The 131,541-nt window shown below is 36.7% G+C and overlaps 5 protein-coding genes and 1 long non-coding RNA gene across 11 annotated transcripts; 3 read left to right on the forward strand and 3 right to left on the reverse strand.

The window, feature by feature from the left end:
- Positions 1-206: 206 nt before the first annotated feature.
- Positions 207-15,310, reverse strand: LOC139116249 (enoyl-CoA hydratase domain-containing protein 3, mitochondrial-like). Its single transcript, XM_070678839.1, has 9 exons — positions 15,191-15,310; positions 10,864-11,039; positions 9,870-10,005; positions 7,514-7,619; positions 7,179-7,263; positions 6,561-6,670; positions 5,734-5,792; positions 4,699-4,805; positions 207-3,791 (listed from the first exon to the last, which is right to left on the reverse strand). The coding sequence occupies exons 1-9, from the start codon at positions 15,248-15,250 to the stop codon at positions 3,665-3,667; spliced, it is 966 nt and encodes a 321-aa protein (XP_070534940.1). The 5' UTR covers positions 15,251-15,310; the 3' UTR covers positions 207-3,664.
- Positions 15,311-15,507: 197 nt separating this feature from the next.
- Positions 15,508-33,728, forward strand: LOC139116268 (uncharacterized). Its single transcript, XM_070678861.1, has 7 exons — positions 15,508-15,818; positions 19,806-19,861; positions 24,069-24,181; positions 24,860-25,014; positions 25,791-25,968; positions 26,348-26,646; positions 27,845-33,728. Exons 1-7 carry the CDS (start codon positions 15,743-15,745, stop codon positions 28,147-28,149), a joined length of 1,182 nt encoding a protein of 393 aa, XP_070534962.1. The 5' UTR covers positions 15,508-15,742; the 3' UTR covers positions 28,150-33,728.
- A 1,103-nt stretch (positions 33,729-34,831) lies between these two features.
- LOC139116266 (solute carrier family 35 member F4-like) lies at positions 34,832-58,040 on the reverse strand. 3 transcript variants are annotated; one of them, XM_070678859.1, is made up of 8 exons: positions 57,711-58,040; positions 49,846-49,980; positions 45,051-45,378; positions 40,840-41,059; positions 40,046-40,171; positions 37,968-38,157; positions 36,588-36,677; positions 34,832-35,993 (listed from the first exon to the last, which is right to left on the reverse strand). In XM_070678859.1, the coding sequence occupies exons 3-8, from the start codon at positions 45,356-45,358 to the stop codon at positions 35,752-35,754; spliced, it is 1,176 nt and encodes a 391-aa protein (XP_070534960.1). In that variant the 5' UTR covers positions 45,359-45,378; positions 49,846-49,980; positions 57,711-58,040; the 3' UTR covers positions 34,832-35,751. The 3 variants fall into 3 exon arrangements, with proteins under 3 accessions (XP_070534960.1, XP_070534961.1, XP_070534959.1); XM_070678860.1 differs by lacking the exons at positions 49,846-49,980; positions 57,711-58,040 and adding an exon at positions 46,984-47,286 and having other exon boundaries at positions 45,051-45,225; XM_070678858.1 differs by lacking the exons at positions 49,846-49,980; positions 57,711-58,040 and adding an exon at positions 46,984-47,286.
- On the forward strand, positions 51,543-70,517 carry LOC139116271 (brain-specific homeobox protein homolog). Of its 4 annotated transcripts, XM_070678868.1 has the most exons (5): positions 51,543-51,667; positions 63,623-63,812; positions 64,035-64,253; positions 64,885-65,072; positions 69,480-70,517. In XM_070678868.1, exons 3-5 carry the CDS (start codon positions 64,100-64,102, stop codon positions 69,732-69,734), a joined length of 597 nt encoding a protein of 198 aa, XP_070534969.1. In that variant the 5' UTR covers positions 51,543-51,667; positions 63,623-63,812; positions 64,035-64,099; the 3' UTR covers positions 69,735-70,517. The 4 variants fall into 4 exon arrangements, with proteins under 4 accessions (XP_070534969.1, XP_070534966.1, XP_070534968.1 ...); XM_070678865.1 differs by having other exon boundaries at positions 63,623-64,253; XM_070678867.1 differs by lacking the exon at positions 63,623-63,812 and having other exon boundaries at positions 51,581-51,667.
- Positions 70,518-95,904: 25,387 nt separating this feature from the next.
- On the reverse strand, positions 95,905-99,269 carry LOC139116250 (uncharacterized). Its single transcript, XR_011548268.1, has 2 exons — positions 98,093-99,269; positions 95,905-97,578 (listed from the first exon to the last, which is right to left on the reverse strand). It is a non-coding gene; the product is annotated as an uncharacterized lncRNA (long non-coding RNA).
- An 11,537-nt stretch (positions 99,270-110,806) lies between these two features.
- Positions 110,807-130,276, forward strand: LOC139116265 (glycine receptor subunit alphaZ1-like). Its single transcript, XM_070678857.1, has 9 exons — positions 110,807-111,029; positions 114,215-114,357; positions 114,644-114,711; positions 115,052-115,269; positions 115,419-115,501; positions 116,146-116,280; positions 125,093-125,322; positions 125,875-126,027; positions 127,921-130,276. The coding sequence occupies exons 1-9, from the start codon at positions 110,989-110,991 to the stop codon at positions 128,215-128,217; spliced, it is 1,368 nt and encodes a 455-aa protein (XP_070534958.1). The 5' UTR covers positions 110,807-110,988; the 3' UTR covers positions 128,218-130,276.
- The last annotated feature ends 1,265 nt before the right edge of the window (positions 130,277-131,541 follow it).

The raw sequence follows: 131,541 nt of genomic DNA on the forward strand, positions 1-131,541 counted from the left end.
CAACAATAACAATGCAGTTTAAACAAATACATATAACAGGCTGAGTTGACAAGCTGAATACTGAGTATATCAACATGCTTTTGGGAGATGAACAAGAAATTATGGTTGACATTAAAATCAAAAATAGTGAAAAAAATCATCCAAAGTTGGCATTACTGGGCCTTTAAATGACTGATCAATGAATAATGGAAATGTGAACAATTACATGAAATGTAAAAAATATTTTTTATTCAATTCATAATTTAAAAGAATGCATCCGCTGAAACATTGTTAAGAGAGACTGTGACATTCACATGTGAGGGATTGGAGTTGCAAAGCTGAAATCTATGCACAGATATTCATGTTTTTTCAAGTAGATGAGACAAGGACGAAGAGTTGATTCTAGACTATTTAACACAGGGGAGTAAAATTATCGTCTGCATCAGAAAGTCAATATAATGATGAGATATAGTAAGCCTTACAAAACGGTGAAACCTACCCTTTGGACATCACTGAAAGGCAAAAAATTTGATTTCTACTGGAAGAAGAGAGTTTCTATGACAATTGATGATTTAGCGCCAGTTTGCCAAAAACCGCATTATTCTGGGGACCTAAATCAATACATAATAAAAAGTCTGGATGACAGATGTCTTGATGATTTCATGATAGAGACTTAACTTTTCAAATCATGTTGCAAATATCTCTACTGCTTATTATGGGTACATGGGGAGCACTGATATTGTCACAACCTGTGTTTAGTTGAACTCCAAATGACTGTAACAAGAACAAGTCAGAAATTTAAGATTGTATTAGTACAATCAAAACAGTACAATTAAAACATAAAGGTCATTAAATAAATTTATAAAGATTATGAAAAGCTTCTGAAAACATCGATACTATTTTTCAATTAATGCAAAAGATTAACATTAATTTACATAAAAATAGTTCTATGTAGTTCCCATAAAAATGACAAGCGGTTTCACAGATACAAATTGATAACCATCAAAATGCAAGACTTGAAAGAGATTGGTTTTATCAACATGTACCACTAGCATGGCATGGTTTTAATCAACATGTACCACTAGCATGGCATGGTTTTAATCAACATGTACCACTAGCATGGCATGGTTTTATCAACATGTACCACTAGCATGGCATGGTTTTATCAACATGTACCACTAGCATGGCATGGTTCTATCAAACTGTATCAGTAGCATGGCATGGTTTTATCAACATGTACCACTAGCATGGCATGGTTTTATCAACATGTACCACTAGCATGGCATGGTTTTATCAACATGTACCACTAGCATGGCATGGTTTTTATCAACATGTACCACTAGCATGGCATGGTTTTATCAACATGTACCACTAGCATGGTATGGTTTTATCAACATGTACCACTAGCATGGCATGGTTTTTATCAACATGTACCACTAGCATGGCATGGTTTTAATCAACATGTACCACTAGCATGGCATGGTTTTACTCAACATGTACCACTAGCATGGCATGGTTTTAATCAACATGTACCACTAGCATGGCATTGTTTTATCAACATGTACCACTAGCATGGCATGGTTTTAATCAACATGTACCACTAGCATGGCATGGTTTTATCAACATGTACCACTAGCATGGCATGGTTTTAATCAACATGTACCACTAGCATGGCATGGTTTTATCAACATGTACCACTAGCATGGCATGGTTTTATCAACATGTACCACTAGCATGGCATGGTTTTAATCAACATGTACCACTAGCATGGCATGGTTTTATCAACATGTACCACTAGCATGGCATGGTTTTAATCAACATGTACCACTAGCATGGCATGGTTTTATCAACATGTACCAGTAGCATGGCATGGTTTTAATCAACATGTACCACTAGCATGGCATGGTTTTATCAACATGTACCACTAGCATGGCATGGTTTTATCAACATGTACCACTAGCATGGCATGGTTTTATCAACATGTACCACTAGCATGGCATGGTTTTATCAACATGTACCACTAGCATGGCATGGTTTTAATCAACATGTACCTAGCATGGCATGGTTTTATCAACATGTACCACTAGCATGGCATGGTTTTATCAAATGTACCACTAGCATGGCATGGTTTTAATCAACATGTACCACTAGCATGGCATGGTTTTATCAACATGTACCACTAGCATGGCATGGTTTCATCAATATGTACCACTAGCATGGCATGGTTTTATCAAGATGTACCACTAGCATGGCATGGTTCTATCAAACTGTATCAGTAGCATGGCATGGTTTTATCAACATGTACCACTAGCATGGCATGGTTTCATCAATATGTACCACTAGCATGGCATGGTTTTATCAAGATGTACCACTAGCATGGCATGGTTCTATCAAACTGTATCAGTAGCATGGCATGGTTTTATCAACATGTACCACTAGCATGGCATGGTTTTATCAACATGTACCACTAGCATGGCATGGTTTTATCAACATGTACCACTAGCATGGCATGGTTCTATCAAACTGTATCAGTAGCATGGCATGGTGTTTCCTTCAAAAATCACTGAAATAAAATCAAAGCTACACTGTTTTTATGCTCTGATATTAAACTCTGCATACGTATGATTTGCATCTTGCTTTCTAAATATATTTCCATAACAAGTGATTATCAGAAAATAGAACAAATTTCAATCTCCCTTATCCCTTTTTACTTTTCACACAATATCCAAACTTACAAAGTAACCATCATAAGTGTCATCACTTTTATAATTATTCATGAGCAAGCCATCCAAAACATGATTCAATCATTTTCTAACCTTACTTGGAAAATAGAACCCTTTCAAGGAAAAGAATGGTGTACAAAATACTGAAAATTTTCATTAGCAAAGAATATGATGAATGAATGATATAACTTTCAAATGAGGCTTGTATTAGATATTACGTATATGGGATGCAATCATAGCTACATGTATCTGCTATTAACTGATATTGATATGATTGTCATACAGGGTTACTATAAATCTTTATCATAGCACTTCAAAACAGCAAAAATATCAAATCCATTTATCACATTTGTTAACATTAACTTTTCCTTTATCCTTTTTAAAATTCTAGATAATATGTGTACATCATAAATGTTCTTTTACCAGACATCAAACTACAATAAAGTAGACTTTTCTATGCTATCTTCCTACAAATGCCCATGTGTCCCAAGAATGAAAGATTTCTAAAAAAGCCTCTTCACTTCAAACGATGGGTCTTTAGTAAATGTGTCCTTGAAACCATAGGTCTCTTTGTTAGAATCAATTGCCATTTAATTGCTATTTTGTTGTGAAGAATGGCAAACAAGTGATAGTCGCATTGAATAGCGTAAACATAAACCATTTATTGTAAGCAATACATTTTCCATCATAGATAGTAGAAGCTTCCATCCTGTACTTTGATACCAAACAGATAGCATTGCCTTCCAAGCATGGAGAAACATTATAAGAAATATCCTAAAAAGTGTTTTACAATTTCTCTTGAAAAAATTAAGACATTTTTCGTCACGTCGCATACCTCTATCACATTCCAGTATTATCATAATGTCTACACAACTGGCGCGGCTGACACATAATCAAAAACATGTCATTCATATCATCTCCATTTGACTACAAAAGATAAACTGGATTCAGAGTCATCAGTATTATTTAGATTCAACAGAATTGTCAAAATTGTGTTTCCACGATGGATTTCTTTTTTGTAGAAATGCACTGATTCCTTCTTGTCCGTCTTGCAGAGACAGATTAAAGACCATCACTTCACCGGTTTCCCTGAAACAATGACAAGTACTTTCATTACTTCAAGAGCATAAAACTCTTAAAATCATCTAACAAAACAAAGATAATGACAATCAAACATCATACATAGTGTTCTGAGTATCAAAATATTGTCTACTGCAGTGTCAGCAATACCTAATTGATATACAGATATGGTACACACATTACAGATGGAATATTGTTATTTTGGAAAATATGGAAAAATTGGATTTTTCCTTCCAAATAAACAAGTAAAAATAATGTCCGTTTTATGATGTTTAGAATTATTGGATTTCATGATAAAAACAAAGTGTTGACTTGATAACATATTTGTTGAAATCATCATAGAGTCATAGAGTTTTTATAAGGTTTGTCTATTGCACATGTACAACACCATCTAATTGGAGGTGGTAAAGAAATGACTGTAACAAGGGTTTGCCAGTCTTTACAATGCAATAAATGTGGTTGCACCATGTAATAAGTGTGGTTGCACCATGCAATAAGTGTGGTTGCACCATGCAATAAGTGTGGTTGCACCATGCAATAAGTGTGGTTGCACCATGCAATAAGTGTGGTTGCACCATGCAATAGCGTGGTTGGACCAAAGTGTGGTTCCATCAGCAGTTGCATGGTCATGTGACTCAGTACTTTTTAGAAAGTTAACAGTATAGTATCTTCTGTCAATAATGGTTGCCAATGAACATGAATTCCAGGGTGATATGGTGATATTTCAAGGACAATAATGTTGCCAATCACAACAGACTATCAGTGTGTGGTACATCACTAAAATAAGGTTCAATCAATCCTGATGAGGTCTATGTGCTAAGCATGAGATATTTTGCAGATTAACGCTGAAGTAAATGTTGATTTAAATATCTCAAAATTTACCGTATAATGGTGTCGGACATACAGTGGATCTTACCTGTAAGCTGATGGAATATCTTTGCTAATTTGACGATAGTATGCTGCTTTACCCAGTGCTACAACTGATTTGCTAGCTTGACATATCTTCTCTGCTACAGCCATTGTCTGTATGTAATGACAAATGATCCAAACTATTGTCTTATGTACGGGGTCCATACACTGAGAGTCACATACTACAGCCATTGTCTGTATGTAATGACAAATGACCAAAACTATTGTCTTATGTACAGAGTCCATACACTGACAGTCACATACTACAGCCATTGTCTGTATGTAATGACAAATGACCAAAACTATTGTCTTATGTACAGAGTCCATACACTGACAGTCACATACTACAGCCATTGTCTGTATGTAATGACAAATGATCCAAACTATTGTCTTATGTACGGGGTCCATACACTGAGAGTCACATAAATTCAAGGACTTTCAAGGGCTTTTTCAGCAATTTTCAAGACTATTTGCACCAAAATACCATTTTCCAGAAAATATTATTTCGTGTATCACTTTTACATATAATTTTACATATTGCTTTTACAAAATTATGACTGATCATCTTGAGGATGGATTATCAATTTTCAAGAACTTTCCGGGAGTCAATTTCATTTTTAAGAACTTTCCAGGACTTTCAGGGGCTTTAAAATTCAAGGGCTTTTCAAGTGTGTACAGACACTGTATGTACTGGCAAAATATCATAATACATTATTCTCTAACTTTCAACTAGATTTGGGAGTTTTCAGTCATGATAAAGCTACTTAAAAATAGAGTCAATCACATTGTGCTCCCATTTAATTGTATCAAATGCTGATGTATGACATAATCTATATCACACATATTCATTCTCCTAATCACTAGTAGTTTTGACAAATCTTGGTGTTCTGCTTTAAGTAAAGCTTTGAATGTCTAACTATTTAATATCACTGATTTCCATATAAAATGATGAATTAAAAATACAGTTTAGTGGTTTGCTGTACTTTGCCTGTTTGTTTGTTTGTTTGTTTTGCAAGGTAATGCAACAAAGGACATTTCTCACCTCATCTTCCAATTTTTCTTCTGGGACCACTTTACTCAGTAAACCATGCTGTAATGCAGCTGAAATGGTACATCACCTTTTAAATTTCCATTTCACAATAAAGATGAGATACAGTGTATATGCAATATGTAAGTCGTATGGTACTATGTTGATATCAACTTAAACAGTATGTGGAAGAAGCTTAGCAAAAAAAACCTATCTCCCGTATTTTTGCAACTGTTTGACAGAATACTAGTCAAACAGTTTTTATGAAGAGTATGACCAATAAAAGAATTGATATGCTGTAATTTCATCATTGAAGAAGATTGCTCATTTAAAAAGATCCAGCAAGAAAAATTAGCCACAAGCCAGCCATAAGTTTAGAAATATTGCAGAGAGTTAGAAATTACCATAAGTTTGAGTTGTCAACATATATCAGACTTTCATGTCCATTATTTTGTCAAAACAAATGGAACCTATCATACTGAAGATTGCACCTTTTAAGCACAGAGATCACTCATTCTGAGAAAACTTAAAACTTAAAGTGGGTGTACAATACAGTGAAACTAGGTACGATTCAGTTATTGGCTACAGAGTAAATTTCTCATGGAAGTCTGCATTGTAGCATTGCTGTGCAATCAACCAATCACAATCTCTGTACTTTCAGGTGAATTAGGGCTGCATTATTGGTTTGTTATGGGTAGGTTTGGTACAGGTGAATTAGGGCTGCATTATTGGTTTGTTATGGGTAAGTTTGTACATATCAGTATTAGGATATTGTATATTCATAAGTTTAGAAACCAGATTTTTTACCAGCATTTCATGTCTGATTTTGATAATTAGCATACCTTGAGCTGATATTGGTTCCCCTGTAAATAACATTTCCATGGCAACTTTCTGTGGAACTGATCTACCGACAGCAACAGCTGGTGTTGAACAAAATAAACCAACTTTGACGCTGAAAAAAACGAATCTACTTCAATTCATGTAGTTGGTCAGTCAATGAAAATTATAGACATTTGTAGAGGAGTAGAGTTTTATTTCAAGATAAGATTTCGGTGACTTATTCAGATTTAATGACAGACTGAATTGAAATGGAGAGAGAATTGGTTGTGGTCTTCTTTTCACTTTTAAAGAATCTGTTCCACTTATTAACCTCTTACTCCTAAAAGTACAGTTGTAAGTAAGTGATAACAACATTAAATGCATCCACATGCTCTTGTTGCCTTCAATCTTCTTATAACTCTCATTCTTTATAGTCTATTTTACAGCACATTTCTGACAAAACATATTGCCAGGACTGTCAGATTAATGGTGAAATAAAAGGCAGTTTCTCTGCATTTTCAACAATTTACAAACTCCCATCAATACCTTGAAAGGAATGATTTTGTTGTTGCCTATCAACAGTGAACATCAGCAAATTAACATCCCTTCACAAGTTTCAGAAGATGAAGAACATGCCTTACCCAGGAGTAGCAAATTGTGATGTCTCTGTTGCTATGGCAATATCACAACTAGCAACCAACTGACAACCAGCAGCTGTAGCTATACCTACAATGTGTATGGCATAAGAAAATTTCAAAGTCACCTCAATACACATTATTGTAATCTCCATAATAAAGACATCAATGTGCAATAAAAAAACAGATGAAAATCTGAACTTCATGTTACATGTAATTGTTATGTTTATTAGAATGCTATTAGAATGATTTTGTACTGACACATAAGAAAGGCAATGGACTGTTCCAAGTGTTGTAGGAGTCAACCCATTATATTTTAGATCAAATAAATTGTATCTTACCTTGAACTTGTGCAATGACTGGTACAGGTAACTCTCTGATGAGTGTCATAACACTTGAACATGTACTGAACACCTTAGCATGGTAATCCCTGCCCTCTGTGGTTGTCTGAAAAACACAATAAATGTTATGAATGTATAATAAAGTTAGCTTGATGCTAAGACTTTATTACAGAAATAACGGGCGACGTGTTGACCATTAACGTTTATTAACGTTTGCCGAGCCCATTAATTTTGGCTTTCCTCTCGCCCTTGCCCAAAAATGTTAATAGTCAGGGCGGAGTCTGTTATTTCCATTATATTATCAACTAACCCAAGAAAATTTTCAAAATTTGCGAAAATTTCCCAAGCAAATGACAATTGGCCCCAGAACTGAGCAATACGCAATGCACTGGCACACGCTTTTAAAATTTTGGCAAATCTGAAGATGTTTTCAGAAAAAAGTATCTCAACTTGGCTAACAAGTGCTCCATTTTATTTTGTGATTGATTATGATTTACGTTTGAGCTGTAAAGTTACAATACTTTGAGTTGTTATTCTTATTATTCAAATTCACGGGCATGAAAACAAACCATTACTTTGTATTTGTGGTCAGTCACATGGTTCAGCTCGACCAATCACAATGTAATGGTCAGAGCATGGTAATATAATTCATGATAAAAGTCTTTAGAATGACACAGTCACCAGGTTCGGGATATGTGAAAAGATGCATTTTAGTTGGGTTGGCTGATCAACATAAAAGCTATAAGCTGATGTGCTTGTGTGAAAGCAATGGGACCTGGCATATCAAAGGGTACGCGCTGATATGAGATTAAATCTGATTGTGTGTTTGACTGTTTGTAAAGATTACATTTTCTGTGTTTCCCTGGTATTTGATTTTAAGGTATGACGGCAATCTCTCCTATGTTGTCATTCCTTGTATATACTGATTTGCTACGATTAGGCCAGAGTTTGTTAGTTTCAAGCATTTTTCTGATCTAAATTTGCCAGGGTTTTAGCTCACTTTGATTTGTATACCGGTATTTAGAATAAGATTTGTGTTGATCAGTTTTATTTGCATTACAAGTATTCTTATCTTTACAGACAAGGTTTGATTGACATACACTTCTTTAATGATGCGGATGTTTCCGTTTCTTTGTAATCCTGACCCTGTGATTTTTGTACAGAAATTCCATTTTTTCCGTAAAATCCATATCATTGTTGCATGTGCATGCCTATTTTAGGAGTTCATCGTTGACAATAGTCTTGAAATGTTGTTTGAATGACAGCACACTTTCTGATTAATATTCTAACATGCAGGTTATCTATGTGTTTATTTTAGAGCCAAATTTTGCATTTCAGTACAGTTGCCTTGCCTTCACTACATCACTGCTTTCATCAACATTTTCATGACTCAAAAACAGAAAAGAGAACCAAGACAGCATGAATTAACAGATGTTAACTCACACAATTTTTATGGAAAGTACTGTTAACAGTCACTTCTTGGTTTGATAGTTTGAAGATAACTGCTAGAAGGCAAAGTATTATGACTTGATTTTGCAAATAAACATCACTTAAAGCAAAATTTTGTGAGAACAACTTGTGTTTCTCAAAAATTTCTCTGAAAACCTATGTGTGCAGGTGCAAACCTGACAATTTATTTACTTTAGCATATCAATGAAAGAAAGTTGTCAAACCAAGTATTATGGGATTACGATATGGAACAAAAAACAGTGTCTGGTAACAAAAGCAATATTTTACATTCTTTAATGTAAAACATTAAGAATGGAACTGATTACATTTGTACATGTACAAACGTTTAATCAAACTATTCAATGTTTTAGAATTGCATGTTGCTCAGATTTCCTCTACAATTTATTTATTGTTCTCTTTGCCAGTACACCAATACTGAAAACACCTTGAGAACTTCATCCAATGATGATTTACTATCAATCACTTCCAAAGTGAAAGTGCTGACAGATTAATGCGCCGATAATTTGTGCCAACATTCTGATGGAAACACATTGGAATGAACAGCTTATTACATGTAAAGGTAAAATGTTCCTTGAAGATATTTGGACTCTAATAAAATATTTTACAATACTGTCCTGGTCTACTGCTTGTGTGATATCATTGTGAATCTCATGGAGTAAATAAAGTTTTCACTATCTTATTTTTGTGAAAATGGAAAATCAATTTTTCCCGAATTAAATCAACACTGGGACAAGAGGACATTTTCAATTTCGATGTCGTTAAATGTGAGGTAACTTTTTCTCCGATTCCAACATTGCATGGTGATCCCTGATTTTGATTTTTGATTTTGAAAGAAAAGAATGATGATTTGATTCAGTTTGAACTGTGTTGGAATAGTTTCACTCACCAGTTCTTTCAAATTGTGACCAGAAGAAAACACAGGACCACTTGATGAAATAATGATGACTCGCAGATCACTGCTGTCGATATCATGTTGCAAGTCTGACTTTAAAGACTCTAACATTGCCAATGACAGAGCATTTCTGCAATAAACAAACTATAAGATGTCATGTCAGCAACTATTGATGTTTACTATTTTGCTGTGGAAACTGGGATCACAATAATGTTCCTATGATTGTTTACTTGAATTGAAGATAAGTTGCTTTGTGAGTTTTGGCAATGAGAGCTGGCATACGTAGTCGGTAGGTTTGCCAGTGTTTTGACAAAGTCAGCCGAGTAGCCAGGTTCAATGTGCTCGCACAATTGGCAGGGTGGCTAAGCTAAGTGGGGTAGGAAATTCAGCAGGGTTGTCGAGCTCAGGGTGTTACAATGTCAGCTAGTTAGCCTAGCTGAGTGAATTAGCATCATCAGCTGGGTAGCCAAGCTCAGTAGCTGGGTTGCCAAGCTAAGTGTGCTGGCACCAGCACATGGAACAATTAGCAGGGTAGCCTTGTTCAGAGTGCAAGTTCAGGGCCTAGGAGCCAGCATAGTCAGCTGGGTATGCAATGACTGTGGATCTCACCTGATAAGACTGTTGATGGTACAACAATGCAACACAGAGATTGGATGTTGCAAAGTGGATGAGGGCTTGTTACAACCCTTAGCTTGACTTTTAGTTTAATTATGTCAAATCACCATTCGTCTCATGTAGCAGTTTCATTTCTCATGCATGCAAATATGGGTTTTCCGCTACAAATGGATGCTTAGAAAACAGACATAACACAATTATATTGGCATGATTTGGTGGCTTTGCATCAGCTGCATAATGGCTTCACTGTACGTATCATAGCTATGAAACAAACCAATGACTGTATGCAGTGTATGGTAATAGTCCACTGATCTGACTCAAGTACTTGAGTCAGATCAGCGATGATTGGTTTAAAGCAACACACTCAACCCACCTCCTTTTAGGATCATTTAAATGTATTTTCCGGATTCCATTGTTTTCTGTTCTTATTGTGAATGGTTCCTGGTTTAGTTCACTTGTATTGCTTGCATACCATCTTTTACAAACTCCTGTAGAAGTTTCCGAATTGGATCCTGGGATACATCTTGGACTGACCAATGATCTGACAGGCTGCAAGTAATCCATAAAACAGCAGTAAATATTTGAATATCATCATTGTAACTTGAGGTTGCAAATACACATTTGAACCTCGCCATGCATAACCCACTGGCTATATGAACAAGGTGAACAAAAATTAAATCAGTCTTTCTGTGGAGGTTTTGCCTTATGTATAAAATGTACCTCACAGATTTGTATCTGAAAAGTATTAACATCCAAGTATTTGTCTAGAAAATGTAACAAGGAAAGCCACTAAGGCCAGGATATTTCTTTTCATTCATTTGCATGACATTGATGATATCAAATATCAAATGCATAGTTTTAATGCAAATGCTGACTCTTGTCTTTGAGAAAACCAACACGCAATTTACATTCCAATCACTCCACTAAGTTGACGGTCCCACATGTAGCAATGTTCACTTATAGTGATTCAGCCTTCTTTATTACACACCCAACATTATGGAACTATCTTCCTTTTAATAAAAGAAGCACAACATCAACCGATTCTTTTAAAAGAAACCCTTAACTTTTCTTTTTACAGATCAATTGCTGTTTTTTACCTTGTATTTTAAATGTGCTTGTGTATGTAAAGCCCAATGAGACTTTTTAGTGCAACACGCTGATAAGAACTAGTTTTCCTTTTACAATTATATTAAATGAGTAAATTTTTTTGACTGCTCTGCCAGTGTAAAAATGAAATGGTTTTCACACAGAAACATAAATATATAGGTTGCATACAATAATCCTTTTAAAATCCTTGTTGGTATTATGTGCCGTGTTAGTGTCTCTGAGATTTATATTAAAAACCAGCGATGACTTATGCATTTAATTACATGCTAGTTTCACACTTAGGATCTGTATAAGAAATCATTGAAAGTGCCAATATACTGTGATCTGAAATCATTGAAAGTGCCAATATACTGTCATCTGAAATCATTGAAAGTGCCAAATACTGTGATCTGAAATCATTGAAAGTGCCAATATACTGTGATCTGAAATCATTGAAAGTGCCAATATACTGTGATCTGAAATCATTGAAAGTGCCAATATACTGTGATCTGAAATCATTGAAAGTGCCAATATACTGTGATCTGAAATCATTGAAAGTGCCAATGTACTGTGATCTGAACAGTGCATTCTCTTGATATATATTGAAAGTGTGCTTTGTGGCAGATTGTTTAAGCAGATTGTGTTTATGGTTCTGTGTGCATTTGTTTTTATTCTTGGTAATTTTTCAATAACTTTTTCTTTTTGTCTGTATATGTTTGTTTCATGATGTTTTATTTAAGATTGTCAAAAGAGAATTGTTGTTGTACAAACTTGATTGGATCCACAGACAGTACATAAAATGGGGCTTTGCTTATTATTATGCACAAAATTGTAACGAATTTAGGTCTTCTGTATAAAATTTTAGGTCTTGTAGGGCCTAGTCCAAGCAAACTGTCAAAATCAGCTTTCGCTAACTTCATTAGCTCACTCAAACTGAGATAAACAAATTACACTAATAATCATGGCAGGAGGATGGTACACTGTGTAGCAAATGATGTGATTATGAGTGTGAAGAGTCTGGGAGGGAGGGTATACTTAAACACCGTTTGAGGGTGCTGGGGTGGGGGAATCTGACAAAGAGGAATCATTTGTAATTCCCAAGTTCTAAAGGTGTTTCTGAATGCTGCCTAAAATCTAACAAACTCTTTTAGAGTTTGGAATACCGGTATTTTTCCAGCAGACTTCACTGTGGAAGCAGTGTACCTCCATGTGCTAGAAGGGAAACTGTGCCTCTGTTGGGCCATAGACAGTAGAGGAGGGTCAACTATACTTCACCAGTGACGTTTTGCAATGACCTTTGTTTTGGGCGTTGATTAGCCAATCAGTAGTAGAATAATACTTCGTATGGTACAATCATCCTGCACGCCATGCTAGCTGCACTTGGCCTCAAAACACGGCCAATTTTTTCAAGACGATGCGAGTAACACGTTCATCGGCGTGATTTTCGAAGAGATGGTTAAATTTGTGATCTAACTAGGTATATGGGAGTGTAGTTCTGAATGTTTTGTGTGAGCGCACAGCCAGTAAAAAAATCGGGTGGTGTTTTTTGAGCGATTCTGTTGCACACCTTGAGGGTATTTAGGTTGCAGTGGCAAGCATATCGACTACGGGATCAATAGATTGAGCCGAAAATTGATCTATTTAGCAGACTACCCAGCTAACGAGTGCCTGTGAGTAGACGTGGTGCCACAATTGCGTATAATCAACAGTTGAATTACACTCCCGCTGACATACACGTATGAGCTCCATCCCCATACACAGATTGTGCGCGGCTTGGATAATTATTATCTAGCTATGGAGTCTCAGTAGTAGCCACACTTAGCGGGTGGGGGTGCAAGGTCAACGACTAGGAGACCCTTTAGCTTTATGAAAATTATCTACGCCACACTGCTGCCACATCACCCTTCAATCTCTGCATGGAGATTGGTATGAGGAAAATTAGGCCAAATTTCACCAATTTAACGCTAAGCCAATAGGTTTATTTTATATCATGCCCGGCCAACCAAAAATATCATTGATTTGGCGTTCACCTGATGTTTTCTCAAGAGCGGTTTTGGACACTGGATTATCGACAAGAAAGACGTCCCCAGCTTTGATTGTGAGATCATACCATTCAGTGCAAGGGGTGTAAGGCTGTCAAGCTGCACGCCCACGGCTAGGATATCGTACCACCTCTTGCACTGAATATTATGATCTCACAATTGAGCTGGCGACGTCCATCAAGTCCGGCGTCTTCTGAGTTCCAAAACAGCCGGAAAAATCATCAGGTGAACGCCAAATCAATGATATTTTGGGTTGGCTGGGCATGATATAAAATAAACCTATTGGCTTAGTGATAAAATTGGTGAAATTTGGCCTAATTTTTCCTCGGGCAGTCCTCAGGCAGCTACGGGCAGTCATTAGTAGGACCATGGAGGTAGAACTAGAAGGAGACTACCTCCATTGGTAGGACCCATCTGCATCCCTGTTTCACAGGTGTTTGGATTGTTTATATAGACCAATGTAGTACACGCCCCTTTTACGTTACTGTACACTGAACACTCACAGGCGTGCTGTGAGCTGGGTAGTTTTAGTAGTGTACAGTTTATGCTGTGGGTTTATGCCAAGTTCTCATACGTAGAGTATGTATGAGAACGTCAGAACATAGCAAAAACTCTCAGCGTAAACTCTACACTGTAAAACTAGTTCTAAGCTCACAACACGCCTGTGTGAACACTCCAACACTACGCAATCGTGATATCGCAGCGGTACTTGTGGCGTGTATCGAACGCGCTCGGGTCATTGGGGTCATCGCCACAGTCCCGCTGCGAGCCAACGCATAGGCTTCGTTGGCAGTTTACTACGAGACCGACCGGTATCGTAGATTTAGCTTGCAAAATAATGAACTATATTAGCCTTTGAATAAATAAACTTGTATCATCTTTATCATTGACTATCTGAGACTCATTCTGTATGCCTGCTAACTTTCTTGAAGATAAGAACACGTATTTTCGACCATTTTCCCGTGAGCCGTCGACGGTTTCTACGATGTTTGCTCGATCGCGCGTACAACGCACTCAAGCAGGAACCATCGACGACTCACCGAAAAACGGTCGAAAATACATGTTGTCACGGTCGGCTCGTTAGCAGGAGTAGAAGATGAGTCTCAGATAGTCAGTGATACAGTAGGTATCATTTTATTGATTGCATACTTTATCTATTTTATTATTTTGCGAGCTAAATCTACGATACCGGTCGGTCTCGTAGTAAACTGCCAACGAAGCCTATACGTTGGCTCGCAGCGGGACTGTGGCGATTTGGCTGGTCCCCGCCTCATCCTCAGTGACAAGCACATGTGCTGCGTCTAGTCAAGTCATGTGAGGCGCAGTGATCAGCGAATGTGGCGATGACCCCAATGACCCGATCGCGTTCGATATACGCCACGTCCACAAGTACCGCTGCGATATCACAGCTATACGCAATCCAGCCCCCTGCGTGCTGCATGCGCTCGAACCCTGGAAAAATACACTTAGATGGACAGGGAAATATTTGCCTCGTCGCGGCTTAATCAAAATCGAGTGATGTAAATCCGCCTTGAACATACCGGTACATGTCCACACCTCGCAATCCCTTACCATTGAAATGTTCCTAAGATGACGGCTTGCTGAGCAAGTTATTCCAATGAACGTCGCCATATTTGATTGCACAAGGACTGTGGGTATTCACAATCGAAAACATTTACTGTAATAAATCACACACCTTTACTAATAATGATCTTGCGTTCCTGCGAAATTTTGTCGGTCACATGATATTTATTTAAAATTATTAGTTTAATAAATACACACATGGAATAAAATGTATCAAGTCATGTTGAGGTCGCATGATTTACATAACAGACATCTAGACTTGACCCTGTGTTATGTAAATTTGCGACTCATTGTGTCGAGTGCGACTGCTTTGGTTGGCAGGGAGGATGCGCGAAAACAGCAACGGTGTTTTGATCGATCGGCGACGCTCTGTGTACACTGCACACACCACAAACCTGGTGTACACACCAACGCATCGCGATACATATGGTACAAACTTAGTATGTCTATTCCGTGATAAACACTCCGGGATCCCAAAGCCATTGTTTTAAATCTCAAATAGTACTTCGGGAGTTTATGAAATCTTAGCGTCCGTGAAGCATGAAGAGCTTGCAGTTGGCATTGACAGTTTTACTGTCACTTGGCATTCCATGTGCAGTTTCATTGACATTGGAAGGCGAGTATTGGTTAATATATATGCAATTGAAGTCATTTATAGCTTATAGTTAATCATTCATTAGTTCTGTGTTATGGTCACTTGTATCCCTTTACTGTGCTAAATATCCCTTGGCATGCTACTATAACAAATACTATAAGCTTTATAATAAGTTCATATGTACATATGTACAGTTGAATTTTAAAAAGTATATATTGAATGACCCATATTGGTAAACCATAGGTTTAATAGTTCAACAGTCTGAGCTGTCATACTATGTCAAATGTCTAAGAAACTTAAACAGCTTATATATTTAATCAAAGCTGCTACTATCCAGATAATACAACACATCACAATTTATTTTATGAATATAAACAATTGATGAAACTTTTAATTATTGTCTTAATTGAGTACTTTTATATATAGACATACATGGATTTAATTGCTGTTTTCAAGTCGCTAGACCAAATTGTTTTTGTAATAGACTATTGTTAAATTTTATCATCATGAAAGTTTATGTTAGACTGAAACTGTCCAACCATGAAAATGAAACATCAATAAACGGAAATCAGGGTATTATACATTTTCTATTGATTGCAATTATGACTAATATCTTAAATGACATCTATTCACTGAATTATTTAACCTATTGAATGATGGAAATCTCCTGCGGCATAATGACTTACCATTTACCTTGAGTGTTGGAATATTCAGGCAATATCTTACAATATTTTTTGGCATAAATAACATGGGTAATTGTAGTCAAAGGGTTAACTAATTGAGGAAAATAATGGATATCGAATAGTTTAATTAATATGCTATCTTTTTGTTACATAACCATCTGTTTGCTGAAGGACCATGAAATCAGAAAAATTGTTCCATTGTGCACCATGGGTACATCAGAGTGATTTTGGTGAATGTACATGGTTGTACATTTGTGTGGATAATTGAATTGAAAGGTCAATAATCTGAACATTAAATTTATAATTTATTAAACGTTTGATTGTTACTATCAATTTATGAATTTCATCTCCTGTTTGCCATACCGAATTTCCAAGTCTTTGGTTATCAGCACAATTATAGTCCCATCATCATCGTGTCAGCACATATCTGATGTTTGGTTCATATGTATCATTTTATAGGGGAAATCGACATATTAAACTCAACTTCAGTTTTGTTGAGTCTCAATATGATAGTTCAAGCAGTCTTTATACCTTGTTGTACATGACACAATATCAATATAGGTTATATGTAGTGCTTACCATTGCTGTGTACATACGCATGAATGCATCAATTGCTGACTTACTGTAAATGCCACTGTTCACTCACTGTCCACTAGTACAAAACAATGTTTATCTCTCTTACCCAAGAGACTGCAGTAACAACATCTGATACAAAAGGAATTCAACAGTCACAGCATACCTGATTTGTCTCCTATACCTATCTAACTTTTATCTAGACAACTACTTCAAACACAGTGTCAACAAATGTAAAGATGTATTTAGAATATGAAAAAATGCCCTGAAGAAATTATACATATCATACAATTAAAAAAATGTTATCCATAAAAGGTATCATTATTCATATATTTTTTCACTGAAATGAAAGAAACATCAAGGTATAATTACCTCTTTATCATTTTGACTGAGGCAATTTAACAACACAAAACATGCTAGAATGGTGATTGTGTAGAATTTCAATAGAATGAAAGCAGATCATAACCTTGTACTGCATGCTGTGTTCGTTGTCTCTTTGCTCCAATACATTCTTTTCAGTGGGCTTTATCCCCCCTTCTGGTCATTCCTGTGTTGCCAGGTAACTGTTCACTGTTATAAACTGCCTGGTGAAACGTGAAGTCATACAGAAAGTTGATTTGAAGGGACAAATAAACTTGCTGTGTTTTGGCGTATTTTGCTTTATGAGAAGTATACTTTCTTACAATCAATGTTGATCATGATATTTCAGTGTCCTGATGAAAATATACTGTACTGTAAATGGAGCGGAGGCATGCAAGCGGTTAGATCTGTCATGATTACCTCACATATAGCACTGGTAGATACCACAAATTATACATTAATTGTCTTGTAAAGCTGTTGTCTATGAGCAGGGTTAAACTTCTTGTCAGCAACTCCTCAGATCATTTTTCCGATTTGTGACAAATATAAATTACAAACCGTAGGATAAATAAAAGGTAAAAATTATATCCAAGGTCGATCACTTTTTTCCACATTTAAAAGTTAATGTTGGTGATTTTTATAATATTTATTCTCTTCACAAGTCAGAAATATCAGCATAGTGTATCCAGTATTTAAATACTACCATATCTTATCTAGTTTTTAGATACTGAATTGATAGTGTATTTGTAATAGCAATTATATTGTAATAATTTGTCTGTTTTGTACTCATTTGCCAAACATTTGATACATTGTAAATGGTTGTACAGTGATCTTGCAATTCCTTAGTTACATCACAGATAATTTAAATGCATATCCATGACCAAATAGAAATTCTTTGTGTGTTACAATATTGTAAACTGATGTTGTGATGCACATACATCAAGCCATAATCCTTCAACTGGGAAATAGAAGTAAAAATACATTATTTTGTAGTCACAGGTTCTAGTATGGTATTCTAAGTGCAAAACACTATACAGTATTTCTATAAGTACAAGTCAGCAGTTTATTGACATATCAATCCTAATTTGCGTTTACTATTTACATGTGTTTGCAAATTCAAATAGAAATCTTAAAGTGGCACTCCCATTTGGTAACATTTTTAAAACACATTTTTTTAGTGCCAACGGTCGATATTTGACGTGGCGACTGCGCGCAGATCGCGAGATATCGATAAAAACATGTCTTCAAAAAAGTAAAAGTTTGAATTCCGGTGGCCCACCTAAATTCAGCTTCCGAACATCGAACGTTCGGCACTGGGGCCATTGTTCGCACTGGGGCCATTTTCAACTAAGCTATGGAGTACGAGTCTACACTGACGCTGCTGTACGCCACAGTACCACTTGCCTCGGTGATCGGTCATGCCCCGTGGGAGAAAGCTGAGTCTTACTGACTTGGTGATAAAACGAAAAACAGTTTTTGCTGATTCCACCAGAATTCGCATAGGTGACTAGCCCAGTTACGTGCGGTTGATACATAGCGGCCACCGCGTGGTATGCATAGACGCATACCACGCGCGCGGCGAACCACACGTACTGTGTGGCAGACGACAAAATGTAGTCATCGGAGGTGGCTAATATTTAACACGTAAAAACTTATGTTTATGTGGTATTGGTTAAAAATATAATACAACTGATTTAGAATAATGACAACGACAAAGCTAAGAAGAAGTTTTCAAACACTGACCTGTGGTAAAGGCATAATGCTGTATATAAAGTCTTCGCAGTGGGAGGTAAAATTGCGTCGTTCGAACTTATTATGGACTCCCTAGAATATCATCAATCAGCACAACAACAAACCTTCGGTGGGTTTCGCGTCATAATCAGAAACGATCGTAAAACTTCGGGATGTGAAAAATACGCTCGGGAAATGACATGTTTTTATCGATATCTCGCGATCCGCGCGCAGTCGCCACGTCAAATATCGACCGTTGGCATTAAAAAATGTGTTTTAAAAATGTTACCAAATGGGAATGACATCTTGATGGAATCATCTGTTGCCATCATCATGTGGTTTGCTTTGTTCATCGTTAGCAGTTAAAAATGCACAACAAAATTAATCACGAGTTATTCTTTGATTTTTAGCCCTCACTTGAATTTCAAATATTTTCAAATTTATCATTATTTTTTCCCCACAAAATGTTATTTAAAACTTGTTACATCAATTACTGTTTTATATCTGTAATAGATTCTATAAAATAGTTGAAAGTGTGGTGAATACAATTTCCAAGTCAACATTTTTGTCAGAGATGTGAAATAAAAGTAAAAAGTTAAGTTTAATCACCATAATGATGGTACTGTCCATCTACTAAAATTCTTTTATATTTTCTTAACAGAAGAAATACCTGGTAACACACTGAAAATTACATTCAAAGATGTCACTGTCAGTCAGGTAAGTGAATATCTCTCAATATACCGCCATTTTGTCAATTTAGAGTAGGAGCACTACCATTTGTTCATACTCAGGCTGTATTGATAGAGACAATCAAAATAGCTAACTAACTGGTGATACTCTCATTAGCATTATCGACTATATCTCAAGCTTACTCAAGCTTAAAATCCTTCAAGTCAGTTTTTTACTTGTAAGATGAAATGACATAGCTGCAACTGCAAGAATTTCTTTTGAGTTGAGTATGTGTCCTTTTGATACTCTTGATAGAATGTTTTAAGCTGCTATAGCTATTCTGTTGCACCTCTCTCTCTCTCTCTCTCTCTCTCTCTCTCTCTCTCTCTCTCTCTCTCTCTCTCTCTCTCTCTCTCTCTCTCTCTCTCTCTCATGGGTCAAACAAGTGTGTATGTGTCTCATCTCTCTCTCTCTTTATATATTCAAAGTAAAGTGCCAGCAACATTTATTTTACTTTTTGTTGTTAAGATAATTAATATTTACTGCCAAAATAAATGGTTAATTTAAAGGGAAATTGCTTCAAGAGAGTGTAAATAGTTTACATCTGTAGCAAAGGTTACAGTCTGAAGAGTACCATGGCAACATTTAATAAACACAACATTCAGTTGAAATGTTTACACAATGAGAATGACCCATTAGTTCATCAGTCTCACAGTTTGTAAGTTTGTCATGCAGTTTGTCACATGGTTTGTCACAGTTTGTCTCTATGTTTGTCCTCTAGTATATATGAGACATGTAGATAACTCCAGTTTAATGACAGACAGTAATAGTTTTAATCCTGCCACTCTATTGGCCAAGAGCCAAGGTCAAAAGGTCATCCACCAGACAAAGCAAATAAAAGGTGATAGTAGAGGAACCATTAAAATTTACATGGTATAGCATTGCCAAGTAACACAATACAGCAAGGAGCCAATTTTTTGTAGAGAGTGTAACGATAACAGAAACGTAGAGAGACCCATTATGTAGAAATGGTTGTACTATGTAGGGTACTATCTCAACACAGCTTTGTATACAGGTTTGTGTCGTTGCCGACTAGACCTCCAACCACAGCTGGCTTATTATGGGTCAGAAACCATCAGAATATGTGTAGTGTAAAGTAATTAGTGCCTAATGCTTTTCAACCATTGAAATGAAATCCCAAATGAATGCATGTAGTGGCTGTGAAAATCCTCAATTAATTAAGAATGCATTGTCCATTGAACCATGAAATCTGCAAAACAATGGGTATCTACCATGCGTATTAGTGTACAAATATATTGTCAGGTTGCCTAAATTTATATTACTTTTTTCAAAATATTTTTTTATAAGTGTATTATGAATAAGCATTGCCAGTGTTAATGGAAGACAATGCTACTGGCATGTCAGGTTGTAATTTTGAGAAAAAAAATTCATGTATAAATATGTATTGTATGAAACAGTAAGAAAATGCAAGTATCAACAGACTTTTCGCAAAGAACAGTGTTTTTCTCGAGGGTCTATGGTTGATGCAACAAGATCTGACATATAGTTCATTACCATTGTCATTTTACTAGGGTTCAACTTTGTCTTTTAATGCAATCATATTAAAAGACAAGGTGTATCTTAATCATTATTAATTACTGTATTTAAGACCAGGCTAGTAAAGCCATCTGTATGAAAAAATAAATAAAGACAAAAAAGGCACAGTAATAATAATAATCAACAATATAAAGGTAAAAAAAATTTAGCAGATAGAAACAGCCATTGAATAAAATGGAATCTACATTAAATTTCACAAATGATGTGCTAAGTCAAAAAATGAAGATTATCCAACATGGCAGAATCTTTTTTCTACTGTAAAACATGATACAACACACACACATGGCATTGTATTACAAACACTCTTCTTGTAAAGATGGTGGATTCCTATGTCAACAATTTGAGTTTTCTATTCCATTAATATACCAGTGTGAGATTATAATGGCTAGACTGGATGTATTCAAGGATTAATACAAGTTCAAGTATCCTATAACATGAACATCCAGAGGGGATAAAACTAAAAATTCTGCCTAAAACCTTATTATTTAGCTCCCCACCTCCACCCTATTCTATGTTCACCCTATTCTACCAGTACCTCCACTCTATTCTACTCCATTTTGATATCAAATGCTTCATTGCAGTTATGAATTTTTTAGAACATCCAGACTATTGTAATTAATGGAAATTTACACGCTTGATTGAAGAAATCATTTGTCAATGAAAATGACAACCTCATATATCGTGCAGCTACAAATACATGTACATGTATCCCTTAAATCCATTGAAACCTGGGTGATGTGTTTTCACAGGGTCATGCCAACTCACAAATTTCTATGGAGCTGGTAAATTAAAATCCACAGCAGCCTTTCAACTATTCACATGATTTCTTGACGCTTTTTGCCGACAAGTTTAAAATTTGACACATGTGAGGAGCAAACATGTTCCACAAAGAGAGAAGCAAGCGTGATGTCAAATTCAATTACTTGAATTGAAGGAACATGTTTCAGTGAGAGACTAAGTAATACAAACTGCATATGTCAATACGAATGCATCTTTGTCAGTTTGATTTCACTTCTTGTTGTCATGCCAACCACTCATCCAAATGTTTGCTTTCCTCATGTTAGTTCATTCTTATTAAAGTCTCCGTCTTTATGACTATCAGACCATCACTTTGAACTTCATCTTGCAATGTTCAATGATGTTGGTTGCACCACTAACACTACCGTGGTATATTATGTTATTTTGGATCTCCACTTGCATTTCTGAAGTTTAAGGTTCTCTTCAAGTTTTATTACGGTATAAAAAAGAAAGATTCAACAAAGATTAACACTACATTCAGGAAGAAATAAAAATCTAGTAGTCAACTACCACTTTATTTTTCATAATTTTATGAATTAAGAAAGTTGAATACAAAAATAACCTGTTTTTTTTAAATAAAATGAAAAAAATTATGATGCATGTCACTGTGACATTTGCAAAATCTGTTTATATTATATGTTAAATAAATACAATCAACAGGAAAATGTGTCTAAATAAATTTGTCATTTGCACTTAGATGTCGCTGTACAAAATAGTAAATGGCACAGTGCCAATTGCAGTCAGACTACAGTTCTTGATGAAACTTTTTGTCAAAAATCTTATTTCAGTGATTTTGCTTGCAATTCACATTGTGGCATGTGTCTTCAAACCCCTCACATTAAACCCAAATTAACCCTAAATGATGTAAAACTAGAGTTTATAAAATGGAAGAAAGTGTACAACAATACGTTTCTGTATGAACAAGGGCCTGTGAATGACATATTTGAGAAGCAGATCCTATAATAGTGAGTGTTTAAAATATTTCACTTCCCAAACAAAGTAATCTTTAAGTTCACTGTTAGATTAGAATCTGCAGTACTGACCAGCACAGCTGACAAACAAGGGCAAGATCACAATTTGTTGCCCGCCCAAGGGATGGTGTAAATGATCGTAATATTGATGATACCCAAGCCGAAGGCGAGGGTATTATCAATATTACCACATGGTTTGTGGAGGGACGGTGATTACTGTCATGAGCACCAGCCAAAGGGCAGGCAACAAATCGTGATCTTGCCCTTGCTATCATGTGTTATTAATTTTGTTACACGTAAAAAAAGGCTTGTCTTCAAAACTTTGCGTTGAATGTAGTCAAGTGTTGAGACTTGCTACAGTGAAATGTTCCATTTCTTGCTCGATTGCAATGCTACATGAAGTTGAAGGTCAACTTAAATAACACCTAAAAAGAAAGACAATGTTGTTTTAGCTTTTCTTTTATAGTTTACTAAATGTCATCTAATTCAAGTCGAGCTAACTTTGTACTTTGAATACCTTTTCAAAGTAATTGCTATGTAGAAACTACCCAGGGAATGTATGAGATGATGTGGTACATGCAGAAAGGACATAGCAGGTTTATCATTGCATGTGATAGGGATGTATCACCTTAAGCCATGTTTTATGACTATTTGTTCTAAATCACGCGAGTGATCCTCAGCCAATTACAGTAGTTGGATAATATGTGAGGTGTAAAATTTTTAATTTTTAGTCAATACTGCAGCCATTCAAATTGAAATATTTTGTAACTTTCAAATGATGAGTATTTTATTGTGTAGAATTCAATGTGTTGTTGACCAGTAGATTTCATAGTTTAAAATATTGATCATTGTTTCATTTGTCTTTACAGTGGTCAGCTGATGGGTCCAGTGCAATATTCAGGGATGAGGTCGCTAATCTTACAGACACATATTGTACTCTACGTGCCACTGAGTGCTCCATAACACAGTACAACAAATCCAAGTAAGAAGACGTCAGACCCTAGAACAATGCCTTCTTTAGTTACAAGCCACTGTCTGATTTCATATGAGTATACACCCCAGTAGTTTTTGAACAAATCTTTATTTAAACCAGAGTAGTTTTTGAAAACATCGTTACTCCCTTAGACGGGAAGATCTGTCGCTTGGGGGTTGCTCTCTATGCTCCCCCCTCTATAGGAGAGCGACGAATCTTTCAGTCTATTACTCACTAGGCCAGAGTAGTTTTTGAATACATCTGTACTCCCTAGGATAGGCCAGATTACAACAATACATGTGTACTCCCTAGGCTAGGTCAGATTACAACAATACCAGTAACGAATTTTAATCATATGGATAGCATTATCCACCACAGGGCTCTAAAGTAGAAACTTTCCAAAGACACTATTGGTTTTCTCTCCATTTCATGCAGTCTGTGAATAATATTTAGGTCAAATATTGACTGTTGGTATTAAAATACACAGTACAAAAGGAATATAACTTTAATTTTTTTAATGTTTAATGTTGATTGTAATAATTGTTGCCTCTTGTGTTCTTGTCACATCAGCTGTACTAGAGGAACACCTTCATTAATGAAAGCTCAAAAATTTTATTATTTTATTGTCCTAAAGTAATGATTTCAATATTTAATATTTGCAAACATTTTTTTCTCTGTACTTTGCAGCCCAATAACTATCAATAATGTCTTCATCACTGCCGGTTACCCAGTTGAAATCCAAGGAGACGACCTTGATGTCAAATTTTATGTGACATTGGAAGGTCAACCAGACATCACAGAATATGGTCCTGATCATGTCATTGCCTTTGAAACTTTGAAAGGTGTGTTGTATGTACATGTATAAGTCAATTTTGTGTTGCCTTGTTTGGTTTTGGTATCTTTTCACAGAAAATATCCTGCAGCTTTCATGAAAATTGTCTCTTTGGAAAAAATATGTTAACTTTGCAGGGCAAGCAGATTTAACTTTTGATGACATGTTTACTATTTTTGTTTTGAAAAACTAACAAGCATGGCTACAATATGCAATGTTACAAGAAATGAATTCTGATTAAAATCCATGTGCATTCAGAATCAATGATCAATTCACGTGAAATCACAGCAAACAAATTCGCCCACTTTTCAAGACTATCTACCATTTTAGCTGTGTCACAATATATGTTTTCATTGTGCCTTTATTATTAAGCAATAAACCACATCCAGTACCCAGTGATGGTATACCATGACATTTTGACCAGTTGACAACATATTGAGTGCATATATGGAGTGAACTGGTCATACCCCCATTACTGAGAGGGTTTATAGCCACATGTATTATATCATAATAGCATATTGAAATTTAGGCATGAAACATCAAAAAGGGAATTTTTCTCTAGGTCATGCAAGTTCATGCAAGTTCCACTCACCAATACATCACAAATAAGCATGGTTTTTTCACATCTCAACCAATCAGATCACTGTGTATTAGCACCATTAATATATCAACCAATCAGATCACTGTGCACAATTAATATATCAACCAATCAGATCACTGTGTATTAGCATTAATATACTGGTATTTTCTAATTTACAATAGTTACATGTTCAAATATTTCCACAGAAATTCTAACAGCTGGCCAGTCAGACATGGAGAAGGCAACTGGATACACCATGATGTATGTTGATACTGTACTGGTATTGCCTCCACTGGACCACACCATGAATATTATCATGATTCCAATCATCTGTCTTCTGCTTTTAATTGTTATCATTGTAGCTATCTCTCTACAGTGTAATGAGTGAGTAGAAATTTAGTTTTTGTCCTAAGTCACACAGGTCACTAATCCTGAAAACAGTTGTGAATAAAAATAGACCATTTGTTTATCTGTTTATTTATTATTAGAAGATTGTATTCTTTGCCAATTGTAGTTTTGTAATAATAGAAATCCAACAACTAATTGAGCAAAGTGTACTCAGATAAAAGCAAGAACATTGGTTTCAGGGCTTGGTTTGTCCAAATAGTGGTCCTAGAATCCATCAGAATCAAGATAATTTGATCAACAACCTAAATCCATGTACTTATTTTTCAACATAAAACCTAATAAAGTGAAGTAAATCATAAAATGAGAAAACTTGAGTATTTATCTCACCCAATTTAATAATAAAATATGTTTCTAGGCAACGAAGAGAGGAAGATGAACATCTTATTAAAAGAACACTAAGTAGGAGTAAAGTGAGTCCATCGCCAAATGATGCTGAATCAGGTAAAGTGATCAACAATGACCAACATGATGTGAAAACAACAAAAGCCAATGGTGAATATTCAGAAAATCATGAGAAAGAGAAGAGGAAAGCAAGGACAGAGAAAAAATTCAGACATGATGAATCTGAGGAAAGTGGTGAAGACAACTATGGATATGCTACCACACCGAGAGGTGAAGCTGAAAAAGAGTACAACATTCCACAAAGCAGAGGAGGTGAGGTTGCTTTCAATACTAAATTGTGAAGATTTTGATGAAAATTTCAATTTAAAATAAGTTGAAATATTGAAAAGTGCTGTTGAGTGGGATGAAATGTCTTAAAAAAAGAGGGATTTTCTGACTTGTATCATTCTGTGTAGACAGAAATGTTTCTTCCTTCTCCATAAGGCGTTTCTCAACAGTTCAAAATTGGTGATGTGTCCAGTAACAGTGCTGCATGATCCAATAACTTTGGGCGTCACTGGATATTATGTGACCTTTGACCCATTGGCCATTTTTTTTATATAAACACAGAAAATAAATCTCATGAGTCACATAATGGATAAAGACCAGTCCAAAACCCCTTGATTTATGTGAAATAATTCTGTTGAACTTCAACTTCTTCAGTGCAGGAGCCAAATTTTGTTCTGAATGCTTAGGTAATACTTTGGACGCATACATGTACCTTGTTGGCACCCAACTGGACAAGCAATGTATTTACTGAAAATGCTGTATTTTTTACTTTACTTATAGAATTTGACTCAATAACATTATTTACAAAATAGTAGAATTTATGTCTTTCGTACATCACACACTTCACCATTGTTCTCATTTTAACTTCTTACACAATGATACCTCGGGTCTATGACATACTTTGAAATAAATCCCGGCATTTTGTGAATAGCTTTGTATCATGTCCATGAAATACGACAGAACAAGCCAATTTTCTGGCACTTCTAGCATGCTGGGATGTCAGAACATTGATGGCTTTCACCTTTTAGAAGAAATTTGATAAAATAAACAGTATTACTGTCAATGAAATATTTATTTGAATACAAAGTAATGTTATTGATGCAAACTTGTTCATTGCCATTGTAACGCCTTCATCCACATTTTTCTGGGTATTTTAGTCCAACTTAACCAATCAAGTACAAGCTTGCAATCAAATTACCCAATTAGAAGCAACCTTTCAAGCAAAGGCTGACCAATCAAGTACAAGCTTGCAATCAAGTTAACCAATTAGAGGCAACCTTTCAAGCAAAGGTTGACCAATTAGGTCGATGTTCCAGAATCATTGCTCATTGTGCCGTGAAAAAACAAGGCAGGTTTTTTGGTCAAGGAAATCACAATGTTATAAATATTCTCAAACAATGCAATTATCTCTCAATAAGTAACAATATTTTCTGATGTGAATCATTTAAACTTTGTCTTGCAGCACCAAACTATGATGATAACTTTGATAAACATGAATCTAAAGAATATGGCAAAGCTGATGAAAGAAATAGGCAGTACAGTGAATCAAGGGATTATAGAGATGATCCACGCTATGATAGCAATGAGGATTATGACCGTAGAAAACACCGAAGTAAGAAGAAGAAGAGACATAAACACCGTGGAAGACGACATCGTGAAGAGAGTTCAGAGACTGATCCTGATGTAAATGCCGATGTTAGCTTTAAACAGCCACCAACTCGACTTCCACCATTGTCAGAACCAAATCATGCAACAACAGAGTTGTAGATGCTGCTGATATCTGCATGGTATGGCAGATATCTGCATGGCATGGCAGATATCTGCATGGCATGGCAGATATCTGCATGGCATGGCAGATATCTGCATGGTATGGCAGATATCTGCATGGAATGGCAAGTATCTGCATGGCATGATAGATCTAGACAACCAATCACATTGGTTTATTGTACTCATGTGTTTGTAACAACAATGGCAGGGAATATGATCATCATTTCAAAGTAATCTTTGTTTTTTCAAAACAAATGATTTGATGATTGTTTTATTTCTTATTCATCAATCTAAAACTTTCCTATTCTGAATGCAAACTACGACAAACTTGTTCACAGTGGAAACCTTATAGTATCCTCAAGGCCATAATTTCTACAAACAGCAGTCAGTCTGAAATATCAAATTTTCTTTTCATTCATACTTAAGGCAGTGTTGCCGCCAGGACGCGCCCTTGCGACAATGTCTCCAAAACGGAACCCATTGTCCCGCACTCTTGCGTACTGCGGGTCACCTCGGGCGCACTCGTGAGTCGACTGTAATTGGTTTAGTATACAAGTAATATCTGTTACTGACGATGATCTTTGTTTTGCCTAATTATTTTGAGGTTTACACTTACATACTTTCGGAGCTAGCTATATGATTAAAAGTAATTAAAACACTGTACTTGATATCATAATTTGCTTGACTGTAGTCCGTCTGAGCTCTGATTTGTGACAGATATGGTATACTGCTTCAATTGCCTTAAATTCAAGCATAGCGACGCGGTCCCGGTAGCTTGAATTTTGTTCAGTGAAACTAATGTGTTACGAAATAATGCAAAATTTGATTGACAACTGCTTGTTGTCCCCAAAATGTACAAAATGTCCCCAAAAATAAATGGTAGTGGGACACAGTGTCCCCTGATCTAAAATTCCTGGCCGCAACACTGCTTTAGGACTTCAAATAACCGTATTGAAATATTACTTTTCAGTAAAACATTTTGCACAGGAAGGTTTTGTGATACAATAGAGTAGTTTGTAATGACAAATCAGTATTTATTGACCCTAACAATCAAACACTACTCACTTTGGTGTATCACATAGACACAAGTCACTTCAGACTGACATCACACCCAATCACACCTGATGATCAATGAGGGATTCATGATCAGTCCTGTTAGTTTAAGTACTCAGTAAATTTTGCTGCAGATTTTCTCAGTAATAGTGTATATAAATATAGGCTAAACTAGCACACATGGGTGTTGAATCCAACCTGTCAATACTCATATATTAATGCTTTTTCTCAGGATAACTCTCAGAGAATGGATGTATCTTGCAAAGTAGAAGTCAAGTACAATGCTAATGCCGTTCAAGCAACACAGTCTTGCCACTACTTTCTACACTGTACATGTGTATTTCAATTCTATTCTGTTTGTTCAAAAATTAGCATGGACCATAAAGTTTAAAAAATCTATTCCATTCATGTAACACATGACATCATTGAAACAACTGTTCATAAATTTCTGTGTGCACATGTAGTACAGAATATCTCTGCATCTACAAGGATTTGAACATAAAATATATACGAGTTGATGGCAAGTTTTAACTGGTTTTGCCTGACAATGTTCACAAAACACAGAAAACTGTTATTCATTGCAAATCTGTGATGTTTATAAGTATACTGATGCAGTCTTGAAGAAAGATAACATGTACTAGCAGTGAGTAAAGTTTTTCATAAATCACCCAAGTGTTCATTATATTCAGATGTATTTTGACAAAAATGGTCTGTATTAGTGTATAATCTAAAATTCAGGAATAATGATGTCATAATATTCTAGAACATCTCTTGTCTTATGCATTGCCCCATTAAAACTTTGTGCATCTTTTCAGTACTACTGTTACGACATTTTCAAAGATCTTTAAATTTTTTCTTCATATTTTTTCAATATTTTTAAATAGTACCGTAATCTTTTTCAGATACATTATTGTAACAGTAGAACTCACAGAGCATTCATACTACCAAACTTTTAATGAGTGGAAAGTATAGCTTCATTGTTCATCAGTTGTCTTCAAGTGAAAAAAGGCTGAAGCAAAGAAAGACATTTAACTTTCATTCTACCAGCAACATACCTAATTTATTGACTGCTTCTCAACAGGGAACTACACCCTTCTTTTATATCCTAATTACATGTTTTAGGTTCCAAGACAAGAAATCGACCTTTCAAAATTAACGATTCTCTATTGGTTAATAAGCTCAGAACCCCCGTAAATTATATATTTTCCAAAAGCCTAGATATAGGGGAACATTTTTGTTACCATAGTGTCACCATTGTTTACATAACTATCACGTGATAGGTAATTTGCATAACCTTTCAAAAAATCGGTTTTCCCTATGTTTTGTTTCAATGCTTTGAGATATGTGGCTGAAATTTGTGTCAGTGCAAGCTGTCCCAAGGATCTTTAAAATTATGTCTCAGAATTATTTTAAACCTTCTTAAACGATTTTTATGCCAGAAAAACTTCAAGAGCAGTGAATTTAACCCTTGTTAATTTCTTTAAAATTGTGTTAAAAAAACCAAGCAAGATATAGAAAATCTCAGACACATTTTCGAAGAGCGTTGTGACAGCTTGTATTCCAGCAAGTTTGAGTGAGACAAAACATAGGGAAAACAGATTTTTGAAAGTTTATGCAAATTACCTGTCATGTGATAGCTATATAAACAATGGTGACACTGTGGTTACCAAATTGTTCCCCTATATTTAGACTTTCAGAAAATGTATAATTTAGGGGGTTCTGAGCTTATTAACCACCAGAGAATTGTGTCTTAGAACCTTAAAGAACAACGTAATTCTGAACAAGTAGAAGCAGTTTATTTTGTAAGTTTTACATGCATAAACTGAGGTTTCCCTAAAAACATGCACCTTGACTTGAGCTGTGTGTATAAGTGACCACTTATGTAGAATTAAACCCTCTGTAAAGTATTTAGACAAAACTTTTACAAAATAGTTTATTTTTTTGAAGATTTAATGTCCTCCTTAAAGTATATAGACAGAATTTTTACAAGATATTTTTTTTAAAGATTGTTATAAACTATCTTCTAAATCTGGCATCATCCAAAATGTAATTTTCTAAACAAGCAATTTGACTGTCAGTTGTTAACTTTGAAACGTTCAAAATGGCATGATCATTTTCTTCTCTTGCAAATTAGTCAAGTACAATTCCTTCAGATGACACTTTGCCCATCTCATTATTTTGACTTGAATGTCCATTACAATAATAGATACATATTCTTATCCTAGTGTATATACAGATACAAATTGTAAATATTTAGTGTAACTAATTGATTGGAAAATAAATTGTAAAGGTGTTACTCGGTCATTGAAAGTCAATCCCTTACATGTTACCAATTTTCTATAAGAAACTATAGTGACAATTTTTGAATAAAAGATATCTTTTTTTGCTATTTAAAAAAATGTTTATGTTAGTATTTACAACAGCTGCATCTTAGTGCCATATATTTCAGTCATCAGTAACACATTATCCATTGAGAAAGTCACATTTGAAATGGAAAACCTGAAGTTATTTTGATTCTGATGAGGATAGATAAAAACAGAGACTAAGCAAATGGAGATTTCCAGAATAATTGATATTTCAATAGTTTAAAGCAGGAAATGTAACTTAATAGAAGGATATTTGAAGTTTACAAAGTAATATACGAATAGGAAGTAAAAACAAAAATAACTTTTGTTCTTTTGAGAGAGACTTTAAGAGGGAAGTTTTTAAATATTCCTTGATGAAATGTAAGCAAACATTTCAGTCTTTCAATTTTGAGTCATCTCCTGTCTTGCTTTAATTTTTATTTGCAGATATTTTGCAGTTTGAAGGAAGTAGTTCTAAACTCATTCAGTTCCCAATCATCAGCTGTATATTTGCAAGAGTTAATGAAATTTCAGAAATATTGTTCCTTGTCAGCTGGAATGTTCATTGATACTTTGTACTTGTTAATTTTGTCAAGTGTCTTATGGGAAATGAACTTTAGTTTTCAATTGTTGTTCAGTGATAACTGTCTTAATTGTGAATGTTTTGTACAAAATTGAAATTTTAAGGTGACCTTGCTAAATTTGTAGAGTTTTTCATTCCCAGCATGGTGCCAATTTAATAAAATCACAGGTTGTCGTGAATGAGTACGTTCTTCTGAGAAATGTGTTGAAGATATAAAAACCAGAAGAATTGCTCATATTTAGTGTAATCTAAAGTATTGATGGAATTTTTGATGGAAATGTAATGAGGTCCCCACTCTGATGGGACTATTCTATGGAATTGAAAAATCACCTTCAAAGTCACTTCAGTCCTTTGCCACTTGTGAAAGCAAAAAATAACTTGATCAACACAGAATATTGAAAATGTACTTCATCATAAAGTTGTTGTATATATTGAAAAATTGTTTTCTAATGTTACTATATATACTGCTATGGTGGTTATTATATTATTCAACATACTTAGAACTCAAAAGTTTGAAGACCCATATGGCTGTCTGGTTTTGTTAATACAGAATAGTCAATCCATGATACATAGACACTTGATTTTAATATGTGACGGGATCTCGTTTGTACCATGTATTAATTAGCAGGTAAATTCTACACCTCCACCCACCCCACCTCCACCCCCCACATGATCAATCAGGTCAGTCCTTATCATTAAACAGTCACACTATGGTATTTTGAACTGTTGGAACTGTAAATCATTGGGAGCTATCAATAGTCAGCTCAGTGAAGAAAATCTTGGTGTTAGCGCCCTCTATAGACCAACATGCTGAGAGGTTGACTGGGATGATAACCAACATTCCATCACAAATATTGTGCAAATGAGATATTCCATCAATACTTCTGACTGATTCTTTACAGATTAAAGATATAGCTTTATTTGTATGTACAATTACAAGAATGTATTCATGTCAAGAGTTTACCAGTTTTAATATATTGTCGTTAAGATTTTTAAAAATGCTACATTTGATATTTTGGGTTTATGTACAAACTGTGCTGCAGGTGCTGTACTTTACTTTTTAAATTCATTGTGTTTATATGTAATCATTGTATAAAGTTAAAAATTGAGTTCGCAACAATTATTTAAAGTACAAATTTAATCAAGAGCTCAATACACATACACTGACACATAAATGCACATGTATATATACACACACATACATACATATATACCGGTATATATATATATATATATATATATATATATATATATATATATATATATATATATATATATATACACTCATATAAACAGAGACACACATAGAATATGTAAGTATATATATATATATATATATATATATATATATATATATATATATATATATATATATATATACACACACGTACAAAAGGTTGTGTCAATACATTGAAGTACAACAGGAAACTACAGTATCTGTAAAAAATTATCAAATTCATCTAATGCTTGATTTTGTAGATTAAGAAAGTAATTCCTCACTACAGAATCCAGATTAACCAGCTTTAGATTCACAATGAATTTGTAACTTTAGTAGTTTTTTTTCAATATTAAAATACACCTTTCTTGTTTCAAAATGATACTTGGAGTCAGTTTTCCTTAATGTTTGTATGTTTAAACTGTGTAATGTGTTTTTTTGTTCAAATTATTACATACAGTCCTTTGTTGTGATTATATGCCAAATAATTGATCTATTAGATGAATATAAAATAAATTACAAAATGCAAAAGGGTGGTCTCAATTATCGTTCTTCAGGATTTACATCGAGTTTTTTTCTAACAACACTTTTCTTTGAATTAATTTATTTTTCATGGTGATTTTGATAGGGAAATTACTAAATAGAGTACGCATAAAATAATGACAGGAATTGGTCAATTTTATGAAAACATTTCAAAATTGCCACAAGACTGCAAAATATCACCTTCATTGATATTGGCGGAATGAAACCGCCGACAAAATTGCTGATGTGCATTGTACAAAAACATTGAATGCACCTCTTGTCAGGTTACATGTCACTCTAGCTCTGGGAACTAACCTTCCTGTGTTACATGGAATACCTCCAAAATTTTAACCCTTTGGGCGCTGTCATTTTTTCCCGCTACAATTTTAGTGCAAGATTTTACCAATTTTATGAATTTTTCTGTTTTTTTTTGGTAATTTTGGACCAAATTGACATCACATTTCTACAGTTTTTTCTCAAAATTTTGGCAAAAATCTAGGAAAAATTGGCTGGGGTTTATTTTATAAAGGAGACAAAAATAGACTTTGGCACTCAAAGGGTTAACATATGTATCATTGTTATCTACACATGGCACTGATACATATTATACAGTGGTTAGTTTCTAAAATTTCTCACTGACATGAATCTTTGTGAATTGAAGATCCAAAGTCATCAAACTCATTGATTGACAGAATTGCAAGCTGTCAATTATCATCCTAGCTCATTCAGGCTTCTCTGTTCAAATCCATCTTTCTCTGAAGAAATGGTACAACAATATTAATTCCAAATGTGCCCATTTTTTAAATTTGGCAAAGACAATGTCCAATGAGAGAATTCAACCAATTCAGAATACATTAAAATCTGACCAATAATCATTCACACATAGCCCAGCTGATGGTAAAGCCAGGTGGTAGCACTGCAAAAAATACAGCCAATATATATAAACTCTATTTCCACACTCAGTTTATAAGGGAAACAATATTTAGTCTTTGAAATATTTATTAGACCTTTTTACAGATTTGTTATTTGTATATAATAGTAATTTAATATCAATAAAAAGAAAAACTATTAAAAATGTAATTTATTGATCCAGAGATCATCATGATGACATACCAGTATTCCATAGTTGTGGTGGTTCATTAAATGTAATCATGAATCAAGAAAATTTACTTTCTTCTCAAGTCAATGCTCTAACAAACAAATGATTTTAAAATTACGCTGATAGACAGATTGTCAAAATACTATAAGGCAGTAAAATACATTTGTAAACATTTGTTTGTTCCAACTTTCATGATAGAGAACATTCTTGTTTCCTGGGATTCCATAAACAGTGTAGGAGACCCTTTGTGTCAAATGGCTTTAAAGGGACAGCAGCTGTAACTTTTGATTATTTTTTTTGCTAACTTTGTTTTCTTTGTCAACCATAGTTTCTTATTCTTCATTAAGTGTGTTGAGATGCACAGTAATTAGCATGTCAACTCAGTCTGTACCTGTGTTGAGATGCACGGTAATTAGCATGTCAACTCAGTCTGTACCTGTGTTGAGATGCACGGTAATTAGCATGTCAACTCAGTCCGAACCTGTATAGACTGCATTGTCATTGTTAATATTCAGACGTTCCAGGCTAAAATTCAAATGTAAACAACAACATTTTACATATAAATACGAAGTGTTGACGAGCTAAATAGTGGGTGGTTTAACATGCTTTAGTGAAGTAGAACAAGACATTGCAATTGATATACAAAACAAAAATATTGAAAAAAATCGTTAAGAGCGTTTAAAAGAGGAAGGAGAGAGATACACACTCTGTCAATAATAAACATGAAATCCTGTAAAAACTACCGGTAGTCATTAGTACTGGGTTATATACTATAGTCCCTCCTTTAAGAATGTTGTGCCAATGTACTGTCTTCTACATCAACACTTTCTTTGCTGCCATCTCCTTGGTTACCATCTCCTTGGTTGACATCCGGATAGCACTTTTTACATCTCATGAATTTTGGCCACATGACCTTGTCTTGCCATGATGGTGGTATCAACATCAATAGAAAACCAGCAATGATGAGTACGGTACCGATGATCTTGATGTAGTCATAGAAACTATCTCTCCAAATGTAGTCAACAACTGTGTTCAACAAAGACAATAACATTCAAAGTCCAACGATTTCAAATATGCGGCTATACATTTTTTTATGATTCAGTTTACTAAATTGAAATTCATGTTCCATTTATAACTTTCATAACTGTATACTTTCAAGAATATACTTTGTTTTAACTCATGAAAGGTACATACGTGTAAACTTATTAAGTGGATCAGGTAGATTTGGTTGAACAGTGAAACAAAGCACACATAGCTTAAGTTGCAGAGAAAACTAGAAATTACAAAAGTACAATATGTACCAGTACATGCAGAACAGTTCAAATCTTTTAAGTTTTATTCTGTATATTCAGTTTAATTTGTACTTCAAATGTGACCTTTGACATGAATATGAAACTGAAACACACACATATACAAACATCATTGCAAAGCTTTACATATTTGCAATTTTACAGTGCTAATCGGCTTATTCTTGTATTAAATTCGTTTATGAAACTGAAGCGTGCACACACACACACACACACACACACAACATCATCGCAAAGCCTTACATATTTGCAATATTACAGTACTAATAATTTGTTCATTGGTAGAAATTTCAGAGATTTGTCTCACACTCACCTGCGTTGAGAGGGATTCCTAAAACTGTACCAATGGCAATAAACAATGGATAAGTGAATGCAATACCAAAGTTGACCAGAAAGTTAAACACTGGAACAAATGGAAATTAAAGATTAAATCAAAATAAAAACTAAATCGAAACCCAATCTCACCCGCCACAGAGTCAGTGTTCTCTTTGACTCAAGAAATCTAATCTGATTCAAAGAACTTTCCAGGAATTTCAACATTGACACAAGACAATAGATTTCACATCCCATGACAGCTCACAAAAACTTATAATTGTTTTATTTTTTTTATTTTTTTGAGTTTCAACATTGACACGAGACAATAGATTCCACATCCCATGACAGCTCACAAAAAACTTATAATTTTTTATTTTTTTTATTTTTTTGAGTTTCAACATTGACACAAGACAATAGATTCCACATCCCATGACAGCTCACAAAAACTTATAATTTTTTATTTTTTTTATTTTTTTGAGTTTCCCTCTTATTTTTTTGAAATGATGAATCTTTGATGGTCTGAGCAATTGATTGTGATATTTCATTCCTTCTTGCATATGAATATTATTAAACTGAGGTGTTTTCATGATTCTTTTTTTAAATTATTGTCAAAATGTCATAGTGCTAAGTGAAATATATGAGGAAACAGAATCTATCAGTATTTGATCTATATTTAGATATTCAGCGTGCAATGAATTTGGTGAAATCTTCCAAAATGATACAAGAAGCAGATTCAACTCTTACGTATGGTCATTGTATGTGTGGTGAAAAGTTGTACATATATGCACAATAAAAAACAAAATAACCGGTATTTGAGCAGGCATTGAAAATAATTGCTTCATATAATTTGCTTCTCTTGGAAACATATTTTCACAATTTTTCATGATGAATCAATCATACACCTGTGTTAACTTGTGGACGTTTGTGCTTCCTATACACTTACCAACACTAAAAGCAGATGATCCGCATAGATAATCCCCTATACACTTACCAACACTAAAAGCAGATGGTCCGCATAGATAATCCCCTATACACTTACCAACACTAAGAGCAGATGATCCGCATAGATAATCCCCTATACACTTACCAACACTAAGAGCAGATGATCCGCATAGATAATCCCCTATACACTTACCAACACTAAAAGCAGATGATCCGCATAGATAATCCCTATACACTTACCAATACTAGGAGCAGATGATCCGCATAGATAATTCCCCTATACACTTACCAACACTAAGAGCAGATGATCCGCATAGATAATTCCCCTATACACTTACCAACACTAAGAGCAGATGATCCACATAGATAATCCCCCTATACACTTACCAACACTAAGAGCAGATGATCTGCATAGATAATCCCCCTATACACTTACCAACACTAAGAGCAGATGATCCGCATAGATAATCCCAGGGCATATCATTCCAATCCCAATACTCTACTCCAGTGTAATAAAGTGTTAACATCACAGGCCAGAAACAGAATATGTTCATCATTGCCAGCAATGACAAGAATAGAGAGACTTGACCAAGGTTTGCATTGCGGACATATCTCTTAAACAATACCTAGAAAATCATGGACAAAACAGAATATGGGATTACTATCTCAAGCACTATAAAATCAAAACACCGTTTGACCATTTTGTTTGAAACCTTTTGGAAGGCAATTTTGTCTTTGCATATTTAACCAATTAAGTAAGACTTGATGTTTAGATCACTACTCTTACTGGGGAAAAGAATGAGTGATTTCTTCATCATGAGGATTTGGAGAATCATTATTGTAAATTAAAAAATGCCATTTTGGTCAAATTTATCCTACTTACTCATAATTGTTACATGAAATACCAAATGTGAGTGTTTGCATAAAATTTCCTGTGGTTGTATGAGAAAACAATCATCCCTCATTCATTTTTTATCAGAAAATAGGAAAAAAGGACTTTTTGATCAATTTTTTTATCCCAGGATAAAAGTCTCATTGAGATCTTCTCACTTTATGGCTGAACACATCATATCATATTCTATTCACTTGCAATTATGTTCATCAGATGACAAGTGATTGCCATTTTGTTAACACTTTTGCAGGGTGTCGACCAGCCCACAGATTAACCCTCTGGGTGCTGAAATTTCTCCCACCAAAATTTTAGTGCAAAATTTTACTAATTTTCATGAATTTTTCTGTAATTTTTTGATAACTTTGGACCAAATGGACATCACATTTCATTTGCTACAATTTTTTTTCAAAATTTTAGCAAAAATCTGAGAAAAATTGACTGGGGTTTGTTTTATAAAGGGGACAAAAATAGACTTAATTAGGGAAAGACTGCATTAACTTGCATGGTACCTGAAACCCGGGTCCATGCCTGACCAACTCGGGTGACAAACAGAAGACTTTTAATCCCACAAGGTGTGAATGTTCCATTGTTATGTTTATCTTATCCAGCTGGTGCCATAATAAGAAAGGCAGGTCTGTGAAATTGATCCTCTGATAACTAAGTAGGGAAGTAGGGTATTCCTAAGTTAATGGAGCTTTCCCGTAATGTAAATTTTCTGCACAATTTTCAATAGGTTCAAAAATGATGTTAATTTTTTGATCGGGATGCACATTAAAGAGGCTCAGGGCTGCCTATTAATAATAAAATGATCATTTTCTTTGAAATAACACTTACTGTAGGTAGAAGTGAGTATAGAGGCAATACAGTGACAGAATTTCATAAATTCACCTGATTTCTATTCATGTACAATTACTTTGAAAATATATTACCCTTCAAGTCTTTACAGTTCATATTGCGTTATGACAGATGACAGTCATTAATGAAGTAATGGGCATGGATGAACAGTCAATGACTAACAACAGTCATTCATTAGAAACAATCCACCGTCATTTACTATGAGAAATAATATTACTGATGTTGTTATGAAATCAATTGATGAATTATAATAACACATCTCTGGGAAACAGTAACCTTCAACCTTTGGTAAATTGTAAGTTAAACTTAAAAAATTTCCTTCAATAAAGGTTTTCTTGTGTGTTAATACAACTGACGCATATTAAACTTCACCATTCCAAATATCTAATAATTAGCTCCTGCAACTTCATAATGTATTGTTGCCTTCACACTCAATATTTCAAAATCTTCCATGGCACTAAAATCCAAATCTCATTATCATTTAAAGAAATATAAATGAGGTCATCCTGGCTCATTAAAGCTACATTTGAGGGTACAGAATAAGTAGTTTGAGAAACAATGTTTTAAACAAAAATGAGAACATTTGGCAAATTTATAACATCATTTGCACAAACCTAAATGAGGTCATACTGAATCCCTCAAATCATTTAATCTTCAACTGCAGAAAGATAATGCTTCCCAATGGTATTTGATTAAAAAAATAATTATAGAAACTATTTGCAATTCATCAAATTCCACACTATACATTCAACAATTTTAATACATACTTTATAAAGAGCAGAGCCAATGGCTGCTCCAATTGATAATATGACCCCCACTGCTGTAGAACCAGAGAAACCATCTGAGTAAGCCATGACAATGACACCAACAATGGAACACAGGGTAGCAAGGAGCTGAAACATTATATCAGATAAACAAGTATTCAGATTATCATAAACGCTAACATATTTGAATAGTGCTGATCGCGAATGATGTCATTTTTTCTCTCATTAAGATGTATAAATAACTTTTGTCTGCATTTGCTGCAAGAACGATGAAAATAACTGCCAGTTTTACAACTGATACTTAAAGTCACACTGATTCGTATGAGTTTGTGGCTCGGACTACAAGCTGCAACAACAGCCACACATGAAACAAAATTTGGACAAATTTTAGACAGTTGTCCAAAGTCGTATACCTGCAGCTATATTTAGTAACAAATCTAAAATTGCGATCAACACTATTGTGCAAAACTGTTAACTATTGCTAATTGTTTTGAAAAATACATTCACTATGGTAGTAAACCATGATAAAGTTGTCACTGGTTGTCAACTTTAATATTTGGACCCTGGCCACCCCTACTTCAGAGGAGACAACCTTTGATTTGTGTCACAGACAGTAAAATCTCGCTTCTACTGTAAATCACTGAATTAAACATTATAATTACACCGGACATTCCCAACATTTTGTGTGTATACTAAATGTCTATTCTTTGTCAATCATGGTTTAAATCAATGTGTAAATGAATATGGCAACTCATTATTTCATTTTGCATGTACAGCACAAGGAAATTGAAGCTCACCTTGAGAGGAGTGAATGTTTCTGACAACCATATCCATGACAATATGTAAATGAATGCCGTGTTTGATGAGAACAAAGCGGTGACATCAGCAGCAGCAATAACACCCAAAGCATAGACGTACATATAGTTTGTTGCCATCCAACAAAAACAAAACGGAAATACTAATCTGAAGCCAGACCACCATGTCAGGCCTTTCTTGCCAAATATTTCTTCATTTTCCCTGCAAATATATTGATTATTCTTAGAGTCAGAAAGAATTTTGAAATTTAATGGACAGAAAATTGGTTATTTAAAAGTTCTCTGCAATTCTAAGAGAGAGAAAATGAACTCTTTACTTTTCATTATGATGGCTGTTGCCAATTTTTTGATCAGTTGACACTGTGTTTTCTCACATCTGACAGACCAAGCTAGAGGTCATGACCCCTGATTATTCACTGATCATTGAGTCAACAACACACATGACAGCTTGTCTGTATCAATGATATTATGTCAAAAACAATTCTTCTGTACACTCATTTTCAGAATTAAACCATTATTTCCATTGCCTTAAAAATGCAAAATAGTAAGAAAAGCCTAGCATTTGGCAAGATTCATAAAACATAGGGCCAAAGTCCCTGAAGCTACTATAGACATGGATACATGACTGTATGAAATTATCTCACTAAGGTCATCCTAGGGACTTGTAAACCAAATATTAAAGCTGTCTGACCAGCGGTTTTGAAAAAACAAGTAACTCAACATTTGACAGAGCTCTGCTGTGTTATGTAGAGAATAACCTTTTGTGACACATGTATTGATGAAGAAGGTGGATATCTTTGATAGCTCATTTCAGGATGGCCTCACCAAAAATGGAAAAAAAATTTCCGTAAAAATACAGATTTGCATATTTCATCACAATTTGAACAAATCTAAGTTGAGTTATCCCTAGAGACCTGTATACCAAATAACAAAGCTGTCTGACCAGTGGTTATGAATAAGTAGATTTTTTACCAAAAACGCCTTTTTGGCACTAATTTGCATATTTTCAACTATATCAAAAAATTAATAAAAATAGTTTCTCAAAATCATATATTTTATCCACACAAGAAATATCAAATCAGTAAGTACTGCAGTTGTCAAGATATTTGAGTGGACGGACGCCTAACAAACGGACATACATACCTACATACATACATATATACATACATACATACAGACTGACGGTGCCTGCCGGACGGATACCCATCGCAATAGCTTTTATAGACTATATTAGTCTATAGTAGCTAATAAACGAGAGTTAATTACATTCTTGCTTAAATCAAGATTTACGTCATAAAAAACAGCATATATGTATCTGTCAGGTTATAAAGAATCTTAAGCTGGTTATCTTTATCAGTATTTCCATCCTATTAACAAAGCACATTTTAACTTTCAAATTAACATTGTAAGTGAGTTCTGTTGAATAAGTTGAGACTGTACGTACTCAGAGAAAGCACACTGAAGAGACAAATGTTTGAAACTTAAGAAGTTCAAGGTCATCAAAAGCATTATAAGGAATCATGTAACACTTTCATTGCATTGTTTACACAGATTGCATAATTGCTATAAATAGCACATGAGGAATCTTACAGCCCAGCTTTACCATACAGACCCTATCACTTTGACCACTCTTTTAATTGACCACTCTATTTTTTCCTCAACGAGAAATTTTATTTTATCCTTACCAAGTCAACCATAAATGGAAATTAGAACTTTCTCTATTTATTTGACCACCCTATCATGACAAACTATTATGAGCAATTTCTTTTAGATAACATACAGGGCACAATAAATGACGGTTCAGAATATGTCAAAGTTGGGATTCAGGAAAGTTGCCTTTACATGTTTTAATCCTCCAAGATGGCAGGCATTTCACTATGAACTGTCAAAAAAAGTTGAACTTTCTGATAATTCTACACTAAAATTATTTTGGCTTTGATGATTTCCCAATTAATTCAATTATTTAAAATCATATTAATTATTTTTTCTGGGTGAATTGATAGGGTTTATACAGTACAAGAATTACATACAATGTAAGTCAAATTTTGACCAAAAATGACAAAAAAATTCCTTAAACATACACCTTTGCATATTTCATCACAATTTGAACAAATCTAAGTTGGGTTATCCCTAGGGACCTGTATACCAAATAACAAAGCTGTCTGACCAGCGGTTATGAAGAAGAAGATTTTTTACCAAAAACGCCTTTTTTGGCATTAATTTGCCTATTTTCAACAATATCAAAAAATTAAAAAAACTGGTTTCTCAAAATCCTATTTTTCATCTACACAACAAATATCAAATCAGTAAGTACTGCAGTTCTCAAGATATTTGAGTGGACGGACGCCTCACAAACGGACATACATACATACATACATACATACATACATACATACATACATACATACATACATACATACATACAGACTGACGACGGACGCCGGACGGATACCCATCCCAATAGCTTCTATAGACTATAGTCTATAGTAGCTAAAAATCAGCAAATATTCCAGATTTATTTTTGACAATCACAGTATTTGTAAACATGGATTTATAGAGATGATAAAATTACAAAATTCAATGATGATAAACATTGCAAGACAGTTAAGTTTTAAAAACACACAAACTGTTCTTGTAAAGAGAATCAGCCCTTCTTGTGTGATTTGTTAATATCCACTTATGAGTATAGGAGTTGGACTAGATTGGTTGTTTACAAACAACTAGAGCCAATTCAATTTCCATAAAGTAATGTAATCTTTGTTTCTTTGAAAATATTATCACTGTCATTAAGTTATTGTTTACTTTGTATTCATATGTCATGCATTGTCATGTCCATTTTGACAATTGCAAACTCACTACAGAATAGGACTGTGGGAAATTAGTAATTCTGTTTTTGATATTATCCCAATATTGGACTTGCAAATTTCATTACAATTTGACCAAAGCTGACTAAGATAATCCAGAGGAACCTGTATGCTAAATTTAAATTAATTAGACAAGCTGATCTAAAATAATGAATTTTTTAACGAAAAACAGCGAAATTGCCTCAAAATACAAAATTGTCACATTTTGAATAAATGTGACTTAGAAAATGGGAGCCTGTTCGCTACATTTCAAAGCAATTTGACAAGCAGACTCTGAACTGAGAAGATGATTTGCTTACAAAAAAAGGTAAAAGATTCATAAAAAACAAATTGCATATTTCATCTTCTTAATTTACTGTGAAGCTATCCGACCAAGACTAAACTTGGGAACCTATATAACAAATTTTACATCAATAGAAATTCTGATAAGAATTGTTTTTACCAAAGATGACAAAAATTAGCCCCAAAGTACAATATTGCATAATTTGTCAAAATTTGAAAAAAATTGACAAAAATCATCCCCAGAAAGTTGTATACCAAATTTCTAAGAAGTTGGATAAGTGGATTGTGGGAAGAGCTAAATCAGCCTATCTGATACGCACTCCTGACAGTGAAGCATATGCGATATAACTTGTATGTATGGTTAAAAACAGCTGAATTTGTGAATTCACAACCAGATGACCATGTTAAATGTTACAAGTGGATCTAGCGGTCATGTTTGCAAGAGTGACATTCACATCCACCAATCAACACACTGAAGACACATACACCTCACTTGTTCTTCTTGTTCAACAAAACTCTAATGACATTTAAAAGTGAAATAATAAACTTTAAATTGCAAAACTTTTCTAAACTGCTTATCATGTAACATATGTCTGTATTCTGCTTTTGCGAGGGTTTTAACTTTTGACTGACAAGCATTAAGATTATGGAAATTCAATGTCTGGATGTCTAACAATTAAACATCTTTTTACATACTTAGAAGTTGAAACACAAATTGATCGTTAAAAGACATTGCCCTGAGTCAAACGGTGTGTATGTAAATGCTACCAAGCAATACAAACAACAAAGTTCAAGACATGATGAGTAGGAAATCATTAGTTATTTAAAATGATTTTGACGTGTACCTGTACGCATGTAACATTACACTACATACAATAAATGAACTTGCCTTTTTTGATCCAAATAATCCTTCATATCTAACAGAACAAAGGTAAAAATTCCCAAAACTTGTCAAAGAAATCCCTAACGACGGGTCATATTTTTGGAATTTTCATAGGGTGATGTTTTCAACTCGGGCAGAGCAAAGCTAAAGCTGTAACTACATACCTGAATAGATTTCTCCATGTATTCTTGGTTAAAATGAGCGTTGGTATGAGATATCCTGGGTAGCAAACCAACATCCAACTGGTACCAAACCATACATTGAAAAATGGACCATTGAAGTTTGGTGAATAGGTACTTTGTGAGAATTGTGTAGAACCAACCCATGAGACAGCAATTCCTATCACAATGAAAAGACCTAATAACCATTTACGTGTGGTTTCAGATATACATGTACAACGCCTGTCTCTTTCGTCTTCTACAGTGGGATGAAAGTCATCATTTTTCATGTTGGAAGTTGATGTGGTTCCCATATCTGATATTTCTGTCTCATCTGGAAAAAAAATGATACCTCAGATGATTAATAAGTGATAACTCATCAATTTATTTTGCATTGCAGGGTCATTGTCCTCAATTCATTACCAAATGCTTCATTTTTCCAATGACTTTCACAACTGATAATAAATGTTTAATTACATTCAAAATAACATCATGATAGAAGTGAAGCAGTTATGCATTAAATGATGTTAGGTATTTACTGGAGGTTAGATACTGTACTTTGAATTGGAAGTTTACACAGTGAGACTGTGATAACTATTGGATGAACGAATTTTCCAGACATTAAATTTAGATTGAAAATTGCAATGCGAATATTTAAGCTGACTTTTCAGTCCTGGACCACTTCCCTTGCAAAGACTGATCAGTGCTTTGAGGCAACATATATGCTACAAAAACAGCTATAATTCTTGTTCTCTAAATTGTCACTAATTCTGGTGGAAAAATAAAGCACAAAAACTTTCCTTTAAGCAATCGTTTATAAACCAATTACACGAGTGTGATAACAATTCGACTAATTTCATCGTCCATTTTTAAGCGGTTTTAGTGTAATGCAAAATCTATAAATCGTGAAGCATTTTCATCAATTAAAATTATTGTTTGTACAACTTGAAAACTTGTCTTGTCTTGTCTTGTCTTGTACAACTTGAAAACAAAACCTATCACCATTATATCTACTTATCTAAGAGTCTCGGAGTGTATCGGAAAAGTTCAGCTCTACTTCCATTTAATGTTCCGCAAAGTCGGTATAACTGCTATTCCATGGAAACGCAATATATAAACCTGATAAGCAATCACTGTTCATATTCTATTCAGATTGTTTTCGACGTTTGAGTGACTTTTACACCAAATATAGATGTTTTCTGACCACCCGTTTAAGAGAAGATGTAAGTTGACCGCGAACGACAATCAACTTCTTCATCGCTGACAGTGGAGCTACAAGGCGGTGGCATCCTTTCCAAACTATGGCTGTACGCATGTTCGAACTGATTCAGTGTTTTCGCCGGAGTAAAAAACTTTCTATGACAAGAAAATTGCTGTATAATAGCTATTGTAAAAAAATGCATTGGTAAAGGTGAAAATAACATTACTTCGGAACCATTTCCTTGACACCAGGCCCCCCTCCACACATACATGGTCCTCCCCTTAAGGCCACTGAAATGCTATCCATTCTGACCATTAACTGAATCAAACTTGTTATGGCAATCTACTCAGCAATCAGCATACTTTCTGTATTTCTTACAGACAACTTTACAAGTAGTTGGCAGCTCTAGGCTGATGTAAGTTATACTGGTTCACGTGATTTTTATCTCAAGATAATCTTGAGATATACTTTTGTAAACAAAAGCGATATATTGCAGTATGCACATTCCACGCACAGGGGTAGTGAGTGCCATGCCACTAGTGGTCAAAGGTCTCTTTTCAATAAGCTAACGCAGACTCAAGTCGTCACCATGACTTGAGATGACTCCAGCAAACGTGATGGAGAGACTGCATGAAATTACACGAAACAGACACTGAATACGTCTAATTGTCCAGTTGAATAAATTACGACTACAACTACACATTCGAGGAAAACAGTGGGTAGAGACTGTGAACATACCATCAGTTTGCACGTATTTGTCTACCTTCTTGATCGAGGACATGTCATAGCTGACCAAGTCATCTCGACTGCCGCTACCGTTTGATTTCTTCGTCCACATGATGTTGCAGCGAAACGAAGTTCCTCATGCACGGATGTGAGTAGACAGCGTGTGGATTTCTCAAGTTTTCCGTCTGCACTTATGAGAATGATGGGTGAGCGATGAGTTCACGAAATTCCACACATTCTAAGAGTGTGAAAGTGTATGAACGACTCGGCAGCCAACTTATCAACTTCAAGTCGGTGGGCCGGTATCTTATGGCATGTATGTAAACAGTGCGCAAAAATGCCAATGCGCATCAGCACATAATGTTATGACACAGACCACAGGACTGAGCACAAACGAAATTCATCATGCAGTTTTCTAAGCCGTACAACTGGTGAATCAGGTATGATGGGATCGACTGGTTCCAAGAAACGAAACAAGTTTCAGTCAGAATCTCAAAACAAAAAATTAGAATATCCGAAAAAGGATGCTAAGTTCCGTAGCAGGAATTATATTTACACTTTATGTAGCTGCGGTGCTACTAGTATTGTAGCACAAAGTTTTTAAGGTTGTGGATTGGAAGCAAAATCTGATTTTGCTGTCTTACGCAAAACTAACAGGTAAAACCTAGAGCTAAGTTTTGCAGCTACACTTTATGTTGAATCAGCGGACTATTGCAGGGAAAGCCTGATGATTACGTCATATTCGAGAGTATAGGATTTGCCTACAATTTACGCTTATCGAGGAAGGTTCCCATTACCCGAAAAAGATAGCTTTACTGGTGGAGATACCCACAGGTGCCTGGGGTTGCCGGTGTACGTGCATAGAGAGCCCCCCTCTCTCTATGCATGTACACCGGCAACCCCAGGCACCTGTGGAGATACCTGCACTATTAAAAATCAAGAGTTCTGAACTGACGAGCGTAAAAAGTTGGGAAAAACAGCAGCAGCCTGGCCAATGTACTGTTGAGGGCGTACGACTTAATCGATATATCGAAGCTTTTGTGCATGGTATGATAGGCATGTTGTGTAGGGTCCGTGTCCCTTGTATCACTATATGTTTCGTATTTTTCTTTGTGCGATTCGTTTTTGTTAACTTTCCATCAATAATGTGACACTGGTTTCTTGATAACCCAAGGTTGGCCTGGCCTCACCATGGATCAGGTTCATGTTGACATCAAATGAATTGTGAAGGCATACTGATCTCAGCAAAGTTCCTATCTTTCTACATGCTCTTCACGTTTTCTGTATATTTGATGCGTTGAAAAGGAGAACTCGCTTTTTTAAAAGTATGCAAACTTAAAAACAGTTAATGTAAATTTCTTCCAATATTGTCAAAGTGAATTTGTGGAAAACTTCTTAAATTTCCAGTCGACGACATAATTTTACAGTTTCGTTTTTCAATTCACTGGCTCCCGTTAGAATTCATCACATTTCCTGGAATTGTGCATGCTCCAATATCGTCCGTTTAACTCTGAGAACCAAAGAAACACTGTTCCAGAAGAAATGAAGGGCTTCAGATAAACTTTGTAAAACGATGCTGAAAGTACTGTGTTCTGTGTGATGCTCATTATTACGTTCTCACGTCGTAAAGTTTTCACCTCAGCAAAGCAGCATAAAGTCATCATGTCATCATGTTTACAGAATGTCTCAAATTTAGTTACTTTCCGCCAATTATAATTTAAAATGACAGAAAAGCAGAGCCAGTAACTGCAACTTTGCATTACAAAAAGCTGTGATCGATATTCGTAAATTTATGAAGGATTAATCTTTTGTTTTGGTGAAAGTATAGACAAATCTGTTCATTCCACGAAAATGGAAACAAGTTTCTTGACAAAACACGATTGGAAGTAATTTGGGATAATTGGATTTTCATATTTTGCAATTTTTCCAAAAGTGTTAGGTGCCATATAGCTGAATGTTGCAATATCGCAAATTACTCATAAAAATAAGTGTCCAATATAAAAAGAAAAGCAGATGAGAAAACATTTGTAGATTAAATCGACATTACTTCACCATCCAATTATTCCAAATTAGTTCCAATCGTGTTACAAACGAAAGAAATACAATATTCCAAATATGAACATTCCAAACGTGTTTTCCATGGTTACAGATTTTAAATCCATCCATTTTTCCTTGACCATTTTGAAAACTCTGATAATGTGTTCGCCTACCAATCGTTAATCCCATATAAGTATTGAAATATAGTGAAACAAGACACGGATCAAAGAACCCATAGACTTGCTTTGGATTAATAAAAGACACAGATTTACTCACTGTTACTCTACCCGGATTATACCCTATATAAAACAACCAGGACACCATACAAGTCACAACTCAGTTGAAAATTCTGATTTCCTGCTACGGAGAATGAATAACTTGACTTCTTACATGTAAAATAGATATGGCATTTAGGTTATACGAGCGGAATTCAACTTTCCCGAAGTCAATAAAGATGTATTAACCAGTTTGTTTACATGTGTTCTAACAAGCGTAGCATCGGATTGTCATGGTGTGTAAGTCCATCATAGAGACACCACGCTGAACGTGCCTTCACTACAGTACACTCAATATATTTCTTACAAACTCACAGTTATTGTAGGCTTTCAATTGCACCAAAGTTTTTCACATCTGGTCTTTAAATACTTGGACAATAGCAACAAGATATTGGTATTTTATGTCCAATTGTTTGTTTCAGAATTTCCTGTTTAAAAGTGTTAATGCTTTCCATAAATATAAGACGACTATGTCGCTATCGAGGTAGAAATTACAGAGTATATCGTTCTAGAACTCACAAGAAGAAAGTTATGAACTGCATACTATTATACCGAAATTTACCTGTGAACTACTAGCATTTTCTGAGACATACGATTCCATGACAACACCCGGCGGCAAGCAACACTGTCATGTTCATTTTCTTGCCAAGTACGATCATCAGAGTGTTGAAGTCTTTTGTTATGTATTCACCAATCCCTGCAGAATATGAAAAAATAATGAAAATTTAGAAATGTAACTTAAGATCCGACATTCTCAAAAAAACTTTCAGATCTTTGCAAATTGCCTTCTAATCTCTGCATAGTTTATAATGACCAAGGTTCTAACGAGATAATTCTTAGAATGCGTCTACAATTATGCGAACGCTTTCTTATTGAACCTCACGTCGACGGTGACATCTTGAAGACCTTGAAATATAAGGCGTACGGTAGTTACCATCGTCATGTTGAAGGTCTTTGAGAGGCTGAGTAATGCCATCATCAGTATTGCCGTGAGTAAATTCGAGAAACTCGACTCTAATAGAACCTCTTTTAGATAATTTGTAGGAAAAAATGAGCCTGTGCGTCACGTGAGAAACACTATTTCAGTTTTGTCAAGGAGACTATGAGTCACATGAGAAATAATGTCTATTTCAGTTTTGTCAAGAATGATACAACGTTTACATTCTGCAACCACTGCAACTTTATCACCTGTCTTTTGAAAAATTATTCAACCTCAAATAACTCTTCTTTAAAGCGATATAGAAAGAAACACTCGATTTTCCAGTACTTCAAAACATCATATCAGGTGAGATACACTAAATAATAGCACCGAACACAGTTTACTCTCATCTGATAACCAAAGAGTTACTGCTTTTTGATGGATTGGTGAAAACGTTAATGCGCATATACTAGGAAAAGCTAAACACTGTGTTTATTTATTGTTTCAGCGATAGGTCACATATGTCTATACTAAAGCCCATTGTTACAGTGAAAAAGTCAGGGCGAAGGTAGCGATGAGACTTAAAGAGGAAAAATCTCCAAAAACGCTCATTAAGAGATACCACACAGCGTCCAAAATTCCTTGGACTATTCTTATTTTCAAATTACACAGCCCCTCTTAATAGTCCCGTGCTTAAACAATTGTCCTAATTAACAGGTATTATAAAATCACAATGAATCTTCTGTTGACGGTGAAAGATTCTGTAGTCAACAATAGTTGTACGAAAATGAAAAACGGTCAGCTTCAGATAGCCGAACAAGTCAACTTGAACGACATCGGTAATTGTGAACAAACTATACACGTCAATCTTCACCAGTATCTGTAGATACAGCAGTGTTAACATTTTCGGCATAACAATGGATATATTGCTTTGTATTCATCATATTTAAAACGATTCATGTACACTATCGATTATCCTTGGATGCTTCTCATAGTGCAACTAGTGGAGTTTCATAGAGTTGTTCAGAAACATATGCCAGCCCTCTATGATGTGACAGTTATTACGCGTTGAAATGTTAACATTCTGTAGAGGATGGTGTGAAACACTTGTTACAAAGTCCATAAATATATCTCAAAGTTGGCGAATTTCACCTCAAACCTGATCTTGTGGAACAGCTGACTTTTCAGTTCTAGACACTTTTTAAAATTCAGTGTCAGACAGTTTATACTTTGTCATTTACACCTTACCTATTGATTGTCTACCGTTGAATGAATCAACACACAGTTGTCTATTATTTGTGGATAATTAAAAGTGTCAATTGCCTTCTTTAAATGTCTAATTTTCATGTTAAACAGTTCATCTATCTATCCAAATACTTCGAAATAACTTAACGACTCAGAGCAAAGTCTGACTTTACCGGTGTATCTGCGGTTACACATCGAGACCTCGACATGGCGATAATAGGTGAGTGGTTAAGATTTTTTATGGTATTTCAGAGGAGTGAAATTTTACGAGTAATGTAAAAGGCTCTCTATTATAATTTTGAACTAATGCAGTAACGATGAAAAGAATATCAAGGAACAAAGTTACATGTAGGGGACTATACCTTATATGTCAGGGCCTAATCTGTAGCATGGCGGTTCCTACCTCAATGTCTGTAGTATTCGAATACGAAGATCACACTGTTTTCGGGTTAATCGTTTCTTGCGGTATCGGAAAACACTCGCCGAACACAAAATGTCAGAGTGAACATCGTATCATTATCAAAATTAAACAAAACAAACAACTCAGTCTTTAAAAGATTGAACAACCCCAAAATGCACAATAGTTCAGAGTGCTAAAAGTTACGAGGAGGGGCCTACCAGCATCCAACGATTGGAACTAGAATTTAAATCAAATTCATCTAAATACTGTCTTGTTGCTATAGTACAAACTTGACTCGCATTCATTTCATAGGAAAACGGAAAAGAAGACGCAAAACGTTCCGAGAGTCAATGGACAATTTATCTTAGGGAGAGAGAGAGAGAGAGAGAGAGAGAGAGAGAGAGAGAGAGAGGGGGAGAGAGAGAGAGAGAGAGAGAGAGAGAGAGAGAGGGGGGGGGGGGGGGAGGGAGAGAGTAAATGAATAAGCAAATTTGATGGAGATGTGATGATGTCGTGTTAGAATATGTCACAGCCATTTCACATAGATCACTCTTTAGGCCTAGGCATTACAATTGGTCACGGTGGAAATGCGAGTATGTTGAAAGTTTGGCTAAAAGAGCAATGTCCTGCAGCGGAACCGTTTTCAATTCAGGATAAGGAAAGGGTTCTGATAATTTGTTACGACTAACAGTGCAGTATATATGGCATTGAGATGAACTCAATGGTTTATTTGGTCCAAATATACAGTCTATCCATCTTAAAATTCATAACCACCGGGCCGTTAACGCAATAAAACACAAGTTCAATGACTTTTTAGGTTAACAAAACCACAGTCACCTGTGTTCTATTCCACTCTGCGCCTATGCGCCCCATAGACGTGTGTACATATTCTATGGGGTGGAAGGCGCAGAGAGGAATAGAACACAGGTAACCGTGACAAAACCGGTGACATAAGCCCAAACTTTAACTTGAATACCAATGTCGATCCGTTTGGTCCACAGGCCAACGTAACACATGATTTACAGGCTGAATGCTTCAAGTCAGATGTATCAAGTTAGACTTCCAATAACAGCTGTTGCATTATAACTGAAAACTAGCTAATTGACTAATGACTAGTGTGAGTTGCTATCGATCGCTATGAGATGAATGCAGTTCTTTTCAACCCAATCATTTAATCGATAGGTTTATTTGGAAACCAATGCTAACACCCTATAAAATATTAACAACACGGAATTTAGACAATAATACAAAGTCAAATAGCGACTACAATCGTTTTATCGCTGTATTGGTGAAGTTAACGCATGTACATTTTACATTCAACGCTTGTTGAATATACATGTACCTATGTCTACAGTATTATTACTTATACTGTAATAAATTTACGGTTTTTTGAGGTCAAAGTTCACTGGTAATCTGGTAATGTACAAATAAAGCATCTGATAAAGCGCAAAGTGAATCAGTTATGATATTTATTACAGCTCACTGAATTTGTTGAAACATGCTGTTAGGTGTATCTGATTTAAATCTAGTTAATGAAATCAACCATTCTGTTATCCAAGTTGTTTATACCATGACTCGTCAAGTCTTTGGTGACCATGACGACAGCAACACTCAATTCACTCACATGAAAACAATTTGGAAGGAGCAACGAAGAGTTGAGAAAAACACAATTCAGGAGTCACGCACGTCTTTCTCTTTGAAGTAAGAAAAGACAGCGCCTTTCGTTTATTAATCAGAAGTGCTATCTCGGCTCTGATCTTCAACGCTACACTGAATCTGCCGTGAGTAAATAGCTGCAAGGTACTGTTTACTGCTGTGTAGGAGACTGTCTGACCGAAACGAAACGAGAAAAATTCAAAAAGTTATCGGCACGTTTTTGATAAACGTCAAGGTATCAATGAATCGTTGATTTCTAAGTTGCACTAGCAGTCTAAAGTCATGGTCCAATATACACTTCAAGAGCACTAAAAAGTAAAAATTATCAAGGAAAGATGAAAATGCATGTAAATGTTTTAGATGAGCAAGTTCACTGTATTATCTAAAAGATGCAAATCGCGGCTCTTCCCAATTGAAAGGGTCAGAAATCGAAACTTGAAATAAACATCTATAAATGGTACAGAGTGTGCGCAGCTGGCATACATCACATTGGATAAGGAGAGAACCATACAATAGCTCGTCTACGGATAAACGTTACAAATTCTCTTGAACTTGAATGAGGTAATGAACTTGTCTGACACCTCTCTTCCCATGTCCGGATTCTATGCTAATGAGTCAACTGTAAACAATGGTGATTACGACTGACCAAAAATGTGAATTCACAGCTATTCATGTTACTGCCTGTATTTGACTTAAGCACACAAAACTTGGTTCAAGTTTTTAGCCTGCCATCGATGACATTTTTACTAATGTCTTGACCTTGTTTACGTTAATGTGAACATTATTGCCTTAATTGACGTTTTGCGTGTCTTCACCTCAGCCATGAAAAGATGATTGACGAATTTCAGTTCTGAAATTTAAAACGTTTTTTTTTTCGGAAATTGTTCCTAGCGATATATTTCTTTTTAAAATATTGTCTTTGGAATTAATTAAGCAGCAGGTATCGTAATCTGTACTAGCAACACACTCAATTTATCAATTGAATGTCGAAATTATGACGTCACTATGCCTTCTGAGATACACTTTAGTATAGTTCAATTCATTGAAATTGATATTTTTCCGTCAAATTATTTGTATGTGAGCTAACACGGATTAAATATGCTGAATAGGATAAAGATTGCATGTTGTTTTAAAAGAGAAAACAAGACATAGTATGTTGAAGGAACATGCAACAGGTGTCTGGCTAGACGATGCATACATGTACATCACAAACACATACAGAGTTCAGTTCACAACTTCAAAATGAAAAGTATTCACTGACAATACAACCATAGAGATGAATCTTCACAGTGTTGATAGTAATGTTGAGAGAAAGTAACGGCGAAATCAAACTCGAAGAAGAGTAAGCAAATAATAACAAACAAGCAATAAGGAGAGAAAAAAGAAAATATAAGGTGGTGAATTAAAAAGAAGAAAATCATGTAAACAGAGAAGACAGCGGCATTTGAGAAACATTGAGACTTCCTCAAATACTTTCATCCAAACTTTCCTGTGCTAGGGTTGAGTTAGGAAGACTAGGGAACTGAACATCAGAAAACGATAAGATTGTAAAACGATTTGGTGGTGAAGGGACGGGATGATCAAATTTGCATTCTGAATCAGTGAAAATCGACAACGATGACAATGTATACTTGCACTTTTTGCTGGATTCCTGAATCATTGACAAAGAATTGTTTTCTATAATTGAAAACAAATGATGCATTGAAAAGCGTTGACAATAATAATTTCCCCTCGTTTAACATTGCGGATCACCAAAACTTCCCTCTCAATTCTGTCATCTTTCAACGTCATTATTCAAAGTTATCTAACATGTCACAAACTATCAGAAGTCATCTGTTGGTTATATTCTGCTTTGTAAAGACCCATTACTATTACAATTGTATCTGTTTGTCTAAATTTCTTCCAATAGCTGATTAGTTTGTTCACATTGAAAAAGAATCCTATCACATCCCAGAAACCATCCTTACTGTACATCATTGAACCTTAATGAAACATATCTGTCGAAATCTTGATACAATCTATCAAGGAACCAAGTATGGCCGCCCATTGTACAAACATCACCGAGCTGAAACGCCCAAAAGGTCAGGAGTCAGACAAACCGAGTTTTGAATGCATGTGTTTTGACCCTTTGAGTCATTCAAAATGTTTACTCTACTTTAGACAAGAAAAGGTTTCCAATGTAACTAAAGCCGGTCACATTTGGAACGTTCTTTGAATTTTTGAATTTAGCAAATTATTCAACATTAAATCATGGAGAACTTCTAACGAACCCTATATGACAAGATAATGTTTTGTGTTCAGTTGAAAATATCAACACTCCCTCCATCTTAACCTGAACTTAATTTATGTTCCCTGGAGAGTTAGTCCAAATGTGAAAGTTGCAAATAAGTATAGCAGAAAGTTGAAATAAATATAGGTAGTTCGACCTGTTCCTCTCTCTAAATGGTCTCCATGTCACTGAGACGTTTCGACAAGACACCAGTCACCTTCATCACTCACTGGACTGAGCTAAAAAGACTCTTGTACATGCCAAGGAATAAATGGGAAATTCATTTGTATTGAAGTCAAAAATTTACTTTGCCTTGAATTTTTCCTTCCTCTTCTACTCAAAAGTTACTGTTCCCATTCATAGTATCTTCAACACTCTATTAGTTTACCAAGCAGTGTGTGACTTTAATACTCAAACAATGCTATCTCTCATTTTACTCACTTCTTTTCCTTAAAATGATTGTCTTTGTTTATTTTGAAGAGGACATTCTGAAATCAGCCATCTGACCTCTCACATGTAATTGCAGCTGTTTAGGAATTTTTCTGTGTCTCTCTATATATTTACAATGTTGTTGAATCCTTAAAGAACTTGAAAGTAGAGATAACAGCCTAGCCATGGACTGCCCTAAATGCTTTACATTATCAGGACAAATTTGACTGGTTTGATTTGAACAAACACACCTAATCATTCCTTCTAATGCCAAGAGATAGCCACGCCTGTGTCATGTGGATCAACTGTTTCATTTACAGAATGCTATCACAAGTACTGAAATTTAAAGAGCGAATGTTTGAAGATATAAACTGTTAACGACATAAATGAATAGTCCAAAGACTTACACATTTATGTTAATGATTGTTTTGTGGTAGAGTTGAAAATAGGAGCTGTAATTCACAATGTGAAAACGTTTAACTGTGTGATCTTCTTTTTAGCTGTTGATATTCTGAGTGTAGAAGCATAGTATCTTACCGAGATACCATAAGTAGTTGATCAGTAAGCTTTATTACCCTTATCTGTGATTCTACTTATCGACAATTCTTTCTAAATGTTACAAAACATTCTGAAATGTTGCATTTTTTGCCTGAAAAGTGAACTGACAAGAATCTTGGCATCTGATGTCTCTGAGCCATCAAATTCAGATAAAGGATGATAAATTGACATCATTTAAACTTGCAGTAATCACTTATATCACTGGCAAGCAGTTTGTTTCTCACCAAGACATGGAACAGTGTCAATGCATTGATATCAGAAGAGGGAGAAATGCTCTCCTCGAGGGCCGCAGGTGACATAATCGTCTATCTTACAGCAAATGATATTGAAAGAAAATCAGACCAATTAGATGCCGTCTGAAGACATAGTACGATATTTACTAATGTTTGTCGGGACACAGGAAAGAAACAACAAACAGCTGGTTTTAGACAAGACCATCAATGTTATTTATGTAACACCGTACAGCAGTCAGTACCTTTTACACCAACGTATGATTATTGTTCAGTCAGGAAAACACGTAACATATTGAATAATCTTTATGAAAAATTACCACTATGACATTTTGACATGATCCATTCAGATGATATCCCTCTCAATTACAATGTCAGCTCATTTGACATTTATAGTCTTTTAATAAAGTACCTCCGTTCACACCTCTTTTCTACAAGGTTGGTACATTTTTCAGTACCGATTATCGATGAGTCTGTAAACTAATCACCATTGATCTGCCACCCTGATTTTATGTGACGACCGACAGAATCACGAGTGTATAATAATACCATATTCAAAGGTTGGATTCCGGGACAAATCATCTGCCTCGATTTTCAGAAAGAAAAAAGACCTGGCGGTTATTTGCAAGGTCAAGATTTGACATGTTTCAACAAACATTTCTGTGTTGATAAGCGACTCGGGCATAATTGGAAATTTCTGACAAAGGTATGTACAACTTACCCATTTGAAGAGATATCTGTCCTGCGGTTATCTTGAATTTTCCACAAAGACTAGAGGAAATCAGTTTGTCTGGTATGCACTGGTATGCATTCCTCTCAAGTTCGAAATCTACCATGTATGTACATCGAGGAAATTTTAACTCTTCCCTTGCTCGACAAGTGTCAGCGGTTTCACCTGTCCTCAACGTTGAAAAACATCCACAACCATAATCGTACAGTCAAAGGTACACATTTTGAAAGTAAAGGGTCTAACATTTCGATGTCCCAGGTCCACTTTCGTTGTTTTCGCAAAACTGTAGTGTTTCTGAAAATGGCGGTAACACAACTGAGGTTCTATGAACCTCCATCGATCCTTTTTATAATTCAACACTAAAAGTGTCCAGCAAAGCGTAAAAAAGTATCTTTATACTATTGACAAAAATATATTTTCCTTTACGATTTGACAGTTACGTTTTTTTGATAATTTTTGAAAGAAAATAGTTCCTTTACATGACGTATTCAAGATGGCGACATACGAGCGGAAGAAATTTACAAGTGAATAGAAGAACAACATAGTTGAATGACGAGTATCTGTAAAGGAATGCCATTGATCTTATAAATGGAAAGTGTATAAAAATTACTTCAGACTTTCAAAAGCACATAGATTAGACTTAATAGCAAAATAAGTTGTTGGTACGTCTTTTCATATTGCATGTGCACTTTTCACCATATCAGCTTTTTCATAACAGATCTGCAGGTAAAGAGACTTCAAACCGTGGTCGAATATTTCTATTCTAAAAGTTTACACTTAAAAAGTACTACGATCTAAACAATATTGCTATTTGGTGAGGAAAAGATTTCCTTCAATTATTTCAATATCACCTATAGCTTGTTTTCCAAAAAGTCACACCAATTCACTCTTGATATGCACTACTCATAATTTCCCATTTACATGTCTTCGCTTTATCTACTAAGATATTATACTTCCACTCAAGTGCAGTATTTTGCCTTTTTATATTTTTCTTCGGCTATTTTGTTCATTGTCGACTAATTCAGAGAAGATTTCACAAATGCCCTAGATTTTATTAGATTTTACACGTGTATGTCCGGTTACAGTTATTCAATTTTAGGAACCATTACGTCATTAGCAACCATGGTAGAGTTCAACGAAGGCTACACAAGATAAATGAACATCTTTACATTCAGCTTATGCACGTAATGCATATAGGTTAATTTGATTTGGATACAATACTTCATTAAGTGATGTTTTAATTATGTAGCTGCTATGATTGCCGAAAATCGTTTTATTATGAAAGCTTATCTCTTTGCGTTACGTTTAAATTAACATTATACATATGAATGTCATTATCTTACAAACAGGGATTAAAATGTAAGAATCTAAAAGAAAACACTTCATTTCCTGCCAGTGACTAACCAAACCTACAAACTCCTTGTATTCTCATCTCGTTTTGTATTTTTCAAACCAATCCAAGGTTGCATAAATTTCTGAGATGTTGATGTTCATTTCCATCACATCTTCTGAACTATCTATATTAACCAAATCGAAAACAAAATAGCAAGGACTTCGTGTGATAATATCGAAATTACCCAATTCATTCCGCCTTATCTAATACATCTACACTCTACTCTACTCTACATTACACAACATACGTGACCTCAGTTCAACGTGAAACAATTGATTTGCTGTTTTATATCCGAATAATTGACTATTTTAATAAAAATAAATATCTGGCGTTCGTTATGGAGTAGACCCACCGTGATTGTAACTTATTTTATATGCTGAATAGTCACCTTGCCATATCTCAAGACAGTTCTGTGTTTGTCAATTAGGACTAGCAGTCAGTGGTAACCTTACAGTGAATCTCATTATTTATTGTACATTTTAGTTCGCCATGCAATATTCTTCTCGGAACATTCACCAGGACATTCACACTGTCTGCGAGTGATTGATTGATTGGTTGATTGATTGATTGATTGATACTCAATCATTTTGACCACCTTTGACGCTTTTTGAATAATCTATGAATATCGGGAGACATATCAGGACATGTATCGGAAGGTTTTAATGAGTAAGCTTAAATGGATCTGCAAGATCCATTTTTAGACAGCTGCAGATGTCATTTGCTCGATTTGATAGTTGTCATGTAGCAAGAATTTTACACATCAAATAAATGCCATAATACCTGTCGTCGCGATAACTTTTAAACTTTGCCGAAATCAAATCCTTCTACTTTGCTTTGTATTGACTTTTTGACGTGGAATTTAATTTCTCTGCTTTTATGCATTGATTTTTGTCGCTGTAGTATGCATAGGCGACAGAACACAAGGTGAATCATGAGAGAAAACTCCTCCCAGATGGCAATGACCAAACGATGGGATTGAGATCATTGTAATTTTGTCACTCTTATCAGAATTGAACAATGATTAATTGATTCTGCTACTTTAAAATCTAAAAGTAGCTATAAAGTGCTTCGCTGAGCCACCCTTTACCTTTGAATAGAAGTGAGTATTCTCCAGCTTAAAGCTGACAGATATCTGTAATTTTGTAAACTCCAATTGCTAGCCAACGCCGCGGCTTTTCGCTGTGTTGATTTTAAACTTTACCGGTAAATTATTTTAATTAATAAGATGTGAAAACTTTCTCTTAAGTAACTGTAGAAAATCACGCAGAAATGAATGCAAATATTTTGAAATGATTTCTTATCACTCTTGTAGGTTTATAGGTTTATTCAATTTGTGCATGCGGTAGAATGTACGGTAAAATGGCGCATGTCCCCATAAAGTTTATATATTATATATATATATATATATATATATATATATATATATATATATATATATATATATATATATATATATATATATATATTCCGTCATGGCTACAGCCTTAGTTTTCGTACATCGGAAAAGTCGTCAACTTATATCGCCTGGAGAAAGAGATCGAGTGATCGGATGAGGGCCCTAACATGTCGCTGTGAAACAGACTAGAATTCCACACTGGTGTACAAGGTACTCATTGACTGGTAATAATGGCGTATGCTTTGTTAGACTTTCTATGAAGGTCTAGTAGAAACACTCCAGTTGAAAGCAATGCTTAGTGTCACTTAGACTCAGCCAGATTTGACTTGGATCCATAATTGATTGAAATTAGACAAAGTAATAGCTGCAAATTGCTTGGCTTGGTAAAAGAGTGCTGTTGGCGCTCTATGCTTATGTCGCTCTCTGTATGGTTCGCCTGTATCCTACACTCCATTGAGTATCTGTACAAAGTGGTTAAAATTGCAGTAATTGAACGAAGTAAAGCCCTGGAGATAGCGCCTCTATATCTGAGTTCTAATTCCTACTCGTACTCACTTATCAACAGGAAACCATTTTTAGCTTCAGTTCAGACATTGATAGTCACTGAAGCATTCATCGCCAATGTTGGCTAATTCCCAAATCAACATCATAGGATGCACATACACCGCCGAAAGAAGTCTTTAAAAATTTTCAATAATTATTCAATGAGATTATTTGTCATGACGTACGATAATTTTAGTTGATTCATGTTTCTGTGATAAAAAACTGACGTTTTAACGTTTATAGTGTTTGGGTACTGTACGTCAGTTGACTCCTGCTGGTGAACATTGTGAATAAAATTGTCATAAATAGTGATTAAGAAGAAAAAGAGAAACGAAATATTTGATGACAATGTACAATTTCAGTTATGAATCTTTATGTTGATGCGCAGCTGTGATTATCTGTGATTGTTACCGAGCGAGGTTTGATTTCTCCAAAAAAATCTGTGTCTCTTTCGAAGCACAACGGCCGTATTTTGTCAATTATTTTTACACCTCGCGTTAGAAGTCGTCTGACATTCAGAGACACGAGTTTACACTACAACAACACTTTAATGTTCAACAAGGCAGACAATAGGCTGGCAGTGCCTGTGTCCTATCTTGAGGCCCATTATGACTTACTGCCACCTAGCGTATTTTCATAGCTAATATGTCACTAAATGCGTGTCTTCCGCCATTTTAATGAATACTAAATGGTTTAACTTGCTAGTAGCACTTTCACCTAAAAGACGGATATCATATGGAATACTAACTCCCAATACTCAATTAGCAGCCTTTTACCGCCAATAAGAAGTGCCTTACAAGTCAACAATGGGTTTTGCTAAAAAAGGAAATGTTGAGGGACACTTAACCGTGGTAGATGATGTTCAACAACCAGCGTCATCTTTCAAAGAGCTTCAAAATGTAGGCTTTAAATCTTTCTACATTTAGCCTCTCTTAACAGAAATATAGTTTCCATTATTTTAATTGAAAATCCTTTAGAGACGGAATTGAGAGGCTCCATCATAATTAATTTACTTTTCATACTTGACATGGCATCATCGATACCAGCGTCTGTACTATTTTGCTTTGGAATACAAAATACAACATTTGTTTCTAAGTCAGTAGATTTCTTTCTATAAAAGTCAACAAGTGGGATTATACGTACTTACATTTTTGGGGAATATTTTGTTTTGGAGTCGTGTACAGTCATTGGTCCCTTGTAACAACGTAAAAACAAAAGAGAAAATTTGACATAAAACTTCAGGGTTCCTCATTCACTGCATCATTTTTGCCAGATTGTTCGATGATAACACCTAGCTTTTGTTTCTATCTCGGTGAAACCATACTACAGAAATTTACCGACAAGAAGTAAATTAAAATGTTAGTGTTATGTCATCGTTGCATCCACAAGCAACCGTTATACAGTTGATACATGTTTTACATCACTTGCGCTTTTGAAATTGTCTAGGCAACAAAAACATTGAATTGGCTAAGATCTCTATTGTATTGTTGTTTCTGAGCCGACATTATTAGTGTTTTGCGCACCATCGATGGCAAAGCCGATGGGTTTGTGTAGAAAATGGAGGCTGAACGTCGTGACAACGGGATGTTATTAGATCCAATTGTAAAAGACTATCCAACGATTTTCTCTAAAAACAGCTTGTTGTCGGCAACTGTAGAGGTAAACATAGTAATCCGCCCCTGTCGTTACTGATCACGTGACTTTCTGAAAAGGGGTATCATTGTTATAATAACAGCCTCTGGTCAATTTCAAATGATCACAATTTGGAGTTATTATGGACTTTAATGGAGGGCTGTCACACGTTCATTATCCTATTTATGATTGTAATCATTTACAATTTGTAGTGTGTTTTGGAAGATTATACAACAGTCATTTCGGCGAATACTTTAATTGGCTTAAACATTGGCCATGGTAAAACGTACCAGATACGACCATTCAACCTCAACTTCAAGATCAACCACATTTGATTCTGACTTCATACAGCACCACTTCCAGTACCATTGCTCTCCTACACGATAACTTGGCCATTTAACCCTTTCCGCCAAGAAGCGTTGCAAACCCCTACAAATAAAAATAGCGTGGTTTGATCATGATATGGAAATACAGCGAATGAATTAGGGTAAAAAACAACATTTGGAGACACTCGTTGCTAGAATAACATTGACAATCACGAGGACAACTTCACTGTTTCCCGGTCTTGTATAGTCACTCAAAAAATTAAGTAGAAAGTTTGAAATCTAAACGTTTTCCTCTTCGTCGGCGACAATGTCGCTCATAATGACGTCCAGTGTGAAAAATCTTCGTCATAAAAACCCGAGGAAAAGATTTTTTAATGTAAATGCATATCCCAGAAAAGAATAGAAAAGATTAAAATTCAGATTGATTGATGAATGTGATATTATCATCCTGCATATTAGAGATACCTAAAAAGACTTCTGTGAATTTCCTTTAGTGTAAGGCTAAGGTGTGGATGTGGTCGCCGTGGACGTTATCGGTTAACGTTAATGTATATGCATAATTTTTATCATTAAGCATTGAGATTATAATACATCATAATTTTACCTTCTACAGCTAACCAACGACGACCAACCAATTACATTACCCGAATGGCAACGCGTACTAATATAATGGATTGGCAAGAGTTATGCGGCTGTTCAATCACTCGGATACTGCCGCGTTTGGCAGGGAATGCATTATTTTAAGAGTGGTAGGCAAGCAAAGGCAAGAATACCATTGGCTGTATCGATATCTTAAACTACATGTAAGAAGCGTACATCCTTCTAATGTAGTAGAATTGCCAAGTGACGAACTCTCTCTCTCTGGACTTTAGTTGCCTGTTCAAGTTCTCTGACTACTGAAAGTAGACGTTCAAATTTTACAACTTTGGACAGAATTGTACAAAAATTGCATTTTTACACGGTAGTGCAACACAAGATGATGAATTTTGAGGCACCTGCCAATCGTCCAACTTCCTTCCTCATAGATGACATTCTGGTCAGTAAAACGGCGACCACTCCGAAACATCTAGCTGACTTAGCGGCAGTGTCCATGTCCCATGCCCGGTCATCGATCTACGAATATGGCTTGTCTTGCAGCATACCATCGACGTCGGCCACGGCATACAGCGGTTTCCTTGCCACACATGCACTCCACCCGTACGCCAAAGCGACAATAGATCACCCATACATTTTACCGGCTCACCGTAAGTATTGTCTCATCATTGTAAAACTTGACTTTCGATGATTAACGACAAGGCTGTATTCAATGACAGTAAGTGACGACCTTTATATAAAGGATATGCCAACACTGAATGCTATAGTGTTTACCACACAATATAGAACATGACAAGACAGAACAAATCCTGACCTGTTTAAATGAATACTGTGTTTACAATTTCACTGTATATCAAAATAAGGCAGAGATCAACATAGGATTGTGAATTGCATCTAACCTAGCTCCGCTACTGGCTAGTTCCACTACTGTAAACGGTCGCCATCTTATTTACTTGAGGGTTTGATTTCTTCTTTGTTGCAGTTTTATTTCATAACGTCTTATCTCTGGTTTCTATTGATATTAAAGACAACTATCACCCTTGGTGAAAGTGAATTGAGCCAATAGAGTTCAAAGTTACCCTCCCGTGGAATTCTTTCGTTCAAGTCATTAGAGAACTGCCATTGCGCCTTGAGTAAATTAAACTAGCATGATGTCCTCTCTTGCTGTCAATCTCGAGCCATCCCGCACTCCCAGACATAACTATCGACGGTGGTCAGTTTATCTCCAATATTCCTCTCCAAAGACTTTAACAGTTACCGTATCTGACTTTCTGTTCTTAGCTGGATACGGTTACTCACCACTTTTCCACGCCGATGCTGCGGGTAAACATTGTCGACGACGGAAAGCCAGAACGGTATTTTCAGACCAACAATTGAACGGTTTGGAGAGAAGATTTGAAAACCAGCGTTATTTATCAACACCGGAGAGAGTGGAATTGGCCGCATCGCTTAGTCTCTCGGAAACTCAGGCAAGAGAAATAATGTTATTAAATCTTTCTGACTTTCATCAAATTTTACTGACAGAAAAAAGCCATGCACAAGCCGAAATACATGTATGCGGAGGCTTGGCGCTTATCCTAAATGTTAATCTGTATCTTCAGTCATCTGACAATATTGATAATCAGGTGGCTTTCCTAAAAAAGAATCTGTTTTCACAGTTTTGATAATAGGGTTATTTGAAAAGTTATTTCCAAATTTTGTGAGACAGGATAATAACAGTACTGTGATTGAATATTCGAACATTGAGAACTCTGACTTGCTTGTTCGTTCAGTAAAATATCAACAAGATAGCATCTGAATAGAGTCAGATCGTTTCATAAAGTAATATAATAAGGTGTTTCCAGGGGAATTTAAGGACAGCAAAGGCTCCTCTTGAAATCTTGGCATTGGCCATTTGGACGTAGGTTGTAGATGACTTGGGAGACAATGAAGGGATCGTACCAAATTAAACTTGACCTGTTGAATATAACTCTATACCATATCTACTGTACTTTTGACCATTTTCCGATTTTACGATATCAATTTTTTTTTACTTAGAGTTGTGAAATGTACCGAAGCCAAGGTAATTTTCGCGTAGATCGTATTTTAAACGCATTAACATTGCAGAAAGACATCACATCAGGAAGTAACAAAACTGACTTTTGTCAAAGCCAGCCTGTAGTTTTCTAATTTTATAGATGTCAAATGCAGCTGAACTTCAAAAGGTGGCTGTCGTTTATTTTTCCCGTGATATGTCGTTATCTACCTTTGGGGAAAATAAAAGCACGACTTTACTGGTGTCAAAAGTTTGATTTGTTTTGAATTAGGTGTCGATCATTAGAGTGGCCTGTAATTAACTGAATGCATAGCTTTATTGTCAGAATTTCAACGCGGTCCTTAAGGAAAACACAGTACAACACTCCTGAACAATATGTAGCATTCAAAACTGACGACAGGGCGGTGAAGTTTATCGCCTAGTTAGTCATTGCTCGATACAGAATGAGATTTCACTTCGGTAATACTCTGCGTACTTTGTCTTCAACATTGATGATTGTAGATTACATGGAAATGTACATAGTATTTCTAGTAATCATCGACTTTTCTGTCATATCAGCTATGAATCGTCTTGGTGAGTTACGGTTACTTATAAATGGTATTTGAAGTACATGTACAGCAAATGAAGGAAATTTGCTGTAATGCTAAATGTTCCGTCATGAATGCAAAGTTTTTAAAAATTGGTGCATTTAAAGCTGTTTAAACACGATTGGAACTAATTTGGGATAATTGGATCTTCATATTTTTCAAATTTCTCAAAAATGTCAGGTGCCCTATGGCTGAATGCCACAATATTACAAATTACTCATAAAAAACAAGTGTGTAACGTAAAAAGAAAAGCAGATGAGCTTACATTTGCAGATTTAAAGACATTACTTCACCATCCAATTATCCCAAATTATTTCCAATCGTGTTTTAAGTATTTCGATATAGCTTTAATTACTTTCTTTTACAACATATTTCCGTGAGCAACGTGGTAACAAAAACCTGTTGTTAGTCAAACAGTGATTTTAAAAAAAACTTACGTTCTCGTTACTCTACAAATAAAATAGTGTTGCGTTTATTTGTGCTTTACCTTAATTTGAAAATGATGTCAATTCCAAAACTACTCTTTAAGTCACTCAAAACTTTGGAAAGACTGGTTTCACTTCCTCAGCACTTATCAACTAATGAGATCGACTCAAACTGTAGCGCTTCCCATCGTATAAGATCAAAAAGTGATGTCATACACAGCATTAAACAAGATTGTCATCAACCGAAGTTTAAATGTTAGATATGTTTTCATTTCAATGCTGTCAGTATATGAGTGCACTAGGAGCGCATAAGCGTTACGATAAAAGTAATCAGTTTATGCTTTAGAATCATTGCTGGAACATTGACATCGACTGCGAAAGCAGTGTGACAAACAAATTCAGAGTTAAATTTTCCCATTTCCCAACAAACTGCTTTTCTAAATTTACATCAAATCAACGGTAAATGATCGATCTTCATTCAAGGTTCAATATGCTAATCTCAATACTGAAAGTTGTAATTTTGTTTCTAGATTTTCTCTCAAGTCGCTTAATTCTCTGGAATGTGAACGACGGTGTAGAAGGCGACCTTCCTTTTCTGAAGTTAAACAGTGTCTACAATAATTCGTAAATAATTGTATCTAGTTCGAAATTAAGACGTGTATCCACGACCAAGGAGATAACCTAGCAAATAGATGTATCATAACTGAAAACCTTCCACCATTTTTATGTTCATAGTATGCTTCTGATTGTAGATCCTAAGAATATAAGAAAGCAACACATTTCTTAGAATATTAAAAGACAGACACGATAAGTTTTAAGACAAGTACCGAGAATCAACACTTTTGTTCCGGTTTTGTGTAAAAGTCCAGTGAAAGCACAGCATTGAGACTTTGGATTTTGTCCCTTGGTTATCCACCGCACAGCATTTCTCTTGTGAAAATGAATTTGAGGTCATTCAAGTCACGGATATGATGAGATTTCACTCTCAGGCAATAGAGTAGCCGGTTTCAACCAGGCCCTGCAGAATTTGAGACTTCTAGACGCGTAGATGTCTGTTTCCAGAGGCGTTGAAGTGTATCGATGAATTCTACGGCCGTGTAGAAAGTTTTAGACATCGCAGTAGCGTTTAAATATCATATAAGGCTGCGTTCACAAAAAACGTTTAGGGGGGTTGGAGGAATTCAGGGGGGATTCGAAAATTTTTGGGGTAGTAGAGGGGGGACTTGAAATTTTTTGGTTCCCTTTTATGTTTTACATTTTCCAATTCAATTTTTTTAGGTAATTCAATGAAAAATGAATACCATTTTTATGTCATCCAATTGTTGTAATGTTAGTAAAAATTTAACAAAATCTAGAAACCATTTTGTTACATTTCATGACTTTTATCTCGAAAAAATCTAAACATGTGTGATTTGTTGTAAAAAACCAAACAAGCCTATAATTAATAGGGCATAAGCTGCAAATGTTGATGATTTTTGCAATATTTCTATGTAATGTATCAGCTACAGTTTCTTGCTGTCTCCCTACAGCATGCTTAAACACACAATATTCAGTTTGTCGACGAAGCCTGTTTATATTAATATGTATTAGGTGATGATTTAATTAGAGTCCAGACTGACAGTCAGTTGTCAGTGATACAAATGCATGCTACACATACACAGGCTGTGATAGCATGCTGAATACTGGACAATTCAACATGCTGTAGGGAGTAGAATAAGAACTCAGTTATATAAACTGAACAAAAATATTGTCAAAAGTATCTAAATTAATACATATGGAAGCAACATATGGAAGACCAGGAGACTTGAAAAGTTATCCTGAATTTTTTAATTCTGGCATATGAGAATAATCAAATATTAAAGAAAAAAATATGGGGTCACCATGGTTGATTTTCTAAATTTTCACATTCTTGTCATAAAATAATACAAAAGTAAAACTTTGAACAGTAAAGACTAAATGAAAAAATATGTGAATAAATGGAATTATTTATTTTTAACCAAATTTGCCATTATTACACCCAAAATTTCAAAGATTAAAACATTAATATTTTAGCCTTCCAATATTGTCAATTTTGAGTAGCATCTAATTCATATGTGTCTTGTACTTTTGAAACAAATTTTTGGTAGGTCACTGTACTCAGCTTTTTTACAATATGGCAGTTAGCCAGAATTCACAATTTGCCTACTCTCTCATGATCGTCATTTTGTGTGCTTTTCGGCAGGAGCGATTGACCTGGCCAGAGTTGGATTAACTCAAGTTGGCTTAGACTGATAAATCCAAAAAGTTCACTGATGCCTTTTAAATGACTTGTCTTAGGAATATGACTTTACAAATTGCTAATAACAGTGTAGTGTTGAACATCTGCGAGCGGAATGGCGCAATACTTGATTTTTCTGCATGCACATCCTTTACAAATATGCGGACTTGAGATAGTTGGGAGGGACTTGTAAAATTTTGATCATTATAGAGGGGGAGCATTTGAAAATTTTTTAGGGTATTGAGGGGGGATCTGAAAAAAAAATTAAAATTTCAATCGCGATTCCTCCAGTCCCCCCATCGTTATTTGTGAACGCAGCCTAAATACTTTGCTTATCCTCAAAAACTTCTTTAATGTCATCATCACCGATTAATACACACAACAATTCCTTAAACTGGCAAACACGAAGATAGGTTCTTTACACAGGATGTGAATGAAAAGATAATAAAAGGATCAAAGTAGAAATTAATTGCAGTGTCAAACATTGTTTTAAAATCGCGATCCAGTTAATGACATGCGAAGCATCCTGGTAAGTAAGCTTTATTTACATTTTATGGCGGTGATTTTTTCAGGTGAAGACGTGGTTTCAAAATCGACGTATGAAGCACAAGAAACAAATGAAAAAAGTCGACGACAGTCAAACCAAGAGTGATGTAGAAAACCTGGAAAGTTTAGAAGAAAATCAGGACAAATTTGACAATTTGCGCGAGTTAGACATGGAGTTGAAGGAGGATGGGCAGACAGCAGAAAATGGACACGAAAAAACTCCAGATGTATTAGCATTGACTTCGGATACAAAGAAAGACAATGTTGAAATTGCAAGATGAAAATAGAATTTGGGACATCCTATCCTATCCGTTTACATTTGAATGGACTTGTTAAAGGAACATATACCGGTATTTTGATTTTCTAAGTGACTCTTTCTTGCAACGGAACGTTGATTTGAAAGTTCAATGTGAGTAATTATTCATTGTGGTCAATGAATAATCTTGACTCGGGTCAAAATTTTGTTTTGCATTTGTCTGTAAGTGAGACGCTTAAGGATTTACGATGAGTTAAAAATGCTACACCTATATCAGCTATGAGTAGGGAAAAACAGAAAAAGTTCTGGATTTCAATCTCGTGTTCGTAATATATATATATATATATATATATATATATATATATATATATATATATATATATATATATATATATATATATATATCATGCAGACTTTGTATCATTATTTATGAGAGATGAAAGTAAACAACACACAGACGTACATTTCTGGAAATCGAAAATTTTGAATTTTGCTGCAAATGTTGTAAAACCTGACAGTTATTTCGTCGGGTACAAACTCGTTGCAACTTTACTCTCTTTGGAATTTAAAAAAAAATCTACATCAATGCCATTTCGTTCATCAATTATTTCGTATAAAGTCAGTTATTGACAATACTCATAAGTGATTGAAAAGGACTGACGAAACATAAGTGTGGTACTCAGCGACTGTAAAGGTACAGAGCACGTCTTTTCAGAAAGTATTGATGTTACAACCTCAACACGGATTTGTTACTATTTAATTTTCTATTTTGCACTTTTTAATGTATCATAAATTATATCTGACAACATCTGATGAAGCAGTGGGTATCATTTCTTTTTGCTTCGTGACAATGTTAATGGCGATTAGCGGTAAACAATTATCTATTTATAACGACGCTCTGGTTTCTCTGGATGGAACTTTCCAGGAAGCAATGGTTAATTTTCATAGTGACGTCAACCACCATGGTTGTCATATCGTTTCTCTTACATCCAAATTGTTTTACATTGCCCTACATGAGGCTACTTAGCATCTTTTCAAAGTCGAAGTTCAAAATATTGCAACTAGTTTCTAGCTTTGTTGCAGCAAACTTTATCAAACGGTATACGACACGTTGAGTTTGCTAATCGGGTTGAAGACAACGCCATATATGAGAACCAGAGGTTGAGATCTGACTGTCTGTAACACAACCCACTTCATTGCATCACAGGGCCAAAATATACTCCTACCTTATAGTATGCGCGCGAAAATGAGTTTGAAACTTTTGTTTGAATAACATATCTACAGGTTCCGCAAAACAACGCATAATATTCAATGTTTTGTCACCATAAAGACATGGAGTCACTGGGAGAGTGGAGTCACTGCACAGCTGTAACACATACTGTAGTATGCACTGGTGGGTGAACCATTGTTAGTAAAAACAGTTCTACACAGAGACTGAATTCAATTCAAGAACACTAAATCAATGGTCCGCCTTATGATTTCAAAGTCATTGTAAATCTGACCTTTTGCGAGAGAAAAACACATTGCCAAGGCTGAAACAATGGCTTGTTAGATAGACCATGAATACTCTGCGTTCATGGTTTCCCATTTAAAAGAGTAACAATTTACAGGGAGTCCAGTTATTTAAGAGATCTTGCAAGACAATAGTTCAGCATTGTGCTTGATATCTGAAGCGACAGAACACGATTGTTTATCTTCTGACTAGTCAGAATATTTCTTAGAATCCAGAAAAATTGGTTTATGATCAAGTTTTAATTTAAAACCCATGGATTTGTCTATGACGATCTTTGATGACATGGGCAATTGAAGAAGTGACCATGACGAACGACTGTCGCTAGCTGTAACGATAAACTGGACACTTGTATCAATTAGACAAGCATCGGTGGCATCACAGTTGTTGAAAAACGTCGAAACAAGTTGAAGTATTTGAATTGTTGACAATGGGAGAATCGATGAGACTCATCAATAGAAATACATTGGCTTTGACACTATCAAGTACTCTATTCGTGATTTCAATGACAAACTGGTTTCTTTTGAAATTGAAGGAGGGGATTGAATATGACGTGAACATGATCAACTCAATGATGAGTTAACTACAATCATTATGTCTTCATCTGCTTACCATTGAACAAACACTGTGCCTCAGATTTAGCAGACACCTCCATGACGAATTCTTATCCATCTCAATCCCCGAGGCTATCGGTTAATCGTCTCATTCACACTTGCCCCATTACACGTTACATGAATAGCCACTTAGCAAAGCCGTACACAACTCATTCAAAATGTAATCGTCATTTTATCGGACAATCCAGTAATTGATATACGTTGTAGAAATTATTCGAACAAATATACTATTGTAGGAAGACCGCTGCTAAGGCCGGACATATGAATATTAGACTTTGAAAACTTCTTGAATAATATTTTGGCGCTGTCCTTCTTGTGGAAGTACCATGAATTGTCTGCACAAGGGGGATGGCTATCACAGTTCAACTCGCGTACTTTATAAACAAAGAAAAGTGAGCAATTAAAGTCAGATTTCCTGTCGCAGTCAGAGGAGGTCACTCACTGAAGTATAAGATAGATGATCAACATGAAGATTTTACAAGCCGAGAGACTCCAAATAAACCTGTATTTGCAAGTTTCTCAATAACATTTTATATACTAGTTGTATCGTCCCTAAACTTCAAAGCATTGGTAGGTTTTGTTACAGTTTGCTTTAAGAAAAGTTAACTTGTGAAAGGCTACGCTTGATAATTTCGGTTTATAAATATATGTTTTCATTTCTCTAATGTTGTTGACACTGCTAAAGAGTGTTATTTTCCCTTTCAGTGGTGTTGTATTTGCATTTGTTTGACTCACCACCAACTGTGGATTCAACTAAGAAACGACATTCACGGGTTGTGGAACCTGAACGCTGTGACGTTAGTTCAAAAAAACTGACGTAAGAAAGACATTTGAAAGTGATAACCCGCATGACAATGTAATTTGTGAAGTCTCTAAACGTGAAATATCAACGTATCGTATGTTATCAAAAACGATCAAAATAATAAAAATACGACGTATCGATTACACGGAAACAAGAAGCGAAGCGGGCAATCACTGACGTTTGATCAAAAATCCCAAATATCAAACGGATCTAACTTTATATGGGTTTAGTATAAAGTGTTTGAAAGTATATCGTTGGCTTATATCGAGGAAAGAAATGGTTTCCGCTTTATCTATTTGTGTAGACTCCTTACTGTGGTGTGTTGCTATGGAAGGCGATCTGATCAGTCACTATGGTTGATATTTAAACTCGGCGATCATTCCTTGCTAAATTCTGAATGTCTCTACAAGTGGTTTACGATCATTCCATTATAGTGTAAGATGTTAATTATAATAGCGCAAAACAATAGTTGATCTACCAGATGAACACAGCTGTTGGAGAGATTCTGATATCCGTTAGTGGTGCATTAATTGAAAACAGTAATGATCTGTGCAAGGCGAAAGCCCCTTTCAACGAATACCTTCATCGCTCGGTTTGTTGTTCATTTGTAGATTAGTTTTCAAAGTATCACGTTTCAACAATCGGAATTACACTATCAACTTTCGTCGATGGTCAAACGTAAAGCATAGTAACAGGCGCCCACTCAAAACTCGACGCTTACCACAATAAACGACAAAACCTGGTGAATTTTTACCTTTTCTTTGAAAAAAAACCAAGATCAAGGTTGAAGAAAAATGTGTTGAAAACTAATAGCAATCTTTATCTTTCCTTTCGATTTCTTGGCTTGGGAATATTTCCAAAATGAATTTGTCGGTTTGTCATTTTGCATGTATTGGACGCTTGGCATTATCTTCCTTAAATGTCCATGACGTCACAGTATAGACGAAAATAGCAGTCGATTATCAGCCATTGCACGTTTGAATCATACGTGAGATTGATAGGTCACTTTGGACACTTGGCAATAGTAGAGAGGTCAGTTGAAACAGTGAAGTTGAAAGGTCACTTCGGACACTTGGGACACTTCTTTGCAACAGTAGAGAGGTACAGTTGAAACATTTACTTGTAAATGCAGATACAATACAGTAACTGCAGCTAATCTAAGCTAAGATGTTACTGTCTATTCCAACAATGTTACACTGTTTATTCCATGCCTAGACGAATAACTAACACATCTCAAGAAGTATGAATGAAGGTGAGTTCAAAGGTGAGGCATCAAAGATAGATTTAATCACACATGCAGGAAATCTGTCTAAACTATTATCAGAGAGATATGTTGAACTGTCACTTGTTTACGTTTCTCTAAGATTTATTGTCCAGACAGAGAGGCAAGGCTTGCGCAATGTCAGATTTTTTACCTTTTTATCCATGAGAAATTGTAAACGATGTTATGGGGTTCTGAACACTCCATAGGCGAACACAATTGTTATCGTAGACGACACAGTATCCTACGATGCCTTTTAGAAAAATGTAGAGATTTATAGATTTTATAGGTCATATTGAATTGTTTAGAGGTCATATTGAATTGTTTAGAGGTCATATTGCATTGTTTCTCCAAAAGTTCAAGTACACAGATAATTTTATCACTGCAATAAATATTAGTCGATTTTTGTGTGATTTCATCAACTTGTAAAGCGGAAACTGTAATCGACAAAAATTGTGCAAAGCGATGATTGTTACGAGATATTTGAAAGCAGTGTATAATATCGTTAAAATAGACAGCTAAAGCAGTTGGTCGTTCACGTGACTGCTGTATTTTCCATCTGAGATACGTATACCACTGCCAAATATTAGTATATTTCTTAATAATATATTGGCTGCAGTTGTTACAGCGACCAAGCAACACTCTGCCCGCAATAATGATCAGTAAGATTATAGAGTAACGTAATTCCCATTTGTACAGATTTTCTATTCAAAGTAAAATGCGTCGAGGGGACAGATATTCCGACTCTAAAATTTCACAACACGTTTCTGATCCATCCCTTGTGTGCACTAATTTGGAAACTCATATAGTAAATAAAAAATTTTACTTGCTTATTTTTGTGAAATTCTAAAATTCATATTTTCTGCATAGAGTAAACACAGGGATGGTGGCCATTTTGAATTCCAAACATTGGTAAATTTTAAGGTAATTTGTTTCCATAGTAACAGAATTGCTTGGTGACTCCCGATTTGTATTCGTAATTTCCAAAGGAAATGGTTTAAAAATTTCCTTGGGGTAAAATACTAATTCTTTCAATTGTAAGGCGCAGACTACCTAAAGACGTACACTTACATTATACGTAACAGTGCTAATATGTTCTTTCTGTCTACTTAAAGTATAGTTTTTGTTTTGGAGACCACAATAGTATGACATCCACAACATTCACTGCAATGCATGGAATGTTTCCGTGTGTTATTCATAGGATGCTACTCATACAATAATTATTACCAAATTTATGGGCGATCTAATCAGCATAATGTAATAAATTCGGGTCTTAATTGCCCTGGATATTGATTTTCTAGGTGAACCACATGTACAGGCCATATCGTTATCCAAATTCAGAAACGCGATGAAGTGAAAACCGAAATATAGCATAACTTAATGTCAAAACAATTTATGATTTTGTCATAAACTCATTCAAATATCACAAACCTCGAAGCTTAAGTCTTCTGAAACTAATGCACGGAATTCTAAAAAGAGTATGTCAACAATTTTGTTCGCCACAAACGAAAATAGATTTGGATAAGAGTAATAATTTTCATACAGTATGATATTTTAAGGCAATAAGAAATAACAGTGTAGTACAAAGATGCCCTTGAAATGTCTGTATCACGTCACAATCATATTATATCATTTACCTTGGATTAAAGCTCGCTTCGAGAAGTTTTATTCCTTTTCCCGCATTTTCAATTTCGGTACAATGCAACAGTCCATTAAACGTATTGTTACTAAAACTACCCTACCGTTCATTAAAGCAAATCATCTTTGTTTAATAGGTCTCATCGTCGAAGAAAGAGAGTTGTGCACGTTTGTGTACTAAGACTTATCTGATTTATTTGTTTTTAATTGTTTTTGTTTATCTATAAAGCTCTGATAAAGTAGGATTACAGTCAGGTGTGTGTCCTCTTTGTCAGGTTTTCTTTTTATATTATCCATCATCCCGCGGGCCAAAGTCAAATTAAAGAATGAGGTACCCAACACTCATTACCCATTTTGATATTTGTCGGGATCTTTAAAAACCCACCAGCGATGGCTGGGTAAAATTTCTCAAGCAGTAAACGAACGAGAAAGCGAGCAATTGGAAGAATTTAATAAAATATTTTACAGAAATCTAATTACTGCGATCAAAATGTCTTTATACCGCAGCTTGTGCATCAGTGCAGTGTTTCATTCTGATTCCGACACAATAAAAGTGTTTAACGGAGTACATAGAATGAAAGATTGATTTTTCACACTCACAAACTGAATGAGTGCGAGGTTTTCTCCCTGTTCATTTTGCAAATCAAACATGGTTCTTACTGATAGAATTTTGTGGAAAGCATCTACATGATTAGCCTTATTCGGACATCACTTTGGACTGTTTTATCAAATACCTATGTAATCACAATATTACGTCAACCGCCACGAGACACTGTTATATATTTTCTGAGCATTATCGATACTACAGCATGTCATCAAATGAAGAGTAAAGTGTTCTTTCTAAATTAAATATATGTTCACGGTTCTGATTATCTAAACATTTACATCCACGGTTCTTTAATTTTTAAGTGTTATACAATTATAATTCATGTGCCGTTTGCAAGTTACATGTACTGTGATGTAGCCAGTGTTTGAAATGCAGCTCAGACTCCATGATCAGAACATCGGATTATGAGAACACTGTATCTTACTCTAGAATGATGAGATATAGGTAGAGAATAAATAACTTGCAAAAAATCATCGTCAATAATTATACAGAGTGTATTGACAAGTTGAATACTGGGTCTTTCAACGTACTACTGGGTGTAGGCCCAGAAGTAAATTGATAACTTAAATTAGCATGCTGCAATGCATCATGGTCAACAGTATATTAGATGTTGAAGGTCAGTATATGATTTGCGATAAAATTACATAACTTTCATAAATCCTGCAATCATTAAAGCTATTCTTCTAGAATTCTGCACCTTATCGTGTTCTGGCAACGATATGGCGTATTATATGTCCAATCACAATGCGTCATTATACATCAAAATGAAATGAAATAAGAGTGACGTTTTCAGACTACATTTACCACGTGACCTACTGTAGAGGTTGAAGTGTTAATTCTAATACAGCTAATGCGCCGACATTAAGCGATCTTACCCACAATTCTCCTTGATCTGTATACACTCAGATCACTCATTGAACTAAAGCAAATTTCTTCTGTACACAGAACAGCTTGGTTCATATTTCAAAATTCTGATATTGTTTTGATGATCATGTCTTTCTGACTTCCCACTTTGAATAATGAGAAGATCGACTCTCCATGGAGAAGATAGCAACTTTGCAATTTTGTCAACAGTTATTTTTGACAGCATTACACAAATATTTCAAGGACACTAAGGGATTAAGTTGCATATGTGCTGGCGAAAGAAAGGGCACTGATTTTTTTAGTGTTCATGACAAAGGAAATTTTGCATTGTCTGAAAGGTGGTATGATGAAACCATCTCAGTTACCGGTCATTTTACTTGAAAAGCGTACAGTTTTTTGCATCTACAAACAATGGCTTCTTATTCAATTTACTTTTGAATTTTAAGCTTAATCAATAATTTTGGAGAAAACTTTTAAAGATTAATCTTGAAATTAAATTCTTAGTTTCAAATTGTTCAGAAATTGATGAATAGACTCGGCCTGTAGCAAACTATGTCTGAGAGCACAAATCAAGGAGAATTGTGGGTAACCTCAATTACTGATAACTCTCAAAGCTTTGGTGGAACATCGATTTTTTTATCTATTTAAACTAAATTATGTTAAAAGCCGATATTGAAAGTCGTGGCCTTGCATTTGTTCCCACTTTTGTCCTGTACGATCTGCTATTCCGACCCGTTCACAAAGTTTGACATACATTGAGAAAATGAATGGGACAACAGCGAATTAGCTTTGTATTGGTCGATGGTACAGTAATTAGCGTTCTTTATGTGATCGGTGTGATCGTTTCACAACGATTGTATTCATGTTCTGACATCGTCGAACTTTGCATCGAAACAAGCATTCCGCAATCTGTAAGTTGAGAGGCAACTAAAAGCCTAAACGCCTACAAAAACGGAAAATGGGTGGCCCCAATTGACACACACTGGCTCTTGGCGTGCTTTTACTGGCGTAAAGCTTTCCTGGTTTCTCCTTTCTGCGGTTTTGGTTTACATCTAATGTAGCTGACATGTACGCTTCACTGACTCGTACTCATTTAAAGGAAACTGGGTGGCTTCTGCCATTAGCATAACGCTCTGCTTTTTAGTCAGGCGTTGGTTAGCTGATAATGCCTCGCAGCAACTACCGACATTAACTCAAAACATTTTCTAGATTTGAAATCAAATATCAGACTTGTCTATATCGCTGAACAGTTAATGGACCGATAAAATGAAATGTTACACAAGGCAGAACTCAAGGAACTTATTACTGAAAAAATACACCAAATATGGATGTCTTTGTTATATTAGGGAAATCACTCCTAAGAGTCTCCTTCCTTGTTAAATTTTTCAACTTTACTTTGAACACCATAGCAATATCAGTAATACAGAATGATGTGTCGTGTGAACACCAGTTTTCATCAACGTTACAATGCCACCTTCAAGAACAAAATCTGACACTGATTACACAATAAAGACTTGTTCATTAATTTCAACAGATATACATAATTTATAAATTTTCTACAAAAATTTCTATGATAACTCTTTAATAACTCTAAACCAGCATTACAACAAAGTACAGAGGAATAGACTGAACAAAATAAATCTGATTTCCAGACTATTTGAAAGTCATACAATTCATTGAGGCACACATTTCTCCCTCCCTGTGATTGCTTTGTATATGATTTTCAATTTCCAATGTAAAATCAAAGTATGTCAAATTTTGTGTCAGAGTAGTTGATGTTAAGAATCAATACGTCAATAAAACCTTGGAGAATACCACTTGCTTTTCTCCAACGTAAGCCATATTTGAATATCAAACAATCAATTCAAGCGAATATACGGTTGTTTACAATGATATTGGTAGCTGTGGCCCGTTAGGAATTATCGTCGATATCAGCATAAGATGAACAGCCAGACAAAATACTAGGGTGAAGTCTGACAAATGATCAATTTAATACTTCTACCATCGAAACGATTCGTAAGTTGTGAGGGTTACAGAGTGATTAAACTTTATTTATGTCAGCTGAAATACACAACGCTTCCTGACCTGATTCTTGGGATATCTTGCTGGTTCACTGTATGTGTCGTGGTCGACAGAGATGGATCGATGGGTATACATATTGCGGACTGTCCGATCCGATTTTAGGATCTACGTCCATTCTAGAAAGCGGCAAGGCGAGCAAATAATTCGATACTCAATCACGGTGGCGTTACGCATAACACCGCGAATTTGCTCCAAGTCGCTTTTTTGCTAATATTCGTTCAATTTTTACTGATTTGTTAACCTAAGATTAAAATATTGGTGAAGTTCACCTTTTAGCATAACAATCAGTCGTAAGTTGGGTGAGAAAGAATTGTTAATGTATGCAAATTAATGCAAATTAGCCGATTTCTTGGCCTCTTTTTTTCCAGTTTCCAACATTTCAAAACGCTTCAACTTCACTATTGCTCTGTTAAATATTGTGAAATTTTCACAGTACGTTCTTTAGATACTGTGTAACAAAGTCATAATTTTGTTTGGCAACGAAATTCTCACATATTGAATAAGAGTTATTTCAACTTTGTGTACCATGATTTGAATCACTTTTTTGAATGTCAGTCTTTCAACCCTGCCATTTCAGAATGGGAAAATGGTCGGTTTTTTCTACATATACTCTAGTTTCAAATGAGATATTAAATTTCAGAAATACTAAAATTGAGGTTTTCTACCCCAAATATGTATCCCTTCATTCTTCAAGTACCATATTGCTACCATACTAAACTTAGAGTCTCTGTTTTTTGAAAGTATATAGTATGAGGAGGTTTTCATATCATCTTTGATAGGAGCTATTACTTTGAAAAAAGGGTGATGGTTCAGTGCTGTTGCAATGATATAACAAATTTCCAAGGAAAACATCTGAAAAGTTTAACCATCAAATATAAATATCAAAATGTCAGACCTGTCGAACTATTCATTGAACAGACGTGATCCTACACCTGTGAATCTGCTGTCACGGAGCTTTAGTACAAGTCTCTGCCAGCAAAGACATAACAGGACTGTGTGAATATTGTAACTCAAGCCTGTATCCTATGCTGCAAAGGTATTGCAGTATTCAGTTCTGTACACGCAGATGTGTGACTGTGTCTGATTTCCATGCTTGTTTCAGTACACGCTTTACGTAGCTTGCACATAATGTGTGAAGACAGACAAGTGACGGGGTTTGAAATTCGCGTATGTCTTTTATATGCACACTAACATTTCATTGACTGTTCAAAACTTTGAAATCCTACGAACATATATACAGACCCAGTAAGAGACCGTAAAATTCACCACCGCCACACAGCTCTGTCTGTAAAAGCTTATTTCACGCAAGTGACACATCTACGGAGACTGTGAGAAATTAGACTGTCATTCACCGACAAATCCTGAAATAGACGAGTGAATACAGCTCTTGAAATCTCATGAAAGTACATGACAGGGACTGTTAGTATTACACATGCATGGTAACGTGGTCTGATCTGGAAGTGTTTGCGGTATGTCCCGTAATCTATCTGTTGATTTCTTGCTGTGTGGGTTGTGAAACAGGCGACAGGGACTTGTACTTGAGCACGGAACTTTATAACCCTTCACATTGAAGGGATAACTTAATTTTTATCTGGAAGATGTTTATTATTTTGTCAAACGTATTATTGTGTTTTTTACACACGAGTCAGACAAATGGAATGCTGAAAGAGAATTGCAGAATTCCTGACAATTTCCTTTAAAATCAGTTTTCCAGGCACTGTCTGACAGTGTTGTTTTGGACTATGAATACTCACCAAATTTAAGACAAAGACAAAGAATTATCACATCATGATCCCACCAGCTAAGGAATTCATAAATAAATTCTTATACATTACACAGACTCTTAATACTATTTATACAACACACTACGCTTCCATACATTTAATATCGATATTATTGACTACATTATGCAATCATATTAATTTTTTATCATGCAGTGTGTCATTGTCCCTTTCATTCTAGGCAAAACTCGGTAAAAAGCATTAATGATTCGCGCCTCGAAATTGAAAGACAAAACTTTTTTTCCCAAACTTTCCTCAAGGAAACTTTAAATCATTCCCTTTTGAAAATCAAGATTTAAAGCTGGGGTCACCGTGCAAAATTTGGTAGCTAGAGAAGAAAAGTACCCAATATTTACTGACACCTGAATTTCAAAATGGCAGCCATTCCAAGGTTAATTCTCTGAGGAAATACAAGATTTTGGCTTTTTTTACAAAAACAAGAAGATGAAACTTTTATTCAGTATAGCAGCTTCTAAATGAGCCCCGACAAGCGGGAAACCCAAAATGTATTGTAAAAGTTTCAGAGTCCCATAATCTGTTCAAGAGGGGTATTCTACCAAAACGAACCTAAAACTTGCCAACATATTTTTGAAATATATCGTGAACTGCAAAAACAGTAATACACAAAGTGGAGACAAATTTTTCCAGAGTGTAGATTCTTCATCTATTTGACCGGTAAAAGTTCATAAAAATGAACAAATTGCCATCAGCTAACCTTTGTTAACAGTACAGCCAGTGCCTTTCTGAAGTAATACACGTGGCAGCGAATTCTTTATGATTGGTGTGGACCCTGCTCAAATCATTACATATCAGATAAAATGGCGTCTATTTTTAATACTAGGATCAAATAATGGGCGTCATTGTTGATAATATTCTCTATTATGAAACAACAGTGAGGAAGGGCGTGACCTGAAGATTTGCGTCATAGTACCTATGCCAGTGTTTAATTTCATCTAGTTTCAAGTGTTTGCCAAGCTCTAAAAAGAATTAATAAAGGAGTAGTACGTATACAATTATCTGTGTGCAGCCCTGTATGTGACATAATTTGTCATCAATAATATACCTGATGCTAACGATGAAGGAATATCTTCCTATATATTTACATGTAAATAGTTGATACCGCACAAGTGTCTATCTAATAGGATTTTTCCATTGTGGAGAATTTTTTGTACCTTTAAATATTATGCGGTCATCAACAAACGTAGCCGTATGGTTTTCCTGTGATTGTGTTAGCGATCCTAGAAGAATCTGGAACGTTTGTGTGACGAAAACAAGTAACATAAAGTAGGTAGTCGATTCAAATATATTTTGCAATAACGCCATACATATTATTTTAAAGTAATTTCAGAAAATCCGTTTCTGGCTCAAAAATTGCTATTGAAGTAGAAGTCATGTCTCAGCTTTTTTCCAATGTAATGTCAAGTGTTGGCATGGCTAAGTGAAGGACACTTTACGATAGTGTGAATTACCAAGAGGCTCAGAAATATGAACACTTGTTTGGCATTACAAATAGTGTTCGGTTTGTGTGATATGGCTTGTTTTCTTTTACATGATCTATACCGTTCACCGTATCGCAGAAGTTAATGAAGAATATTGATATGAAACCTGTTCATCCACAATTTCCTGTAAAGAGTTCCACAATCAAATTGATAACAATGGGGTAGGGCCAAACCGTCATGTTGAAAAGGTTAAATCGTGTAAAAGGTACACGTGATAATGAAACACATCAACCTTTGATCCAATGGTGCATGGCTGATTTGAAGCAGCTTACATCCATATAGACATAGAGAGGATTTATAAAATGTTTGCTCTACTGGAATTACAAAAAATGCTGAGACCTGTATAAAGCTGATTTTGTAACCTGCGTATAGTTTTTATTGCTATAGAACTCAAACCAAGTAAGGTGAATTCCAAGATACAAATCAAATTTTGTTATACTGTTCTTTTCAAGCGTACAAGGAAGGACGACTGAGAAGAAATGCATCTATTTATATTGGATTCTTACTGTGTCACAACAAAGTTATTGTCTTCTCACTACCTGCATGGCGGGACGGCAGTTTATACGGGCACTAAAGTTCGGGTGCAGCTTTCAGTACCTTTCCTTTTGGTTGTTTGAGTCAAAGGCATGTGTCATTGGTCCGTGAGAGGTGCCAGAATGACTATTTTATCTTTGATCTCAATAGGCCTTAAACTCCTGTAGTGATTTACTGAATTAGAGTAGCTGAGATTTTACTGTACGGATATGGCAACTGAGCACAGAATTTATTGCATAGTCACAACGAAATATCCATATCACCATCACGTGGTGTTATTTATAATTTATTTGGCAATATTGATCAACTATTTTTTGTTATTCCAATATTGCCCGCCGTTTTCTGGGTCGAAAATGTGTGACCTGTCCCTAAATTATGGCAAAATATCATGACCTACCCACGACAATTGGCAAAAAATGGACTAACCCAATTCCCTGGCCATCCCTCTAGTGTTCCATGTCTTTTCCCAGAGTAATTTGTCATCATCGCAACCTCTCTCTCCACATTGTACAAAACGATGATTCCCGGATAAAAATGGCAAAGGTTTCTGTAAGCTGATATAAAGTATATTCATCTATTCACGAGTGCTTACAAAACACTGTCGTTTCCTAAAATTTCTACGGTTCATCTACGTTTTCTTCTTCAGCAAGACATTGCCAAGATCGGACCGCACACATATCTTATTAGCTGTGCATATCTGTCTCGTAGAGAGGTGGCCACACTGTCCGTCGTGATATATTTTAGGACGACGCAAAACATTTTGCCGGGCTCTCCTATCAAGTCATTGTCATTCTGAATAAACTCAAAAGGCCATGGTTTGTGCGTTTTGCTAGTGAGACTAGTGTAGATTTTCTTTGAAAAAAAGCAAACGGTATTTTACATTTATGTAAAAATCGCAGGAAGTGCTGAACGTTCAAAGCCCGGACTTGGTGGGAAATGATCGAATGTCAAATATTTCAGGCTAGGTTGGTCAAATGTTCAAACGGCGAAATGTAAGTGATCAGTCATGCTCTCTGTTTGCACGGTAGTTAACACAAGACACAGCAACACACTATTTAGTACGAATTCTTGCTCAATAAGTGTAGGTGTTATATTGTCACACATATGCAATTAATGTGTACGTGTCCTCTTCTCCTCCATCAGAATAGCAAATTACAAAAAACAGAGCCAGGACTATTGTTATTGCCATGTCAATTTCTATGTGAGATGATTTAAGCACAGATGAGTAGGGTCTATTGTATCCCGATTAAGGGGCTATTTCAACAACGAATAATTCAATCGCGTGTCATTTAGTTGTAATAGTGACCTGTCACTTAGCATTGTTGGAAAGCTTGTACGAGTTGTCCCCAGACTCATTGACGGCCTTGCCATCTGCTACACTACTCTCATGTTCTATCATGGACTTTAAATCACTTTGATCCCACGTAACCACGGCAACCGTATCGCTGAAATCAAACCCTCTTGTGCATTCACACTTTACTTATTTTTTAAAGTGACGACGCGCTTCACTGTAACTAAACGTAGCTGTTTTTTGAAATTTTCGTAATCACGAAATACCTTCTTGGGATCAACGTTCACCTAAATAAACATTGATCATGCTATCAACTTAATCCTGATGAAACTATCCTTTACCATAGAGTTCATTTCGAAGAGCAGTCTTTTAGAGCAGTGGTTACCTTATTAACATACTGCCAGATACCAGAAATTATATTATTTTCATTATCTGTTGTCTTTGGGCAGGGTTGAACGGTATGATTTGTGGGTCACAAGTTCAGCATGTTTTAAGGTTCTAGACTAATGCATCTGACCCGTCAAATAATCTGTTAAATAGTATAAAGCGGACAAAGATAGCATCTATAAACTGTCACTTGACTTGTAAATTTTCCCAATTCAACATTTCAAGCCTCTCATTTGATCCTTCATCTTACTGCCAGTATATATTTCTTTTTATACGTAATTCGGGGATTTGAAAAAAAGGCTAACTTTAGAACGTAAATGTTATTTTACGACGCCTTGTCGTCACATTGCTGTCATGACACAATCTTGTCGTGGGGACCATGACTTTGCTCATAAAAATGCAAATGGTTGATAAACCATGGAAACCACATCTTACAACAGGCGACATAACGACGAATTTTCCCTTTATGTAACATCTCAGGTATTTGTGATGTAATCTGAGTTGGAGAATGGAGATTGTTAATTTGTGACAAGGTTGAAAACTGAGAAACGTATTGGTTTTTCAGTTCATGATCGAAGTCAATAAAATGTGGGCCTACACTTTCATAATTACTAATGAGAGTTTATTTGAACGAATCAAACAAATATTAATAACATGTATTACAACATAGGAACTACTTATAAAACCTTCGTTGAAAGAATTTTCATTTAATTTTGTGTATGGCAAAATGTCAAATAGCTTTAGCTTTGAAATCAACGGAGACGGCGATAAAGACATACGGTAGACATCAGATAACCTCCTTCAGAAGACAATTATTTACAATAAATATTAACATACAATATTTGTCACTTGTCTGAATAAGACGAGGTTTTTTAGTAATGTTTCATTTTGGTGATGTCACATCCGGTACATTTCAAATGTTTCATTTTGGTGATGTCACATCCGGTACACTTCAAATGTTTCATTTTGGTGATGTTACATCCGGTACATTTCAAATGTTTCATTTTTGTGATGTCACATCCGGTACACTTCAAATGTTACAAAGAGACAGCAAGAATATTAGCAAGTAGAGATGTTTTAAACTCATGACACACTAAGTTCACCACAATGGCTAGATTGTCTACCATGTCACAGTCATCAAAATTCCATAAGGTTAACATTTTTCTCCACATTCCATCCGTCCATTTCCAAATCCACGATTTTATTGTAAATAATTAATTTATTATTTTAGTTTGAGTAACAGGACTTTAGTCTTCAAAATCAATCACAAGCAACCATCTTGCTCATCAAATCATTTAACGTAGTGGCCAGTTTTTTAAGAAACGCAATAGGGTAAACTTTTGCTCAAACTTTCCTGGGGCCAACTTTAAGTAACCGTGCAAATTTTGTTACTAGAGAAACAGATTATCTTAAATTTATTGATCTTTGATATTAAAAAGTTGTTTCTATCCTACTGTTAAGGTAATATGCGCCTCGAAAGTGAAAGGCTTAAACGTTTGCTCAAACTTTCGTCAATGAAGCTTTCAACCATTCTCTTTCAAATCAACAATAAATACCGAGGGTCACCGTGCAAAGTCTTGAACTAGAAAAACAAATTACCCAATATTTTGCGATATTTGAAATTCATAATGGCCGTCATCCCTGTGTTAACTCTATGGGGTAAATTAATATTGGGTTTTCGAAAAACAAAGACGGTGAAAGTTTTTCTTTCTCCAAGGACTTTAAAATGAGCCTCCACAAGTGGTAGATCAGAAAAGATTGTAGAAATTTGAAAATCCGAATATCTGTCCCCGAGGCGCGTTCTACCATAACTTCGTAGGAAAAACTAAATTTTTCGATTTCACAAAACCAAGACGGCGAACACTTTTCCACACAAGCAGTATATCAGTAATATATACTTAAACTTTGCGTGCACCAATATCTGTCACCTAGGCACATTCTATCTTTAAAAAGTATCCACGCCCAACGCCTTGGTAGTTGAAACTTGTTGCATTTTTGCGCTTTATGAGAAATCACTTCATCTTTTTTTAAGTTCCTACAGACTACTGCATTTACCCAACACCAGCTGTCTAAATGTCGACATGTCTCCACTTGGTGGCAAATCAGTGCAGTAAACATCGGGGAAATTCCAATTTTCATGTTATTTGCTAAGATAATGTAGATGTATATCATTGTCATAGAACAATCAACGCCATCGTAGTTTTTTGGTGAAATATATGCAGCAGAGTCAGTCTGTTATACTTACTGCTATTGATTTCATTACAACGACTTTGCATGTAATGTTGATATTTAAAAATACCTGTACACTGGCTGCAATACATTTTTAACCCCCAAATTATTCGGTATTAACACACCTTAATCCTTCTTTCTTTGTAAACGTGCCACAGTGAGAAGATACTTATCTAGACTTTTCAGTAAAATATAGTGACAGAAATTCAGTTTCAAACAAAAATCTTCCAAGAAATGCATAAAGTTGCAGCTACTTGATCAAAACTGTTCAAAAGTTACACTTCAAATATACAGGCTGTGTTTCTCAACCACGTCGTTCAAAATTTCAATTGACAGAGCGTTCAGATGGATCTGCCTAAACCACTTGTCTTTGTTAAAATGGATTTCTGATGCAATTACAGCTGTTATTGATTCACAGTTTGCCGCTTCTTTGGAGTTATTTCACGGTGACTGACCATGGTGTACATGGAGAACACCCTGGCGCTCATTTTTAGATTAGACATGATGAAACGCAGATATTTGTAAATGTGTTTTTAGTGACACAGCTATATGTCTACTATGACCAGCCAACAAACACAATGAAACGACTTTTCAATGTCAATGGCTGCTACCAATGTTAATGCTACAAATAATATTATGGGATAGCCCATACCTGAACTTTCTCTCCGTTGTTTAGCCTTGTGTTCAAATCTTGTCACAAAGTCGTCTACGTCGTTGCAACGGACAGCTCGATTTGACCAACACTTTAAAAAATACCAACGAAACTGCGCTATTACAATAACATTTATAGCTTGCAATATTTGACATTTATGTGTTTATGACTATCATTCTATGGAGAAGAATTACAAAGGTTTCTGGGTTACAGATGGTATACTGTAACTTGAGTTAACATTGCAAAAATAGCAAACGATAAACAATTACGTCAAAAGTTGATTGCCTTGCAAAATCAAATGTCACAATATGCCCTGCTCTCAGCTGTTTAATGCGTCATGGTTAAAACAGTGAACACAAAGAAGCGATACGATGGCACTGTGTCTTGTGACGCACTACACGGTAAATGCTAACAGCGTCAACCAATAATCTCCCATCTATTTTAATGGAATATTTACCCGTGGAATCGAGAGAGCGGTCGGAACAATTTTCTCGACAATTGTTTGTTTGTAACCAATTTTCCATTAGAATTTAATGCACCAAAAAATCGGGTTGTGCCATTTCTATATTTTGGAAATGGTAGTTGCCGACAGATCTGCTCAACTATTAGACGTATTAGGGTAATTTAGATTCTTAAAAGCATCTAAGTTGGTGTCATTTATACCGTCTCTTTGCTTCCTTTCTATTTCGATTATAAGTACTATAGCCTGGCTTCTTGCGTCTCATTTCCTACCTTGCAGAAGTGCTCTTAACCTGAGGCTCTTGTAATTTCCCAGCATGCATTTCCTTGCCCATTTCGGACTATTTTACCCGCAGCACTTCTTCTTTGATAATGTCTGCGAGATTCGTAGAAATTGTAAAGACATTTTGCCTCAAATTATCCATCATTAAACATGGACACTTTGTTAACTACGGGAAATCACGTCAAATTTGTCAAACATAGGCAAAATAAGTAGACGGAATTATGACTGGATACTACCAATCATTTCCCTAATAGACTATCCCCATACATGCTTCCAATTTTCTTTATTTGTCGGTAATTTGTAAAATACGACTATACCTTTTTTGTAAACACGTATCATGCAAAGCATGACACCGAGCTACACGATCGGTTTCTCTCGCCACTCTATTACGGGGCAGCTTGCGGGTATACACTCACGTTCCGCTAACCCCACACGTAAATTACGCCAATTTCAACATTGAATTGTACAGTGGTACTGGTCGAACAAATAAGCAACGTATCCAGACTTCGGTTAAAACAGGCAAAAACGAATTGTGATCGTCAAATACAGACCCAAATACAGACCAAGATTTAAAGTGATATGTATTGAGAATATATGATTGTACTTAAGACTTAAGACGGTCTAAGGCTGAGTTAATCTATTAAAATTAGGTTTTCAGAAACCAAATGAAGACAAAATACTTAAACCAGACGTATTCGTGATCGTCAAATACAGACCAAAATACATATAACACAGAAGTAGGAACGGCAAGATTTGTTTTGAAATGAAAGAAGGCCCCTTAGTGCTCCCAGTATCCACTGCAATCTTAGAAACTATTCATTGTCAGTTCTGATGTTAACGGAGGGAGACCAAAACTGGACAATTCATTTGGTAACTTGTTTGCTACTTTGATATTGTCAAGGTGTTTTTATTATCTTCCCAGCGTGAAGGAACTTTGCGAAATGGCAGAAAGAACATCGTTTTACAACAAATTTTCGGAAGTCTGAATTCACTTATGATGTAGTTCTTTTAAGGCGCACTTTGCCCAGGCAGAGATCTATACGATGACGCATGCGTGTACAATTTACAAGTTGAACGGCTAATGAAGTAGTTTTATAGTAGCTAGCTGTTTTACTGAGCATCCACGCAGTTGGATATTTTAAAATCATTCCGAGATTTTCTCCAATGCCATCAACTTGTGAAGTGAATGTACACGCCAATGTATTTTGTCATTCGGTGGAAATGCTTTCTTTTTGCTCCTGAAAAGGGTTTGGTATTGGAGTTGAATATTAGATCATTATGGCTATTACAGGCTTTGGGTGGCCACTCTATTTGATCTAGCCGGCACGGACAATCTAATTGCAACAACAATGGCTAAATCTGGCATTTACACAGCCTAAACACGCACAATAATCGATTTTAAGAGTTAAATATCAACTGTAAACTCTGTAATGTTCGGATCTTGATACAATTTGGTAAGAAAAATGAAAAAGAAAATCAAATCAGGTCCCCGTCGAAATTAAATCAGCCAGAAGATTTCTAGTAAGAAGGAAAAATAGATATGTTGTCAACCGGTAAATTAGTCTTTTATACATGGTAATGCAATCAGCCAAATTTACCAGTTAGGGAGTTCAGTATCATATTTGATTAGCGACATTACATCTTCTGTCGGCTTTGAGAAAATGATTTTACAGTCAAATATTTGGAATCTATAATGATTTTCCACTTGAAGCAGCAATTCAATTATCTCTTGAACTAGCGACATATCAAAATTAGAAATTGAATCACAACACAAATCAGAAATGTGGACAAGTTATAGGAAACGTTTAGAAGGCTGCAGTATCATCATTGACCGCATCCATCATAGTGAGATTACCAAACCTAACCCTGAATCACGTTACACTGAAAGCATGAACAAACAAACGAACACAAATAGTTCTCATTTTAAATGCTCTCTCACCTTTGAGAGTGGATATCATGGATCGTTTCAAGTTGAAGGGTGAATTTCGACAACCACTAGTACTGCATGCGAACAGTTCATGAAGACCAACACAGAATCCCCAGGTATTAGCTCTGGATGCGTATATTTAAAGGATAGAATTGCATTGGGTAATAGTGTTGAAATCGATGGATTCCAATCCATCCGATCTGTGGATAAAAAAAACGGTATCCGTGTGTACGCAGTCATTAACAACCATTTCGTTTCATTTTTCATTTTCACTTTATATGGAAAGTACATTATGTAAATTAAACATACCGATTTCTCCTAGAAGACTTTCTCTCGCTCACTTAAATTGATAGGATCGTACGCTCTTTTGCTGAAGTCTCAGTTATCGTCGTTACAAGTGTTTTATCGGAGTCAATGTGAAATTGTGATCATCATGAGTATTGCCAAATTTTGAGATGGCAATATCACTTTCCAGCATTAGAACTTGGCATTCCTGATCGATCAATTCCCAAAATTCGTACTAGTTCTGGGAATATCTGACACGCATAATCACAGGTATATTGTTGGATCTCACATATTATTAGCATAATCTAATTTTCCTTTTATCACCAGATGAATTTATTCGTTCTTTAAAATTTGACTCGCAAAAACCAAGATAACTGTTTTTGTTTTCAAGTGTAAATATTGTTCTAACTGAACGTGTTTCATGTCCATCGACCGTAGATTGTCCTCTGTAGTTTTGTAGCTATAGCAGTGATCATTGCTAAACCGCTACATCAATGTCTGCAGTTACATTGTAAGTATGGTATTATTTATGTTGACTTTGACATCAAAGGTTGAATCCGATGAATTCTGAGTCCTATAATAATTAAAATTTAAAACTTGACACAACTATTCATTACGTAAAAGAATATAATCCTATTTATTAAAAGTCTGATCTTTTTCGTTTTCTCTTAAATGCTGTCTTGTATCGCACGCAGACATCGAGAATAGTTATCGTTATTGCCGCTGTGGTAATTATTATTGATAATAAATAAATAAATTCATATTTTTTTTAATTTAAGAGGGTAGTCAGCGGAAATACGTGACAAAACAGACATGTCTACCTTTAGAATAACTTTTCAGGTCTTTTTCAGAGTTTGTATAAACGTTGCAGATTGACTTTGAAGTATTGTCTCATTCAGTGCCACAACATTAAACTATACTGTAACAGTAAACGGACGTATGGCTTACAAACCAACCACAATACCACTCTCAGGTGTTGTTTAAGGACCACCCCGTTATCCATTAATTAATGAGAACGTTGCTAGTTTTGATTTGTCGATCAAAGGAGGTCCTCATTAAACCAACGACATTATGCTTTAGGGCGTTACCCAAGGTTTCAACGCTCTTTGCTAATAATGAAACACTCCGTAGACATCCAATGGCAAATGACAATTACAGCAAGTTTATCCCGTAGCTTTGTTCCCTCTCTAAGTGCTTGAAAACCTACAGAGTCTCAATTTTACACCAAGTCATAAGCGAAAAAAAACGGTCATGGTAATTTTTGCCGTTCTTCGGATCCGGAAAAACATATACTTCAAATTTTAAGAAATTAATGAATATAGCTTTGTTCATTTATTAGTATTATTAGTAGCATTATGATAATTATATAGTTCTTTCTTTAATTATTTTATTTATTTATTTTTATTTATTTAACTTATTTATTTATCTATTTATTTATTTAAATCACAATTCTGGGTACAGATTACGGAACCCCTACTCGGACCCACAGATATTTCACATTGGTACAGATGTTACGGTTTTACCTGTTCGCTCGCAATACTTTTAGTGGCCGAATATTTTCACAGGTTGTTTTTTTTATAGATACTTTTCACTGAAATAATCAAAATTGCATACTAGTCGAGATTTGTAACTTCTTAAACTGATGCAATAATGCACAGTGTTTAAACACTCAATTGAGATTTATTTCATTTTGCTAAACTGGCTTCAGATCTCTATTCTGTGATTTGTCTTATTTTCCATGCATAACGATGATGCGGCGTCAAATCACGAAAAATCACAACGTAACGAAATCACGTCAATAAAAGAGAAAAGCATAATGGATTAAAATTGAAATAAACCGAAGATAGAAGACAACAATCCTTATCACATGTATGTTTATATCCGAACAGCGCTGTGTGGGTGATAGAGCGACAGAACGGTTGAAGTACTGAAGTAGTATGCGACTCGAAAGTAAAGATTAAACTTTTGATCAAATTTTCCTCAAGTAATCTTTCAACTATACACTTTCAAAATCAAGAATAAAAATCTCGGGTCACCATGTATGTGTGCAAATTTTGGAACTACAGAAACAAATTATCCAAGCTTTACCGATATTTGAAATTCAAAATGCCGTCATTCCTGTGTTAACTCTATGTGGAAAAATGAAATTTTCGATTGCAGAAAACTAAGACGGTGAAAGTTTTTCTTACCCAAAGGGCTTCAAAATGAACCGCCAAAAGTAGGTGGATCAGAGAAAAAAAGTTTGAGAGTCCGAATATTTGTTCTGGAGGCGCATTCTAAGTTAATAGGTTCATTAATCATTACAAAGACCATACTGTTGTTGAGCTTCATTTGCTGTACTAACTTACCGAGGGCTTCAAATATTCATAATATTAAAAACGCCTATATCCTTGAGTTACTCCAGAAATAAAGTTGCACGGAATATTCATTTGATAATCCAAAGTATGATTTCAAATTTGATTGTAAATCTAAATACAGCGGGGCCGTACAAGAGCAACATGCAACAAAAATCCCCACTCTCTCCGCAAACAAACTGACGATTACTCAGACTGGTTAGGTTAAATTAGTCTTAGCTTGTTTTAATGTTTTCTTTGCTCGTAATTGGTCAAATTGACAAAACGTGTAATTTAAGGTCTTTCTTCGAACACCTGTCAGTGCGCCCTCATCAACTCAGACGTACATCTTCAATCGGCATCACGTTTTTATTTCAGTGTTAAACATTCTGGAAACAATGATCCAACAAATTTGCAATGATACGCTGCCATTTTGCTTGTTTGCCTTGCGTATTTTTTTTCTGCCCTTGAGACAAAGCAAGAATCATAATATCCCTACACTTAAATCAGCTGCGACACTTGGTCAATAAAAATGTTCCATACAGTCGGAGTTGGACAGTCAAGTACATGATAAATGAAATATCAATTTGATACTAGTACTCATTGCAACTGGCCTATATTGATGTATAGGCAATGCATGTCAAGCTAAGAAAATGTTCACATTCTTGAGATTTAACTATCAATGAAATACTAGAATGACAGTGTAGTGAATCCATAAAGTCTGATTACGCTTTTCTCCATGCAAAACCAGTAAAATACTTTGCTGTCAGTGACCGCATCAAGCAAGTGACTTGGTATGCGGGAATGTCTTACAAGGAACGGTTAAATAGAATTTTTCATTGTGTACATTTGTTCTCAGAGACTCCTTTATATAGATTTGTTCAACGCTTTAAGATTTTCTTCATTTTTCGTAATGACACGTCTGAAATCATATATTGTTCGATAGCTGTCAAATTTGATTTCATAGGTCATAAATGATTATTTTCTGAATCAGATTTAAACCAGTGATGATGAAATCTGCTTTACGTAATTTTTAGGCGCATCTTGTCATATTTGTGCAAAACATTTACATTTTAAAAATTGCATGTCAGATAGCTAGGTTTGTAGGTTTCTAGGGCTGATCTTATTTCGATTTATTCAAAGTTGATGATGAAATTGCGATGTAAAAATTCTTTGGGCCACTTTTTCAGGTCTGATCAAAATCTTTATTGCTAAAAAACATGTCCGATGGTTTTTAAATTTGGTTTATTGAACTTTTAATTAGATCTATTCATGTAACGATAGAATTTGCATGTACCAATTTTAGGAACAAATTTTCTCATTTTCATCAAATTGTTTTATCTGAAACCAGCCTTATGCCTTGCATTCAAATTTGGTTTGAACTCTTGTGATGTCTCCATTGAGATTGTTCTTGAAAATTACCTGAGACAGAATAGGAGTAGATAACTTTGTACTTGGAATGATGTATTTTATTCATTGATGATATCAATTGTGTGAATGTTATACAGTGATATGCATATAATATTACTTCATTTACAAAGGTATAGTTGTTTGTCAGCTTTATCTGAAAAGAAACTGAAAAACTTGATGACATTTCAAAGAAAAACTATGAACTAACGCCTAATGAGAAAGGCGAGAGTTTGATCATGGCTTCGGCTTTAATGTGGAATCGTTATTGATTTACATAGGAAAATGGGTAATATTTCATCAATAAATCAATTAATCAATCAAACCAATTTTTTGTGACGAATTCCGACACGCGGTACTATCAATGTTGCTTAAAGGGTCAAGACATTTATGAGCTTTATCTAAAAGCAAATTCAACAACTTGATAAAAATTTGAAATGGTAAACAAAGGGCTAACACCATGAAGTACTCAATGTCAGCAAGAACTACTCCGAAAACCAGGGACTGAAGACTGCCCCTTTAACGAGAAAGCAAACATGTTAATATGCTTCTTCGAACAGGCAAGTCTTGATTGTCCAAGCTGGCTGACTGACGTATTTCTACGTAGGGGAACACTGTGCTAGTTTTTGAGGGGGTGCAGTACGATCGCGTAAGTTTTCCATTTACTCGCTAATTTATCGTCATAATTGTGTCTAGCTGCTGAGAAGATAAAAAATGTTTGGCCTTGTAAGCCTTGTACTGTACCGATATATAGGCCTTGTACTGTACCGATATATAGGCCTTGTACTGTACCGATATATAGGCCTTGTACTGTACCGATATATAGGCCTTGTACTATACTGATGTATAAGCATTGTACTGTACCGATATATAGGCCTTGTACAGTACTGATGTATAAGCATTGTACTGTACCGATATATATGCCTTGTATTGTACGATATATACTGCAGACCTTTTACTGTACCGATGTATAGGCCTTGTACTGTACCGATATAAAGGCCTTGTACTCTACCGATATAGAGGCCTTGTACTATACCGATATATAGGCCTTGTACTGTACTGATGTGTAAGAATTGTACTGTACGATATATACTGTAGACCTTGTACTGGAACCGATATATAGGCCTTGTACTGTACGAGATATAGGCATTGTACTGTACCGATGTATAATTATTGTACTGTAACTGATGAAAATACCTTATGCAAGTGAAGATTGATCATATTTATAAATGATAAACTTGGGAACCGACAAAACCTCTTTTTTCTTTAGTTTCTTAGCCTGTTTTAATGTTTTGTTAGTAATTCTTTTCGCTTCTTGTTAAAAAGTTTTATAATTTTAAAAATAGTTAACCGGTCTGAGTTCTGCATTGAAGAACACACAGATAATTCGAACAAACTCAAAAAGCTTTAGGATAAACTCCAATAATACGGCGGAAAGCTTTGAGTAAAACCTATGCACAAATCATAAATTCAGTAGGAGATACTGGGTGATGTGGGATTACTCACGATTTCTCCGTAACAGTTTGTTCATCTGTTTAACAGTTTTTTTTCTTTCGAGGTGCGCACGTTGAGGTAACTGCAGACACAAGTATTGGCAACTGCTCCCTGTCAACAGGTGTGCAAGTTGTTGCTGAATGAAACTACCGCACGCAAACTTTGATGCAATATCTGGCAAACTCACTGAAACTAAGCGTCTTAACTACGTTCGCACGCTCACACTGCGTACACACAAACACACAAATACCCAATATTAATGGTAGGTTGCCAGACGCCGTCACCGAGTGCCAGTCGGTCTCATTTATTCCACAAAAACAAAAAAACTGTCGAGCATTATAGACAGAAAAGTACTTTCTGGGGGAAAAAATACATAACAGCACAACGCCCCTTTTCCAGTGCATAAGACCGCCCAGGAAAAACCAGACAAAAAAACAAACGTATATTTGAAAAAATCCTGGAAACCTGTACCCGACGCAATGTCAAATGCGCTTAGGGGAGGATTCGGGTGTCATCCTTACTTGTCGACATTAAATGCAAACTCAAAATATTTTTAAAATTTCATAACTCTGCATCATCAATAACACCTAATTTTGAAAGTGGCTGCACAAGCAGTGAGTGCTGGCCTAGAATGGTCAGCCTAAACACCTGGCTTACGTTAAATACCCCTAAACACGTGACCAACAGGCGCCTCTGATTGGCTGTCACTACGACGTTCAGACAAGCATTTCCCGCTATACAACGAACCGCGGGAAATTTTATGTCTTAACTACGTTCGCACGCTCACACTGCGTACACACAAACACACAAATACCCATATTAATGGTAGGTTGCCAGACGCCGACACATAGAAAAACTAAAGAACGGGAAGGGAAACGCCCCCCCCCCCCCAATAAAATTGCTGCAAGCCTAACTTTTTGGTCACCAGAAGCCGATGAGCAAGAGAATCAACAACGTAACCATCTTTGGCCGTGTCGGACTTCCAACGACCATGACGCTTCCAGCATCTATCACCAACGTCAGCATTGGCCGCCGCTGTGGCGCCCCCTGCCCTCAATGAATGCAAACCCAGGCGCCGGTCAAGACCGCAAACTTCCTGCAAACGACCAACAATGGTTTCCCGAGCCCGTGTATAGCTCAGTTTTTTTGTTTTGCCGAATTAACCCCCTACCAGACTTGCAATGAACAATGGGCTTAAAAAGAAAAACAGTACTTAAAAAATCAATCGCAGCAGCAGACGCATACCTTTGTAACATAGCGTGAGGGCAAGCAACAGAAGAAATCTTAGCAATAACTACACTATCACCCTGACGGTACTGGTCAGTTTTGCTATGCAAAATACACACACTTAAATGATCAAAATCGACTGTAACGTCGCAACAACGTAAATTGCTTGCTTCATCAAAACGCAAAAAACCAGAAAAACATAACAAAATCATACACAAATCACGTAAAACTAAAACGTCTGTACTGTTCTTATATTTCTCGCAAAGGGCACGGACTTCCGACGCTGTGACTGGGTCCCTCCGGGATCTCGTCGGTTGACGGATACGCTTTGCAGTTTCCATTAAATTCATAATGAATGGATGTTTTGTAGGATCAGTATGACCTGCCACCGTATGAGCCCATTTGATACTGTACACGTGGCTGGAAATAACTGCAGCTGAAGCCCGAGTTTCCAACAGGTGTGTGACGAACAAAGCCACGTGGATGGGATTGGCCGGAAGAGCTTCCTCTCCACGAGAACAAATAAAATTCGTCCATTTCTGAAAATAGGCAAAATACTTTTTCACTGTTCTGTCGCTTCTCGACTGCAATAAATAATGGGGTAGTTTCCCTGCAAGTCTTCGCAAGTCTTCATTTTGAAGGCCGTCACTGTTGACCTTGTGGCTATCTGCAACCGTAGTGACGCCTTCCTTTAAGTTTGACCCTGCAATATAAATGAAAACATCCGAAAGTGAGGAATATTAATCGGATGTTTATCTAATATCAAAGGCCAACGCCCGTCATGACCCATCAAACCAAATATGCATTGCAAGCAAATTAAAAGCTAAAACTCTGCCATCGAAAATGCCATTATCGCCCCTGCCTTTGCTAATTATGCCAACTTTAGGCAACACTCGAACTTCCTTCACGAAAACTGCGAACTTACCGTTGTTAGGGCATAACAAGGGCCAAAATGGAGCAGACGTCCAGCGAGGACATACGATCGTCCCCTCAGCCCTGTCAGATTCTAATTTTGTAAGTGTTCTGAGAATTAAGTCCGGTGGCGGGACCAACCAATTATTGTCCGAACCCCAGTTCTGCGAAAAAGCATCCACTGCTTCCGTACCCGGACACCAATACAAAGAATTAAATCTTGCACACTTGGCATTGTAACCAGTGGCAAATCTATCCACCGAGTCAGGACCCCACTCATTATCCAGGGCCTTGAACACACTTACCTGTACACCCCAGTCATCAGGGTCTGTGCGCCTACTCAGACAATCGGCGTACCTATTGTGTTCCCTCGGTACCCACTCTGGCAGCATGTCTAACTGCAATGTTCGACAAAAATCATATATTTTCAGTGCCAGCTCCTGCAACTCTGACACTCAACTGCCCGCTCGCAGTATACGAACCACATTCTGGTTATCAGTGCACCATTGCACGCTTTGCCCTTTTAGGCAATTCTCGTTATTCCGCATAACGCGATACACAGCCTCAAGCTCTCGCCATGTAGAACTTTTCAGGCTTTCCACAGTCGACCACCGACCCATGGTTTCACTTTGCCCAACGTTCACAATATACCCACCGTAACCAACAGTTGATGCGTCGCTAAATGCGCGCATAGCATGGTCGCTACTGCCAATCAGCGCCGTCCCGTTTATTTCACGTACATTCTTCAACCAGAATATCATCTCGTCTAAAACTAAACTATTGACGACAACAATAGAGTCCCAACCAGCTTTTTGCTCAAGGCAAGTATACATATAACGTGAACTGAGACGTACAAGCGGTCCTATTCCCCCTTGCATAGAAATGATATGACCAATGATAGCAGCAAGGTCCCTTGCCCGAAAACACGTCTTACCTGAAGCAATAGCTTGGATAACACCTTTCAGTTTCCCTTCTAGAATGCTAATTCGGTCGTCGGACACGAAAATCATTCCCTGGATCATGTTACCTAACCATCCCACTATGACCTGGGGTTGCCATTGACACTTTTCTGGAGCTAGCAGGAAACCAAACTTCCCGATATCATCCCTTACCTGCGCACTTGCCTGGCAAGCGCCATCCATGTCTGCATCGCCCCCAATGCCATCATCAATATACATAATTACCTTGATACCCTGACTCCTCCACCAATTCACCATGGTACGGGTAACTTTGGTGAAGATATACGGCGCTGTGGAAATCCCAAACGGCAAAACTTTGAAAACAAAGTAACGTAGCACACCGTCAATTGACCAGGCAAAGCCGAGATACTGCCAATGTCCGCCAAAAATTTCAATATGATGATAAGCGGACTTTATATCGAAAGAAAAAAGGTGTGTACCCTTTCCGAACATCTGTCGAGCAATATCTACGCCCTCTAACCGAAACTTGAACTTGTACAAAAACAAGTTTACGTGCCTGCAGTCAAGCACCAATCGTTTCTTACCTACCTTATTCACTGCTACCGTCAAAGGATTCACAACACGAGGCACGCTGTCAACCTCTGCAACACAACTCTTAGCTAATAACTTACCTAATTCTGCTTCGACGATATTAGCGTGTCTCTTGGCAGACCTATTGTTTGTCGTGATGGGGTTTTATGATCAAGGTTCTTGTCTGACTTATACACAGAACTGCGAACGACACCAGTTCATGCTGAGAACACACAGCTTTATTACGGAACACGCCGTGAGATAAAAAGGCGCCAACCGGAACACAACTGTAGCAATTACATGTAAGGCACCAAAGCGCATGCACCGAATGTAATAGAACACCAAAGGATAAACATTGTTTTGGCGGGAGATTATAGTCCACAGTCATTGGACGAAAGTTACCAAAGAGTCTGATTGGTAGAAGGATAACACATAGGCTCTGCTTAGTCCTATTAATAATGTTCAAATGATGTGTCATTTGTTCTCCGACATTCTCCCGGCGACGAAAGATAATCTTGAACACTTTCAATATGAATTATCAATAAATGATTCGTTGAACAAAAACTTAGAAATTTCAAAGAGTCTCAACAGTTACAACAATTTATGAAAGTTCGGATATTCTCATCCTGGCTGCAATGGCCGCATCTCTGGACGGTCTCCCCGACTCGGGCGGGTCATTGGTTTTCTCAGCTGAAATTTCTTGCCGATGGATGTCTTCCCGCTCGTTCACATCTTTGTCTTCAGATGATGATAATTCTTGAGAGGCTACCTCAAGGGCGTATAACTTGTGTATAGGGCGGTTGGTGTGTCCCCTGGCGGTGGAGATTTCAGCTGATCGCACCAACTTGTCACGTCCATAAACAAGTCTCTTCACAGTCCCGAGCTGCCATTTCATCCTACGATCGATATCACTATGGATCAGTACCACATCTCCCACTTTAATTACATTGTGCTTGTTTCCGGAACCGGAGTGACGTTCTCTCAAAGCTGTCAAATACTCGGTTGACCACCGCTTCCAGAACTGTTGTTGGAGATTTGACAAATGTGCGTAACGTCTGTTAACATCATTGTGGTTTCCAAAAGTCGGGTCTTCGATTTCTTCATCGGAGACTGTGATGTATGGTAGTGAGGTCAAGCTTCTACCATGTAACAGGTGATTTGGGGTCAGGCTAACGTCATCATCCGCACTTGATGAAACGAAGGTGAGTGGGCGATCATTTAATACAGTCTCAATTTCGGTGACGACGGTAGCAAGCTCATCATACGTGATGAATGATCGACCGAGAACCTTTTTAATCGCATTCTTCGTGAGACTTATGAGCCGCTCCCAAAAGCCGCCAAACCACGGCGCACGTTTGGGTATGAAAGTCCATTTCACTCGCTGAGATGAGAGATAATCTCGAACATCAGGCGTGTCGAGCAAGGAGCGTATCTCCTCGGCTCCAGAGATGTACGTCGAGGCGTTGTCGGATAACATTCGGCTAGGCAGGGATCGTCTTGCAGCAAAACGGCGAAACGCAAGTAGAAATGTTTTAGTCGTCAAATCCGGTACCAATTCCAAGTGTATGGCCCGTGTAACCGCACAGGTAAACAGGCACACGTATGCCTTGTTTTGTTTACCATCAATAGCCTTGGTGAGGAGAGCCCCCGTGAAGTCGACCCCCGTCACACTGAATGGAGGGGTGATGTTCACGCGATATGCAGGCAGCGGAGCTTGGACTGGGTTAGTGTACGGCTTTCCTTCAACTTTAAGACAGGTAACACAGTTGTGAAGAATCTTGCTAACGATACGTCGTATTTTCGGTATCCAGTACTGTTGACGAATTTGTGTTACAGTCGACTGGACTCCTCCATGGAATACGCGTTCGTGTGCTTTCAGAACGACCAGTTTAGTGAATTCATGGTGGGAAGGCAGCAACGCTGGAAATTTCGTGACATAGTCCAATGCTGCATTGTGTACACGGCTGCCACATCGAAGTGTGCCCTCGTTATCGAGAAATAGGTTAAGTTGTTGAACCAACGGTCCGAACCTCTTCACATTCATCCTCATGGAATGAATAGTGTCTGTATATATCTCAGATTGTACGTCTTTAATCCAGATTTGTTCAGCATGTCGTATCTCGTCCGGTGAGACTGCTCCTGACGGCGTGTCTCTCTTTCGCTGCAGTCGAGATTTGAAACGAAATACATACGAAGTAACGCGGAATAGTTTGTCTAACGAGCTGAAACGAGTAATGTCCACCGCGTATTGTATGCCAACGTCAATTGCGGGGTCGATTTCCGTGTTTGATGAGCAGATGCTCTCAGTGGATCGGCGAGAAAGATCCTCAACGTGTTGCATTTTGTCGGCAACCTCAGCATCGATTTGTGTGTGAGGCTCGATCATGAAGTCGTCCGTTGTAGCGATATGGTGTACTGCGCTATCAAACAGTTCACAGATTGGCCAGTCTCCATTTTCTTTCAACCAAGTAGGGCCATTCCACCATAGAGTAGAATTGGCTAGTTGATCAGAAGTAATGCCTCGAGTTAACAAATCAGCTGGGTTGTCAGCGGAGGGGCAATATTTGTAGATGTGACGAAAACCATTGATCTCCTTGACGCGATTCCTTACGAAGATCGGCAGCTTCTTGACACTGTTGATCCAATACAACGCAATTTGACTGTCCGACCAGAGATACCGCTGTGTAATGTTTATCTTGCCGGAGAGAGCGTTTATTACGAATTTGCTGAGTCGAGTGCAATCAGGGCGGCCATCAGTTCTAACCGAGGCAGTGACAAATCGGACGTTGGGGCGACGCGTGCCTTGGCCATAACGATAGAAGTTTCACTTGAACTGCGGAGATAAACTACAGCTCCGTAGGCGGTAGTGCTGGAGTCAGCGAAAACATGAACTTCGCAGTCGTCGTTATCTTGATTCCTGAGAAGTATTGGCGGTTTATTGTCGTCTTGCGTGTAGCATTCAAGTCCGCTGCGATCTGTATCCATTGAGAGTTCAATTCAGCATCGAGCGGTTCGTCCCAAGGGAGCCCGCGTTTCCATAGTGACTGCACAAAGAGTTTAGCTTTGATGTGAACTGGAGCTACGAAGCCCAGTGGGTCGTACAGTGTAGCGGAGGAACTGAGAACATCTCGTTTCGTTATCAATTCATTTGGAATAGGCTCGCTATTATTTTCTGAGTAGGTCATCGTGTCGCTTTCTGGCTCCCAACGCAGGCCGAGTACTGGTACATCATGGAGGGTTCGTAGATATCATCCTGTTTTGCGAGTTCACATAGTCGTTCACTGTTGGACGTCCATGAGCGTAGCTTAAACCCACACGACTGCATGAGGTGGTTTGCGTCGTTGTAATATGACACGGCCTTTTCATCAGACTTGGCACCGTCTATCACATTGTCAACATAAATATTATGTTTGAGGTCATCAGCAATCGGTATGGAGGCGTTACTTTCCAAGTGGGTCTTGATTACAGCGTTGAGCATGAATGGGGAACAAGCCGCCCCAAACAGAACAGACTTGAACTGATAAACATCAAATGGACTTTCGGGATCACGAGTGTCCGATAACCAAAGAATTTGGTGTATTGACGCTCGTCTTCCTCTAGACGTATGTTTAAGAATGCCTTTTCAATGTCACTGACGAAAGCGATTCGGTTAGCGCGAAATCGTAGCAAAATGGCAGGTAAATCATTGATTAATGACGGCCCAGTTTGAAGACAGTCGTTTAGACTTGCCGAGTCAGCATTTTGTTTGCTACTGCAGTCGTATACAATACGTATTGGAGTGGTAACTGAGTCCTTCTTGACAGCTCGATGCGGCAAATAATGTCCTTCAGTTTTGTTGTCATCTTGAATCTTCTCGACGAAGTCTCGGCGCAGTTGATCGGTGATGATATCGTCATATCTCTTCGTTAAGTCAGGGGCCAAACGGCGAACCATAGCGCGCGTGCGATTTTCAGTTGCCGCATAGTTTGAAGGCAGTGGCGGATGATCAGTTTTCCATGGTAAACGGGCAATGTATTTACCATTTTCAACACGTAGATGAGTGTCCCGATATGTTTCGAAGTCGGTATTTTCATCATTTTGCGAGTCTGCCTTCACTCCGATGAGCTCTAAATTCCACCAGTTTCGTATGTCATCGTCGGTGTGTGTTTCTCACGTTCACGTGATGAATATTAATGTCAGAGTCCAATTTCCCACGCTTTCCAGTAGGACCGGACAACAAGTAGCCGAACTTAGATGATATTGCAGTTGGACCTGCCCCGCGCACGATATGGTTTCCAACAAAGTTCCAATATTGATCAGCTCCGATGAGTACATCAATTTCCATAGTTTTAACATTGGAAACTGGGTGGGCAAGCTTTAATCCCCGAGATGGTCTGAGTTGAGTATTTCTGCTGACACGTGGTTGAATAGGTTGGACGAAATCTCGGGAATTATCAGGGCGTTGACAGTACTGGTATGCCCATTCTGTTCGTGCAAAGTTACCATTGCACTTTTCATGGAATGAATTTGTTTCGAATTGTCCCCGAATGTTGACAGGCTCACGTTCTCATGAGTGTCCGATTTCAAGTTGAGTTTGTCAGCAAATCGCTGCGTGATAAAAGTTCTGTTGGACCCATCGTCAAACAGCACGGTAGCGTTGATAGGTTTCCTATCGCCGACCGACATAGGAATGACTGCCGTCTAGAGGAGAAACCGATCCGTTGGGTGTAGATTTCCCCTTTGTGTCGTCTGTCTTCGCCAATGCCACATGAACTTCAGAAGTTCCCTTTTCTCAGACGTTGTAGCTGATTTGGTGTCATGAAGGGTAGAGTGATGTTTACGCTTGCAGATCTTGCAAGTGTAACGAGACTTGCAATCGCTCACGCGATGCTTTCCAAGGCAATTGTAACAGAGACGATCGCGTTTGACAATGTCTAAGCGACGTTTCGGGTCGGTGACAACTTGGCAATCACTTGTGTAGTGATTTCCCTTACAAAACACGCATGTTTTGATTCTCAAAGGCTTTGTTGTGCGCGTAGATGCGGCCCTAGTATGAAATGAAGCGGTCATATTAGGCTGTGTTGCTGTGTCCGCAACCGATAACTCATCGAGTGGAACTCCGGCTTGAATGGCGTCGATTTCCCGTAGGATGGCTTTGCGCAACTCTGGTAAAGTCCAAGCCTTGTTTCCGTGATCTCTTGCAATCTGTTTCCGAATATTGTTAGGTAGTTTATCTCGAATCATGGGAATGAGAAGTTCTCCATAAGCGTTCTCTTCTTTGCCAAGTGATTGTAAACCGCGAATATGACTTTCTAATGTGTCATAAAACAATCTCAGACTGTTAATGTCACTCGTAGGTTGAGGAATCTGCCACAGTGCAGTCATGTGCGCATCGATGATCAAATGATTCTGTCCGTAGCGTTCGATGAGTAGCTCTAAAGCATGGTCGTAGTTGGAGTTTGTCAAGGCGAGACCGCTAATCGTACGGGCAGCTTCATCAGTTAAAACGCTGCGTAAGTATGTGAACTTTTGAATGTTCTCGAGGTTCTTATCATTATGGATGGACGATTTGAAAGTGTCGTAGAAACTCACCCACTCGAGTACGTTTCCTGAGAAAGTTTTCAGCTGTAGTTTCGGTAATACGACCGTTTTCTTCGATGTGTCTTGAGTAGCGGTGTCGGAGTTCGCCGATGGGCCAGTCACATTGTTCGGTTTGTTGTTTTTGATGAAATCAGTGATCTTGTCGTTTCTCTCGAATATCTCGGACATGTAGTCGCCGGATTCTTGGCTCGCAGCATCGTAGCTTGCTTCATCCGTATTATCTAAGATATCTTCTTCGATCTTAGTTAAAGATTCGTATTTCTGAGTCAGTTGAGTGTTCAATGCTGTGAGTATCCTGTAAGCTTCAGTCTTGTTCTCAGCTGCAGCGAACGTTGATGTGAGTTGTTCTGCACGGTTGAACAGCCTCGTCATTTGGGCACGTTGTCCCCTGCGCTTGAGTTTCAACTTGGCCAATTTCGTTGCCATTTGCTCGGCTTGAGTTGGTTGCTGCTCCTCGTCAGACATCCTTATCCTGGTCTCGGCACCAAAAAATGTCGTGATGGGGTTTTATGATCAAGGTTCTTGTCTGACTTATACACAGAACTGCGAACGACACCAGTTCATGCTGAGAACACAAGCTTTATTACGGAACACGCCGTGAGATAGAAAAGGCGCCAACCGGAACACAACTGTAGCAATTACATGTAAAGGCACCAAAGCGCATGCACCGAATGTAATAGAACACCAAAGGATAAACATTTTTTTGGCGGGAGATTATAGTCCACAGTCATTGGACGAAAGTTACCAAAGAGTCTGATTGGTAGAAGGATAACACATAGGCTCTGCTTAGTCCTATTAATAATGTTCAAATGATGTGTCATTTGTTCTCCGACATTGTTGTCCAGAAATACTTTACCGGGAACAAATGAAATGACCCCTTAGACGTCCCTCCGGCTCGGGTAGACGTTGATGCAGACTCCGAATACGGACTCCATCGGTTTCCGAGATAGAAACTTTTCTTGTTTCGACGCTTCCTGGATTCCTCCTTGTATTTCCTCTGCGCTCGAGCAACTGCCTTGTAGATTCTCTTTTCGTCATCGGAGTCCTCCGCAAGTTCGTGGGTTTCATATTCGTTAACCACTCGCCAACCCAAGTCTTCATTATCCGCCAAACGAATCAATTTCTGTCTATGACCCACCAGCTTCCTACCTTCCGCAATCTGAACTTTCGCCGCTTGTAGATTAGGAAGATCACTTTTGATTTCGTCCAACTGACGAGCAGCTTCATCCATTTTGTCGGCAACTCTCTGGTTGTACTTAAATTGCTCCTCACAGTACTTCTTACGGAAGGACGGAGCCTCCGAATTCTTCATATCTCTGACCGCTGTTAACTGAGTGTCAGCTAGAAGTTTCTGATTAGCAGTTAGATCTTTCTTGAGCGAATCAAGCCGAGAAGTCATCAACTTCTCAAGATCACCCAAAAGTTGAGTGCTCTTTTGGGACAAGGCTTCTTAAACTTGCTTTTGGATTAAGTCCTCAAAACCTGACAAATCGGATGCTGCCATGTCTCAAATTCCGTTAGCGAAGAAAAATGACGAGAATACTGAAAGTGGTTGCACAAGCAGTGAGTGCTGGCCTAGAATGGTCAGCCTAAACACCTGGCTTACGTTAAATACGCCTAAACACGTGACCAACAGGCGCCTCTGATTGGCTGTCACTACGACGTTCAGACAAGCATTTCCCGCTATACAACGAACCGCGGGAAATTTTATAAATCAGCTTCATTCGACAGGATACCACCAACACCGACAAAGCACAGCAGTGACGTTGGCTCAGCAAAGACAACAGATGCGACAGTGATGAAAATGATGTGACAACTTGGCTTGACGTAACGACACTGATAACTGAGAAAGCAGAGAGCTAGCAGAAAATCGCATAAACTTTGCATTGACACTTCCTTGCCCAAAACAATTTCAGATATGTTCTCGTTCGGCTATATCAACACTTGCGACTTCCATGCTGGTCTGTGTCTATGCTACTATATTAACAGGTGCTGTTCCAACTGTATGTAGATTTGAGTTCATTCACCTGTAACTCTAGGTACTATGCACATATCCAGTATCTAAATAATAAATAGATGTATGGTTAGCATCCGGTCTTTCAAGGTCATCAGCCAATTCCATTGGCAAGAAAATATCCTTGTAATATTGTTAATTTCTTGAATCTTTTACAAAGGACTTGGAATAAGAAGTAATTTTAGAATGATATTCAACAAGTGATGTCACCTTGATAGATTTAGGGATGAAATGGCAAGATTGCGGCTGACTCGCAGCGTGTTTGCAAGGTTATATCTGATTGGTCGATTGTCACTATTCACAGCCACTTAGGGAGTCTATTTGTATTGTTTTCATTATATTGGTAAGATTCAGCCACCCAATTGGATAACAGCTTCGAAATCGCTGCGAGTCGGCCCCAAGATTGTTCTTTTCTTGACAAAAGAACCTGCGAATAATGCTGACTCAGCAGTTTTGTTGTGGCTTTGATAACTTTAGGAGGGGAACGCTATTCTTTTTTCGTCATCTTTTCTTGTCCACTCTTACACAGCATATGCTAAAAATCGGAAAAATGGCAATTTTTCCCTTATAAATTTTAGCCGTGTGGTTTGCTGAAACTCAAAATTACAAAAAAAACTAGTTCATTAATGGTAGAAAAAGCGTGGTGTAGGCGTCCTTTTGGACACCGTAATATGAAAAAATAAGACCATAAAACCCTTTTTCTGTTTATTTTTGCAGTAACAATAAATAACAGCACAACTAATGCAAAAGTAAGAGAAATGACAATATTCCCTGACACGTTTTAGGGATGTGATTTGTTAAAAATCATCAGAAGATGCCAAAAGGGGACCGTTGACAGTAGTAAAACTATGGGGAAGGCTACTTTGGGACCACCTAACTAAAGTTATGAGACGGGAACTCACTTTTTGTTTTTATTTTTATATAAATAATCAGAGCACAACTCATGCAAAAATGCCATCATTCTCTGACAGAATGTGTGTGTGTGTTTTATTGAAATCATCAAATCAGAGAGAAGAACAGCTTACTTCAAGGAGTACTTCAGGACCGTGGCTAACTAAAAAAGTAAGGCGGTACAACTTTTTCTGTTTATGTTATTTTATAAGAAATAATTAGATCACAACATATACAAACAAGTCAGAAAAGTGACAACATTTTTAATTTAACTAGTGATTTCCAGTAAAAATTAGGAACTGACAAATAGGGTAAGCGTTAAGTTTTTCAGGAATTAAACGGGTGTACATATATGAAGGCAAATTTGGGAAGACAGTGGAAGTTGTGATCTTTTACTTATACCTATATATATATATATATATATATATATATATATATATATATATATATATATTATATATATGTGTGTGTGTGTGTGTGTGTGTGTGTGGGCGATCATGACATGCAGTGACAGCACTGACGAGAAAACACGTGCTTGCAAAAGTCCTTTAAAGTCACGGTCTTGCCGTATTAGACAATGCCATGTTCCCTTTCGGTGACGTCATACCTGAAAACCTGATGTTCTTTGGTACCAACGCTTACAATCAACAGGTGCTACGCGCTTGCACCAATATGTATTATTGGAGTTCATTCACCCGAAAATTACCCATAAACATAAGGTGTAATAAGCTTACATACCTAGTATGGAAATGCGTATCAATAAGAAGTTTGACATTAAAATTACCCTCTAAAATTAATATACAAAAACGGTAAAGTAATTTGAATATCACAAAAGAAAACAAACCTTACTCGGTTTATGGCTATATATATATATATATATATATATATATATATATATATATATATATATATATATATATATATATATATATATATATATATATATATATGTATGTATATAAACACACACACACACTATAAAACAGCAATTTGAACAGATAAAGGAAAACCTGTCATAACCTAGACCAGCCTGTTATAACCTAGACCAACCTATTATAACCAAAAGCCCTAGAGCAACCTGTCATTACCTATACCACAGAGTAACATATAGACAGAGTCGCAACACTTGCATGTCTTTTGTTCCATGGTCGTCTCGGTAGACTATTGGCTTTTCATATTAAAATGAGCTCCAAAGGTGTTAAACTTTTTGGAGGCTTTGTTTGTGGTTGATAATTACACGAGATTATGCGAAAAATACGACGAGATGGCATCGTACTGCCAGTCGCGTAGCAACCATAGTTACTTCGTGAGCTCTCAGGCCAGAAACACTGCTTCACGCCAATCAAAACATAACACGCAAGCAGTTTCATAAACATGTCCTTCCTTGACGCACGTGTAAAAGAGGGTACGACTGACCGTAAACCATTGAGTAAAACCAGACAGTATCGATAAAAGACTTTCAAATTTGGTTCAAACACACTCATTATATATTCATAAAAATATGAGAGGAATTTTTAAAACGGTAAAACTCATTTTCCTGAAGCTCAAAACACTCCCGTTTTCGCCAGCACGTCAATTCTGCTCAGCACCACACGACAACAACAACACAAACTTTGCCGAACATACTTTCGCTTAACAATTGGCGAAAATCCGAAAATTACCGAAGGATTCATGGTCGGCACTCTTCGGAAAAGAGAGGCGAGAGCAACCTGAGGCGAGGCGAACATGGATGGGTTACGTAACCGCTTCACGCCTTAAAGGTACACAGTCACCTGTTCCAATTTTGCCACAGTTGCCATGGAAAGAGAAAATCTAACCAATCACAGATTTTAAGCGGGTGGCCGCTTTTTAAAAACAGCGCCCTCACATTGGCATTTTGAATACCAAGGAACGCCCTTTGACCATAGATGGGCATATTTAGATTACAGGTGACTGTATACCTTTAAACAATACCTGTTGCCACTCTATCTATCTTTCTCTATGCCTATACCAACCTGTCATAATCTAGGCCAACCTATCATAACCTGGACCAACCTGTCATAACAATAGTCTATATCTCTGTGGATTAAAATTATAACAATCAGATCCGCCCAGCAGCTTCCAAATATTCGATAACCATTAAAAAAAACGTTTAAAGTAAAATATTATGTACTTAACGTAAACTTTATGGCAAGTCTTTTATCTTCGATGTATAGTCACTAACGTTGAAATTTTGAAAAATAAAGATAAATAAAAATATCCTTATATGCCTTCATACAAATATGCTTTTCTTAATGGTTATTAATAAATGTGGTTAGGGCAACGGACTCACTATCAGATGATCAGATGATGGTGGGTTCAAGACCCGGTTGAAGACCTGGTAGGTCCAGAATAATAGACTCACTGTCGGAGGACGTGAGTTCGAGATTCTAACACGGTGTTGTGCCCCTGAGCAAGGCATTTTACTCCTCAGTGCTCCATTGGGGGTTAGTGGGTTATGCGTACCTCATCCTGTAATCGGGCTAACACCCGTTGGATGATGGACTGATAAAAAAAGTTGATTAAAAGACGTTAGGCGTGAGTGCAGAATTTTGAAACAATATTTTCATTCGCAATCCATATATTGTAAAATTGCTACTTAGTATAGTGTGCTTCAAATAATTTTCAATTATCAGCTTATATTATTTTGAAAATACAATAAATTTATATATACGTTACAGTAACTTTGTAACCATGGTAATGACTGAAAAACTGTCCCCTAGTACGATCCATGGCATGTCGACTAATTTCTAGTAGATTTGCGCTGTCATACAAAAACTATTTGTATGCATGTTTGTTTGTTTGTTTTTTTACAAAAATTACTATTTTGTGAAAATAGTATAACAGATCTGCTTTATTCATATAAGTATTTTTAATCTAAAATGCCATGACATGTGTTTAGTAAGCAATGTCTAGGAATTCGGCAAAGCATGTTTTATTGACTGAGGAATTGCAAGGATAAATGGACGGCCGTCTGAATAATTGATGCTGTCTATTCATTTATTTAATGCATCTCTCAGTCGAATGAAGGGACGAGTGCACACAGTAAAGTGAGGAATAATTGGTCACAGCTAATCATCCCTGAATATGAAATGATCATCAACATAGTTATTATCCGTGATGAATTCCACGCTTTATTTGTGTGTCGCTGTAGTGGCAAGACAACAACTCATCAAGGCTGACGCTGTGCTTCAATTTGCGTTCCAGCATGTTCAACAATTATTTCATCTTTATGATTATAATTGTGGGGTAAGTAGCAAATGTGTTCTTTGTAAATCAGCAATGTCATCAAATCTAACATTCTGTTTGTGTGATGTGTTCTTTGTAAATCAGCAATGTCATCAAAACATTCTGGTCGTGTGATGTGTTCTCATCCTACAACCTCTGAGACGTCTGAGTGCAAACATAGTGTCGAAGAACAGAATGCACCGTTGAAAAGATGATTTATAAAAGCTGCTTTGTTTGAAACTAATCCGCTACAGAAGACAAAACAACGCACTCTACAAGATGACAACGTTTTCATTGATATAATGACGTAGGAGTGGTGTAATTCAAGCCATTTTTAAAATGACAGCAGACATATTGATGGGCCTTTTAAAAGAATTCAGCATCGTTGTTATTTAAAGCCCTCTGGGAGATTTAATCTTTTAGTCAGGGCAAATAAATAGTAAAGGTAGCACCTCTTTACAAACACCAAACAGTTCTTCAAATATTGTTTGTTTAATGTTTCTGTCTATTCGCTGACTCACTCACTCACTAACGGAGGTTTTAAATCTGTCATTTGCATGATTGGCAGTTTTCAATTGAAAGGTTCTCATTTGAAATTTCGGATTTCAATCTTCTGGAGGTAGAAGTAGGCAAACTCAATTTCTAAATTCTTAAACAGATGGTAAGATATTGTTGTTGAACCATTAAGGAACATGAAAGTCACATTTAATATCACGAAAAGCTGTCTTGTCCAGCAGGATCTGCTCAGCAAAAATTGTGTGATATGAACCACCATGGACAGTCCTTCTGCTTTCAACGAAATAAGAACAAGATAACTTGAATGGTGTTAGTTACGAAATGACGATTTCCCAACTGACGGAAATAAATCGTTCGACGTTCAGGCAATTCATCATCGATACGCTCTTGGCGATAGCAATTTGAACATCGAATTATCCTTAGAACTGTAAGATCACCAAATTCCTATGCCGTAATAATCTGCAGCTTGTAGCCTGAGGGGTAAAGAACTATGTACATACATACATACATACATACATACATACATACATACATACATACATACATACATACATACATACATACATACATACATACATACATACATACATACAAACATACATACATACATACATACATACATACATACATACATACATACATACATACATACATACATACATACATACATACATACATACATACATACATACATACATACATACATAGATACGTACATAGATACATAGATACATAGATACATAGATACATACATACATACATACATACATACATACATACATACATACATACATACATAAGCAGAAAACCCGTGCCGCACTGAGAAAAAATCATTTCTACATAGGGCCTACACATAAAATTGTGTGACTGAAGTATCAACACATTCAAACACAATTTACTTTTTCTTTGTTATCGGTATTAAAACATATATATCAACAATGTTTTCATTTCATGCGTCAAGAAATACCTAGTTCAGGTCAGTACTTAGTTCAGGTCAGTACTTTTACGCATTTATTTAGAATGCGTCTCAGGACATATATTTGGACTACTCTCAAATTTTGACGATTTGCTGCTTTAGGTGACCGACTCATTTTGAAGATGGTAGAAGAAAGTTTTCATCGTCTTGCTTTTGTACATGAAAATAATCGCAATTTATTTTTTTTCCATACAGTAAACATAGGTGTAGCGGCCACTTTGAATTTCAAATGTCAGTAAATTTTAGGCTATTTGTTTCTCTAATACGAAACTTCAACTTTTGTCCTTAAGTATGGAAAAGAATGGTTTAAGGTTTCTTTGGGGCAAGTTTAAGCGAACGTTTAAAATCGTTCATTTTGAGGCGCGTTTTCAAAAATAAACCAATCAATAATTGGCATATCGCCTTACACCGTACTGCAAGTTTTATTCATCAGGATAACCTAGAGTTCTATGATATCGGTGAAGACTGGTCAATAATTTGTATGATAGGCAGAATGATCCCTTTAGTGTCTCTTTTGTCCCATGAGACAACCATGATTATCAAATGTCACATATCTGGACAAGCATGACGGCGTGTGTGAATACAGATGGCCTATAGCGTATAAACAGAAGTCCCTGTGGCAAGGACCGTATACAAATGTTACAGCACGACGCCTTCAGAATAATTTCCTGGTTAAGTAACCTTGTGTTTCTGCACTTTATCATGACAATATCTCTCACAATACCGTCATAACGAGTTAGGACATACATATTAAAAGTCAAGACGAGCATTTGGACTAATTAAGACAAATGTTAGAAAATGTAAACTAAATCAATAAATGTTTTGCGAGGCAGTTCAAACCATGCACAAGGACGAATATTTGCAAAAGGATAACTGCAAAAGGAATTTAAATCATATGGATATTTGGAGAATTCTCTGATAGTCTCCTGCTGCGAAAAATATGATAATGGAAAAATATTGAAATCTGAAAACGTTAAAAACACTAAATGACTATTGTTGTATTCGAAAATAAAGTAATCGTAAATAGATTTATTGTCTTCCATTCTTACTGGATGTCTTTTCACTAAACAATGGCTTTTCTTGGAAAATGTGAGATTGTAACCTATGAAAAACACTCTTAACAGAGTGTTCGTAGCAACACAGATACGGTCATGAGAACGTCTTCAACATTGACAAAATACAGAGGATTGGCAAGTTGTAAAACAATACAAAGATAGACTGTTCAGGGACAGGCCAGTCACTACGTCTTATTCTGAACCTGTCCTTTATTTTACCGCAGCATCATAATACTTTCCAGCTTTAAATAATGACAGCCTGTCATTGTTGGAACGCTTGGAATGCGCACATAAAAGAAAAGCACCTCCCCCTTCAACATTGTCCCATATCCTGTGCTAACATTCGTAATCATAGCTTCTATGTAGTTTCCATGTAATTCCAAATCACTATAACTACTTCGCTGATATGAACGTCCACGTGATGGAATTCACATGACGTAAAAAGCACCAGTGCTAGCAATTTCTACAAACATACGGTAAACATGATAAATTATCGTTTTTATTTGAACCAATGTTGATACATCTCCTTCAATATTGAGCAAAACCCGACTGAGGTTATATAAAAAAACAATGACCAGGAGCTATGACTTCGAGTATACCTGTAAATGTTAAAACCGCACATAAAAATCCAAGATATTTCTCTTCGAATTCCCTGCCAGTATGTTGGTACACTGGAAAGATGCGATGACATTAACTCATGATGATAACAGCGACGGTGTCAGCGAAGTCCAAGATGCACATACTCAAATAATGAACAAGTTTAAAAACGATGACATCAGCACATTCCGGCCTCATTTACACGGTATGAATTTACACAAACGTTTTGAATATCTAGACACTCTTTCGTATGAAAATGTTGCATTGATGTTCTTCATTTTCCACATTTAACGTCGAACTTATGTAGATCGGTGTAATGCTTTGAATATCAACTACATTCTACAAATATCATAGCTTTTTGGTCGTGCTTTGTGTCGGTACCATCACGATTATTATACCAGAAAGTTTACAAAACTTGCAGATTATGTTGAATTATATCTCATCCTTTATTTGTAACACATTTTAGTTCACTTGGTTTTTTTTTGTCAAAGGAAAACAAGTTAGTGTTACGTGCTTCCTTGCTATTGACAGTTTCGGATCAGTATCGGCAATAGCTATGGTAAGTCGACTTATTATCTAGTCATTGAAAGAATTACCAAAGAAACCTAAAATGGCGTATACTTCAATTTCAAAATATATACATAGCCATTCAAGATACTGGAAATGTCAAATCGCGGCTGCAATGAACTTATTCAATGACTGCTACAATTCAACTTCAAAACTGGATTGTTAATATATCATTTATAACATGCATTTGATTTTTAGGGCAATGTAATGACATATATTGAATCTGTTTATCGCAGGGATATTATGGACATAGGGAGGAAATCAAGATAAATGAACTTAATTTTCTGTGATTATTTTTCCATCACGACTTTTTCCATTTGTTTTTTCTTCAGGACTACTCAGTGAACGTTGATCTTTACGTCCAATGGAATGATAACAGGCTAACACACAACGCTAGTGTATTAGTTTTTCAAACCGTGGAATCCATAAAAAAGTTCTGGTTGCCTGATATTTATTTCTTCAATGAGAAGAAGGGAGCTCTTCACAATGTCCTGTCAGAAAATATCGCTCTTGTCTTGGATTCAAGCGGCAACATAACTTACTCTACAAGGTTTGAAGTCTCTCTCTCTCTCTCTCTCTCTCTCTCTCTCTCTCTCTCTCTCTCTCTCTCTCTCTCTCTCTCAATTATTTATTCAGAAGGAATTTGAGTTATCGTGAATCATTACGTTAATTTACGAAATTCCTATTTTTTACGTTTAGATTGACTCTAACGTTGAGCTGTCACATGGGGTTACAGCTTTTTCCGCTGGATCTTCAGAAGTGTCCACTCGGCATACGAAGCTGTAAGTGTACAGGTCGTCTTGTCGTACAGTCACGCTGAGATATTTTCATCCAACTGGAAAGCAATTGATAAATACTGAACAGTTATATATTCTTGAATACTTTTTGGGCGATGCAATGACCCGAAAGTTAGTCATGATATCGTCTGTGGAGCAGATCAACTCTGATTCTCAGTATGTGGTTTAGAATGTCTAGTTGTTTTTACATGATATTCTTGAGTAAAGTCTAAAAACAACCTGAACTGCTGAACAAATAAACTATCACAGCAGGTTTAACTTGTGTGTTTAAGATTCAACAAAGGTAGCAATGGCGGCAAAGTGCAACAGATGTATTCAAGCTGATATTTGCTGTCTATCAATGGCATAGGTATCTCAGTGTTGAAAAGTTATGTGACCAAACAATGCCAACTGATAGGGTTTGGCTGTCATCTGCAGTGAAATAATCTATCATAATCACAATTATTTCAGATGTCATCAAAAAGTAATTTTTCTGTGTTAGAACAGTATATGTCAAATTTCTAATCAAGTTCCATAGAGTATATCACTTGCAAATATTTGTCATTATGAATCATACTAACTTGACGGCGGGCTTGACTGAAAACAGTCACGGCATTATTAATTACCATAATTATCACATTTATTTCCAGATGCGTACAACAATGATCACGTGATTTTGTCATGGAGATCTGTTGATCCTGTAATGTCAGACCCGAATATAATAATTCCCCAGTTTTCATTAATAGACGTAAACACTCGAGTCGAATTTCACGTCAGCCCTCTCGGTAAGTGGACAGATCGACTGAATATGTACCAACGATCTCATCTATACAGCAATACGTTCTCCATATTGTCCATAAGATAAGTTGTATAACCTCTCAGAAGTTAGAGTGATTTGTGTCATTCGTCAAATAGCTTTCATCGTTCATATTTATAAAGTTTTACACAAGTCATCGATACAAAAGCATTACACGAGAAAAAATACTTCAAAAAGCTTTTTTTTCTGCACAAACACTTTATGGTCCAATTGGACTGTAAATATTTACTTCAATTCTTCACATCCGTGCCAAAGTGATCAGTGTTTTGTTTATTCTGTAGAAATGCAGTACAGTTTGCGAATAATGAAATATTAATCAAATTCTGCAACATAGACAAATATTACCAGAGGTGTAACATGTTATGTCTATACAGTATGAGCAGCGTAAGGCAGCAAGGAAGTCAATAACTGTGCAAACGAATAGCCAATGCTGAATTACATCACAGACGGTAGAGGGGAAGATGATTACATCCACATACGTTTCTACAGAAAACAACGGGAGGGTTTTATGCCTCCATTTTGTGATTGCTCCGTGATCCCTAATTTATCAGTCGCCCTGCTTGTTCTCAGCGTGCATAAAACTAAAATTATCTTGCCCAGGAAAGTTTTGAAAGGACTAAGATATGATACTTATTCTTGTCTCAGTTCGTTCTGAGTGGATTAAATATATTGTCACGTTTGTTCATGAAATAATTGGAGACTTCCTGAGATATATGTCAACCATTTTTCTGAACCGTCACTGTCCGCTGTCATTTATACAAAGCTTCATTTTTACATTAGCTGGGACAAATAAATTGACATTTTTGAAGAGAATTCGTTCAATTTCATAAAAGTAAAACCTGATAATGTTCATTTTCAAGAGGTAATAACATAATTTTACCATCGTTAATTCCACATCAACGTAGTTTTTTTATTCTTGAAATAGTTTTTTTAATGTTTTATTATATCGCTTGTCAACTTTGTCTGACAAGTGACAATTACTCACACGACAGAATGTCAAATAGCAATACCGACACTTGTAATTCATGTATTAGCCACCATTATTCTGATATTAGACTGCACATCTCATTTCGTGCATCAACGCTTTTTTTCATTAAGTGTCATGACGAAAATAACATACGTATATTGGAAATAATCAAGAAGAGTGTGCGCCCAGGTATCATTTTTTCGAATGTTTTAGTCAACATGAAGTTTTTTTTAATCTGATCGGATATTAGGGTTTAATAAGTAAGAATTTCTTGATAGCGACATCATTTCTTGGTTGTTTGCCAGAAGTCCATATATCTTGATAATGACATCATTTCTTTGTTGGTTATCAGAAGTCCATATATCTTGATAATGACCTCATTTCTTGGTTGGTTACCAGAAGTCCATATATCTTGATAGTGACGTCATTCTTGATCGTTGAAACTATCTCCAACCAGTAAAGATGAAAGTAACCATCGAAGTTTTCATCATCTTTCCATCATCCCAGGACAAAACTTTTGGAAGTGTACACATTTCGAGAAAATGGCATTAACACGATTGGAACCAATTTGGGATAATTGGATGGTGAACTAATGTCTTTAAAATCTTAAAATATCTGCTTTTCTTTTTACGTTACACACTTGTTTTTGTGAGTAATTTGTACTATTGAGACATTAAGCTATAGGGCACCCACCATTTTGGAGAAATTTGAAAAATATGAAAATCCAATTATCCCAAATTAGTTCCAATCGTGTTCATTGCATTATTCCCCGCAAAGCACCTTAGTTGTAGCATTGTAATTTGCGTGTGTCTTTTTTTTCTAATTCTGCCGTTTGTGGTTTTGTGCAGGAATAAGTGGTTCATGGTGGCAAAAATGTCCTGACACTGTGTAATGCTTCAAACTTGCGGGTAAAAGCAACGCTGTGGTACATCGATTGTTGTTTCAGGATGAGTTGGTAGTATTTATTATGGGGCAAAGTGGTTTTTAGTACGAGGTGGAACTAGGAGCGAAGTGGCGTGGGACAAAGTAGTACTTGGGACGAGGTGGTGTTGGGACGAGGTGGTTTTGGTTTTGGGACAAAGTTGTGTGCGGCGAAGTGGTTTTGGTGCGAAGTGTCTGGATCCCTGTCTGAAAAAGGGTTGATATTTTCCGTACTAAAGGATATGGATTAAATGGCAGAAATGCCTATTTATGTGTGGGAGTGACACAATTCTACTGGAATTTTAATATCTTCCCTCAGGCAGTTGACGGCCGTGCTGATAGAAGCTTAAGAAAGTCTCGTACTGTTCCTGAGTGGTCAACACCAAGTCTTGACAGAACGGATGCATGTTGTCGACTATCGGGAATTAGGCGACGAATGTGCTAGATTAAGGTTTGGCAATACCGACCACTAAAATTGCGGAGGACTAGAAAGTCGGAGGGCGGGAATTTGAGACAGGTGTATCCGATAAAGAGCTGACAATTTTCTGGACGTAGCGGCGGCGGGACCCGGGTAACTGATTGTCGGGTAAAAGACTGACAATCTTCGGTATCACAAGTACGGATTTTTGAAAATCGGATGGCGGTGATCTGACGACAGGTGTGCTAATTAAAGGGGTGACAAATTTCCCGTACTCAAAGTGCGACGATTAGAACTACATCCAAGTGGCTGCCGGGGACAGGTATGCCGGGACAGAGGTTGAAAATTCCCCTTTCTCGATAAGGGTTTGGCAATACCAACCACTAAAATTGCGGAGGACTAGAAAGTCGGGCGGCGGGAATTTGCGACAGGTGTATCCGATAAAGAGTTGACAATTTTCCAGACATAAAGAGCGTGAATAAGGATGTCAGCGACGGGACCCGGGTAACTAATTGTCCGGTCAAAGACTGACAAACGTCTGTACCGCAAGTACGGGTATATGAATGTTTGATGGCGTTGATTGGACAACAGGTGTGCTAGTTAATTAAAGAGGCGACAAATTTCCTGTACTTAAAGTGCGACAATTGGAACTATATTCAATGGGCTGCCGGGGACAGGTATGCCGGGAAAAGGTTGAAAATTGCCCGTATAAAAATCGGGTAGATTTGAATCGGTGTGCCCGGAAAAGGGTCGACGTTTCCCGTACCAAAGAATATGGATTGGAATGGCCTTCAAGGGGTAGTTAGCGAAAGCTTTACCCGAAAAAGGATAAGCAATCTGCGTCCCTAAGGTCCGTGAAATTGAATGACTCTGAGCGGGCAGCTTGCGATAAGTGTTCCAATGAACAGCTGACTATCTTCCGTAACTAAAATACGGGAATTTCAATGGTCATATACGTGCAGAAGCCGACAAGTATGCCGCTGCAGTACTACCAATCTCCCGTCAGTCAAGTAAATAAAGACAAAAATGTACAAATTTTATTCTGCGTCTACATTTGCCGCAGATGGAAATATCTATACCTGCAAAACATCAATTTAGAGTAATTATCTTTTTTATAAACGGTTTGTGGCACAGTTCTACGGGGATTTTTTCGCTTCCCTCAGGCAATTGACGGCCGTGCTGTTCCATTAGTGTTCAAACCAAGTCTTGGCAGAACGGATGTAAGCCTATATCGTCGTGTATGGGGAATTAGGCGACGAATGTGCTCGATAAGGGTTTGGCAATACCACCACCAAAATTGCCGAGGACTAGAAAGTCGGGCGGCGGGAATTTGCGACAGGTGTATCCGGTAAAGAGCTGACAATTTTCGGGACAAAAGGGCGTGAACAAGGATGTCAGCTAGCGGCGGGACCCGGGTAACTGATTGTCCGCTAAAAGACTGACAATCGTCGGTACCACAAGTACGGGTATTTGAATGTGGAAGGGGTCCAGACACTTCGCACCAAAACCAGTTCGCCCCACACAACTTCGTCCCAAAACCATTTCGTACCAAAACCACCTCGTCCCAAGTACTACTTCGCCCAACCCCACTTCGCCCCAAGTACCACATCGTACTAAAACCACTTCGCCCAAGTATAGTACCGTCAACTCGTCCTGAAACAACGATGTTACGACGTATCACAAGGTTGTTTTTACCTGCAACTTGGAAGCATTAATGTGTTTTAGGACATTTTGGCTATCACGAACCATTTATTGTTGCATGAAACCATAAACGATAGAATAAGAAAATAGAAACACGCAAATGCTACAACTCAGGTGCCTTGCGCGGAATTGCACGATGTCAATTTCGCGAAATGCGTACACTTTCAAGATTTCAGTCCCAGGATGACAGAAAGGTGGTTATTTTTCAGCTTTAGCAGTTAGCGATAAGTTTCGGGCAAAGTGGTTTGGGGACATGACTTTTGGGGCGAAGTGGTTTTGGTACGAGGTTGTTTTGGTGCGAAGTGGTTTTGGTGCGAAATGGTATGGGACGAGATGGTATGGTGCGAAGTGGTTTTGGTGCGAAGTGTCTGGGAACCATGTGGAATGGCGGTGATTGGACGATAGGTGTGCTAACTAAAGGGGCGACAAATTTCGCGAAGTGCGACGAGTAGAACTGCATAAAATGGGCTGCCGGGAACAGGTATGCCGGGAAAGTGATTGACAATTTCCCGTACAAAAATCGCGTAGATTGGAATCGGTGTCAACCGGCAGCAGACCACTGGTGTGACCGAAAAAGGGTTGACATTTCCCGTACCAAAGAATATGGATTGGAATGGCCTTCAACGGGTAGCTAGCATAAGCTTTACCCGAAAAAGGATAGGCCCTAAGCAATCTGCCGTCCCTAAGGTCCGTTAAATTGAATGACTCTGAGCGGGAAGCTTTCGGATACGTGCCCCAATGAACGGCTGACTGTCTTCCGTACTTAAAGTGTGGGAATTTCAATGGTCATAAACGGGCAGAAGCCGACAAGTATGCCGCTCAGTACTACCAACCTCCCGTCAGAAAAGTAAATAGGCCTTAAGACAAAAATGCACACATTTTATTCTGCGTCTTCATTTGCCACAGATGGAAATATCTTTACCTGCCAAACATTTATTTACATTAATTTTGTTAATTAAACGAAATTTACCTTTCAACGAGTCAGCAACAATTCAATGGCAGAAATGCATATTTATGTGCGGAAGTGGCACAATTCTACGGGGATTTTATATCTTCCCTCAGGCAGTTGACGGCCGTGCTGATAGAAGCTTAAGAAAGTCTCGTACTGCTCCTGAGTGGTCAAACCAAGTCTTGACAGAACGGATGCATGTTGTCGAGTATCGGGAATTTTGCGATGAATGTGGTCATTAAAGGTTTGACAATACCGACCACTAAAATTGCGGAGGACTAGAAAGTCGGGCGGCGGGAATTGACGATAGGCTATCAGATCAGCGGCGGGACCCGGGTAACTGATTGTCCGGTAAAAGACTGACAATCGTCGGTACCTCAAGTACGGGTGTTTGAATGAGGGATGGCAGTGATTAGACGACAGGTGTGCTTATTAAAGGGGTGACAAATTTCCCGTACTCAAAGTGCGACGATTAGAACTACATCCAAGTGGCTGCCGGGGACAGGTATGCCGGGACAGAGGTTGAAAATTCCCCGTACAAAAATCGCGTAGATTGGAATCGGTGTCGACCGGCAGCAGACCACGGGTGTACTCGGAAAAGGGTCGACATTTCCCGTACCAAAGAATTTGGATTGGAATGGCCTTCAGCGGGCAGTTATGAAAGTTTTACCCGAAAAAGGATTAACAATCTGCAGTACCTAATGTCTGTGAAATTGAATGACTCTGAGCGGGCAGCTTGCGATTAATGCCCTAATCACGGTCCCTCCACCACCGTGCCCTAATAAACAGCTGACTATCTTCCGTACCTAAAGTGCGGGAATTTCAATAGTCATATACGGGCAGAAGCCGACAAGTATGCCGCTGCAGTACTACCAACCTCCCGTCACTCAAGTAAATAAAACAAAAAAGTGCAAATTTTATTCTGCGTCTTCATTTGCCACAGATGGAAATATCTTTACCTGCCAAACATTTATTTACATTAATTTTGTTAATTAAACGAAATTTACCTTTCAACGAGTCAGCAACAATTCAATGGCAGAAATGCATATTTATGTGCGGAAGTGGCACAATTCTACGGGGATTTTATATCTTCCCTCAGGCAGTTGACGGCCGTGCTGATAGAAGCTTAAGAAAATCTCGTACTGTTCCTGAGTGGTCAAACCAAGTCTTGACAGAACGGATGCATGTTGTCGAGTATCGGGAATTTGGCGATGAATGTGGTCGTTAAAGGTTTGGCAATACCGACCACTAAAATTGCCGAGGACTAGAAAGTCGGGCGGCGGGAATTGACGACAGGCTATCAGATCAGCGGCGGGACCCGGGTAACTGATTGTCCGGTAAAAGACTGACAATCGTCGGTACCTCAAGTACGGGTGTTTGAATGAGGGATGGCAGTGATTAGACGACAGGTGTGCTTATTAAAGGCGTGACAAATTTCCCGTACTCAAAGTGCGACGATTAGAACTACATTAATGGCTGCCGGGACTGGTAGCCGGGAAAGAGGTTGAAATTTCCCGTACAAAATCGCATAGATAGGAATCGGTGTCAACCGGCAGCAGGCACAGGTGTGCCCGGAAAAGGGTCGACATTTCCCGTACCAAAGAATGTGGATTCGAATGACCTTGAGCGGGCAGTTAGTGAAAGCTTTACCCGAAAAAGGATTAACAATCTGCCGTACCGAAGGTCCGTGAAATTGAATGACTCTGAGCGGGCAGCTTGCGAGTAGTGCCCTAATAAACAGCTGACTATCTTCCGTAACTAAAATACGGGAATTTCAATGGTCATATACAGGCAGAAGCCGACAAGTATGCCGCTGCAGTACTACCAATCTCCCGTCAGGAAAGTAAATAAAAACAAAAATGTACAAATTTTATTCTGCGTCTCCATTTGCACAGATGGAAATATCTATACCTGCCAAACATCAATTTAGAGTAATTATCTTTTTTAAACGAAATTTACATCTCAATGAATCACCAACAATACAATGGCAGAAATGCCTATTTATGTGTGGGAGTGACACAATTCTACTGGAATTTTAATATCTTCCCTCAGGCAGTTGACGGCCGTGCTGATAGAAGCTTAAGAAAATCTCGTACTGTTCCTGAGTGGTCAAACCAAGTCTTGACAGAACGGATGCATGTTGTCGAGTATCGGGAATTTGGCGATGAATGTGCTCGATAAGGGTTTGGCAATACCAACCACTAAAATTGCGGAGGACTAGAAAGTCGGGCGGCGGGAATTGACGATAGGCTATCAGATCAGCGGCGGACCCGGGTAACTGATTGTCCGGTAAAAGACTGTACATCGTCGGTAAACAAGACAATCGTATTTAACGAGGATGGCGTATTGAATGACGGATGGCAGTGATTAGACGACAGGTGTGCTTATTAAAGGCGTGACAAATTTCCCGTACTCAAAGTGCGACGATTAGAACTACATTCAATGGGCTGCCGGGGAATGGTAGCCGGGAAAGAGGTTGAAAATTTCCGGTACAAAAATCGCGTAGATAGGAATCGGTGTCAACCGGCAGCAGGCACAGGTGTGCCCGGAAAAGGGTCGACATTTCCCGTACCAAAGAATGTGGATTCGAATGACCTTGAGCGGGCAGTTAGTGAAAGCTTTACCCGAAAAAGGATTAACAATCTGCCGTACCGAAGGTCCGTGAAATTGAATGACTCTGAGCGGGCAGCTTGCGATAAGTGCCATAATAAACAGCTGACTACCTTCCGTACCTAAAGTGCGGGAATTTCAATAGTCATATACTGGCAGAAGCCGACAAGTATGCCGATAGAGTACTACCAACCTCCCGTCAGAAAAGTAAATAAAGACAAAAGTGTACAAAATTTATTCTGTGTCTACATTTGCCGTAGATGGTAAGCTTAATATCTATACCTGCCAAACATCAATTTAGATTAATTTTTCTTTTTTAAAAGAAATTTATCTTTCAATGAGTCTGTTTGCATGTCCAAAAATGCTAAAAAGATAACGGCAGTATTATGCAGCCAGTGATAAATGGCAATTACTGTTGCATCAATAGCGCCAAACCAGCATAGTTACAAGTCAGAATTAAAAGAATGTCAAGGACCAGAAACATTTTTGGGGCTTTATACCTGTTTCCCTCTGGTGTTAGGCATGCAAGTATTCACATCAAATGACTAGAAAATTCACTTCATGGGCAGAATCTTGAAAAATTGCTTTTTCTTGTCTGGGTAATGAAAAACAATAACCCTAAACTAAAATATGCATGGGCTACCAATCATTGTCATTGGAATACCAACTTCAGAGAATGGTAGCCCAAGTGGACTACCATGGAAAAAAGTTAATTTCGAGCCCTGGAAGTCCATATATCTTGATAGTGACGTCATTTCTTGGTTGGTTACCAGTAGTCCCCATATCTTCCTTGGACAGATTCGATATTGAGTATTTTGTTTATTTTATTTTTGAGCTATTATGTTGCATTGACAATCTACAATATGAAACTAATTTTGATCAATGATTTCTGATTTCAATTACTGGTATGATTTTTATTCTTATCTTGATCTATATTTTAATATCAATTCCAGTCACTGACATAACTTTAATGCTTTCAAATGACTGGACCATTCAATTTTTCCCCTGCTGGGCAGTCATCTGCCACCCTACCAAGTGAAGTCTGTGAAAAAGCAGTGTGGATTACTCGCTTTGTATGCCTACGGCACAATTATGTATTGAACATGATTCTGCGAGCTTGGCAGGATTAGGGTTATTCCAGACAGGCTTTCTAAGTAATCAGGGACAGAATATGTTCCATGGCATCATTTCATAACGGATAATTTTCTTCACAGGAAACTTCTCGACATTGTTGGCTGAATTTGTCCTGGAGCGTTCTCTGGGATTTTACATCATTGGTCTATATTTGCCATCTCTTCTCTTGGTGATTACGTCATGGATATCATTCTGGTTACACGTGGATGCTACTCCCGCTAGAGCGTCCTTGGAGATAACATCTGTACTGACTTTGGTAACACAGAGTGGATCTGTCCGCTACACCGTACCTTCATTATCTTATGCCACGGTGAGTTCAGCCTTCATTACGTCAAATTGTTCTTTTTCGCCTTCTGGGAAGCTTCTTACACCGTATTTCTCTATCTGACATTAAAAACGGATCACTTTGTCACTTATGATATTACAAATTGTATTAAATGCTGATCGGCCACCATATTTGATCCACCACCACCAAACTGTCTTGTTACGCGAGAAATTCATTCTCCATTCAATTAAACTGACGGCAAAGGATTGAACTTTATGAATTTTATTTTGCATTATCAATCCTCATTCGAAAATCGTAGACAGAAAACACGTTTTAAATAATGGTGCACGACACAAACAATGCCAGTAGCCGGTATGGATGAAGATGATTGGAATGTCATCTGGCTTTATCAAAAATGTCAATGCCTGGTAAAAGTAGGTTTACCAGATAATGCATTTTATCCATTGCAATGCTGAAAAATATTTTTATAAGTCATTATAAGTAATATATTCCACTCTGTCAGAGTATCCGTCTGTGTCTCTGATGCCAACATTATTACCATATGTCAAACGTCATTCCTTTTGGATCTGTGCACAGGCAATGGATATTTGGTTTTCTACCTGCATCTTCTTTGTGTTCGCTGCCCTGTTGGAATTTGCCCTGGTCAATTATTTCTACACACTGAGTGTCAGATTTAGCAAGAATGAAGTAGCACTTGGTGTTCCATCTGGCAACAACTGCCATAAAATGGTAAAATTCTCTTTACATCTTCTTTTGTCACATTATTTGATATTTCACACACCACTAATATTTATTGTTATTCATATAAAATTCATGATATCCTATAAAGGTAGTATGTGCCTTGCAAGTGAAAGACTTAAACTTTTCCTCAAACTTTCCTCAAGGAAACTTTCCACTATTCTCTTGCCAAATCACGAATAAAAATCAGTGGTCACCGTGCAAATGTTGGTACTTGAGAAACAAATTCAATACTCAATATGTCTTGAAATTCGAAATGGCCACTATCCCTGTCTTAACTCAATGGGGAAAAACAAAATTTTCAGAAAAATAAGCTGACAAAAACTTCATGAGCTTCAAAATGAGCCCCGGGCCCTTCAAGGATAAAAGCTGTGTTTTTAGGTTTCACAACTTCAATGCTACAAAAGGAGAACAAAGTGCAGGAAAGAACGCCATTTCTTAAAAAGTTTACGGGGTGATTGAGTCGCTGCATTTTACTATCATGTATTATATATTTCAAAGACTCAAATATCTCACTCACGTTAAAATTGAGATAAAAATCAGCAAATTGCAGATCTTACGTCTTCTTTTATGTTCTTGTTAATTATTTCTGTTTTCAACTGGTGGATAATTCATCAATAGTCTGATCATTCACCAAGTATAACTTGATGCATCATACAGCCACAGAAATTTCATTTTACGATTGTTATTCAATGCAATAAAATCCTTGTTCATAAAACATAAATCTTTCCTTTGAATAGATATCCAAACAGATATAAGAAATGCTGACCAAAGTAAAAAAAAATTACTCTATTAATTTTGATGGAAAAACAAACTATGTGTTTTTTATTATCTTTTTATACAAGTACGATGAATTCTTCAAATAAGCAGTAATATTTGTAATTTTCTTATTAACTGGATGGTGCAGTCCATCGAATGAAAAGTCTGACTGTAGCAGTAAAAGTAAGGCCTAGCCATAGAGTACCATTCTTTAGACTTAGAAAGAGACCATTACAATGAAAGCCAATCCAGCTATTTGATTTAAAACTGAGGAGTGGACTGTCACATCTTTTGAAGGGAGCGTTCAGAATGAGTTTGTGTTCCAAGATATACCGCATATGTTTTTGAAGAGGTTTTACTGAACATGCAAAGTTTTCTCCCAGGATTCCATACTTTCTTTGTGTCAAAGATGATGTTTTTATGAAAACAGCAATGCTGCAGAAAATTTTGTAACACATTTTGCTGTGGAGGTTTTCCATTTCGACAACCTATAGGGGTTCATGTTACAGTTTTTACCATTTAGCAAGGCATTCATTGATTTAGCATTCTTTTAAGAAGTTGAGTTTTAAGGGTTTATTTCATGCTTGAACTTTTTACTATGAAGACACAATAAAAACTTTTCATGGTGGTTCATTCAATACCAGTTGAACACTGGAGAGTAAAGATGGCGGAACTATATTAATTAAAACTACAAGCCCATACTGACTTATGTCAAAAGAAGTTGACTGCTGTTGTTCAAATATACAAGATGTTGCTTTAGATATTCTCTACTATAGACTGAACCTAATAAACAATTCCCATATCTTCTGTTATATCATTTCTCATGAGTTTCAGTTTCAGTTCAGTGAACATGCCTCTCTAGTTTATCTGCTCATCTCATTTGAACTGATGTCTGCGCATTAAACACATGTCAATATCAATTCATGCTGGAATAGGATGGAATGCAATTTATCTTTCCTGACTCGATACTGGCAAAACAGCATAAAATATTTCAATGTTGTTCCGCATCATTAATCTGAACTTTTGCCATCACTGAATTCACAGAAGAAGAAATTAACAAAAACACTGTGACTGCTGTCACACTTTCCATGTATTAAAATAGAAACATTCTCTCCATATTTTCAGACGGCAGATCTTGGATCAACAAATGCTAGATACAATCAGGCAGATGAAGGCAATATGGACTGTGGAGGAATTCAATTTGCTCAAAAAGATACAGATAGAGATGAAAACAAAATGTCTGACAAAGACAATTTATGTAGATTGGTGAAAGCCAAATACTATTTGGCCTTAGCAACCAAAATTGACAAAGTATCCAGGGTTGCATTTCCCATTGCCTTTCTGGTGTTTCTGATCATATTCTGGGTGTCTTATTCTGTAATGAAGAGTTTTGCTTATGATGATCAGGTCAAAATAATTTGAATGGAAAATCAGACAGCTGCAGAAACAACTTCAGGCACGGTACAATCTATCATTAAATTGGTGTAAGGATGAGTTATTTCAAAGTAGAGGTTCCAAATAATTTTAGAAAATTACAAAATTGATCCAGAGTTGTCAAATATCACATTGTTTATCTTATTGTATTTTGATAAAATATCATCATTGATTGCAGGCTATTTTGGTGACAATGTCAATCTAGTCAGAATTTAGATGAATCTTGTAAGTTATCCCATGATTTTCAAAACAATTACATGATTACATAGAATCAGGAGATTCTTCTTTAGTTTTCATACTGGCATTACATTATTGGACAGATAATGAAGTCATTGGATTACAGCTATAGATTTTCACAAGAATATTCATAGTATTGGGAAATTTCTTCCTATCACTAATGTACACGTACTTGTAAAATTATCAGGTTATTCAAGATATACACTAATGCTTTGATGAAAGCAGACACACATTACCATAATATTTACACAATGTGGCTTACAGAACCACATAACATAATTACAGGAACCATCCAGTATTGAGAGACACAAATATGCTACCTTTAAAAACCTGTTTTGAAAGCATTGCTGCGGGTTGGCAGATTTGCTTGGCTGAGGTCTGGACAACTATTCCCTGTCTGGTAATTATTCCATTTCTTCAGTCGCATGAATCTTGGAAAATACAATTAATCTATTAATCTCAATCCAGGATGAAGGTTATTGATTTCATATTTAAAATCCAATTATGACTGCACAATAGAAAATAAGAAACACATACTGATAACTTGGAACCCAGTCAATAGAGATTATGAACTTCAAAATACTTTCACATCCTGTTCTACAATTGTCACTTATGTCTTTGATAATTACCAGTCAGTTACATAGTATGATCATGCAGTCAAGGAATGCAGTATCTTGTCAATACTATTTGATGTAATTGGTCCTAGAGATATACTATACATTTAACCTACTTGTAATACCTGGTGCAGTATTTGAATGTAGAGATAAGCTTTTATCTAGAATATTGGAAATCTAGCTACTGGAGAAAATTGTGATTTTACCAGATTTCAGTTTCTATACTAATTCTCCAAGTGCAAGTAACAGAACTCTCATCATATTCTTATAGAAATTAAGAAATAGATCATTCACCAGTTTAAAACTTTCAGAACAATTTTGTGGGGAAGTTTGCTTGGGGGAGGGGGGAGAGAGAGAGAGAGAGAGAGAGAGAGAAAGAGAGTCTGTCTCTGAGTATGTAAGTACTACATCATGCAGAGGGGGATTGTTATAAATGTAACTGACTGAGGACACATCTTCTTGAGAGAATTTGAAAAATTTTCTTAATGCTAGAAAAATTGCTTGCTGGATTAGTGATTCAGTACCTGTATCTTAAAGGGACATAAGCTGTAAGGTGTGGCAAGTTTTTCAGTATTGTTTCTGTATATCAACTACTGTGTCTGACCCTAATCCGTTTGTCATGCTGAAATTTCGAGTATTCTTTTTGTCAACACAGCTTGTGTGTGTAGTGATCATTGTTTATTGTTTACAAATGAATTCTAGTCCGGACTTGAATACTATTTCAACAATAACAATGTAGATTATACTCATATAGGTTGTGTTGATATGCTAAATACTTGGCATTAAATTACAGTTAAGGGATTCCATGCAGAAAGTGTAGGGAAACCACAAAACAAAAGTTCTGAAAAAATAGCCAAAAGATACAGCTTATGGAGCTTCAGGTTAGGTATACAAATGGGGAGTCATACACATTCTAAAAAGACAAATACCATTTCATCAAATGATTGTGGCAAATAATAATTGATTCAATGTACATATTGCTACATAACTGATTAATTCCTACTGAGATTACACCATATGAGTATGATAGATTAGTCATTTAAACAGAATGGCTTTACTTACAATAGCCATGTTACAATGTGTCTTATCTTCCTGAGATCTAGGCTCTTTCTCTTACAGTCATTAAACAACGTTTTTGTAAACCGACAAATAATTCAGCTGGTGATTTAAAATAAATTCAATCATGTTATGCTGCACCACTCTTTGCCTGGATAGTGAATTTGTTCTGAGAATAGCTTTTTCCTTATAACCAACTATTTTATGAATATCATCAGACTTTTTTGCATTGAAAACTGTCCGGCTTACTAAATAAACCAAAATTTTTACTCGTAAATTCCAGGGCTATCACTTTCCCACCCTTAAAAGGTAGTATTAAGCCAAAACCTTAACATATTTTCACCTGCTTTGCATGGTGATGTCATAACAGGTTTAGTCAATAAAATCATGTTCACTGTATTTATATGAAGGGACTTTCAAAGGTTCAAGTCTTTGCTAAATCATCGCGAAAATGAATTAATGGTCATGACCATTAATTAATTCATTTTCGCGATGGTTTCATGTATCGTGTCTAAAACCGGGGTCGAATATATGCATGGTCACCCATTCATTCAGTATCTTTCAACATGTCAAACAATATAAGTAGTATCTCGTATTAAACAAATTTCATGAAAAATGGCATACTTTGTCCCTTTAATGAATGGTTTGGTCACAGTGATACACTCAGACTGATAGCAAGAACTGTGTCCTACTGAAGTTTTCAATTCTGAATGAGACAAGCATGACTCATACATCAATTTGTCAGGATCTCTTCATTTCCTTTCAACCATCAGAAATCATTTCTAAAATCCCAAATCACCTGATGCCCAAGAGATCGTCAAACAATGTCAGTGCTGAGTAAACTCGCGTCAACTTTATTTATCCAGTCACAGCTTATTTGTAGAACATTTGTTCAACCAGATCAAGGTGACAAAATGCTTCAATGTCAACCAAGGCTGCACTGAAGCTAAAAATACAAATGCTTAGGGAACAAACTAAGGATCGGAAAATTTGCAAATTCATGATATCACACTGTAAGAGAACTCATACTCTGAAGTTTGTGGAAGTGAACAGCCAAGTTTGTGGTGAAACTCTTTGGTCCTGTGGGCTCCATTTGCTGCATTCTATACTAGCCAAGATAAGCCATGCTTGATTCTGTGCAAGCCAAGGTTTGCCATATTTGATGCTATGCTAGACAAGGTTTGCCATGTTTGATGGTATGCTAGCCAAAGTTTGCCATATTTGATGCTATGCTAGCCCTAAAGGATTGCGATGTTTGATACTATGCAAGCCAAGATATGGCATGTTTGATTCTGTACTAGCCAAGGTTTGCCATGTTTGATGGTATGCTAGCAAGGTTTGCCATGTTTGATGGTATGCTAGCCAAGGGTTGCCATGTTTGATGGTATGCTAGCCAAGGTTTGCC

Source organism: Ptychodera flava, chromosome 17 (genome assembly GCF_041260155.1).
Source record: "Ptychodera flava strain L36383 chromosome 17, AS_Pfla_20210202, whole genome shotgun sequence".
Classification (NCBI taxonomy): domain Eukaryota; kingdom Metazoa; phylum Hemichordata; class Enteropneusta; family Ptychoderidae; genus Ptychodera; species Ptychodera flava.

Bases quoted from the DNA above. Each gene is read 5' to 3' on its own strand.
- LOC139116266 (XM_070678858.1), bottom strand. From the start codon at position 47,083: ATGTGGACGAAGAAATCAAACGGTAGCGGCAGTCGAGATGACTTGGTC. The intron at 45,379-46,983 runs GTATGTTCACAG...TTTTTTTTCCAG, and splicing joins CAAATACGTGCAAACTGATG to ATGAGACAGAAATATCAGAT. The intron at 38,158-40,045 runs GTATGTATTAAA...ATGATTTTCTAG, and splicing joins TTGGCTCTGCTCTTTATAAA to GTATTGTTTAAGAGATATGT.
- LOC139116265 (XM_070678857.1), top strand. From the start codon at position 110,989: ATGTTCAACAATTATTTCATCTTTATGATTATAATTGTGGG. The intron at 115,502-116,145 runs GTAAGTGTACAG...ATTTATTTCCAG, and splicing joins TCCACTCGGCATACGAAGCT to ATGCGTACAACAATGATCAC. The intron at 126,028-127,920 runs GTAAAATTCTCT...CCATATTTTCAG, and splicing joins GCAACAACTGCCATAAAATG to ACGGCAGATCTTGGATCAAC.
- LOC139116268 (XM_070678861.1), top strand. From the start codon at position 15,743: ATGAAGAGCTTGCAGTTGGCATTGACAGTTTTACTGTCACTTGGCATT. The intron at 19,862-24,068 runs GTAAGTGAATAT...TTGTCTTTACAG, and splicing joins AAGATGTCACTGTCAGTCAG to TGGTCAGCTGATGGGTCCAG. The intron at 25,969-26,347 runs GTGAGTAGAAAT...ATATGTTTCTAG, and splicing joins ATCTCTCTACAGTGTAATGA to GCAACGAAGAGAGGAAGATG.
- LOC139116271 (XM_070678865.1), top strand. From the start codon at position 63,986: ATGATGAATTTTGAGGCACCTGCCAATCGTCCAACTTCCTTCCTCATA. The intron at 64,254-64,884 runs GTAAGTATTGTC...TTCTGTTCTTAG, and splicing joins ATACATTTTACCGGCTCACC to CTGGATACGGTTACTCACCA. The intron at 65,073-69,479 runs GCAAGAGAAATA...TGATTTTTTCAG, and splicing joins TTAGTCTCTCGGAAACTCAG to GTGAAGACGTGGTTTCAAAA.
- LOC139116249 (XM_070678839.1), bottom strand. From the start codon at position 15,250: ATGGCGACGTTCATTGGAATAACTTGCTCAGCAAGCCGTCATCTTAGG. The intron at 10,006-10,863 runs GTGGGTTGAGTG...TGTTTATTGCAG, and splicing joins TTAAATGATCCTAAAAGGAG to AAATGCTCTGTCATTGGCAA. The intron at 3,792-4,698 runs GTAAGATCCACT...TCATTGTTTCAG, and splicing joins GATATTCCATCAGCTTACAG to GGAAACCGGTGAAGTGATGG.